We start from the raw sequence: 144,179 nt of genomic DNA on the forward strand, positions 1-144,179 counted from the left end.
TCTGGCCTGCTGGCACAAAGCAGCAGTAAACTCTGTGGAACTCAGCAGTAGCAGATTCCTTTTGTGCAAGAGAGTCTTCTGGTGGTGAACAGCTGCTGTTGTAGCTCCCATCTCACTCCCTCTCAGATCCCAGTGAAAAGGGGAATGTCCAGGAGACAGGGACATGTCCAAGTCAGCCCTTGCCCTAGTGATCACCCCAGCAACCAGAAATGCTCATTAGAAAAGCCTCAGGGGTTGCAGCTGAATTTATGTGGGGGACCAGGCTAGCAGCCAGACAGCTCCAGGATCAGGGGAGGGCATAAAGATGTCAATCAGTGATGAGCTCCCAAAATCCTAAGAACCGGTTCCCTACCGGGTCCTCAGCGGCACTTCGGTGGCGGGGGGGTGTCTTCACTCGCTCCGGGTTTTCGGCGGTAGGTACTTCACCGGGAGCGAGTGAAGACACCCCCCACCGCCGAAGACGCGGTAGGGAACTGCACGGTCAGGTGAATACAAGCTCCACGTGCCTGTCTTCCCCCCTCCCCCCATCCGACCCCAACCGACGTCCTGCCCCCAATGCCCCCCTCCAAACCCACAACCCATCAACTCCCCCCCACTCCTTGTCCCCTCACCACCCCCTCCCGAAACCTTCTACCCTAATTGCCCCCCAGGATCCCACCCCCCCACCCAACTCGCCCTGTCCCCTGACTGCCCCGACTCCATCCACCACCACCCCGACAGACACCCAGAACTTCCATGCCTACCCAAGCCCCTGCCCCTTCCAAGCGCTCCCAGCCCCGGACCGGCCCCCTTACCATGCTGCTGTGCTGCGCGGCTGATGGAGCTCGCAACCCCACCCCCTTACCATGCCGCTCAAAGTGGCAGGAGCAGCAGAACTGCCCAGAGCACTGGTGCTAGCAGCGTGGCACGCTGGGGCTCTGCGAGGAGCGGGAAGAGGGGGAGGGGCCAGGGGAGCCTCCCCAGCTGGGAGTTCAGGCGGGCCGGGCAGGACGGGCCGGCCCGCGGACTGGAGTTTGCTCTGGTCCGCCCCTTTAGGAACCAGTTCTACGCCGGCTTCTAAATTTAACAACCGGTTCTTGTGAACCGGTGAGAACCAGCTCCAGCTCACCACTGGATGTCATAAAGCCACTGTTGCCAGCAACCCCTGCATCTTCAGCTGTGGCAGGTGTGGTTCAGTTCTGCCTGGGACTTGGTCCTGAATTTAGCCACTTAGAATGTATGAACGGTATTAGATTGTTAGGAAGGCTGTTGCACCAGACCTACTTGTAAATACGATTGCCTCTAGGTTTTCAAGATCTTATATTTGACCCACAGTATGACTTCATTGACATGAGGCTTTTGTGATCTTTGTTAAGTTAGTAAGCAGGAAAACATATATTTTGGTGTAGATTTAGTACAGTTATGTATGTTGAGTTTATTCTTGTAAATTAACACAACTTCCTAACTTCCAAACTGTAATTTATTTACACTGGAAAGGAACCTCCACTAGTGCTAAAGCGGATGAAACGTTTGTATTCAGTTCACCATGGGTTTCACTGACATGGCAGATTTACAGGGGTAATATTTCCATGTAGATGGATTTGCTTGTGAGCTAATTCTCCTGTGTTTTATTCACAAACATGATTTTTCCCCTACAATATCCATGCTTTTCTGGCCCCCAAACAACAAGTCATTGTTGCCAAAGCAACAAAAATTCTCCTCTCTGTTAATATTTATGTTCTCTTGTGAGCCTGTTACATTTTTGTAGGGCAGGGCTGGAGTATGTTCTTAGTTTATATTTGTGATATTTTGCATAGTTGAATGGTTGGAGGAAGGTTTGGAACAATGATATACGCAAAATAGGAATCCCCAAGCTGATATTTGAAATCTACATGGAAAAACACCGTTTGTCAAATACAGCCCAGACACTGATTATGTAATTTGGACGGCTTTAGTGCTGAGCCTCTGGCTTCCTTCCAGGCTCCTTAAAGAATCCAAATTTAAAAAAAAACAACATGCGCAGCCTTAAAAAAATTAACTGTAAAGCCCTGAACTCTCCAGTGGGAAAATCTATTTTTCCTGTTTTCCATTTTTAGCCATTCTCAGTTGGCTTGTTTGTTTGTTTATATGCTTTGAGATTAAGAGCTCTACGGTGTGGAACCTTCTAGCTGCCAATTCTAATGCAGAAGGTCTTTTTTAGAGGCACTGCACCTCAGGATGGCTGTACATTGTGGGTGTGTACTGTATGTTCACTATGTGTCCATTCCGTCACTTGGCTACAGTACTATTTGTGCTGTAGTTTAAGAGAAGCATGGTTTATAAACTGTTGTTTCCTCTGAGTCACCTATAGCTATACATCTTCAGCACAAAACATTCTGTTTGCTTTTCTGGCAGCGCAGGAAAATAATCCAAGGTTAACAAAAGGTGTACGAAAGTCAGCATAAGGGAAGTAGCAGAACTGAAATAGAATTTTTTACGTTCACAACATCCACAGAGGAGCACGTCTCTGATTTTCAGACATATCATGCAGCAGGTTTGTTTTTTTTATCTATTTATGTGAAAAGGTCAATAAACATTCAATAAATATTGCAGGAAATGTGGCCACAGTGCTAGAGAAAGGAACACAACTAAGCATGTGCGGGCATTTAGGAAAGCTTATGTAACATTTCCTTTGGAAAATAAATAAGCCTAATTTCCAAAACATCACCAAGAATATCATCACTTGCAAACGTTTCTTGGGAATAGCCTGCCAAAATTACTAAAAATATTCTAGATTTTGAGCAGACATTTTATACAGCTTCCTAATACAATATTTTTGTTCCCTCTTTTTTAGTATTTATATTACAATCACGCCTCGAGACCCCACTCAAGGATCAGAATTCCATTGTACTGGGTACTGTAGCTCCTAAGTAGTTCTTGCCCCAAAGAGCTTACAGTCTTGGGCCCAAAGCCTAAAAAGACTTACAGATGTGCTTACTTTTAACCCATGTGCTTAAAGGTAAACTCGTCTAATCTGCCTCTGCTTCCAAACTTTTGTGGGGCCCTGGGCCAGAGCAAGTGGGGGGGCCCCTCTCCACCCCTTCTCCCTGCAGTCCTCCCTCCCCTTACTCCTCCCCACGCTCCTGCCGGGGAAATGGGGTTGGGGCATGGAGGCTTGCTGCGCTCCGCCTTCCCGGCGCTCCTACTGGGGAGCGGGGTTGGGGCACAAGAGCGCCAGGCAGGCAGACAGGGCAAGCCCCTGTGCTCCGACCCCACTCCCTGGCAGGAGCACCAGGCGGAGCGGGGCAGAGCCTGGGGGTGCCCATGTTTCTGGGCCGGGGCCCTTGGCATGGACCCCATTGGCCCAGTGGCTAATCTTCCACTGTCTGGAAGTTTTTGCAAGACTGGGGTCTTGGTTATGACAAGATGCAACAGGCAGATGAAACAAACAGATGTGAGCAAACAGGGAGCAGGGGGGTGGGTGAGGAAACAGTGAAATAAGCAACTTTTGCATTGCAAGCAGCAGTCACAGCTTGCCACCTGTTTTGGTATATAGTTGGTTCATACTCAGCTTATTTTTGGTGACGCAGGATTTTATTTTTATCAAACTTTAAAAATTTAAATTGTGTACTGGCTTGAGTTTTTCAATATGGCCATCTGTTTGCAAATTAGTGCTGATACCAAGAATGCATCACTTCAGCTCCTCTATAAGAATTCAATGAACAGGAAACATCTTAACTCGTGAGATTTTAATGTACACAAAACTCTGCAGTAAACATATGTACAATTCTCTCTCCAGGGGCTGGCAGAGGCAGTGATGGGTCTTGCAGGGATTGGGAAGGTATGCACCACATCATCCAAAAGCAACCCCTCCAGTCACCTAATGAGTATTGTTAGATGGCATCAAAGTTAGCCCTGTCCAGTTGTCCATGACCTAAAAGACTTGTTGATGACTTAGGACAGGAAGGAAGGAAGGGTTAATAGCAGAAAATGTGCAAATACAGCATCTCTGTGAGAATGAGGAAGAAGTATTTATACCATATCCTGCCCATTAATAAATTAATTACTCTTACACCAGTTTTATACTTGTGTGATTCCACTGACTTGCAGAAATGAGGACTGAGGTGGGAGAAGTCCGGAGCGCACACAAGCAACACACAAAATATGCTACTCCAGGAATTAGTGTAGTTATTTAGATTTTTCAAAGCCGTTTAGGGACCTTAGCTACTCATCCTCCATTTGAAATTAATGGAAAACTGACTTTCTGAATAGTAGTAATGGACACATTGAGTTCTGTAGTAGAATTCTTGTGATGTTGCAAGAGTTTTCAGCTACAAATGTGTACAAAAGGTAGAGTCTACTCTTTATGTGCATTTGTGTGCCAGCATTCAGCTAGGGTTCAAGATTAATCTCTGCAAAAGTACCTGTACTCTTACCCTTCCACTTCAATTCCTCAGCTCCCTGCCTCATGACCTTTTCAATGTCAGCACTGGGTGTCCTAGAAAAACTATAGATAGATAGCAGGGGTCCCATTGGATAATGGGAGACGTTATTCCACAGCAAATGATCCCAGACAATGTATCAATTGTCACATGTCAAAACTAGGCCAAAATGATTTATTACTAGTATTTAAGATGAGTATGGTAGTGCCTAGAGGCTTTAACCCGGTTGAGGCCCCTTTGTGAATGGGGTGCTACAAACATAGTAAATGATAGCCCCAGCTCAAATAATTTTACATATAACTCTTCTCCTCGATTCAAAGTTAATTTACAGCTAGTGTCCAGTGAGAGGGTAAGTTATAAAAGGAAGCAATATGGGGTTTGAGCATTTTGAATCATGTAGCATACAGTGAAATAGATGCAGTAGCTGACATGCCAGAAGTAGTTAAAAACATGGTGGAAGCAATTGATTCCAAAGTAGTGTTACACATTTACACTAATTTTTACACATTCAAACAAAATGCCACTAAATAGCCACTTCTGCTTACCAAAGAACTTAGGCCCCTCTTCACTGTAGTATGTGAAGGAGTGCAAAAACAAGATCGTTGTGTATAAATAGGGCTAGAATGTGGGAATACAAAACATGGAAAGGTGGCTATGGGGTGTGCCCACTTCACCCCACTGTCTAGCCATCAAGAGCCCTTCAATGTCAACAGCATATTGCATAAGCTCCACATGGGACAGGTTCATGTCCTCCCCCTGGAAGGAAGTGCTGGGGAACAAACATGCTCTGTACAATGTTCCCTTCTCTAATTGTAATTTATGCTGCTTCCCTTTTTAGGAAATGTGATCGCCCAGGTTGGACGGGGACACAGGAGCGTTGCTGGGAGCTACAGATGGGACTGAGCCAGCTGTGCTGCCAGTATTGCAGGCAGGAGGAACCAACTGGTGTGTGGTTAGACAGGGGCAGCGTGTATCTGACTCCTGAGCCAGGGATTCTGGCCCTGATTTTCCTAACTGCACCCCAAGTCTGCAGATCCTTCGGGTTATTTCCTCTCGGTGGGTGGCTAGATGGAAAGGGGAGACTGTGGCCTGACCAATGTATTTAAAAGCAGAAGCATTTGCTTTATAAACCAGCCTGTGTTCCATCTGCGCAAGTGGAGCAGTCTAGTGTCTAGAGCACATCAGCAGGCTATTTATAAACAGAAAGCAACATCTTGGTATTCAACCCTACGAGAAAAAAAAATGCTTCGAAAATACTGACAGCTGAATGGGGCTTTGCAGAGGGTGCTCGACTGAGTGGGGCACGAGTCTTGATTGCAGATGTCGTGTGCCCGCGGGGAGGCTGCACATTAACACTCACTAACTGCCTCGCTCCGATTCGTGACTCTAGAGCTACAGCGTCAAATTCGGCCTCCCCTGCGCACGGAGTCGCGCCCGTTCACACAGGCAGGGGCTGCATCCCCGGTGCAGGCGCTACAATGCTTGGCTCGGCCCCCAGGGAACGCGCAGGGCCCAGCGCGTCCGGGCAGCGCGAGCCCTGCGGCGGGGACACCTGCCGCTGCAGCTCCACTGCCCCCGCGCGGCCTGCCACTGAGCAGCCGCGCGCTGAGCATGCGCAGTAACCACAGCCAAGCCGCGGCCCTCCGCGTGGGAGGTGGGTGGGGGACAGGGAAAGCGCTCCCGAGCGGTGTGTGGGCGGAGCCATCTGGCTGAGTGGGCGGGGCTATCGGAGCGGGTGTCCGACGCACTGTGGTCCAGCTCGCTCGTAGCCTCACTGTCCATGGTGCAGCCGCCGCGCGGGGTCCTCAGTGCCCGCCGCCGCCGGAGGGATGAGCCTGTGACCTCGGCGGGAGTTCGGGCCGCTCGGGGAAAGGAGCTTGATGGAAGCGATGTCCCCGCAACAGGATCACGTCGGGCAGGGGCGCTCGTCCTCTGTGAGCGGGGAGTCCAGAGCCTCCGCAGCCTCCGAGAGCAAGAAGGTGAGAGAGAGAGAGAGACCCTCATCCCCCCCCCCCCCCCGCCAATGCACCCGGATCGCGGAGAGCCCCGAGCCGCTCATCCCCCCCTCAATGCACCCGGGTCGCGGAGAGCCCCGAGCCCCTCATCCCCCCCCCCATGCACCCGGGTCGCGGAGAGCCCCGAGCCCCTCATCTTCCCCAATGCACCCGGGGCGCGGAGAGCCCCGAGCCCCTCATCTTCCCCAATGCACCCGGGTCGCGGAGAGCCCCGAGCCCCTCATCCCCCCTCAATGCAGCCGGGTCGCGGAGAGCCCCGAGCCCCTCATCTTCCCCCCCCCAATGCACCCGGATCGCGGAGAGCCCCGAGCCCCTCATCTTCCCCCCCCCCCAATGCACGCGGGGAGCCCCGAGCCCCTCATCCCCCCTCAATGCACCCGGATCGCGGAGAGCCCCGAGCCCCTCATCCCCCCCCCCAATGCACCCGGGTCGCGGAGAGCCCCGAGCCCCTCATCCCCCCTCAATGCACCCGGATCGCGGAGAGCCCCGAGCCCCTCATCCCCCCCCCAATGCACCCGGGTCGCGGAGAGCCCCGAGCCCCTCATCTTCCCCAATGCACCCGGCTAGTGGAGAGCCCCGAGCCCCGCATCCCCCCACATGCACCTCGGTAGTGGAGAGCCCCGATCCCCCCCATATGCCCCCGGGCAGCGGAGAGCCCCGAGGACACCCCCATAATCCCGAAACTCCCGGGCGGGCAGGAAGCGCAAGAGCCCTCATGACCCCCCCTCCACCCCCAATTCCCGGGCATCAGTGCGGAGGAGGAAGCCCCGCTTCCCCATCCCTTATCCTGTGCCCCTGTTCGAAGACGATACTCCCCGCGCCCCATAGCGTTAACGCCCCTCCCTCTCCCATGGCAGCCCCGGGCCCGGCCCCGGCCCTGTCTTTGCAGGATGTCCCCGGACTCCCCCGCGGGTTGGCGCTGGCCGCGCGGTGCAGCTTGGTGTAAAGCTGTGGTTTGCCGGATCCGCTCTGGCCCCGGCTGAACGAGCCATTTATTTACAGTAATCGCAAAGAAGACCCACGAAATCCAACCTGCCCTACGCTGCGTCCCCCGAATGTGTTACTTCGGGCACGAGGCTGACACTGCTTGTTTGAATCCAGGGGCATTTGTCACCCTCGGCACGGGTCGTTTCCCTGTGCTGTGTCTGCCTGCGACAGTGATGATTGCCGTTAGCTGTTTTCTCTAGTAATTTGCCATAATGATCCATGCTGTGTCTAAGGGAAAAGCCACGGGGTTTGTTTCAAAGGAGCTGTTGACATGAACGTGAGTGATAGTGGCACAAACCAGAGATGTCCGTATATGTTAGGTGGTGATTGAGAGCTCCTTGTTCTGTAATTACTTTGCTCCTTGTCTGCGCTTTGCACACCCTGCCGGGGCCAGCGGGGGAGGACTCTGGACGTTGCCCCACGCGCTTTTAAATGGAAAGAAACAAGAAAGGGGTTTCCGAGGAAGAAAATAAGCGCCAATCGTGTTCCATCAGTTACAGGAAAATCGGACACAGCTCATATCCAAAGCCATCTTCAAAATCTCATTTTACAGCTAGAACTAGGGTTTGTTTGTTTCCTGGCCTGATTATGTGGATGCTAAGTTTCCATTGTAATATACAGCCAGTTAAGTTGTCTCTGCCATATTCTCACCACAATGTAAAATAGGATCGCCTTTCTCATTTTAGCTCTGCATATTGTGCATTATTTTTCCATTTGAAGCTCACTGAGAGAACCCAGGTTTCAGAGTGGTAGCTGTGTTAGTCTGTATCAGCAAAAACAACGAGAAGTCCTTGTGGCACCTTAGAGACTAACAAATTTATTTGGGCATAAGCTTTCGTGGGCTTAAACCCACTTCATCAGATGCATGGAGTTTGAATAGGAATCCCTTCTTGCTTACAGAGTTTGCATTAAAATGTCATTAAATTCATGCAAACAAATACCTTTTCCTTAGAGAATTACACACAATACTGCCAGATTGGTTCTTGGGATTATAATGCCTGGCTGGGTTGGGAATGCCCTTCATAAATCTTTCCAGCCCTAATTATATGAGGTTAGGAGGGGAGTGAAACCTTTTTGCTGAAGGACACGCTTGTATTCAGTCTTGTGCTTAGGCATGGAACTTTATTGGCCACAAGAGCAGTGCGGAGCTGCAGGGCAGCTACAAATCTTAGTCTCTCCATAATGCTGCTCCACCTGAAGAAACAATCCTCATGGTCAGAAAGCTTGTATGTTACATCTCAATTGTAGGGGCAATAAAAAGTGTTGTATTTTCTATCTGTCTGACAATGAATGCAACCAGACTGAAAGTGCATGCTGCAGTACTGTAACCAGCCACTGTTCTGACCCAGTTCAGTGGCAGCAAGTGAAAATGTATAGATAAAGCAGGTATCCGGGGGTAGCTGTGTTAGTCTGTATCCACAAAAACAACAAGGAGTCCGGTGGCACCTTAAAGACTAACAGATTTATTTGGGCATAAGCTTTCGTGGGTAAATAACCCACTTCTTCAGATGCACGGAGTGAAAATTACAGATGCAGGCATTATTATACTGACACATGAAGAGAAGGGAGTTACCACACAAGTGGAGAACAGAATGTCAGCACTGGTTCACCACTTGTGAGGTAACTCCCTTCTCTTCATGTGTCAGTATAATAATAACTGCATCTGTAATTTTCACTTCGTGCATCTGACAAAGTGGTTTTTTTACCCACGAAAGCTGATGCCCAAATAAATCTGTTAGTCTTTAAGGTGCCACCGGACTCCTTGTTGTTTTTATAGATAAAACAATCACCTAGACTATTTTTGGCTAAGACCAAATGTAGTATCAGTGAAATATCTGACACGTACCATTATGGGATATCTGCTACACCCCCTTAAACTGGAACTATATCCTGCCATGGCTGTTTGGGCTATTGATCTAATAGACACTTTCCATCTCTAAATACTATGATCTAAAATGTGGCCCCTGAAGGTAGTTTTTTTTCTATTGTTCCTTCCCCATTTTCTGAATGTAATCTCTGTGCATATTATACCTTGCAACCTGTGAAAGCCAAAATGCCCTGTGAAATGAAGGGGAAACAAGAACAATAGAATGATAGGAAGCTTCAAATGCTGTGAGATTCGAAGTATTTTATTACAGCCTCCTATGTGCAATTCAACATTTTGGATGTAAATAATATAAAGTAATAAAAAGTGCATTTTTATTAATGGTGACACTTTCCAAACACTCAAGGACAGACCTTGCTCCAAGGAGGTTACAGGCTAAGGGACTTTACCGCCCAAATTCTGCTCAGCCTCTAGCCAGTGCTGAGAGGGGGCAAGGATGCTGATTAGCATGCCCACTTCCCACAGATCCTGACAGCCATGTCAGGATTCCATCTAGTGGAGGCACACAAAGTGGGATATGTGTGTTTGAAAAGAAGCAGCTTGTGCCTCTGGCTTGTAAATGCTGCAGATGGCATGTTGCATGCTAGGTGGGGGTAAGGTTGGTCACACTCTTGACTCTGCATATATTGGCTTTTGAGTTGATGATGTGGTGGCTTTTATAGGTCCACGTCCTTAGTGCTCTTTAAGTACTGCACTGGAAACCTGGCCTGCTGCATGAGTGAGGAAGAGGCTGCCTATGATCTTTCTATACTAGTTCAACAGAGGTCAAGGCCTGGCCCTAGTTTTGCATGGAATGGAATCTCAAATGAGGTATCGTTACTGCTTAGATACTACAGTGATACTTACTCTGTAAGTACCTATATATCTATGGTAATTATCTTACAGTGTGCATATAACAGAAGAATGGATGGAATCCTTCTTGTTACAGTGGGAGATAAACTCCCTTGTGTGCTGGTTACATATGAAATTATATGGGAGAGCAAGTTGGTAATAGATCAGTATAGAGACTGGTGACAATCTCAAAGATCAAAACAGGGCTAATGCAAATTGAGAGAGATTAATGCAAATATGATATTTAAGATTAAAGATGTTAAAATGGCTTTAACCTCCTGACATGAACCCTCTCGAAATAAGAGAGACTATCAGTAGTCACTAAATTACTCGTTCTTCTTATCATGACTGTATTTTACTCAGAGTCTGAATTAAGCTTACTTAGCAGAAATAGTTACGCTCTTCTGTGTTTCTCAGAACTCTATTTTATCTTAAGTTATTAGTTTGCATGTAGTTGTCAAAGCAAATAGAAGGAATGTGTGATTTCTGTTGAACCATAGGGCTGGAAGGTGGAAGCTGCCTACATTTTGCTCCCAGCTTTGCCATCTACTTGTGTGTGACTTTGAGCAAATAGCAAAAGTTCTGCATGCCTCATCTTCTCTAGATGCAAAATGGATATAAGGAGTTACCTACATCAGAGATTTTGTGAGGCATCGTCAATCTATGTTAGAGACATTTGAAATACTTTGCACTTCTACATTTGATATAGAAGTGCAAACTATTATTGTTGTGCTTGTGAAAAATCCTAAGACGGTTTCTAAGCTGGTGTAAATTGGTATTGTGCCATTGACGTCAGAGGAGCTATGCCAATTTACACCAGCTGAGGACCTGACTTTTGAGGACTAGTCTACACATGGTTTTTGTGCTGATTTGAGGATATTTGTTTCAAAACCAATATAGTTATATTGATGCAACTGTTGTGATCACGGGTATGGCTGTTGCTTACTATGCTAAGGAAGGAAGAATTCAGGTGATGCAGAAACTTGTACTTGGTGGATATAGTTAAAAAACTAGGGAGCAATATTAGAATAAGCAGGGGGAAGTATAACCTCCCCCTTTCTCTGCCTCTTCATCCCCCTGTAAAAATAGGCAAATACATGTTGTTGTTTTCTCTATATACCTGCCAATACCTGATTACATTGCTTGTATGTTGTATCCCTTTCCCATGCCCTTATATTCATTTATTTATTTTGGAGCGTAAGCTCTTTGGGTGCGGTTTATATCTTCCCATAAATTTGTATCTTGCCTAGTACAAGGGGGTCAGATTTTGGGGCCTTTGGGTGATACTATAATAATATTACTGCTAATGATAACTGGAATCCTGGCTGCCTAGGGACACTTCTCACAACACACTGTTATCCCTGTAATGGAAAATTACTGCATATGTTTAAGGTGATATGAGCAATTTTAAGACAAATGAGGACTGAAAATAGCATGTAGTTAAGATTAACTAAATCATTAATGCACTTGCTGCTTAGGAATGAGCCAGTTATATGGCATGTATTGATTTATGATACATAGTACTGTACCTCAGTGCCCAGCAATGTTGCTTTTGTCAAGGGTCCAGGATTAATGATTCATTTTTGAGGGTGGCCATCCATGGGAAAAGTAGAACGTTATATGTCTGGCGAATAAAATGATGTCCCAGTTCCTGAGTTTCCTGGCCTTGTTTTTTCACTCCAACATAGTAGCAGTCCTCAATAAAAACTGTAGTCCCCAGTACCTAGGAATTGCATATGTCACACCTTGTTTTGACTGAGTTGCTTGCAGTATCTAGGTACAAGGGGAATTAGTTAAGGAAGCAGAGGCAGCCTTTTTCCTTTTTTATATTAGTTTAAGGCTATTAGAATCCTTTGTCTGCTTCTCATGCATGTGTCTAGCAGATTCCTGTGTACAATCTGTACTCACAGGTAAGCTCTCATTTATGCTCTGTTAGTATTTATGACTCCTTTGTCTCCTCTTCTTCACCTGGAGACAGGATAGTTGCATATTTACATTCTGTAGCCTGACACATGTAACGAAAGGCAGAGGTACCTTGGAATCTAGCTGTGACCTGCTCCATCTATGTCAGTACATCAGGGAAATGAATGCACTCAGTACAGTGAGCAAACATCAGACACCTGAGGAAGGTGACATGAGACACATGCTTAGTGGATGCCTATCATAACTTCTGAGACCCTTCCGGCCTTTCAGAAAATCCTGCCAGAGATTAAATTGAAGTTTGGGTGTGTGAGAGAGCTCCCCGTATTCTTTCAAATGATGGGAAGAAACTAGGCTTTAAGATGAATGTAAGAGGACGGGATTCACAGCTTTCACACCCGCCTGCATTTTGTTAGTTCCCCAAATGGGATTTCTGCCACATCAATACTTCCCCAGTAGCCACTTGACATAGACAAGAACTATATGAGGTTTGTCAGTTTTAAACTGCCACTGGGAAAGCTCTGCACTACAGGAGCACAGACACAACTGTACCAAGTGTTAATCCTCCTCTTGCTGTGTGTGTATATATGCACGCACTTGCCCGGTAGCAGAATAACTGGAATAAAGTAGAAGGGGAGGATAGCAAGGAAGTGCTGAAGCACTGCTGGCAATAGGACTTGGATATTTAGCATTAATTTTCACTACAACCCCTTTCTCCATTTTTTTTTTGTTAGTATTCCTCCTTCCCACCAACATTTGAAACAACATAATAGGTGAGATCTCCCTGCCAGATTTAAATTAAAGCCATAAGAGTTTTTGATCTAGGGTAGTAGTATGACTGCTGATGCACATCTTTTCTTGCTCATAATTTGTCTTACTGATCTTCTGTAGTCCTACCCCAACTTTGCTTTTAGTCTCTGTCTCTTACTGTGCACTCTGCCACCCCGATCATCCTCTTCTGTTGAAAGTAGGTCGAATTTATAGAAGCCGGTTTTATAGAAATCGGTTTTATACAGTCGATTGTGTGTGTCCCCACATAAAATGCTCTAAGTGCATTAAGTCGGCGGACCGCGTCCACAGTACCGAGGCTAGCGTTGACTTCCGGAGCGTTGCACTGTGGGTAGCTATCCCACAGTTCCCGCAGTCTCCGCCGCCTAGGGTGACCAGATCACCAAAGACAAATATCGGGACGCGGGGGGGGGGGGGGGGGGGGAAAGACGTGGGGGGGGGGCGTGGCGGGGGGCAGGGCAAAAAAAAAAAAAAAAAAAAAAACCCTTCCTCCGCAAGCGCTGGAGGGAGGCCCGGGAGACTCAGGGGAAGCGCGGGGCCGGGGTGAGTAACTTTCCGGCCTGGTCCCTTGCAGGCAGGACTCAGTTGGGTGGTAGGGCGAGGAGGGGGCGGCCCGCGGGGCCAGGCGGCGGCTGTTCTCCCCCCCGGGCAGCGGGACTCGGGAACAGCCGCTGCTGCAGCTCCCACTGCCGCGGGGGAGGAAGCGGCCATGGCGCTCCGCGGCTGCGGCTCTGGCGCCCCCGAACCCCCCGAGCCGGGGCCTGCTGCGGGGACCCAGAAGCGCGCACGCTGCGCCCAGCCCCTGGCCAGTCGCGTCTGGGCTGCTGCCCAGCTGGTGCAATCCCGCGGCGGCCCCGGAGTGGGGGCAGCAGGCCCCAGCCCCCCCGTCCTGCAGGGGAACGAACGGGGCTGGGCTGCCGATGCCTCCGCCCCAGGGTCGCTGCGGGATTGCACCAGCTGGGCAGCAGCCCAGACGCGACTGGCCAGGGGCTGGGCCCAGCGTACGTGCTGCTGGGTCCCTGCAGCAGGCCCCGGCTCGGGGGGTTCGGAGGCGCCGCAGCCGCGGAGCGCCATGGCCGCTTCCTCCCCCGTGGCAGTGGGAGCTGCAGCAGCAGCTGCTCCCGAGTCCCGCTTCCTGGGGGTGAGAACAGCCACCGCCTGGCCCCGCGGGCCGCCCCCCTCCTCGCCCTACCACCCAACTGAGTCCTGCCTGCTCGGGGCCAGGCCGGACTCTTACTCACCCCGGCCCCGCGCTTCCCCTGAGTCTCCCGGGCCTCCCTCCAGCGCTTGTGGAGGGAGGGGGAATGGTGAGCCCGGGGAAGAGGCGGGGATTCGGGGAGGGAGCCAATCGGGGGAGGAGGGGGCGGAGTTGGGGCGGGGGGGGGGTGCGAGTACTTCCGGGCTCTAGGCTCCGGGGCATTTTCTTGTTTGTCCAGTGTCCCGACCGCATGTCGGTCGGGACGCGGGACAAACAAGGAAATATCGGGACGGTCCCGATAAAATCGGGACGTCTGGTCACCCTACCGCCGCCCATTGGAATTCTGGGTTGAGATTCCAATGCCTGATGATGCAAAAACAGTGTCGCAGGGGGTTCTGGGTACATGTCGTCAGGCCCCTCCGTCAGAGCAACGGCAGACAATCGATTCGCGCCTGTTTACCTGGGTTATCTGTGCAGACAACATACCACGGCAAGCATGGAGCCTGCTCAGCTCAGCTCAGCTCACCGTCACCATACGTCATCCGGCAGACATGGTACTGCATTGCTACACAGCAGCAGCTAATTGCCTTTTGGCAGTAGATGGTGTATTATGACTGGTATCCATCGTCGTCGTATTCCTCAGTGAGTTCGGTCAGAGGCACCTGGGCAGACATGTTTTGTCTCCTGGAGACTCAGTCCTGCCGGCAGTCCTATTGAACCGTCTTGACGATGATGGCTAGCAGCCGTAATACAGCACTTTCTGCCAAGCACCCAGAAGATGCCGATGGCTATCAGTCATGCTGCACCGTCTGCTGCCAGCTTAAGATGTAAAAAATAGATGGACCAGATTTGTTCTGTATTCATTTGCTTCCTCCTCCCTCCATGAAATCAACGGCCTGCTAAACCCAGGGTTTTGAGTTCAATCTTTGGGGGGAGGGGGAGGGGCATTCTGTGTGACAGTTGTTTGTGTTTCTCCCTGATGCACAGGCACCTTTGTTGATTTTAATTCCCTATACCTGTAAGCCATGTCGTCACTCGCTCCTCCCTCTCTCCCTCCCTCCGTCAGACAATAGTTTCGCGCCTTTTTTCAGCCCAGATGCCATAACACTGGGATCATGGAGCCCGCTCAGATCACTGCGGCAATTATGAGCACTATGAACACCACGCGCATTGTCCTGGAGTATATGCAGAGCCAGGACATGCCAAAGCAAAACCAGGACCAGCCGAGGAGGCGATTGCAGCGCGGCGACGAGAGTGATGAGGAAATTGACATGGACATAGACCTCTCACAAAGTACAGGTCCCAGCAATGTGCAAATCATGGTGTTACTGGGGCAGGTTCATGGCGTGGAATGCTGATTCTGGGCCCGGGAAACAAGCACAGACTGGTAGGACCGCATCATGTTGCAGGTGTGAGACAATTCCCAGTGGCTACCAAATTTTCGCATGCGTAAGGGCACTTTCATGGAACTTTGTGACTTGCTTTCCCCTGCCCTGAAGCGCCAGAATACCAGGATGAGAGCAGCCCTCACAGTTGAGAAGCAAGTGGTGATAGCCCTGTGGAAGCTTGCAACGCCAGACAGCTACCGGTCAGTTGGGAATCAATTTGGAGTGGGCAAATCTACTGTGTGGGCTGCTGTGATCCAAGTAGCCAACGCAATCAAAGACCTGCTGATATCAAGGGTAGTGACTCTGGGAAACATGCAGGTCACAGTGGATGGCTTTGCTGCAATGGGATTCCCAAACTGTGGTGGGGCGATAGACAGAACCCATATCCCTATCTTGTCACCGGAGCACCAAGCCACCGAGTACATAAACCGCAAGGGGTACTTTTCAATGCTGCTGCAAGCCCTAGTGGATCACAAGGGACGTTTCACTAACGTCAACGTGGGATGGCCGGGAAAGGTACATGATGCTCGTGTCTTCAGGAACTCCGGTCTGTTTCAAAAGCTGGAGGAAGGGACTTTCTTTCCGGACCAGAAAATAACTATTGGGGATGTTGAAATGCCTATCGTTATCCTTGGGGACCAGCCTACCCCTTAATGCCATGGCTCATGAAGCCGTACACAGGCAGCCTGGACAGTAGTCAGGACCTGTTCAACTATAGGCTGAGCAAGTGCCGAATGGTGGTGGAATGTGCATTTGGACGTTTAAAAGCGCGCTGGCGCAGTTTACTGACTCGGATAGACCTCAGCGAAGCCAATATTCCAATTGTTATTGCTGCTTGCTGTGTGCTCCACAATATCTGTGAGAGTAAGGGGGAGACATTTATGGTGGGGTGGGAGGTTGAGGCAAATTGCCTGGCCGCTGATTATGCGCAGCCAGACACCAGGGCGATTAGAAGAGTACAGCAGGGTGCGGTGCGCATAAGAGAAGCTTTGAAAGCGAGTTTTGTGACTGGCCAGGCTATGGTGTGAAACTTCTGTTTGTTTCTCCTTGATGAACCCTCCGTCTCCCCTCCCCCCCCAGTTCACTCTAATTCCCTGTAAACTAACCACCCTCTCCTCCCCCCTTCGAGCACCGCTTGCAGAGGCAATAAAGTCATTGTTACTTCACATTCATGCATTCTTTATTAATTCATCACACAACTAGGGGGATAACTGCCAAGGTAGCCCGGGAGGGGTGGGGGAGGAGGGAAGGAAAAGGCCACACTGCAGTTTAAAACTTTAACACTTATTGAAGGCCAGCCTTCTGATGCTTGGGCAATCATCTGGGGTGGAGTGACTGGGTGGCTGGAGGCCCCCCCACCGCGTTCTTGGGCGTCTGGGTGAGGAGGCTATGGAACTTGGGGAGGAGGGCTGTTGGTTACACAGGGGCTGTAGCAGCGGTCTCTGCTCCTGTGGCCTTTCCTGCAGCTCAACCATACGCTGGAGCATATCAGTTTGATGCTCCAGCAGCCAGAGCATCGACTCTTGCCTTCTGTCAACAAGCTGATGCCACCTATCCTCTTCAGCCCGCCACTTTCTCTCTTCAGCCCGTGATTCAGCCCGCCACCTCTCCTCTCGTTCATATTGTGCTTTTTTGCACTATGACATTGTCTGCCTCCACGCATTCTGCTGTGCTCTGTCAGCATGGGAGGACATCTGGAGCTCCGAGAACATATCATCCCGAGTCTGCGGTTTTCTCCTTCTAATCTTCACTGGCCTCTGTGAAGGAGAAACATTTGCAGCTGGTGGAGGAGAAGGGAGAGGTGGTTAAAAAAGTCACATTTTAGAGAACAATGGGTACACTCTTTCACGTTAAATTTTGCTGTTCACATTACACAGCATGTGCTTTCGTTACAAGGTCGCATTTTTCCTCTCATATTGAGGGCCTGCCGGTTTGGTGTGAGAGATCACTCACGCAGTGCCAGGCAACAGATTTCGGCTTGCAAGCAGCCATGGTAAGCCACAGTCTTTTGGCTTTTTTAACCTTCTTAACGTGGGAATGGTTTCAAACAGTAGCGCTCTCATTTCCCATACCAAGCACCCGTTGGGTTGGCCATTTAAAATGGGTTTGCAATGTAAAAGGAGGGGCTGCGGTTTCCGGGTTAACATGCATCACAAACCCAACTACCCCCCCCCCCACCCAATTCTCTGGGATGGTCACTTCACCCCTCCCCCCACCCCTCCCCCCACTGTGTGGCTAACAGTGGGGAACATTTCTGTTCAGACGAGCAGGAACGGGCACCTCTGAATGTCCCCTTAATAAAATCACCCCATTTCAACCAGGTGATCGTGAATGATATCACTCTCCTGAGGATAACAAAGAGCGATAAGAAATGGATGTTGTCTGCATGCCAACAAACACCGGGACCATATGCTGCCATGCTTTGTTATGCAATGATTCCAGACTACGTGCTACTGGCCTGGCGTGGTAAAGTGTCGTACCATGGCGGACGGGATAAGGCAGCCCCCCCCAGAAATCTTTTACAAAGGCTTTGGGAGTACATGAAGGAGAGCTTTCTGGAGATGTCCCTGGAGGATTTCCGCTCCAGCCCCATACACATTAACAGACTTTTCCAGTAGCTGTACTGGCCGCGATTGCCAGGGCAAATTAATCATTAAACATGCTTGCTTTTAAACCATGTGTAATATTTACAAAGGTACACTCACCAGAGGTCCCTTGTGTGCCCTCAGGGTCTGGGAGCACATGTTGGGTGAGTTCGGGGGTTACTGGTTCCAGGTCCAGGGATAAACATATCCTGGCTGTTGGGGAAACCAGTTTCTCCGCTTCCTTGCTGTGAGCTGTCTTCATTGTCTTCATCATCATCTTCCTCGTACCCCAAACCCGCTTCCCTGTTGCCTGATTCTCCATTGATGGAGTCAAAGCACACGGTTGGGGTAGTCGTGGCTGCACCCCCTAGAATGGCATGCAGCTCTGCGTAGAAGCGGCATGTTTGCGGCTCTGCCCCGGACCTTCCATTTGCCTCTCTGGCTTTGTGGTAGGCTTCCCTTAGCTCCTTAATTTTCACGCGGCAGTGCTGTGCATCCCTGTTATGGCCTCTGTCCTTCATGGTCTTTGAGACTTTTTCTAATATTTTGCCATTTCATTTACTGCTACAGAGTTCAGCTAGCACTGATTCGTCTCCCCATATGGCGAGCAGATCCCGTACCTCCCGTTCTGTCCATGCTGGAGCTCTTTTGCGATCCTGGGACTCCATCATGGTTACCTGTGCTGATGAGCTCTGCGTGGTCACCTGTGCTCTCCACGCTGGGCAAACAGGAAATGAAATTCAAAAGTTCGCGGGGCTTTTCCTGTCTACCTGGTCAGTGCATCTGAGTTGAGAGCGCTATCCAGAGCGGTCACAATGAAGCACTGTGGGATAGCTCCTGGAGGCCAATAACGTCGAATTCCATCCGCACTACCCCAAATCTGACCCGCAAAGGCCGATTTTAGCGCTAATCCCCTCATCGGAGGTGGAGTAAAGAAACCGGTTTAAAGGGCCCTTTAAGTCGAAAAAAAGAGCTTCGTCATGTGGACGTGTCCAGGCTTAATTCGATTTAAAGCTGCTAAATTTGACCTAAACTCGTAGTGTAGACCAGGCCTTAGTTAGCCCTCTTAAATTGACTTTATTTTTGGGAAAGTCCTTGTAAGTAAATAAGTAAAAGTATGTTGCCAGTGTAAACAGTAACTCAGTAGTTTGCTAAATATTCACTTGATCTACCTTTATGGTAGATGAGCCCTGAGAAGGACATTTTACATTCTGTAAATTTATGGAGCACACAAACACACACTCACTACAGGCTAAACCTAATAACAGCTGAACTGTCAACTCACGAAGCAATCAGAATAATTCTGATTAAAAGGGGTCAAGAACGGGATAGAAAGTTATAAACAGCCCTGTTGTCCTACTGAAGAAATAGTGAACTTCTCGAGGTTTAATTTATTTATATTCAATGTGTATTGTATGATTTTGAAAAATATTAGCTTAAGGCATGCAGAAAACAGAAGTAAACAACATAAAGGGCTTATTACCTACTAAGTTATGAATAGCCTAGTGCAGCGTTTTTCAAACTATGGGTCAAAACACCGTTTTAATGGGGTCACCAGGACTGGCTTACACTTGCTGGGGCCTGGGGCCAAAGCCCGAGCCCCATTGCCCAGGGCCAAAGCTGAAGCCCAAGCCCAACTGCTTCAGCCGTGGGCAGCGGGGCTCAGGTTACAGGCCCACTGCCTGGGGCTGAAGCCCTTCGGTTTTGGCTTTGCCCCATTTCTTCCACCCCCGCCTGGGGCAGTTGGGCTTGGGCTTTGGCCCCCCCATCTGGGGTGGAAGGGCTCGGGCGAGCTCTGTTCCATCTCCTGGGGTCGTGTAGTAATTTTTGTTGTCAGAAAGGGGTCGTGGTGCAAGGAAGTTTGAGAAACCCTGGCCTAGTGATACCTGTGCAATCTAGCTGTGAAATATACTCAGAGTGCTGATGCATAAGTAGATCTTGAAAGATAAACTGTTGGGCAGTGAGGAATATTTTGGGGCTTTTTTTTAGTCTTAGTAAAAACAATTATTTGTAAACCTTGATATAGGCTTCCTTAAAAGTCTGTAAACATGAATTAAGTATGACATAACTAAACCATAAGGCATGTATGCCCAGATATTTTTGTTGTTACTTCAAACATCAAGAGGGCAGAGTTTGTATGAATGAAATCATAAACTGTTCTTATTGACGTAAAGATTTTATAGAGTGAGTTTTGTTTAAGGCAGGTTTCTTTTCATTAAAAGTTGAAGGGTAGGGTGACCAGACAGCAAGTGTGAAAAATCGGGATGGGGGTGACAGGTAATAGGAGCCTATATAAGAAAAGCTCCAAATATCAGGATTGACCCTATAAAATCGGGACATCTGGTCACCCTATTGAACGGTCCAGATTTCCCATGCAAAAGAGCAAAATCCTCTGCTTGCAGAACAGGTATAGCAGCAATAGTGTGGGTGAAGGTTGCAGTAGCTAGCCACTGTGCTTCAATCCTCACCCACTTTTAGAGATGGAGATGTTAATTCAGTTTCCAGACACATACAATCCTTTTGATTCTAGTGAGTGAGTCAACAATGGTATCTGCCTTTTACAGAGGTGGTGTTCGTGTTGTGGTCACCTATCAGCTAGGGATAGACTGAGTTCTTCGTCCATTTCACATAGATCACTGAATCATCCTCAAATAGTATTGATTTTTCTTCTGGGTTCAAACCATTGGCTTAGAGGCCAAAGGTTCCATATTTCATTATCAAGCTTGCAAGCCCTTCGGTTCCCATCCTCTCCTCAAAAAGCAAGTGTCTTATTGTCCAAAAAACGTCTGACATTCTTGCTTTGTATCTTGCTGGAATACATCAGCAATATTCATTCTGTGAACACACATACATTCTGTGAACTTGATTCTGCTCTAACTTTGTCATTGATTTAAATGGGAGCTGGACCGGATCTTTGATTTCTTTAGTACACAACAAGGTTCACGTATTAATCTAAATATGGTATTGAGTGAGTTTAGATTATTTGAGCATGACAAAAAACATTATGCTAGGATGATTACAAAAGAAGTAAATCAAAACTTAGTTGCACGTTGGGGACTAGGGGTCTGTCTGTGTAGACCAGGGGTGGGCAAACTATGCCCGCAGGCCACATCCAGCCCGCGGGATTGTCCTGCCCGGCCCCCAAGCTCCTGGCCCTGGAGGCTAGCCCTCGGCCCTTTCCCCGCTGCTCCCCCGCAGCCTCAGCTCACTTGTTCCACCGCCGGCGCAATGCTCTGGGCGGTGGGACTGTGAGCTCCTGGGGCAGCGCAGCTGCAGAGCCTGGCCTGACCCGGTGCTCTGTGCTGTGTGGTGGCGGCGGCAGCGTGGCCCAGCTCCAGCCGGGCGGCACGGCTGTAGCGCTGCAGCTACTGGTGCTCCAGGCAGCACGGTAAGGGGACAGGGAGCAGGGCGGGTTGGATAGAGGGCAGGGGAGTTTGGGGTGGTGGCCAGGGGGCGGGGGTGTGGATGGTGGTTGTGGGGGGAAACGGGGTTGAATGGGGGCAGGGATTCTGGGGGGGCAGTCAGGAAGGAGGGGGGGTTGGATGGAGTGGCAGGGGGCAATCAGGGGCAGGGGTTCCGGGGGAAGTCAGGGGACAGGGAGAAGGGGTGGTTGGATGGGGTTGGGGTAGGGGTCCCAGAGGGGCCATTAGGGAATGGGGGGTTGGATGAGACAGGAGTCCTGGGGGGGGGCAGATAGGAGGTGGGGGCCGGGCCACGACCCCCTCCCTTAACCAGCCCTACATACAATTTATGAAACCCGATGCGGCCCTCAGGCCAAAAAGTTTGCCCACCCCTGATGGTAGAACAAGCTGAGGATCAGGGCCTTAAATAGTTTAATAGTATCAGCATTACGTGAGACTGGAGGATGATGTGTAAAAATATTACATAAATCAGAATGGTTGAGCTATCAAGTAGCTGAAAAAGGATGTCTGTTCATTGCACTAACCTGGAAAAGAATGACACCTGTTTTGCTTCTCTAGATGCGCATAAAAATTATAAGATACCAGATGTAAGTGGTACAGTGTTTAATTATTTTTCCTCACAAAAGAAATCACATGTACAATGAATTTTTGTGTATGTTCTCTACTTAACAAATGCTCTGCTGATCTCTTTCCAGGCCTAATATAATGAAATGCTATGCAGAAATCATAATAAAGTGCTATATTTTCAGTTAGGTTTGTTTTGCTTAAAAAAAAAAAAACTCCACTCAAGAACTTTTGTACATTAGCTTTTTCACAGAATGGAGATTAATGCCATAATTGAGCAACACAATATAAAGCGACCGTCCACTTAAACTACTAACCAAAATTAGTTTAATGCCAGCATTTAGGAATAGACTTCCCTGGAGCAGATGACTAGGTTGATACTCAGAGTAAAGGCTGGCAGTTTTACTGCTCATCTTTCAATCAATAAGATTACAAGATCTAATTTGTTAAACGATTTGGGCCGGAACCTATAAATTAGCATAACTCAGTTGAAATCTATGGAGCTATGCTAGTTTATACCAGATGAGGATCTGGCATTGTTTGTACAGTTTCTTTGCAGCGATAACACTTTAAAATGGTATTATAACCCCAACAGAAAACTTCAAGTGAAATTGAGATTACAGGTTCATTTCTGTGGTTTGAGTTTAAAAAAACAGAAACCCAAGAAACATAGCGATAAGGTAAAATTTAGAAGAAACCCACACCTATGAAAGTATGTAAATGTACAGTGACATACAGTACCTTAACTCTGCCCCTTGCAGATGCCAGCCTACCATCTTTGCATGCAGAGTACTAAAAATGTGCATCATATAGGGCTCCGTGTCAGTCACGGAGGTCGTAGAAGTCATGGATTCCGTGACTTTTCGCAACCTCCATGACTTCTGCAGCAGCCAGTGTGGCTGACCTCAGGGCTGCCCAAGCAGCTGGCTCTGGGGCAACTGCTCATGTGGTCCCCGGGGACAGCCGCTCTGGCTGCTGCTTGGGAGGCCCCGGGCAGCTGGCCCCATTTCCTGAGCAGCCACTGCTTGGCGGCCCACAGCAGCCAGAGCAGCCATTGTCAACGGCCCCCGGCAGCGGTCCCGGGGCGGCCAGAGCAGCTGCAGTTGGCTTGGCAGCCCCCAGCAGCTGGTGCCGCTGTCCACCCCACCCCAGCAGCAGCCCCCAGATGCACCCCCACCCAGCAGCGACCTTCCTTCCCCCCCCCCCAAAGATTTAGTCAGGGGTATTTATAGTACAACTCATGGACAGGTCACAGGCCATGAATTTTTGATTATTGCCTGTGACTTCTCCATGAGTTTTACTAAAAATACCCGTGACTGAATCATAGCCTTATTCATGGGATATTGATTTTATGATGTTTCATATCTGCATGCCTCTGCCAGTGAGGATTTGTTACCATACTACTTTCCTTTATTTAAAAAAATGTTACAATTTCATGATATGGACATATGGGATTTGTATATGGAGAAATGCTGGCTCCATGTCTGTTGCCACTCCTCCCACTAATCCCTTGCCCTCTGCTTGCTCTTCATTGCCATACAGATTCTCTTAGGTCTCCTAAGTGCTGCCAGCACGAGACCTCAGGGTGTGTATGTGGATAAAAAAAAACACGGGTAGGGAAGCTAGAGATAACAGAAGTCTTGGGTGCAGCTCACTAGACCAGGAAGCTGTCTCATTCCCCCACAGAATAGATTAATTAAATTAACTTAATTTTAATTGCGTCCCACTCTCTGTTCTTTAAACTAGGAATCTGTCTAAATCAGTGGTTCCCAAAGTGGGGTTCGTGAACCCCTGGAGGTTTGCAGAACGTTTCAGGGGGTTCGCAAGAAAAATTTCATTAATGGCGGCCAGAGGACTCTGCTGGGACCCGTTGCAGGGCAGACATCCCGACCCCAGGGAGAGCGGAGCCGGGCAATTTGAGCGGGCAGCCCAAGCCCTCTCCTGTCAGCCAGGGAGTCGGCAGCCCGAGCCTCGTGGAGAGCGGGCAGTTTGAGCCGGCAGCCCGAGCCCCTCTCCTGTCAGCGGGGGAGCCAGCAGCCCGAGCCCCAGGGAGAGCGGGGCCGGGCAGTTTGATCCAGCAGCCCGAGCCCCTCCCCTGTCAGCCAGGGAGCCGGCAGCCCGAGCCTCATGGAGAGTGGGCAGTTTGAGCCGGCAGCCCGAGCCCTCCCCGTCAGCGGTGGAGCCAGCAGCCCGAGCCTCGGGGAGAGCGGGGCTGGGCAGTTTGAGCCGGCAGCCCCAGCCCTCCCCTGTCAGCGGGGGAGCCAGCAGCCCCGAACCCCAGCACTCCATGCGGGGTGCAGGTGGTAGCTCGGATCCCTGTCCTTGTCAGGCAGGGGAAGTTTGCATCCAGGGCAAAAGGCAGGGGGCCACGCTGAACGTGGGGGGTGGTCCAAGCTAATTTGTCCCTCCCAGGGCACCTTCCTCGGCGGAAGAAAAGCTGTTTGCGAGCCAAACCAGCCAGAAGCACGTTGTAGCCAGTGTAGGAGTGTTAAGGTGTCTCAGTAATTGTCCTTCTCTCTGGAGTGCTGATTTGCTTGAGTGAGTGAATCTTCTCAGTTTCTAGTTTGTTGGTTGTTGGCAGTCTCTCTCTGTTATTTTTATTAGAATTTTGTACACAAGTTCAATGGATAAGTGGCTGAAAAAGGAAAGTGTAAAGACGCTGGAATCAGCTAGTGTTTCCTCAAGTCCACACTGTGGAAAATCTAAGTCTAATGATCATGATGGTCCTGGAAAGTCACTTACAAAGAAAAGAAAATATGACGATTATATAAAATATGGCTTTACATGCATTGGTGATCAAGAACATCCAAAACCACTGTGTGTGATTTGTGGTGATGTTCTAGCAAACAGCAGCCTCAAACCTTCTCTACTTCGGCACCATTTAGAAACTAGGCATCCTGCACAACTTGACAAGCCTGTTGAGTTTTTCAAGCGAAAATTAGCTGAGAAGAAAAGTGACATTACCAGTTTTATATCCAAAGCAAGTACTGATAATGAAAATGCACTTAAAGCGTCATACTGCGTGAGCTACCAAGTAGCAAAAGCATCAGAAGCCCATACCATAGCAGAGAGCTTGATTGGTCCATGTATAAAAGATGTAGTTCATTGCATGCTCGGAGAAAAGGCTGCAAAAAGGATTGACATGGTACCTTTATCCAATAATACGTTGTCACGAAGAATTAATGACATGTCAAATAATGTAGAGACCACAATTGTACATAGAGTGAAAAATATTCCATATTATGCTATACAGTTGGATGAATCAACTGATGTAGCTAATCTAGCTATTTTGCTACTGTTTGTACGTTATGTGAATGAAGGTATGGTTGAAGAAGACTTGTTGTTTTGCCGACCATTGGAAGAACGTACAACTGGAGAAGATATCTTCAATCTGACTAATGCATATTTTCAAGAAAAGGAAATAGATTGATCTCGTTGCCTAGGCATTTGCACTGATGGGGCCACATCAATGACGGGGAAGTATACTGGATTTGTAGCTCAAACAAAAAAGGTTGCATCAAAAGTCTCTTGGACTCATTGCAGCATCCATAGACAAGCCCTTGCAACAAAATGCATGCCAGAGGCACTGAAGGAAGTGCTGGACAATGTAGTGAAAATGGTGAATTTCATAAAATCATGGCCAACAAATTCCAGAATATTTCACATACTTTGTGAAGAAATGGGTAGTATACACGTCTGTGTGTTGACCCATACTGAAGTTAGATGGTTCTCAAGGGGTAAAATCCTTGTGTGCTTGTTTGAGGTTAGAATGGAAATCCTAGTTTTTTTTCAACAGCCACCCTTTCCAACTTGCCAGCTGTATGGAAAATAATTTCTGGCTCCAGAGCCTAGCTTATTTAGCAGATATTTTCTCAAGAATTAATGACCTAAATTTATCTCTTCAAGGCCTCAATATAACAGTTTTCAATGTGCAAGAGCGAGTTGAATCCCTGATAAAGAAGTTGCAGTTCTGGGGAAGTTGTTTGGAAAACAATCAAACTGAGTGATTCAGTAATCTTCATGACTTCCTGGTAGAACATAAACTTCAGTTGGATCAGTGCACTAAAACCAATATAATTGCACACCTAAAAGGACTTTGCACAACTTTCAGGGAATACTTTCCAGCTATGTCAGGTGATAATGACTGAATTCACAACCCTTTTGATGATACCACTTTCTCAGCACAGATATTAAACACCAAGGAAAAAGAGAAATTGATTGAGATCTCCTGTGATTACGAACTGAAAAGGAGTTTCAGAAATCTATCATTGATCAACTTTTGGCTGAGTTTAAGAAACGAGTACCCCTTTCTGGCAGAAAAAGCTGCTGCCATTTTGTTACTATTTTCAACAACATACTTATGCGAGAAAGCATTTTCCTCGTATGCACATCTGAAAACCAAATACAGAAACAGACTTGATGCCGAACCAGACCTGAGACTTTATCTTTCTCCAGTGGTTCCAGACTTCCAAGAGCTATGCAGAGCAAAGCAAGCGAATCCATCACACTGAGGAAATTTAAACTTAAATCCCTGGAAATATTCATTTTTAGGAGGGGGTTCACGAGATGTCACAATTTAGTGAAAGGGGTTTGCGGGCTGTTAAAGTTTGGGAACCACTGGTCTAAATAAATAAAAATTAGAAGAACTTTATAGTTGTGTTGAGCACTACTTTTAAAGTGTTTTCATTTACAAACAGATGGCCTGACTAACTTCAGTCTTGGTTGGGAAATTCTCCTTTTTCCTATGGCAAGGCTCTTTAGCGATCTATTTATGTTTTGAGGCCTCTCTCTGCAAGGCTAGAGACTTGAAAGCTTATGTCTACAGCAGTGATTTGGGTCCTATTCTGAACTTCCTGGAGTCTGATACTCATTTATTATTATTCTATATTACTGTAGCTCTTGGCGGCTCCCAGTCAAGATCAGGGTCCCGTTGTGGTAGGCTGCCTGGTATTGCCAACCCCAAGCATTAAAAAATCATGAGTCAGCCTCCCGAAAACCATGAGATTTTAAAAAAATACTAATCTTTTTGTTCACTTTGTCTTCTGTTTCTTTAGGCCTGTGCGGGGTCACATTTTCTAACTTTTCTTCTCTCCCACGAGGTCCAAAATCTTTTAAAAATCATTGCTGAGACTCTCATTCAATCCCATGACTCCAGGAGCTTGGGCTTTAAGAAAACCACCAAATATCATGAGACTCGCGATAAAACTGGAAGTTGGCAAGACTGAAAATGCCTATAAAGACACAGTCCTTAGTCTTCGGAAGTTATTGGGTGAAATCTCTGACCTGTGTTCTGCAGGTCAGAGTAGATGATCATGATGGTCTCTTCTGGCCTTAAAGTCTATGAGATTTGATTGTAATCAGGCAATGTTTGATCCTTTGCACAAGTTCTCAGCTAGAAGAATTCAGCAAAGAAGGTATTTTCTCTCTGTTTTCTGCTATAAAGTGGAAAAAAAGCACTGGAAATCTTTTTTAGGATGGCAGTCTATTAAACCTTTACCTGCATAACTTCAAATCAGATAGGCCTGGGACCAAGTTAGAATTCTTCTAACTTATCAAAATGGATAGTATTTTCTGTAGATTTTAGAGTTGGACCAGAAATCAAGCTTATCATGGAAATTCAACCATTGCTGTATAACAGAGCCTTAATACGAGCAGTGTCTGTTACCAGACAAATATATTATAACCAAACAAGCACACATTGCATGAATAGAAAAGCAAGTATAAAAAATCATCACAGCAACAAATGCACTGCTATGATTACTGATCAATGTCTCCCCGCTTGGCTAAAGAAAGGATACAATGGAGCATTGCATAGTTTTCCCTCTCCGTGAAGAATGTAATAGCTCTCTATGAGCTAAGATCAAGTGTAGTACCTGAACCTGCCCTAACAAGTTTTGTGCTATATTAAGAATACAAATTGTCAGAAGAATCAATAGTCCTCTAAAATGTTTAATAGTGTTCGGTGGTTATCGTTAGCATAAAGGAAGAAAATCCTGGATCACGACTGGCTGAAAACAGTCATGGGATGAATCTTAAGAGTTTTATTTTTGTTTGTTCTCCGTGGTCACCAATCCTGAGATCTGGAACAATGTTAAAGGAAAATTCTAGTGTTGCATATTTTTATATCAAAGCTTGTAAGAACAAACACATGTCTTAGAAGCTATAGATTAGGGACATCTCTCTCAACCTTCAGTGCATGATACACGCAATCCAAGTGTGTGACAAATGACCAAACTGTGGAACACCTGGGTTTTGCTGCACAATGTGCCATGTTAGACAAGTTATAGTGATTTTGTTTAAACTATAGAATCTGTATTTAAGAATGCTTCTTCACTAGGTGAATTAAATACACCAGTTTTTAAAAAAGAAAACTGGAAAAAACAAATTCTACCATGACTACCAGAGTTGGGGTGGATCCTGGTTGCAAATCAGCACAGTTGGAACCCTCCAGCCCTTTGGATCACCAGCACAGACCTCTATTAGTTGAGCTAAAAAAGTAACTTATATTTTCTGAGGGCCAGCCATTAGAGGGGGATGTCACACATGCTTTGCCAACTAATTACTAGACATCAGAATGTCGGAGAGGTCAGGAAATCTAGGTTTTTTTCCTGCCTGTTTGAGGGGAATGGTAGTGGTTAGAACAGTGGTCTGTTTGAAAGTCAATGTAATGTGTACTCGTAAATCCTTTGGGTGCTTTTGAAAATCTCCTCTTTGCGGAAGAATAATCTTATTTGTTTTGCACTTTATTGTAATACTCAACTTCACTCAATAGAAAAATACGCTGCTCTCTAGAACTACCGCTATTTTTCTCTTTTCTCCCTCTTTCTTCCCCATCCTTTGTCTTTCTCTATATCTTCCTTGTCTGTGTCTCCCCTCCCTTATTCCTTCTCTGCAGTAATCCCCAGTTTCTTCCCTGCCTTCTGTGAGTTCACTGCCATTCGCTTTCCCATTCTATCCAATAATCAGCAATTAAATAGTTAATGCTGACATTTAGTGTTATCAGTCTTTAGAGATCACACTCCAATTAGATTAATGGAGACAGGAGCCGAATGTCTGTATACATTCAGTTAGTGTTTAAAATCTCACCTCTGGTTCTTTTTGTTTCTTTTTTCCAAACAGAAGATGAAGAGTCTGGCTCAAAGACGTCAGTCTGCACCATCTCTGGTCCTCAGCAAAGCACTTAATAAGTCCAGAACTATCACCAGGTGAGTTGATGTATTTTGCTGGTTGTACTTTTTCCAGTTCCTGAGCCCAAATCTTGAGATGTTTTTGACAAGCAATTATTCAAACCAGGCTAAATTATGCCTTCAGGCAGAGCCATATTGAGGAGTGGCAGGAGGTGTCCTTCACTGCTAGCTACATTGGGATAATATCTACTGGAAGGCATAATGCAGCCAGAGGTGCAGTGTGGCGTGCATTAAGAGGTGGCTCCTGCTACATCTTTTTAAAGGCATTTTCAGTGCTGCTCTCTAGCACAGCTGTCCTAATGCTGGCTGATATGCCAAGGAGGCAAGCATAGCTGTTCTCCAGCCACACCCAGGCCTGCCTTATTTGAGCTCCTCAGCCCATCAGGCAGCATTTGTCAACCCCATTTCTTTTACACTGGAAACCAAATCATGGCTGCCTGCTCTGGTGATGGAATGGGCAGGGAGGGAGGGTGACTGGTTCCCTCTTTCATTCCTCCCCCCCATGCTCCTAAGCAGCACTAAGTATAATTCAGTACCAGTTGCTGTATGAGCTAAGTTTCTATGATACATTACTGTACATAACTCTCCTCTTGTGCTATCGTGGCATCTTATTAACAATTCAATAGACTTTAAACCTGCAAAGTACCAATGTTTATGAAATAGTGAACAGTCAAGTAGAATGTTATTACGTCAGACTACATGGAGAACCTTACTGAGAAGCATAATTATGGAAAATTAAAGCACAACTATGCAAAGACTCACTTTCTCCCACACTGTGGTGTGGAATTTAGGGAATTAATGTGTGGGCCTTGGAAAATTTGCTGTTTGATCTACTTAATACCTGAATCCATATTTATCATCCAGTGGAATTCCACAGCACTTGAAAAATCTGAAAAGAATTTGGAGAAAATATCAGAGTTGCAAAAAAACAAAGGAAAGTAAATTGAAAGTACTAGAAGCTGCTACAGGTCTTTTTATTGTCTTTGAATCAAAAGGAGAAACAGAGAAAAAACTCTGTAAATGATGTTTATGCTATTTTGTGTAGTCTAGCAGTTCAACATGGGATTGGAAGCCAGGAACTCATGGGTTCTAGCCCCGGCTCTGACACTTCCTCTGTGACCATGAGTAAGTCACTTAACTGCTCTCCTTTAGTTTCCAGGTTACTTACCTTCCTCGTTAAGGAGTTAGTTATGACTCAGACTGTATGGTAACTCATTTTTATTATCTGTTATTTACTATTTCCTCACCATCTTTGCAACTGCCTTAAAATTTGTGATTTCACAAAACACTTTTTCATGCACAATTGAATTTCTCAAAGCAGAGAGGGGTGTGCATCTTCCTGTATACTGTGCGTGGTGACAGCTTGTGGGTGTGATTGGACACACAGGGACAGGCTCCCACAATACTTTGTCTTCAGAGTTTTCTTCAGCTTGTTGGCATCTAGCTCAATGTCTGTCCATCCCTGCAATCAGGGCCGGCTCCAGGCACCAGCTGAGCTTGGGGCAGCAGATTGTTTGAGGCGGCATTCTGCCCAATCCTAGGGCGGCACGGACGCTTTTTTTTTTTTTTTTTTTGCAGGGGGCCAGAGCCCCCTGCAGGTCAGTCCTCTTCCTTCCCTCCCCGCAGACCGGAGCAGAGCCCTCCCGCCCGCTCCCTCCCCTTCCCCCTTCCCCCCCAGCTGGTCCCCCTGCACCCGTGCTCCACAGGTTTTTTTTTTTTTTTGCTTTGCTGTTCTGGCTGCCCCGTGGTTTTTTTTTTTTTTTTCTTGGGGCGGCCAAAAAGCCAGAGCCGGCCCTGCCTGTAATGATCCTGTGACTAGAGCCAGCTGTATCCGCAGTAGCTCAGTATCATCTCCTTGGAAGGGATAAGCAAGGGCTCAGCTTAGTTAATGTCTGCCTGGTGCTTTCAATTTGTACAGAACTGTATAAAAGAGCTAAGTGTTATGTCCCACTGTCTTCAGATAATGGACTTTTCCAATAGTATGGGTCTCATTTATAATGATCCCCCCAAAAGTCAATCATTAGCCATTTCTACCAACAGAGAGTCCTAAAATTTTAGGACCTGCTCTGTTGAGTTCAGTGACAGAACTTTCCTTCACTATAATAGAAGCAGGCTTGTATCCTTAGAAAGGAATACAAGGTAACCCTTTGGATCGTCCGGTATTTTCATTTTTCACTGGGATTGTAATTTCTATCTTAGCCTATTCAGCTTTCCCCCTCTGTTGCACAAAATGCATTCCTCTTCATCAATAAACTGGATGAGTTTGAACTTCCTGCTCTGCTTGTTGTGTAAATGTTTAACTCTTGTGACGTGTTCTCTCTTTTTAAGAGAGCTAAAGAACAACAAAACGACTGTTTTCTAATCTCCAAATATTTTCTCTCTAAGCTATTTTAGCACTTAGTTCCCTTTTGTTGTAAGCAAAATCCATTATTCTCCTTCTGGCAGTGATCCCCAATGTCCATACTCCAATACACTGACTTCTTAATGGTTGATTAATCACTTGTAGATAATAAGATCCCATGCAAAGTTGGCATACATCTGTGAGGTATTTTATCTGAATCGTCTCACCTCAGCAGCTGGTTCACCTCAATATTTGTTGAAATTAATGAGCAAGTGCAAAGGTTTTATAAGGGCAGGAAATACTTAGAAACATGAGTCTGTTCATATTTCAATAGCAGTTTATATATCTCAGGTGTCCTCAGACTACATATGGCACAGCTTAATAAAATGCAAGTGCAGGGCAAACTTGCCTTCAGGCAATGTAAAAGTTATTCACAGTATTTTTTTTTCTTTCTTAAAGAAACCATTCTGATGTCTGGAGGTGGTGGCTGTTTTAGCTTTCAGTGAATTACATATCATGGCAATTGGCAGAAATTTAGAGTACAGAAGAGTCTGAATGTTTTATAAGATGGTTGTTATAGTGCTGTGATCTAGGGCTGTGTGGCTGTTACTCTAGATTTACACTGGTATTATTCCATTGATACCAATGGAATTACTCTGGATTTACACCAGAATAACAGTAGAATATGGCTCATTGCCTCCAAAGGATGAAAATATTCCCTGCTATTTTTGGTTTTCTTCTTCTTCTCCATACAACCCAGCCTGTCTGTCTTCACAAAGTAACACTGGATGATCATGCTAGCACTGTTTCACGTATTTAGATGGTGCATTTGAAGTACTTTGAGCACGTTTTACACTAGAATTCTATTGAAAAGACTGCCCCAGTGGATCGTGACCTTGATGTGGAGCGGCATGACTGTTCCCAGGTTCCTGAGAGCAGTGCCGCTGGGAGTCTCGCACTCCGGGCAGGGTCATCCAAAGTGGAAAAGTGAGCTTCTAGATGAACATCGAAAAATAATCAAACAGAGTGAGGAGCAGCAATCATGGCCAGAGAACACAGGAGACATGACATCAACAATGCTGTACTGAGTGAGACTGGACATACAGAAGGACAGTTCAAGGAACAGCGTGGTAGTTTAACTTTGTTCTGGAAAAAAACAGGTGACGATGAACGACGAATCCAGGGCGTTGGTTTTGCCATCAAAAACAAAATTGTCAACCAACTCGCAGAATTATCAGTTAGCATCAATGAATGACTCATGACCCTCTGCCTTAAACTTGCCAAGAACCAGCATGCAACATTCATCAGTGCATACACTCCAACCCTTGATGCTGATGAGGAAACCAAAGAAGGATTCTATGCCAACCTTGACCACATTTTCTCCACCATCCCCAAAGAGGACACATTCATACTCCTTGAAGATTTTAATGCAAGAGTTGGACATGACTCGGAGCTCTGGAATGGCATGATCGGAAAGGAAGGAGTGGGTAAGACCAATTCTAACAGAATTCTTCTCCTGGCAAAATGCACAGAACACAACCTAATTATCATGAACACCATGTTCCGCCAAAAGAACAAATACAAGACATCATGACAACACCCGGGGTCTAAGTATTGGCATCTGATCAACTATGTCATTGTCCGTGATTGTGATTGTGAAGACGTTTACATCACCAAAGTAATGACAGGTGCTGACAATTGTTGGATGGACCATCACCCCATCTGCTCCATTACTTCCATCAAAACAACAAATGTGGAAGAAATCAACCAGACAGAAGATCAATGTTGAGAGTCTCAAGGACCCAACTAAATGTGACCCTTTCTTGCAGTGCGCCCCTGAGAAACTGATGAATACCAAAACTGAGATGGAGAGCCCCGAAGATCACTGGAAAGCACTCAGATCAGCTGTCTATGCTGTATGTGAGAGAACACTGGACTTCTCAACCAGGAAGCACCAACATTGGTTTGATGAGAACGATCAGGAAATCCAAGATCTGATCAACTGTAAGCACAAGGCCTTTTGTGCTTAGCAAAATGACATCAGTTCCAAGCAGAAGCCAAACGTCCGCCATCAATTCAAAGCTGAGGTTCAAAGGAAAACCCATGAAATGAAGAACAAGTGGTGGGAGAACAAAGCAAAGGAGGTCCCAACAACTCGCTAACACCCATGATATGCACTGATTCTTCAACACCACTAAAGCCCTCTGTGGACCCAGCACCCAAGAGCTAACCCCCCTTAGATCCAGGGATGGAGTCACCCTCCTCAGGGAAAATTGCTCAATGAATGATGGAAGGAATACTTCGAAGACCTCCTGAATCATGACTCCAACATTGACAAAAGCATCTTTGATGGGATGTTGAGGGATTAAGTCAAGGGTGACCTTAGAACTTCAACACTCATTGAGGTAAAGGAAGCCATCAAGCAGATGAAGAACAATAAGGCATCTGGACCTGAAGAAATTCCTGCCAAAATCTTCAAAGAAGGAGGAGAAGAACTGGATCACCAGTTTCATGCCCTAATGTTCAAGATTTGGAATTCAGAAGAAATCCCAGCCAATCTTAGGTATGCCATGATCATGACCATCTGCAAGAAAGAAGACAGACCGGATTGTGGAAACTATTGAGGAATTGTCCTATTGTCCACTTCCAGAAAGATTCTTGACAGAATTCTCCTCAACTGGCTGCTTCCTCTTACCGAGGAAATCCTCCCAGAATTGCAATGTGGATTCAGACTATCTCAAGGTACCACCAACATGATCTTCACCACCCACAAAGTTTAGGAGAAGTGCTGCAGACAACATCAACCTCTGTACATGAGCTTCACTGACCTCACAAAAACATTTGACTCTTATCAGTTGCGAGAGTCTGTGGAGAGTTCTCCTTAAATTTGAATGCCCACCAAAAATTGTTGCTGTCCTCTGACTCCTCCACAACAACATGTCTGTGATGGTGGTCAGCAACGGCTCCAAAATGGATCCCTTCCTAGTCAAGACAGGAGTCAAGCAAGGCTGCGTCTTGCTTCAACCCTTTTTTTCCATCTTCCTTGTTATCATCTTCCTTCTCATTGCTGACAAGCTCCCCTCCAGACTTGACATTCAAAACAAAAGGGACAGCAAGCTCTTCGACCTCAGTCGCCTCTGATCCAAGGGAAAAATATCACAAAATCAGTCATTGAACTCCAATTTGCAGACGACTGTGCCCTGTGTGCCCACTTGGAAGAAGATCTTCCAAAAATAGTCAACGTTTTTTCTGAGGCCTACAACCAACTCAGTCTCGCACGCAATACCAGGAAAACCGAAGTACTCCACCAACAGCCTCCAAATCACTGGAATCCTGCTCCTATAATTCAGATCAATAGAGAGACTCTGGAGAACGTTGATCACTTCCTTTACCTCAGCAGCTATCTGTCATAGAAAGCTGACATCAATGAGGAAATTCAACACTGCCGCCTATGTGACAGTGCAGTTTTTGGACGCCTGAGAAAATGTGTCTTCAAAGATTGTGACATCAAGAATCAAACCAAGCTTTTCATGTACCAGCCCATTGTTATCCCTGCATTCTTGTACGGTGCTGAAACCTGGATCACGTACAGTAGACACCTCTATATTCTTGAACGATGCCATCAACAGTGCCTCTGCAAGATCTTTTGAATCAAGCAGGATGACCAATGCACCAACATCAGTGTTCTGTTCCAAGTCAAAACCTCCAGCATTGAAGCTATGATCATATACCACCAACTCTGTTGGGCTGATTATGTTCTTTGAATGCCAGACAATTGACTTCCAAAGCAGGCCAGCAGACAAGGGGCAGGCAAAAGGTGCTTCAAAGATGCCCTCAAAGCCAATATGAAGAAGTGCAATGTTGACATAAACCAAATTCAGGTCAATTATACTTGGCCCTGAGAATGGTGTGCATTTGAAATCATCTTGTTTACTACTGGGTATCATTGTGGTTCAATCAAGATTGCATGACTTTCTGAATGACATGTTCTAGAGATCCACCAGAATTTGTGGGTTTGAAAAGGGAATTACTGGGTGAAATCTAATGGTCTGTGTTATCTGTGAGGTCATACTAGATGGTCATTGTGATCCCTTTTGACTCTGAAATCTATGAATCTCAAAACTCTTTTGTATGGAGGACTTGAGACTTGTCTGAAGCCAACTCATTCTTTCAGACAGGAAAATTGTTTGGAGGGATAGGAGACATTAGATGTTAGTATAGCTATCAGGTTTCTGAGCATTCAGTGAGCTCTTGTGAAGTGACACCTGCTCCCACTTGGAGCACATAGTAGGTCTAAAACTTAAGTCTGTATTATCATTATTATATATAATTTGTATTCATGTAACATCTAGATCATGGAGCAGGAACCCATTGTGCTAGGTGCTATACAAACACAGAACCAAAAACCATCCCCAGCCTAGAAGAGCTCACAATCTGAGTATAAGACAAGAGACAGCAGATGGATACAGACAGACTGACAGGAGAGTACAAGGACACAATGAGACAATATTGGTCAGCATGACAGGCAGCGGTCTCAGTGCTCCAGCAGCCTAACCATTATCAAGATTTTTTTAAGCATCACAGCAGAGGAGAGTTGAAGGAGGGATCTGAAGGAGAATAATGAGGTAGCTTTGCATATATTTTAGGGAACTCCTCTCAAGAGGGAGGGACAGGATAGGAGAAAGAATGAAGGTGCTGGTTTGAAAGTGTAACAACGGAGGCTGGCATCATGGGCCAGCATTAACATCCTCATCTATTTCCTTTTTCTAATTATCTGTTTCAGCAGAGCATTGAGGGTCAATTGTGAAACTCCCATTGATTACAACAGGTGCGGAGTTAGGCTAACACACTGAGTGCTTTTTGAAAAATACCCCCCTAATTGTTATACTTCTAAATGAAGCTGACTCCTTCTCCCATGAGAAGAAGGCAGAACTCTGGCAAGCTGTAACACACTTATCTAATTTCAGGAGATTTTAGAAACAGTTTCATTTTTGGATCTACTTGACAATTTGCAAATAGACTCCTGCATGTTCAAGTGAAATTGTCAGAAACGAAACACACTGAGTAGCACAGGGTAATTTTGATAGGCTAGGAGCAAAGATTGTGTTACATTTTTAAACAGTATTTTTAGAAGGCTTATAAAAAGAACACTTCAGTAGACCTCAGAAGGAAATAGATTAGAAAATAGTCCTCATTTGGATTTTTAGGTTTATATTTGAAGATGCATAGGAAAAAAATGTAGATTTAAGGAATTTCCTAGGGGTTTTTTCCTTCCATTAAGTAGAATCAAAGTTTCATGTTTTGTGGAAACACTGCTCCTTTTTCTAAATCACAATAAATGATTCTGACACGTTATCTTTGAAGGGTCCTGGCCAAATGCTAAGTATTCCTAGATAACTAAGATCGTATGTATTATCTAGTAATACATGCCACTTGGCTCTAGGCAAATACATTGTGTTCCCAAAGTCTTGGACAGTCTGTTCCTAAGGTATTAATCAGAAGGATAGTGGATGAGCCAATCTGTGTGACTAGATGAAGACAAAAATAGAGATTTAATAAATGTAAATTGCCAGAAAGCCTTTACTATTCCCTCTTCCCTGGGAAGATCAGTATTCAGTGTTTTATCGAAATCAGGGTGTGAGGAGGAGGGGAATAAAGGCCGATGTTGTTAATTAATGTGTTAAACTTTTATTTCAGTTTGCAACTATGTGCTGTATTTTCATTCGTTCTTTCTTAGATAAAATACAACCTGTGCATGTTTGGTGATGGTTAACACCTCACATTAATATTAGTGTTAGATTCTGCTCCCATTTGACTTCAGTGATGCAGGCCCATAGTGCATATCATACCAAAATATTTTTCAATCATGTTCATGTACAGGAATTGCTTCACTTGGCACTGAGACATAGCCAACTCTGGAATGTGGCAGCTCTTTACTACAGCAGCATTGCTACCCAACTGCTTAGGACAGGCTGTGAAGAAGAATATTGTAATGGGCAGGGATTGTCTTTTTGTTCTTTGTTTGTACGGCGCTTAGCAGAGTGGGATCCTGGTCCAGAACTGGGGCTCTTAGGTGCTACTGGCAGGACCGGCTTTAGGCCAATTCCACCAATTCCCCCGAATTGGGCCCTGCGCCTAAGAGGGCCCCGCGCCCAGTGGCAGGGCCGCCGGGGTGAGGGCAAGTGGCCGAGAATCCCTTCCCTGGCTAGAGGCTCCTTTTTAATTTTTACTCACCCGGCAGCGCTCCGGGTCTTCGGCGGCACTTCAGCGGCGGGTCCTTCACTCGCTCTGGGTTTTCGGCAGCACTTCGGCAGCAGGTCCTTCAGTGCCACCAAAGACCCGGAGCGAGTGAAGGACAAACTGCCGAAGACTACGAGTGCCGCCCGGTGAGAACAAGCCCCACATGTTTTTTTACGTGTTGTTTTTTTTTTTTTCAGTCATCCCTGCCGGGGCCCCGTCAAAACTGTTCGAATCGGGCCCTGCACTTCCTAAAGCCGGCTCTGGCTACTGGGATACCAATAATAAATAATATTCAGTCAAACTGCAATCCCAGTTGCAGTGGGAGTTTAGGTATGCACAAAATGTGTGTGCGTTACTGATATAATCAAATCTTAATAATTGTATTTATAAAGCAGCCCCAGGGTGACCTGCACAACTGAAGAAACATCTCTTTCACTGCACGTCTGGACATGGAAAGGGCATGGTCAAAAGTGACCCCAAGATTCTTCACCTCCTGAATTTTTCCCATCAGTAAGAGAGACATAGCAGAGAAGCAAACCCTCTCATATGGATCATCCCCCTCCAACAGCAGAGCTTCTGTCTCCTCAGGGTTAAGGGTGAGATAACTGGCAGTATTGTCCAAGTGTTCCTCCAAGGCAGAAATGGAATTTTGCGGGATTCAAGGGACAGGAAAAACACAGTTGCAGACGTATGATTCTGCATTCCTGGGTTTAGAGTGATTTGTCCAAGAGACATCATATGTATTGAACAACATGGGAAAGAAGAGACATTTTGCAGAACAATGAGAAGGGGAGGGAAAAGTGTAAACAAAAATTCCCAAACCAAAGGATTAACTGCTGCCAACTCTTGTGTTTTTTATCGCAAGTATCATAATATTGTTTCTTTCTTAGAGCCCTAGATTCTGGAGTCATGTGATAATGAGAATCTCAGCTTTCATTTAAAAAACAAAACAGAGCACCACGCAAGTTTCTAGCCTTTATGGTTATGGAAAAAACTTGAAAAACGGAACCCTAAAGACTCAAACCACAAGGCACATAAAAAAAACGTTTAAAACTTGATTTTAAAATCCTCCCCCGCCTCATGATTCCTGAACACTTGGAGTTTGCAGTTCTGGGTTAAAAACCTGATCCAAATCTTACTAAAGTCAATGGGAGCCTTTTCATTGCTTCAGTGGGAAATGATTCAAGCCTCCAAAAAGAAAAGGACCTGTTATGGGACATACCACTGAATCAGCGCCCTAGATAAGCCCTGATTCAGAAGTGTACTTAAGCACGTTCCTAACTTTTAGCATGTGAATAGTCCCATTGACTTTAGTGGGGCAACTTGCAAATTTACAGTAGTGCCTTGCTGAATAGGGACTTTGCTTAAGTTTGTGATAAGCAATGTACTGCTTAAGCTTTAATGCAAATATGCAGAAAGCGATTGGCAAAATATATGTAGCCACTTCTATAAAGTGTCATTCTTCCCTCAAATGAGCTCAAGATGATCACATTCCCGCTTTACATATAAAGTTTTGTGATTAAGACACTTCCAGAGTACCCCAAAATAATAATAGTATTTGAGCTGATTGAAAATTATTCCCCTTGGAAATGAGGTTTATAAAATTTTTCTGTGGGGAAAATACCTATTTTGGAAGAATTTCCTATTAGGAAGATCAAAATGAAACATTTCAGGCCAGGTCAACATTCATCTCTGTGTGTGCCTGAGCTGCCGTGAAGCCCCATGGGAGTTGTAGTTCCCGGTCCCTTGTGCCCCCATTGTACCGTCTCCCATGGCCTTGCCCTGTAGGTGGCTCCCATGACGTAACAGAGCAGCTCAGCTCTTTTGAGCTCTCAGTGGGTTGACAAACTGAAACCTTTTGAATTCAGGAATTCAAGAAACTTGTGTGTGTATCAGCTTGCTTCTCAACTTAATACAAAGCCACATATTTAAAATAACCTAAAGTAACGATGATAGAGAACAAATTGTGACATTTAGGGCACTTTCAATTCATGTTTCATCTAGATTAATTATGATGCTGGAGTGTGTGGTTTTCTTAAACTGTGCACTTGGAGCCAGATGTTATTTTTCTGCAGTACTAGTTAGAGGAAAATATTATTAAAACTGTTAATAAGGAACAAAGGGAACTCTTGGGCCTCCAATGGCCTTTGAATTCAATAGATTGGAGTTTCCTGTTCTCCTCTGCATGTGTTTGTGTTGCAAAATGCATCAGTTATTCGTTTATTACATACAAACTGGCTTACAGTTATGTGTTTGCATCTGGAGATTGAAATGTGCTGCTTCTTCTAGACTTAGCAATATGCTGGGGGGTTTTTATTAAAAGGAAAGGAAGAGAGGCAAAAAAGAGGGGAGCTCAGAAGCAAGTTTTCAGAGTGCTTCAAGTTCAGATATAGAAGTTAACTTTACAATGCTGGCCCTTTAGAACCTAAGAACGGCTGTACTGGGTCAGACCAAAGGTTCGTTTAGCATAGGTGCCAAATCCAGGGGTGCTCTGGGGCTGGAGCACCCACTAGCAGCCCTGCAGATAAGCGCCTCCTCCTCCCCCCAATGCCTCCCACCCACCGTGGATCAGCTGTTTAGCAGCAAACAGGAGGCGCTGGCGGGGAGAGGGGAGGAGAGAGGGCAGGCCGGGCTCGGGGAGAGGATGGAATGGGGCGGAGCAGGGGTGGGAAGAGGTGGGATGGGGCAGGATGTGGGCAGGAAGAGGCGGAGGCTAGGGGGATGGGGTGGAAGCGGGACCTGGGGCAGGGTGGGGGAGTGGAGTACCCTCCTCCCCCTCCTGGTAACTTATAAACACGGCTCCTCTGCTATCTAGCCCAATATCCTATCTTCTGACAGTTGTCAATTCCAGGCACTTCAGAGGGAATGATCAGAACAGGTAATCATCAAGTGATCTATCCCCTGTCGCCCATTCCCAGCTTCTGGCAAACAGAGGCTAGGGACCCCATCCTGGCTAATAGCCATTGATGGACCTATCCTCCATGAATTTATCTAGTTCTTTTTTGAATCCTGCTATAGTCTTGGTCTTCACAACATCCTCTGTCAAAGAGTTCCACAGGTTGACCGTGCATTGTGTGAAGAAATACTTCCTTTTGTTTGTTTTAAACCTGCTGCCTATTAATTTCATTTGGTGACCCCTAATTCTTCTGTTATGAGAAGGAGTAAATAACACTTCCTTATTTACTTTCTCCACACCAGTCATGAATTTACAGACCTCTATCATATCCCCCCTTAGTCATCTCTTTTCTAAGCTGAAAAGTCCTTCAATCCAGTTCCCCTTTAGAATTTTGACTGTTTTAAGTCAAAGATGGTGAGTGGTTACATCCCATGAAAGGAAGGTTCTAAACTCTCATTGTACTGTACCCACATGATTTTAGATTGTTCTTTGGAGAAAAGATTGGTCATTTGACAAAGTGAGCATCTGTATAGCTCTGATTCTTGTTAATAACATCTCAGTCAAATGACTGTGTTTATGCATAGCAGTTGGGCAGTGACATACCTGAAGAAATCGGGGACTGACAGAGGTCTTTGTGACATTTTGTCTTAGGTAAATAAGGGGAAAGCAACTAATGATATGCAGTCATCAGTGTCCACAGCTATGAAAATTGCCAGGATTAAATATTTGTTGAATTCTGGACTGGTGTGGTGTTGCATCACCTCTCTGGGTCACATTCTGATGGAACATAAAGTGTTGCTGCCTCTAACGAGTTCTAACTATGCAACAAGTACAATAATCTACTTTTATTTTTTTTTAAATGTTCTCATCTCTGAGTGCTTCTCAGGTTCCTAGGTCTGCATGGTAGGGTTACGTGTGGACTTCAAGAATATTTTCTGTTTTTTGTCTCCGTAATGGAAGGGGACAGTAAGGTGTGAGTCATCCCTGCACTGACTCATTCCTGTGCTAGGCTTCAGCCAATCTATAAGCCAGGAGCTGGTTTGATGACACTCAGGATGGGTATGTCAAGGCTGATTCCCCACTCCGGCACTTTGAGTGCAGAAGGTGAGGGCCCACAAGGATTCTAAAAATTTATACTGGCCACTCCAGGCTTGTATTAAACTCCCAAGGTTACAGCTTTTCAGTGACCTTGGATGGGGAGATGCTGCCACCACCCAAGTGCAAAACCCCTTTGAGGACGCAGGAAGGCGCACTTGTGAATTCCTTTCTGTGGGGTACCTTCAATCCCTTTCATGCCCCCTCTGGGGATGAGCTGAAAAAGATAAACAAAGAAAATCAGCTGTTGCCACCAGCTAATTAAACAACATGTGCACAAACCTCTTAGGACACAAAAATCCAATCCTGTTCTTAAAAACAAAAAGAAAGAAAATACATCTGGAAACTCAGGCTATTGCTAGATTAAAAAAAAAAACTCTTACAAGGATTAAGCATCAAGAATAACGTTCTTGAGGTCCAGCTTAAAGGTTACAAGCAAGACAAGCATTTGGGGTTAGCACAGAGGAGTCCACAAGCCATAAAGAAATAAGAAGAGATAAACCTAATCGCGTCTTCCTAGTCATTTCCTGATCTACTTACATATCTGGGATTTGAAATGGGTAGTTTCTAGGTATGATACCAATGATTTTTCATACCTGGCCCCAAGTTTCTTATAGCATAGTTGCTCTATGTCTGCTTCTCCCAGAGAACAACAACAGACAGACAAAAGAGGAGTCTTGTTTCAATTTTAAATAGTTCTAGCCTTCCCATTGGTTCTTTTGGCCAAGTGCCCACTCACTTCCTTTTACCTATGCATTGCAGTGAGATTTTTAATGCTTTACAGGTAGAGAACAGCTACAAAGAGGGATTTTATAGCTAACTGGCTGGCTGGGTCCATAAAATGGAGTTACTCTCCCCTTCTTGATTTATCACAGGATATATAAGCCTCACAGGAGAAACAGCAACTAAGTCTGCTCAAAGTCACTTCATGGCTTGGAACTCTCTGCTGCCTGATAGTGGTAACAGACTCCACAAGCCTTAGCCTGCTCCAGCCTTGCTTCTGCTCCAGCCATATTCCTAGTCCTACTCCAGCCTTGCTCTTACGCCAAACCTGTTCTGGATTCCTGATTTTGGCTCTGACCATTGGGCCTGACCATCCCCACCACAGTTTCTGACTGCGACACTGCTTAGAATATACATGCCCGGGTGCCTTTCCCTCATTCTGTGCCTTCTCCTGATGCTCTATTAACTAAGCTGTGGTAGAAATCTTTGTCAAAATGTTGGATTTTGCATTGTACCCTGAAAGTAGTCAGACTCTGGATTTGTTCAGCCTCCCCTGGGAACTTGTTTTATCACTGATTCCTTTTGACTGAGAACAGTTTCTCTGGCTTGCACACGCTTTCTCCTGAGTTCTGTGAACAGTGTTTTCCAAGAGGAAAACAGTTGGCTTGGTGGGTGATGCATAAAATCAAATACCCATTTTCACCAAAGAGTCAATAACGAGACACTGGCATAGATCTGGCAAACCAAAAGTGGCAACAAATATAAAAATAGTTGCCATGCAAAAAGTTCTTATCATGCTGCCCCTCAGAGCACAGGCGGCCTCATTCTCCCCTGCCTTACACATTATCTGCACCACTCTGCACATGTGTGATTGCACAATGGTGCAAGGCTGTGGAGAATTAGTCCCTGTACCTCTTCTCTCCCCCTACCTAGATTAGCATGAGATAGGAATCTTCAAAGAAATAGATCTAGAAGCTCTGTAAAAAAGACTAATTTCATATATAGGAATTAGAAGGAAGTCAACAGATGGACACAGTTAAAACTAATTTGTCTACTGTGGCTCAAAGGGAATCTGGGTCAGACACATGCAATAGCTAGCAAATCCAGAGGTATCAAGTAAATCTCCTCACTGCAAAGGGATCATTCATATCTCATGGGACTAGCTTCAGACTATGGTTTAAAGCCCTCGAAACAAGCCAAAGACAGATTCATTCCCATTAACGCTAAGATTAAGTTCAACAAGGTGGCAATCAAATCTTCAATGGGACATTACAGTTTCAGAGTCCCAGCCAGACTGGCATCACGTTGAAATGCACAGTAGTTTCTCAAGCTAGCTAAAGAGATGAGGCTGGATCCTCAATTTAAATTTTCAGTGGAGCTATACTGAATTTACACCATAGAGTCCCACTGCTGTTGGGTACTTACAAGCCAGTGATGGTTGACAGGTAGCAACAGACTTCAGTGAAAGCAGAAAAAAACTCTTCTCTCCTGATGATGGGGATGGGGTCATGTCTTACTAGAAGGGTGGGAGGAGATGCTGATCGGTAGCTGACTTTCTGCACTGTGGGTCAGTTCCCCCCCCGGATATCCTCCTGCCACTGGCATGCACTAACCTTCTTCTGTCACCCTCTCACTCAGCCAGGACATGATCTCTTCTGGCCTCTCTGGGTGATGTGAGACCCCTGTTGACTGAGTCCTCATAGGAGAGGAAACTGAACTGGAGCTCAGTGTAATTCTCAAGCACCATTATCCTCAGGTGTCCTTCCCCTTTCTCACCTGTGTTGCCCATCTATGGCTCCCAACTAGGGTGACCAGATGTCCTGATTTTATAAGGACAGTTCTGATATTTGGGGCTTTTTCTTATATAGACACCTATTACCCTCACCCCGTCCCGATTTTCCACACTTTCTATATGGTCACCTATATGGACATGCAACCTCTGGGCCCCACCAGTTCATACAACTATCACCATCTCTGTCTTGCTGTGTGAAAAGGGCTTTCGGGTGGCTCCACAGAGACTTCTGTCACTCCAGACTAGAACATGTAGGCATCTTCCTATAGCAAGTATCTATGGGAAAGGATGGTCAGGCAAAAGTACAAGGTCATATAATTTATTTGATCAGCAGGCTGTACTGAGACTTGGTCAGGTAGAGGCTGCTTCAGAGGTCAAGTCAAACTTGCAGTCAGTCTACACAGGAACTTATGGCTGGGAGAGGGGGAGGGGGAACCATTAAAACCAGCATGGATGACTAAAAGAGCAGGTGGCCAGTGTTCAAACCAGTTTGTGGAAAGGCTTCCCAAAAGTCCTATAAACTTTCCCACTTCAGTGGGGTTCATAGTTGTTGTCCGCCAGTGGAAACAATTCACTAACGCTAAGTGGAGGAGGGAGGTAGAAGAGAGTTGTCCCTATATGGGCTCCTCCATTATAGCTGGCCTTTTATGGGAAGGAGAGTGAGGATTAAGAACATAAGAATAGCCATACTGGGTTAGACCAATGGTCCATCTAGCCCAGTATTCTGTCTTCCATCCCCTGTTGTCCACTCCCAGCTTCTGGCAGTTGGAGGCTAGGGACACTCAGAGCATGAGGTTGCATCCCTGACCATCCTGGCTAATAGCCATTGATGGACCTATCCTCCATTAACTTATCTAATTCTTTTTTGAGCCCCCATTAAATTTTTGGCTTTCACAACATCCCCTGGCAATAAGTTCCACAGGTTGACTGTGCGTTGTGTGAAGAAATGCTTCCTTTTGTTTGTTTTAAACCTGCTGCTTATTTATTTCATTGGGTGACCTCTGGTTCTTGTGTTATGAGAAAGAGTAAATAACACATCCTTATTCACTTTCTCTACACCATTCATGATTTTATAGGCCTCTAACATATCCCCCCTTAGTAGTCTCTTTTCTAAGCTGAAAAGTCCCAGTCTTTTTAAACTCTCCTCATAGAGAAGCTGTTCCATATTCTTAATCGTTGTTGTTGCTCTTTTCTGTACTTTTTCCAATTCTAATATCTTTTTTGTGATGGGGTGATCAGAACAGCATGCAGTATTCAAGGTGTTTTTTGAAGATGTCTGGGAGATGCAAGAGGGGAAGGGACATCAAGAGGTCATGGAACAGGTTCCCACTGATTCTAACAAGCTTCAGGACATCAGCAGGTAGCCATGTGGCACTGCTGTCACTTCAACCACTCTGAGTTGAGTCTTGCTGTAGGAGCTACCTGCACCAGCTGTAGGTGGCTCTTTCAGTCCAATTAGCTTCCCAAAGCATTCTGGAGTAAGGTTGGGCCAGCAGCTGTTTCATAGACTGTTGTTGCTTTGCCTGTTTAAAAGGCAGTGGGATAAGTAGCGAGGAGGCAGTGGGTGGGCTGACTGTCTCCAGAACAGACACCCTGCTGAGGGTGTCCTCTTGAAAGGAATGGGGGGATGGTGCTTCCTATGGAGCCTGGTGACCCGTGTTTGGGAGCTCTGAATATCCAAAGAGGAACCATAATGAGAACAGGGTAGTGGGAATTAATCTGTCCTTTCTAAACACAATGGGCCAAGTCCATCTGCACTGTAATGCCACTGACTTCAGTGGAGTTTCAGCAGTGATTTATCAGTCTGATAGGTGCTGAATCAATGAGCTCTGTCACATCAGCGGGCTGACAAACAATCCGGAAGAGTTTAGGTCTGGTTACTTAAAATGAAGTAAGAGATCAGCTGGGGAAAGAGTCAGGTTTGAATGGCCATTTGGACAGACTGGTAGAGCTTAGCAGCCTATGGCAGGAAAAAGTGTGTGATGGCTTTAGCTCCTCCTCACTAACTGACACGATGGTACGTGTCCTAAAGGTGGCTGATTCAGGTTTTATAAGATCATATAAAGTATCCAATTCAAGCAGGAAAGGGTTAAATAGTAACAAAAGTGAACATAATACAGAATCCCAAGAGAAGAAAATTAAAGGAAACAGGTAAAAAGAGTGAACAGAACCAGAGCTAATATTAGAATATTTAATGCAGGGATTTATCGCTTAGCAATCCTGTTTAAGGCTTTTTATATTTTGTTACTTTGATAGTTTATAAATCAGTAAGTTTAGTAATTCAAGACTCCTGAAAAGGGCAATCTGCCAAAAGGCCTGAAAATTAACAGCTGTTGAAATCGACTTTAATTTTACCTGTCCAGGCTCAAATGTCTTTTATTGCTTTGGACCAAATGATTGTGTTTTGTTTTGTTTTAATACAGTGGCCTATCTGGAGACAGTTTCTGTGAGAGGCAGCTTGGGGAGGAGAGCTACTTAGGACAGCAGCTGGAGAATGGAATGTTCAGTGGCTGAAAGGGAATGAGCTCATTGGTATGGGACTCTGCTCAGCCCCTAGCAGCCTGCCTAGCATTAACATACACCAGTTTATTATCTGGTAACCCGGCTAGGCGATTAGTCTGTGGTAAGCAGTTTGGCAGTAATCTAGAACTATTATGGATATTAAAAGTAATGTATGTAGTTGTCCCAAGTCCTGCCTTACCATGCGCTTGTTTCCTGGTAGGCGTGGGCAGTGGGATATGCTAATCATTGCCACAAACAATCCCACTGCACCTTGTAAACAATCTGTGGCTGATTTGTAGCATGAAAAGGGTGTTTTGGTGAGCATGTAAATTCTGCTCCTCAGGGCTGCTGTAAATTGTGTTCTGCATTGACTCTTGAGTGCCCTTCCATGCAGCTGGGATCACCAAAGTGTGGTTGTCCCTTTACCCTGTCATGGGATGGATGGATGGGGGTGGTGTAGAATTGGTGTAGCTGGTTCTACACCACCTAGGATTTGCCTAAGCTAGGGGAATCTCCTATGGGAGATTATGGGCTATGGGCTAAGTCATGATGGAGGCCAGGATCCAGGCCTATATATGGGGTTTTTTTTTTTTTTTTGGTTCTTTCTATTTTTACTTTGTGCAAAAATCACTTTTTTGTGACTAAGGGAGTAGAAGGAACAAAGAAATCTTTGCCTGTATAAATAGTGCCTGGAATGGCATCTCCCTGGCGTAACTGTTATGGGAATGCCGCTCCAAGTGGTGCTGCTATGTCACTGAATAAAAATTTAAATTGCAGTTGTGAACAGAGGATCGATTCTTCTGAAGGCTAAAAAGACTTTATTGCCTTCTACATGCAAAGATGTCCTTGCCTAAACTTTCCCTCCATCTTTATAAGTCCTCTGACTTTGTAGTTGATCAGTATTGAAGCTCTGTAGCAGAGTTTGCAGAATATCCACACAGCAAGTATTTGAAGTCTCGAGTGTTCATTAGTGCTTTAAAAAAGCTAAATTATTTTCTGCTGTAAATTGTCCGAGCTCCATTGGAATGTACCGTGCTAACTTGCACCAACAGAATTTGGCCCTTTGTGTTAAACTTGCAGAGTAAACACCTTGCAGCTGTTTGTTAAAGCTTTAAAAAAAAAAAACTGGAAGTGAACCAAGCCACATGTGTATTTTCCTGACTCTAGGCACCACACTATAGTGCGTTCTTGCTGCACAGAGAATGTTGTCATTTCAGCTGTGTAAAAATGACTTCAGTGAAGTTTGTTTTCATTTAAGCTGCCAGACATCAATGGCAAAAGGTGTGGAGATATATTTTTAAATAACATATTTCACACTAATAGCTATGTGAGTATTCTATTGCATTTCTGGTTCCTTCACTGCCTTTCAGGAAGAGTACAAAAGAAACATACTTTAAGCAGTTTGACTTTATAACTCTTGCTAGTAATTCCGTGTAATAATATTTTGGCATAATGCAAAGATGAGACTTTAAGTACTTGTACAATTAGTTTTTTCAATATGTAGTTGAATTAAAACCAACAAACCAGTACTGGTCCAGTGAATGAATGAAATATCAGTGATATTTAAAATAGAACTGCATTCAATACATTACATCCTGTTCAGGAAGTAATAGAAATAGTAATACCCCGAGAATAAGGGTGGGTTGGTTGGTTGGTTTGCAGTTTTTAATACAAGGCAAATCTCTCAAGCTTAATTGTATGGAAGCTACTGTAAACTGGGTCTGAATGAGCTCTCCCCTGACATCTAGTGTTGAGCTGGGGAAGAGGACTTCAGGAGCTGACCTTGGCATGGGCATACTTACCTTGCCTAGGTGCTCAGCGTGATGGGACTGCTTTGCCCAAATGATCACTTTTGGCTGGTGTTGGATCACAGGTTACTTTGTTATCAGGAGGAGGGGTACTAAAGGGTTGTTATCCTTGTGTGAATCAAGGGCAGCAGAACTGTGTTTGGCATACTCTGGTTGAGGGACTCAGCCTCATCAAAACTGCACTCGCTAAGCAGGGGACAAGAGTGCCAAAGCCCAGTGAGTGGTGAGAGGGTGGGGACAGGTACTTGTACCTGGTTGTGTGGGTGCTGTATAAGGGTCTAGACACCATTTGACCCTTCCTCTCTCCAGTGTGTAATAACACAGCTGATTAAGATTCAACTGACAGTCTTGTTGCATACCAACAGAGCCGAAATCACTGATAATCAGGTCTAAGCATTCGGCCTGCTTTGAGACAGTGTCTCTTCCCAGTCTCCATTAGCAGTGAGGCTCCCCCACTAACAGCTGAAATCACCAAGAGCCGTGTTAAGTGGTGGGACCTCAAGACATCCCAGAGGGTGCAGAGTGGAGCAGCGAGTGGCCAGCAAGGTGGCTGACACCAGAGCAAGCACCTGGATGGCAGAGCAAGCACAGGGCTCCCCCCACCAGGGTGGGAGGTGAGCTCATGCAGATATACCTCTAAACTCCGGGTCTTCACTGACCAAGGACAACAGCTATGAGTGGGGTGCAGTGGAGGGAGAAGGGAGAGGCACATTAAAGGAACTTTTGGTTGCTGGACTTCAGAACCTGACCAAAAGGACACTGCCCAACGTACTCTGGGGTGGGTCTTTTGCTCATTGTTTTATGTTTATGAATCCTGCTTGCAGCATTTTCCCAAATTAATGCTGGGTTACTTTCCTCTTTTTATTAAGAAATTCTTTTCTGCACTCAAACTCTGTGCTTGCAAGAGGGGAAGTATTGCCTCTTAGAGGCATGCGTGGGGTGGTATGTAATTGTCCCAGGTTACTGGGGAATGGGGCTCGAGCCTGTTTGGTGTTGTATTGTTGAAAAGGAACCCCTAGATACTGAACACAACCTTTGTTGCTGCAAACTCCAACTGGCAGAAGGGTTACACTACTGTATATGACTATGTAATGGTTAAGGAAATCTGCAGTGTGTGCTGCACAAAATAAATTAATTAGCTTTTTGGAATTCAGCACTGGTTTCACAATGAGCAACTTGAGCTATGTAAGATTTACTGCTGACTAACTCTCAAAAATGGATTGGCTGCCCTTACAATGAAAGAATTTTTGTGCTTGTGTATCCAAGTCTCCTGTATTACTAGTCAGTTTAATATTACAGCAGCATTGTAGTTTTCCACAATCACCTCTTCCACTTATCTCTTTCAGGAAAAAAATACCCTTCTGGGCTGATCTTTGTTTATTCTTGGCCTCATGGTGTGATATATGTATTATTATAATATAAAATGCGGTTCAAACTTTATATATAAACCCCTAACTCAATGGAGAGTTGCAATGGGAAAAGGCACCACCTCGTTCTTTGTGTGTTTGTCAAAGATAAATGTGCATGTAGAGAACCATATCTAACTGGACCAACCAACAAAACCAATCTTGACTTGAAGTCAGTGGGAGCAGTGAATGCTCAGCATCTTTTAGGCCCCAATCCTACACATTGTTCCATGTGGGTAGATCCCTGTGTGGAGTCCCACTGAAGGCAATGGGACCTCTAAGTCCACAGCACCTGAAGCGAGTGGAGTTCCGTGTGGGCATAGGGCTCTGCAGAACAAGTACAAGAAACAGGCCTATCTTTAGGGTCCCACCTTTCAAAATCTTATCCTGTATGCAGAAGACCTATGGGGAACAAGGCAGCAGGAGCATAGTGAAGACCTGTCTAGTTGGATATCATTAGTATTCCGAAGCCATAAAACATTGGCCAGTTTTTCGCCTTTTCCTCCTAACTGATATCTTCGATGGTTTGAGAAAATGAGAAGCTGCTTAAACTGGGCTTTGATAGTTATACGGCTGTTCTTTAAAGACCGGATTACCTGCTGGGAAGTCTCAGGAATAGTCCTGCTCTGTGTAAAACAGTCCTCTGCTGCTCTCTCTAATTCTTTTTGACACAGCAAGCGAGCCTCTTCAGGCTGTGAGCTCTAATGACTTATCCACATGCTAGGGGCCAAATTTACCACTGCTGTTCGCAGGCCTGATTCCATTATCTCACACCCACTTATGCCCATGGTGAATTTGATCCCATCACAGAAGAAACTCTCATTACATTTTTACACCTATTGCATGATGATCTGCTACCATGATATTGTCAAGACGGTCATAATACGTGTGCAAGACATTAGCCAAACGGTCAGTTTACTGTTACGATGAAACAGGATAAGTGTTGAGGTCTTGAAATGTTAACATTTGTTTTGAGTGCAATATAAACAGTGTATGGATGGGTACTTTCTGCTGTGTTGTGGGTTTGGAGGTTTTTTCCCCCTCATATGAGGACTGCAATCCATACTAGAGCTCTGCCTTTTAGTTTGTTCAAATACTGTTGTTAATAATTAGTTCTTAGACAGTGACCCTGAATGCAAAACCTCTAGCCAGGAAATATGGGTAGAATTTCTGTGCATTAAAAAGTATTTCTAACAGGGAGCCAACATGGTTCCTAAGCTCCAGTTAGCAGTGCCTGCCTGCCTCATATTTCTTTTAACAAGTCTAGGATTAAACTTATGTTGAAGGCTTCTTCTCAAAGGCAGTCTTGTGCAATTGAGGATATGAAAATGAGACCATAACAGCGCAAAGGTTGTCACCTGCAGTGACAGAGCCAGGTTTTGCAACTTTTTGCAACTGGGTGGTCAATGTGTCATTGGTGGTGGGGTGGACTGGAGTGCCTTGCACTCATCCAACAGCATCAGCTCTTGTCCCGAGGGGCGGGGCTGGGCTCCCCACTCTGGGCATTGCGACCTAGTGCATGGGACCCTGGATGACATGTCATAGAGCCCAGAGTGGGGAGCTGGCCCTGCCCCATAGGACAGGAGCTGCTGCTGCCGAATATGAGTGAGGGGCAGACTCACTCTCCTGTTCTGTATGAAAATGTATGTTGTACTCCTCCTCCTTTGCTCCCAGCGGGAGTGAGGGACCGTCCGCCGAATTGCCGCCGAATACCTGGACGTGCCGCCCCTCTCCCGAGCGGCCGCCCCAAGCAGCTGCTTGCCAGGCTGGTGCCTGGAGCCGGCCCTGCGGCTGATGCAAGCTCCCTTCTAGCCAGCTGCCAGCACAACAAGGGGCAGCTCATAGCATGAGACTTCCAATTATTTTGACAATTGTCTTTAAGAAAACTACTTTTTTAATATTCGAAACAATGCAGAAATTGTAGCGTCAGCAGCTGGACACCAGTTCTGCTGAACCAGTTGGTGGCTAAAAGATTCCCTTTTTACATACAGTGTAAAAGGTTAGACTAACCCTCGCCACAGTGATATGACCAGGTGGACAGGAGTCAGTTACATGGGAGGGGAAAACCCTCCCAAAATGGCTAACGCTGGCTCCATCCCGACAGTAACAGTAACACATTTAGCAGAGCTGTAAAAGGGAATAACTTCAGTAGTTATTCTCCTAGCAGCACTGTAAAGGAGCGTAGAGGGATTTTATGTTTGTTGTTCCTGAAACTTATTCACAAAATTTAAAAATCATCTGAAGATACATCAGGATTTAGGATAGAAGACTGGGAGTCAGAAAACATGGCATCTATTCTTGACTTTACTCTTTGTCTTTGGGCAAGACACCTAACCATGCTGTGCCTCAGATTCATCTATTGGTTAAATAGGAATAATTCTTACCTACCTTTGTAAAGGGCTTCAGTGATACAAGATCAAAATGTTGTTTTATTTCATTAGATATCAATTATGCAAATTTGTGGTGCCTAAACTCTAGGGAAAACTGACAAAAATAACTACCAAGTTCTTATTCTAGAGAGGAGGCTAGAAGAGAAGATAGGCTCTCTGAGATTAACCTAAAACTCAGATCCAAAGTCCATTGAAGTCATTGTAAAGCCTCCATTGATGTCAGCAGGGTTAGGATCGGGGTCTTAGTTATTACTTAACAGATGCTATGTTAAGTGTCTGTGTAGAGCAAAATATTGGTATTGTACTCGTTTCCCTTGTGAATAAACATTAAAAACTACATCTCTGTTGCACTCCGAATGAAAATAAACATCTCAGTACTTACATCGTAAAGATATGGTTAGCTCGGAAACCCTCATGACAGCTATGGGAGTGAGAAACATTGGTTGGCTGTGTTTTTGTGCTTCCTAGTAAAGAAGCCATCCTAATGAAGTGGGCATTGAGATGTTTGTTTTCATACTGAGTGCAACGTCATTGTTTCTTTCAACAGTTAGCTGATTCTTCGTGCTGACTCTGAGTAGCCCCTACACCTCAGATTGTAAAGCTCTTTAAAATGACACTGAACAGGTGCATATTCTGATTAATTTAAAAATAGTGAGTGAAATCCAGGCTGTATTGAAGCCAATAGAAAAATATCCATTAACTTCAGTGGGGCCAGGATTTCACCCTATCATTTGAATTCATCCTTGAATAATTCAGAAAACAGCTTTGTGGACTTTCTTCAAACTTTGCAGCAAAGTTCACCTCTTGACTAAGAACATGCTTTGGATTTTCTGCCGCAAGGATAATATGTTTTGAAAGTAATAAGCAACTGACAATAGAGAGTTAGAATGGAAATGCCATCTGAACCTTAACTATAGCATTACAGAAGCAATGCTACACAAAGAGAAACAAGTGTAGATGTTCTCTTTGAAGGATATCTTTCTAGAAAAAATGGAATTGGATATTACAGCAAACAGAATTTGTCTGCCAAACAGATTACTAGAAAGCTGACTATTATTCTGTTATTTAAAAAAAAACCCTGTAGTAATAAAAGTAACCAATCATAAAATAATTTGTAAAAGAACAGGGAAAAAGTCTTTTAAAAATAATTCGCAGCCATTGAGCTATCAAGACAGCAATAAATGCCTACATTGAAAAGTGATTAGTGATTTTTGGGTGTGATTATTAAAAGTGGCTTAATTTTCAGAGATGAGCATTCCAAGGTGTACCAAGCTGATCAACCAAAAACTGAGGGTCCAAAATAACCACTCATTTAAGAAAATTTAGGCCTACAAGTATAGTTAAACTGTGTGTTTTAATGATTTTCTGACATGAAAGACTACCAGTACAGTGGAACTTTGGTTTCATTCATCTCCTGTAACAGGAACAGTTCAACTATATGGATCAAAAATTACTTTCTAAAAGATATTTGTATCAATGCTGGAGAGTTTTCTGCTCCCTTGCTATGGTTGGTCAATGGGGCTTTTGGTTATAAGGGTCCAATTGAAAGTAATACCTTCGATTTTTCTTTCTTTTCAAAGAATGTCACCTTTGTTTGGTGCCACTGGTAAGCAGTGTTGCAGCATGTGGGAATGCTGATTGGGTAAAAAAGAGCCATGGTAGTCAAGGTGCAGGTCCCATTTGGATAAATAGCTTAGGTTTTTGCATATCTTCAAACTAGAAACAAATATAATCTGCCTGACCTGCAACAGCATTGAAATACCTAGTAGAACTTTCTCTGTTTACCTGCGTGATGGAGATTTATGAATGTCAACATGGGCTGCACTGGAAAAGTTCATGATGCCAGGGTTTTTTGCTGATCAGGAGTCTGTATTCATGGACAGGCTGGAACACTATTCCCCCAAATGACACTGTAATAAACGGAATTACTGTCTCCTCCATTATTCTGGGGAACCCAGCATACCCAGCATATGGCTTGAAATGGTTTCCATTATGTACAGGGTTTACAGTTTGGTACAAATTGTACCAAATTGTTCCAGCACCCCTGGATAAGAGGGTTGATTGCATGCAATGTACTTATGTACCTGACTGCTTATCAAATGGGGGAGGGGAAAGAGGGTTGACTCACAGTGTGGATTGATGTAAGGAAATGATCGATGTAGCTAACGATGTATTGAGAAATATTGTTTGCATACTAATTCCTAGTTGTCCCTGATTAGGTTTACCTTTATTATTTGAAATACACATTGTATGATGTGATGTAGTGATAGCAATACACATTCTTGATCAAATAAAAGGCTTTATTTATAAACATTAACTCATTGACAGGCAGGCCAGCTGCCATCACCATACCAGAACAGCATTAACCAAAAAAAGTGCAAACAGTGAAACCATGTACAAGCAGAAACAACCTATTGTTTCATGTTCCCTGACCACCACCCGCTTCTCATTTCCTCTTCTTCCACATTTGCAGCACACTTTGCATGGGGGCGGGGGAAAGAGGTGGTAGAGGCATCCACAGGGGCGGGTGTCAATATGGAGGGCTATATGGGGGACAGTTGCTCTGCCCAGCTGCTCAAAAGGGCCCAGTTGCATGGGCCACCCAGCCATGGAGTTGCCTGAGCTGTTTCTGGACTGCCGCACAAGGTACCACAGAGGGGACTCAGGCCAGGGTGTGGGTGCAGCAGGAGCTCATAGTCTTGTGGCCATTTGTGATAGCAGCCACTCAAGCAGTTCTTTTTGCTGAGCTCTGTCATCCTCCCTTTGCACTGTTCCTGTTTCAGGAACTGCAAAGCAAGGATATAAAATGTTACTTTTCCAAATTGAACTTCAGTATATTTTGAGAGGGATGTTTCAGGCCACAGAAGCTCCCGGACACAGCTGGGTTAATCACAATGAAAGAAGTCAGAGACAATGGTAAGTTTAAAAAAAAAATCAAAGCTGCTTTAAAAAAAATTGTAGAACAGTTTGGATTTGAGGGGGCAGTTGGTGGCCATGCTACAGAAGGATTTTCTCTCATTTCAGGCCTTCCACAGTTTGGCGAACATTAACAGTTCTTGTGGGCTCGTGGCAAAGGGAGATGTTGTTGGTCCCATGCTGCTGATGGGAAACCAGCAGTGTATGCAACCAAAGTCTTCCATGTATAGTGACTGAGCAGGTCATCTATAAGTGGTGTGGGCTGGTCAGTTACTGAGGTGGCCCTGGAAAATAAGTCCTTCCCCAGTATGTCACTACCTATCTGGAGTTCCTGCTTCAGGAAAAGTTTGCAGCTATCAGTACCTGGGATTGGGTCAGAATTCAAGAAGAAATTAACAGGATGCTCTGTTAGCTTCTGTATGACTTAGCATGTTATGACTGTATGCAAACACACAGAGCTCCACAGTCATCCTCCTTACCCCTTTCCTCTCCCCCGGTACTTTTCTGGACAAAATTTCAAATCCCATTTGTACGTGGGATGAATGATTTTTTGTCATCTATGAACTACATGGAACTGAAATGGACTAGATTTTTGGAAACGGAACACAGTTCCACCTTCCCCTCCCCCCATAGTACACTGTTTTCAGGCAGTTCTTTACACTGTTGAGCAGCATACTTACTGGTATGGGACTGTAAGTTTGTTATATTTAAGAAACAGGAATGGCCATAGCAAAAATCAGCACCTTTCCAGTAAAAATTCACTTTCAAGGTGTTTTTACTGTTTGCATTTCCTGGTCACTGTTTTGAACTCCCATGGGGTAGAGCGGAGGGGCTGGGGGGATACCAAGGCACTGGCATGTGATCCACCATTAGCATACACATTGCAAGACAGGGCTTCTAACAACTTTTGCAATGGTTCATAGAATGGAAATCCTTCCCATTCCTTTATTAGTATACATTAAAATGGAGCCAGAAACTTATCAAACTACGTGGCGGCTTCTGTTCCTTTTGTGTCTACTACCAGTTCTGCAGCAGGCTGTTCCTCAGGTTGGCTCAGTGCTTGGCACAGTGCCCCGCACGCAGTAAAACACCTCATTAAATGGACATGATGTGAGCAAGTTGCCCAAGGTGCAGTTCTGGTCCCTGGTTTTCTGGTACTCCGTCTTGAGCCACTTAATCTGCTCCCTGCATTGGTCACTGGATCAGTTAATTTATAACACTGTCAGCTTCTTGACTATTTGCTGATATGTGTGGTCATTGCTGCTACTCTTATTAAAGTCCACTGTTGTGCTGGCCTCACACCAGAGATTCAATAAAATCTGGCTGTGCTCCTGAAAAAGTCTACTTCTGGTCAGTCTCCACTGCAAAGAGAGAAGGTTCTCGGACGATGTGTTTGCAGCTCAGTGGTCAGAAAACAGTGGAAGGGTTAAGTGCTGACTCGCTGAGCTGCTGTACTACAACAAAGGGGCTGCTTCAGTTTCCCTGGAGTCAACTGGCAATTCTTGGTATAGAGAGGACAAAGGAAGTTGACTCATAGGATTGTGGGATACTTTTGGCAGACTCCCAGGACCTGAGTCAGAGGGGGCTGCGTCTACAGTGCAAAATAATAGGGCTTGAACCTGGACCCTGGCTTGACTCTGGCTCAAACCCTTCACCCCCACAGGGTCCTAGGACCCTGGTCTGAGCCAGAGATTTGTGTGTGAACAGAATGGGGGGTTGGGCTCAAGCCGGAGTCTGAGCCCAGGTTTGCATTTCAATGTCTACTCTGCAATTAAACACACACAGCTAGGCCTGTCAGCGGACTCAGGCTTGTGGGACTCAGGCTTGTGGGGCTGTTTAATTGCAGTGTAGATATTGGGGCTCAGGCTGGAGCCCAAGCTCTGGGATTCTCTGCCCTCATGGCATTCTAGAGCCCGAGCTGAAGCCCGAGCCTGAACATCTGTAGCCCGAGCCCTGCGAGACTGAGTCAGCTGACATGAGCCACTTGCAGGTGCTTCACTGCAGTGTAGACATATCTTCACAGGCTTCTGTTTGGTTTGGTTATAATAACATATCAGCATGTTTTTATTCTAACAATTGTCATTACTCACTTCAGAGATAAGTGGGCATTGCGTCTGCATCGCGTGCATCCTGATGGAGGAACTCCGCCAGCCCAAAGCATGAATCACTTCTGCTTCATTTTCTGGGCTGAACACTAGACGAGTGGGTTTATATAATGGAGTCTCTGATAACGTGGCCACAAGTGTTTAATATGCTGAATAACCAAAGTCCGAGGATTTCAAAGGACAGGAGTCAATGAAGTGATTCTCGAGTGTTTCCATAGTTACCCTCCCCTGAAGTACTGAAACTCCCGTTATGAAGCTCTTAACCCAATGTTCAGAACTGACCTGACTGAAAATCCTGGAATATCACAGCTCTTGGTGTGTGGTTGTTTAGGTGACAACTGGAGGATGCTCCCTGTGTCTGAGGTAATAACTTCTCCTGGTTCTAAATACATTCCGATACTGAGCCCCCAGTACTGTGTTAGGACAGAGTTTCTCAACTTAAGGGTCACAAACAGGGGTCACAGCCACGCAGGGTTGCTGGAACAATTTGTATAGTGGGGGTGCTGAAAGCCATTCAACCAAACTGTAAACCCTGTATATGATGGAAACCACTTCAAACCAGGGGGTGCGACAGCACCCCTAGTTCCAACACCTATGCAGCCACCTTGCTCTCCCCCTATTACCGGATGGGGGTGTGTGTGTGTTTGGTCCTGGCTAGATGGGAGAGAAGTGCTGGATATAGAAAGGGTTGAGAACCGCTGTGCTAAGTGTTTGACATGTAAGGAGATTGATCCCTTCCCGGGTGCCCTTGACATCCTTAAGTATTACTGGAGAGGGTGCGGAAGGGCTGTGCTGCAGCTCTGGCCCTGAGAAGGCAGTCTGGCTTAGCTACCATAACTTCAGGGGGCTCCTGAGCAGCCCACGCTGGCACAGCCTTTGGAGAGGGTTCAGCATTCTCTTCTGCACCCCTCGCCAGCCCAGCTAGCTGACTAGTTCAGGGCGAATAGGGCCAGGCCCTTTTTGGGCAGTTAATGCCTATAGGGGCACTAGGAAGGAGCAGGGTTGGCAGCACTCCCAAGCCACATTGTGGGAGAAGGTGGGGCTGAAGAGTGGCTCATTGCACCATCCCTCACCTTGCCCACTCACATAGTGACCTGCCCACTCTTGCATCATACTAATATGAGCTCTTTCTTCTCTCACCCCCACCTCTCTTAACACCCCTTCTGCATAGGAAGGATTAGGCCCTACTCCCACAAGTAACTTTTTATTTTTTGCACTATTCATTTTTAAAGCTCCTGCTCCTCCCTCTGTCCCAAATAAAATGAAGGAATGATTTTTTAAAATGCAGGTCTTCAGCCACGACTAGGATAAATATGGACTTTCTCTGGCAGCTCCTCACCGCCTCCTTGCAGATCAGTGAAAGTGAGTCACGCTCATGTAGGCTGATCAAAGCGCTTGTCCTTTCAGCACCAGCTGTTGGATTTCCTAAATCAGCATTACTGCTGAAGCCCTCCAAGTAATCCAAGTGCAGGCAAGGGGTTACAAACACAGGGAAGCAGCCAGATTGTGCAAGAGATTTGGGAAGGCCTGTGACCTTATTTGAAAACACTTTCTCTGCTCGCAATCTTCTTTTTGCATGTCTCTCCTGTACATTTGTGGCTATCCTCTTACAAGGTCCATCCTCCTGCCATTAACGTCAGTAGAAGTTCGCCACCAGTTTTCATAGGAGTAGGAACAGGCTCAGTCGGAAAATGCTTTACTTCTGCCTCGCTCTGCCCTGTTTATTCTTAGCGAAATAAAAGGCCACACACCCTGGGATGTGTTTTTCAAAAGTGCTGAGCACCCTCAACTCCAGTCGAAGTAACTGGGAGCTGCAGGTGCTCGGCATCACTGAGAATCAGGCCCTGTCTGCGTCACATGTATTTCACATTCTCTGCAATGGCAACAGGATTGGGTAGCAGATAGAGAATTATGTCTTGCAAGAGGCTGAGCACCTTCTGAATGGTACTGAATACCCTTAACTGCTGCTGACTTCACTGGGAACTAAAGATGTTCCGCGCCTCCCAGAGAAACTCATCATCTTGTAGAAATGGAAACTTCGCTTTATTAATATACAGGGAGTTACGCTTGTAAAGAGCCAATGCAAAATGACCTTTTCTGAATCAGTTTGAAAATTCTGCCACGAATTTACAAGGATCTGACGACAAACTATTGATATTAGTGATAAATGCAATGGGAAAATAATTTAGACTTGGTTAATAAAACAGTATTAAAAGCAAGCTGCCAAATTCTGTGCAGTTTAGGTCCTACATTATACATACTTTGAAAGTTGTGTGGTCTGTCACTAGTGCATCCCAACCTGATTGTACCATGTTTATTTTTTCAATATTGGTCTCTGTGATTCTCAGTATGAGTTTGCAATTTTAGAAAGTTATTCAAAGTCCCACACACAAAGATTGCTCAGATGTTCCCTGCTCCAAGGCACATTGATTTATGGGGAACCTACAATATGTGCAGTATTTTGTTAACAGTCTGATACAGAGTTGCGGGGGTTGTGTTTTAACTTATTTGCTAAGTGCTAACAATGTGCTTGGTGCTGTACAAGATGCACAGGTGACAGTGCCACTAAGCTGTGCAAAGCAAAAGTCAGCGTCCCTGCAATATTTTAGTTAGACTGTGAATTAATGAAATATTTTTCTGTCTTTTCAGCAATTGGTGTGGGAAATCTCTGCCATTCTTCGTTATCTTTGATTTGCTGATTTGCTTCCCTTTATTCCTGCTGCAGGGAAAGCTGCTTCTCCCCAATCAGTCCGGAAGCATGTCCCCTTGTGCAGTCCTTTATCTGCCCCAACAGAGCCTTTGTACTTGATGGTCATGTTCAGTTGAAGACGGGCCTTCAGACCCAGGAACGGCACCTTTTCCTCTTCACAGACATCCTTGTTGTTGCCAAGTCCAAGTAAGTATCATTCCTAAGGGAATAGTCTTGCAGAGCAGCACCCCTCCTCAGTACAGCATCCAGTGAATTTCCCTAATGCTATCTTCAGTAGTGAATCTTCCCTGGATTTCATGAGAGCTTCTTAGTCTGCCAATGGGAGTTGAGCTCCTAACTCCCTTAAGTGCTTTTGTACACTCACAAATCAGTCACTCAATCCAGACTAGACTATGGTAAAGGAATCATAAACTTGTATGTTAATTCAATATGGGAGGGTATTTTAGAAGTGCTGCCTTAAGCTGAGAGTGGGAATGTTGTCTAGTGGATAGAGCGGGAGTTAAGCATCTTGAGTTCCATTCCCAGCTCTGTAGCCAGCTGTCCAAACTTTGACAAGTCATTTAAGCATCTTGGATCTGAGTTCATTCATTTGAGAAATGTGTATAATATCACTACCTACATCACATGGTGTTAAAGATTTAATACGTGTCTGGGAAGTCATTTGATATCCACAGATGATTAACATTTCTATAGAACATTTAATATTAAATGAGCATTTCTGTCCTCTTTGAATTATCTTCCAAATACTGTTTCTGGTGCAGCAAAATAGAAGGTGGTAGTATTGAGGAGTCTGGGGAGCTGTTCATGTGTAATCAGGCTTGTTGTTGAGCTCAGATTATTCATTCTACCATTCACAATTAAATCAAATTTACAAGATGGATCTAGCATGCTAGCCTCTTTCAGCAATTGTGGTTTAAGGCAAATCTTGAGAGTGCTTTCACTTGTTTATGCGTTAAGGAAAAATATGAAAAACGCTGATGTAAGGCACCATGTACTCTGTAAGGCACCATGTACTCCCTTTTAGGAGGGTGGATGGTTTAAATGTGAATCTTGTGCTTGTTGCAATACAGCTTTCCCCTCAAATGGCTATTTCAGAGGCTGCTGAGAAGAGCCAATATAAATCCATGTTTTCCATAGACATCTGAGCCATGTCTGTCTGAATCACATATAGTAAACATAAAACCCCTAGTTGAATTCCTTCACTTTGTGGTATGACAATAAGGTATATTTTATTTCCAACATATATCACTATCCATGGGGTGGTGAACATCCATAGGGCTGGATCCTTCCACTTATTATTATTTATTATTTGCACTGCGGTAGCAGCCAGGGGCCCTAATCGTGGATCAGGGTCCCACTGTACTGGGTGCTGAATAAGCAATGTACTAACTCATGTTGAGCAGTAACTTACTACATGTGTATTTATTATTAGTAGTAGATTTGTATTACCATAGTGCCTACATGGCCTCTAGGGAATGGTAGCTGAATACACAGCACTTAATTTAACATGGAGGAGAGTCTAAAATTTCTGAAGGAGTCGGAAAAATGAAATGTTTTTCCATGTGTGAATTTGATACAAGTTAAACTAGCTCAAAGTACTGTAATTTAGGGTTTAAAGAGGAATAAACAGAGCGGGATTCTGGTAATAAGAAAATGAGCCTCCATTCCTATTGGTTGTTAACGATAGTAATAAGAACAATATATTGAATATTACTTGTTATGTCTTGAAGTACCGATTGGGATATGATCTCTCAAGCTGTTCTATCAGCAATTAATACACCTCTACCTTGATATAACGCTGTCCTCCGGAGCCAAAAAATCTTACCACATTATAGGTGAAACCACGTTATGTCGAACTTGCTTTGATCCATCAGAGTGCGCAGCCCCGCCCCCCCAGAGCGCTGCTTTACCGCGTTATAGCCGAATTTGTGTTATATCGGGTCGCGTTATATCAGAGTAGAGGTGTATTTGAATCCTATATCGCTAAAAAGTCAACAGTTGCCAAAAGTTATCATGCAGTATCATCTGAGATACTGTAGTTATTTCCTATTCTAAGTAGTACATAGGGGAAACCTGTGGTGTATCATGGACCAATATATGGTGATAAATGTTGACTTCTTAATGTCTGATGTGAACTTAAGACTGTAGTGCACCAGAGTAAAATCTGAACTGAAATGAGGATCCTGTTGAATTTGACTCAGCTACAAAATTATTTCCCGTAAATGGCTAATCTGTAATATTCTTCTGTGTTAAGTACTTCCCTAGTTTTGGTGGCTGCATGTGTCTAAGAGATGTCTTTGTCTTTCTTTGGACAAGTGTTACTCCATATTTAGAGGTACTCCTAATTTGCAACATATGTGCAGGCTCAACCCAAACCAGTCACTCTGAAAAGGAATCTCATTTATAATTAGGTTTTCATGATCAGTAAATGGGTCCCAAGTTTTTTCTTTAAAAAGTTCCCAGCAGGCTCTCAGCTGTCTGATTCCACTCCTGTGAGATGGTAAGCACCTCTGGAGAGGTAATGAATACCAGTTGCCCCCAGTAAAGTCTGTGGGAGTAGAAGGCGCTCAGTACCTTGCAGGAGATGTTTAGAGCCTCAGCAGGTTGGGAAAGGAGATGTGCTGTATGGGTCAGTGAATAGGATGGGGGTTCTGTTCCCATCTCAGCAAATGATTCTGCATTTGACTTTGGGTTTTTACGAAGTATCTCTGCAAATTAGACAGTTAACCTTTTGGTTCATCAGTTGAGCAAACTGTAAAAAAAAAAAAAAAAAAAAATAGTGATAATATGCAGATGCTGGGGTGCTGAGGGCCATACCAAGTAACTAAAGAATTAAATATTTGCTGAACTTTTTTGAGTTCTTTGAGATCCTCAGATGACCAGTGCAATAAAAGTGCTAAATATTATCTCAGAGTTGGAAGGGACCTCAGGAGGTCATCTAGTCCAGCCACCTGCTCAAAGCAGGACCACTCCCCAGACAGATTTTTTCCCCAGCTCCCTAAATGGCCCCCACAAGGATTGAACTCACAACCCTGGGTTTAGCAGGCCAATGCTCAAACCACTGAGCGATCCCTCCCCCCATTCATCACCAGTTGTTATTCTGTGACAGCTTTTAGTCTGTGCAGCTCGTGGACTCAGTTTCCTCTTCTGTTTTTTACCCCTCCCCATGAGATATTTACTTTGATGTTTCATGTGTAAGCATTGGACCTGATCCTCCCTGTGGTTGGAGAGTGTTTCAGGTGGCTCCTACCTAGTGGTCACAGTTCACTACAGGGGTGTTACGCCTAGTAGTGATGGTTCAAGGTGCTGGTAGTCCCGCCTAGTGGCTGCTGCCAGGGCAGGAGCAGTGGAGCCTGGGCTCTCCCTCTTCCACCGGGTTCCGACTCAAGGGCCTCTGAGGCTGACTCAGCTGCTCACCTGCGTTCGTGTCATGTTCAGCTTTGGGCTTCTGGTCCATGTCCCCTCCACTGGGTGCTGTGGATCCCTTCACTCACTGGCTCAATACTGGCTCTGCTCCAGTCCTCTCTGGCAGTTCCCAGGGTGTGTCCTGCCCCAGACTGAGCTGCCTGGCTGGCTTTTAAACCCCTCCTCCAATCTGAGCATGCCCGGCCATGGCGTGGGGGCAGGGTCTCTTTAGCCCAAAAGTGTTCCTTAACCCTGCGATCGGCGGGTGTTGCAAGGAACTCCTGCCTAGTAAGAGGTTCATACACCCCATCACACTCCCCTTCATATTTATGTTGAGTAGAACTTTCCTTGCATTTTACGTAATACGTCCTGCTCAAAGTGACTAAGAATGGCAGAATTGAGAACTTTAGGGTTATTTGTTGTTTGTGTCCACTTTTATGCAAAGCATTGATTTAAGCAACTTGTTCCCCACCTTTTACTCATTCCCCCTTCTCCCGCCCCTTTGTTCCTCAAGCCTCCAATTCTAAAGAAGCTGAGCACAGGATTTTGTACATAAAGGAGGGAGAGGTTTCAGAAACAGAAGATACTGCTTCGCTTCACTATGTGATGTGTGCTGTTCTTTGCATCTAGGCATGTAGGTTCTCCATGGAGCTAGTCTGGAAGTAGAAGGGTCCCTGTGTCACAAAGACAAATCACTCTCTTATTCTATTTCCTGTCACTCATTCAGAACTAGCTCTCTCACTCGTATGACTCCAGCTTGGTTTTCTCATATCCCAGAGCACTCGCATAACAGACCTTGCATTCAAGGTGTGTGTGAGCGGGAGGGAGTAGAGGAGAGAAAGCATTGGTGAGGGACCTGGGAAAGAGACTGGGATTCGGGAACATCCAGATAAGTGTGTTTCCTGTGACTGTAACAAAGGATTAGGAGCCAGGAATACCCTAGTTTCTAACAGAGCCACTGATTCATTTTTATCACCTTGGATGAGGTAATTTGAGCTCTTTGTGTCTCATTTAACCCAGATATAAGATTGGGTACAATACAAAATTTGATTCTGCAAATAAACTGTCCTGGCTCTTATGTGAGGAAAAATCCAAGCTTTATGGTGAGTGTTTGGGTTTAAAAAAATATCAAGTTATATTTACTGCCTCTCAAGAAAATGTAGATAATTTGGGGGCATTTTTCTTCAATCTGGACGGGAAGTAAAGAGACTAGTTGATGCCCAGTATGTAATGGATGCCCTGCTTAGCAGGGAAAAGCAATTGAATGGCTTGTTGGAGTTGTGGATAAACTCAGTTTTTTAGAATGTGTACATATCAAGATGGAAAGCATTTGTTGTGTTTATATAACACACAATGCCACCAAAACCCCATGCACACACTGAAGACAGAAGGCATCCTGTTTAGCAACCATTGGTCAACATCCCGTAGTTCAACCAAGGGTTGGAATTTCACTGACTGTGATCCTACCAGCAGTCACTCTTCCTGCTGAAGGCTTTTGAAGCCACACAGAAGAATCAGATCCCTTTTTAGGCTGACCCAGTTTTATGCAAGAGCTGCAGTCTCAGACAGTAATCCACTTATCAAGTCAGGCAAACTCCACAGCAACAATTTCCAGGCAGACAATACTTTACAGAGCTACAAAGTCAGCTTGTTAGAAGCAAAATAACTCTGAGAGGGCCACACAAGGGTCCCTTTCAGCTACTTTCACTATTGCCAAAGTGGAATATCAAAGCCTTAAACTTAGTCCATGGTTGTGCTATATCTTTGGGCACACACAAGTAAATCCTCCTGTCCTGCTGCGGCCACATGAGGATTTAAGCCATGTTTACTCGCTGTTGGTCAGCTGTAGCTCTACAGCTGATAGTTTACAGGTGTTTCTCCTCTGCCAGCCTTGTGAAAGGAGAACCTATGAGAATCCAGATAAACTGAGACTGGGGGAAAAGAGAATACACTAGTTAGCTGATTGAAAGATCCTTGATCTCCAAACCAACGTTTCTATGTGCATTGTGTTGGTAGCGAGTTCCTTATCTTACACATTTGTTACCATGTGCCAACAGCTACAGATAGATGCTTTAATGCAGTTTGTGTCTTTCTGTTTTTAACAAAGATTTCTAATGATTACTCACAGGTGTGTTGGATGGGATGTAGAGATAGAAGATTCCCCCTCAACACACACATTTGGTTACTGTTCTGAAGTCTGGCTGCTTTTGGGAAAATTAGTAGGAGGGTAAATACATGGAATGATGGTAGCAATTTCCCAGTGGATCCATTAACATTTTTGTCAGAAGCACCTATTAAGGAGATTAACTAACCTAGTGAGAAGTTAATCTTCCATCTGTTAATAGCAGCAAGATTCTGAATTGCCATTTACTGAAAGCAAAAGGAACTAGACTTGCCATGCTGGTATGAGAGAGCTAGGCATGTATTAGTGTGCCTGCGCCTTCATGTAGGGCCCAGTTGTGTACCATCTAAAGTTAGCAGTTTTGCTGTTGACTTCACTAGGAGCAGGATGGTGTCCTATATCTGCAATGTAAAAACAAGCATATTTTAGAATGGTGTCAATTTGTTTTCTTGAAAACAAAATCCATCTCTCCTTAGGCCAGTCAGTCTCTTCCCTCCCTATTGGTTAATATTGAATTTTGATGATAGCTGATTTTGAACTGACCAGAAAACTCTGATATTTGGCCAAGAGTCTCAAAACTGGGTGCCTAAAATTAGGCTCTAATGACAGTATTTAAGCACTTAAATAAGTGGCATAATGTTGAAAAGTGCTCACCTCTCATTGACTACAGGAAGGACCTGGCAGATGGGGATGAAAATGGGGGGAGGGCTGCCTGTGAATGGGGGGACAAAGGGATAGGAGAGGGGGAGAGGGGAATTACTGAGACTCAGTGGGTGGGGACCCAGCTCCAGTATGGGAAGGAGGGTCTGGTGGATTCCTATCTGCTCTATAGTCCAGTCCTGGGGGCTGCAATGATGGGCCCAGCCCTTCCGGGCCCCACTCTTATGTCCGAGTTTACACAGGGGTGGAGCCCCCACAGTATTTCCATTGCAAAGGCACCAGAGCTCCCTGGTTCCACTGGCCCCTGGATGACGTAATACTTCTCTGGCTCTGTTGACTTTAATGGGAGTGACTTGGTGCTCAGCATGTCTGAAAACCAGGCCACTTACTCAGGTACCTAAACGTGAATAATAGTTGACAAGTCTGGCTAACCCAGGCAGATGGTGGGGAATTTACACCAGGGACTCCACTCCACCAATTGTGGTCAGTAAAGCATCTCTGTGTTTGTGTGGGCCCCTGCCAATATTCACTCTTGGTTTTTTGGGGATCCAGCACTGTGTGTTGTAAATGTTAAGAGAATAAAGTACCAGGCAAAGTTTGCACCTTACCAGAAAATGGAAAAGGAAAGACTTGACCAAAAAATGAATTCCTGATGTAACGCCGCAGGTGTCAATGGAGTTACACCAGAGATAACTTTATATTATTAGATCTTAGAATCATAGAATCCTAGAATATCAGAGTTGGAAGGGACCTCAAGAGGTCATCTAGTCCAACCCCCTGCTCAAAGCAGGACCAATTCCCAGCTAAATCATCCCAGCCATGGCTTTGTCAAGATGGGCCTTAAAAAGCTCCAAGGAAGGAGACTCCACCACCTCCCTAGGTAACACATTCCAGTGTTTCACCACCCTCCTAGTGAAATAGTTTTTCCTGATATCCAACCTGGACCTCCCCCACTGCAACTTGAGACCATTGCTCCTTGTTCTGTCATCTGCCACCACTGAGAACAGCCGAGCTTCATCCTCTTTGGAACCCCCCTTCAGGTAGTTGAAGGCTGCTATCAAATCCCCCCTCATTCTTCTCTTCTGGAGACTAAACAATCCCAGTTCCCTCAGCCTCTCCTCATAAGTCATGTGCTCCAGACCCCTAATCATTTTTGTTGCCCTCCGCTGGACTCTTTCCAATTTTTCCACATCCTTCTTGTAGTGTGGGGCCCAAAACTGGACACAGTATTCCAGATGAGGCCTCACCAATGTCGAATAAAGGGGAACGATCACGTTCCTCGATCTGCTGGCAATGCCCCTACTTATACAGCCCAAAGTGCCGTTAGCCTTCTTGGCAACAAGAGCACACTGTTGACTCATATCCAGCTTCTCATCCACTGTGACCCCTAGGTCCTTTTCTGCAGAACTGCTACCTAGCCATTCGGTCCCTAGTTTGTAGCAGTGCATGGGATTCTTCCGTCCTAAGTGCAGGACTCTGCACTTGTCCTTGTTGAATCTCATCAGGTTTTTTTCGGCCCAATCCTCTAATTTGTCTAGGTCCCTCTGTATCCGATCCCTACCCTCCAGTGTATCTACCACGCCTCCTAGTTTAGTGTCATCTGTAAACTTGCTGAGAGTGCAGTCCACACCATCCTCCAGATCATTAATAAAGATATTAAACAAAACCGGCCCCAGGACCGACCCTTGGGGCACTCCGCTTGAAATCGGCTGCCAATTAGACATGGAGCCATTGATCACTACCCGTTGAGCCCGACGATCTAGCCAGCTTTCTATCCACCTTACAGTCCATTCATCCAGCCCATACTTCTTTAACTTGGCGGCAAGAATACTGTGGGAGATCGTATCAAAAGCTTTGCTAAAGTCAAGGAATAACACATCCACTGCTTTCCCCTCATCCACAGAGCCAGTTATCTCATCATAATCTTATGCTTAGTTCATTAGACTTCACTCCTATACTTGTATTTGTAAATTTTTTAAACAGTTCATTCCATGGTCAGTCTATGCACAATTACGCAATATTTTTGACAGTAGCTCTTACTTGCTCTGTAAAAAAAATCCAATCATTTTATGAGCAAATTGTATCAAGTATTACAGATTTAAGAGAGGTGAGATGCACAGTGGGTTACGAATCTTTATGGCAGAATAAAAATAAAGATATGATTTTAATTTGTAACTTCACAATATTCTACAGACATTCTACTTCTTTATGCCAGTGGCTATAAAGATATGCATGCAGGATCCTTTTTACATTCAGCTGTGGATATTCACATTAATGCTGGGTCATCTGTGGTGCAGTATCCAGCCGCAGTGGTGTTCAGAATTTAAACTGAAAACGTCAGAAATCAGAGCAGTGTGAATTTAGCACAATCCTTTTAAACCCATGAGGTTCAAGTCCTGTCCCATTTCAGACTTAAATAGTTCAATGTGACCTAAATTAAATACCTTGTAAATGAGACTAATCCTGAAGAAGGTATTTCAGATCCTCCATAGTTCTAAAACTGTTTATTTCGTGTATTTATTTCTAGAGCACTAATCACCATAGTATCTAGGCACCATCCCCATTCACCTTCACGATGGTGAACTGAGATGATGCACTCTTGTTTGCAGTGCTTGGCTCAACACATCCTGGTGGCAGGCAGGGCACTTTCTGGGAAGGGCCCTCATCTCTTGAAATCTCTTTCCCTGCTTGTCCAGAAGAGGTGGAGTTTGATTTTGTAAACCCATCTGTTAACTCGGCCTTTTGCCTGTGGGGTGGTGATGATTACAGTGCTTGCTTGTAGTGACTGTGGGTTGCATCTATAGAGTTGAGTTGGCTGATATCAACTAATTTGTTATGCTTTGAATAATTTTGATATAGTGTAGGGCTAGGACAGCCAAGGGACATCTTTATGTGGAATGGAAAGTAAATTGTATTTATCTGTAAGCACAAAAACCCAGTAAAAGATTGTATATCTCTAACTGAACAAGTATAATCTGTCCACTAGCGCTGATGGAAGTTACATGTCAGCACCATGGTATTTAATAAGTTGGGTTCCTCTGTTTTCATGTGTCTAATAGCTGGCATTTCTGCCAACAGGTCACCATCTCATTTCAAACTAAAGAGCCAAGTGCGTCTCTGTGAGATGTGGACGGCATCCTGCATGGAAGAGGTCTATGAGGGCAGCACTAACCCGGAAAGATCCTTTGTTATAGGCTGGCCCACCACCAACTGTGTTGCTAATTTTAGGTAGGAATTGAAAAGTGTATTTGCTGCTTTATTAAATTAGGTAGGTTAGTAATGTAATAAAAATATTACAAATGACGTATTGTCTACACACAGGCCTGGAAGCCAGGATCTCTGTGGCTCCGACATAGATTCCCTCTGTTGCCTTGAGACAAGTCAGCTAATCTCTTTGCCTCAGTTTCCAGATCTCAAAAAGAGTGGCAGTGGTACTCACCTAGCTCTTATGGGTGCGGAGAAAATTGAAGATTTGGCAAAGTGCTGTATGATTTGTGCTGTGTACATGCTTGGTGTTAACTGTCTGTCTTGGTTTTTAAAAAATATTTCTGTAAATACCTTGATTACTTAGTAAGGCTAACTACCGAACAGGCACAGCCAGGCTGTCAACCCTTTCCAGGGGTCAAAGAGTCTATCATATGAGCCTGCAAAGGGGCAGAGTTTGCATTGAGTACAGGCAAGAATCATTCAGTAAAATGTTGACTCAGTTCAGTTTTTTTTAAACTGTGCCAGAGAAAATAAGTTCAAAATTCCTCCTAAAACAGAAACGCTGAATATTAACGGGCATGAGCATTTAAATCTGTTTCTGCATGGTCTTCGCTGTGAGGGCACACTATGGCCATTAAGGCAATTCTGGCCATTAGGCTGATTTTAGTCTCTGCAGGAAGGCTCCCCTGTAACTTGGGGAAAAGGAGGAGACCTTTCTCCAATAAATCTGTGGTGTCCAGCTAAGCTAATTGGGCTGAGTACCATAAACTGGATTCTGCCCCTTAATGGAGAGCAAGAGATGTGACCTGTAGTTCTGTTTTTATATTACATTGTCTGTAACCAAAGAGACTGTTCTGCATAAATTGTTCTCTGTAATACCGACTTTTTTTTTAACAGAATAGGTCTGAAACAATGCTGAAATTTCTATTTTAATTAAACTCTTGCCAATAAAAATGAGCTTTGATTTAGAGACAGTAGCCTATCCTTTAAAGCTAGAAGGAAATAGTCTGGTGTGACAGTGACAGCCTTGTCAAAAAGGAATCCTAGATTGTATGTAAGTGGAGTGATTTCATGTCCAGAGGTAAATAGGAGATCTGAAGAGTTTTATACAAGTCGCTAAGTAGAGATAAGTTACAAGAGAATCTGCCAAGCAATGAAACCAAAACCAACGTTCAAAAGTTTATCAAGTGTATGTTTCTGAAGGAGAAAAATTGACCGGGGATTATAGTTCCCTACATATCAACACCAAAAATTTGGAGAACTGATTTGCAGAAGCAGGAGTGGGAAAAATGTTTTCTTCTTCTAGGGCAGGATTTGGATCAAGAAAGTTTGAAGTAAAATTAGGTTAGACTCCTTATTACTGTAATTATCCTAATAAAAGAACAATCATACATATAACTGGATAGCTTAGTACCCTTCAAAGTGTATGGGTGAGATAAAAGTTAAAAAATCTTGTGTAAAATGGGTCCTCAGTCCTCACTGGGGCCTTTTAAGTACTAGCCTACTGTAAACGATTAATAAGACAAAGCATCAGAACGGGAGGAGCTTCACCAATCTTTATACCAGCAATACCCTTAAACTCAGGAATTAAACACCTAAGTGTAAAGTTAGTTTTTTGTTTGGGTTTTAACAGCCTGTAGCTTAGGAGCCTAATCTTGTTTCCATTGACTTCATTGGCAGAACTTTAACTTCTGTGGTGAAAAATTGAACACTAGGACTTTACCCCAATACAGATCATATTTTTTCAATTTGCAGGGAAGCAGGTTTTCACTGAAAGTTGCAAATCATGTCAGTAGTTGTCAAGGGCTCCCCTGAGACAGTTGCCCCATGGAGTAGGCTCATTTCAGGTTTACAGAAAATAAATTAACACTGAACTCAAAATAGCTACCTGGCCATTAAAGACTATTATTTGATGTGGACTTTCACAGAGATCCAGAGCAAATGCTGTCAAGGTTAGACCCCTGACTGGTTACTTGAGTTAAAGAGAGTGAGCCTTTCCTGTCTTGGCTTCACCCAGAACTGGTCCCTACTAGAAGTAACCAGTCCTTTTAATCTGTCTGTTTGGCCCTGATTGGCCTCTGCCTTCTTCTGGCTCTTCTAGGCACCAGAGGACCAACTCTGTCTGGTTCTCTCTAGGCAACCTCTGGAGCTCTAAACTCACTGCTGTCCCCTTACAGCAGGACAACTCCTTAGGACAGGGGCTGGCTCTAGGGTTCAGCAGGAGCCTGGTCACTCTGTCACAACAGTTCTTTAACACTTGCTTGTTGTTCGTGGCTATGCCAATGAATCTATATGCTCGTCCATCTTGGTTCTTATCGGTTTTACTTTGGCACTTGCATGCTGGCTAACTTCTATATTTGTCACTCTTTTATAATCCTTGCAGTTCCCCAGAGCAGAAGGAAAAGTGGCTCTCTTCCTTGCAAAGGTACTTTATTTTCCTACTTTTATAATACTCATAAAAGAAATGGAAAAGACTCATTCACTCATCTAAACTATCAGTTGCTAATGCAGGATTGTTCCCTATAGTGGACTTTCTAGAAAGAATGGGCAAAATCCGTGCTAGTTTTGGTTTTCCAAAACCTAATCAGCCAAGAGGCATTTTGGGGGAGGCTTGAGTACATGGATCTGGTTTTGTCCCATTTCAAATAGAGATGGGCAGAAACTTCATTGGCTGGGATTTTGTATTCCAAAGTCAAAGTTCTGGGAGTTCAGATCTGCGTCTGTTTGTCTGGCTCCGCAGACTTCATGGGTTGGGAGTGGATCAATCATTCTTACTTGGAATTATTTAGACTTCCCACTTTTTTTGTCCAGTTGCTTTAAATGTTCTAAGCAATGGGGCTTCAACCAACTCCCTTAGACTATTTTACAGCCTAATGCATCTTGATGATGGGAGGTTTCTGCTGGTGTAAATTTACCCATTCTTAATTTCATCCCATTCTCCTTAGTGATGTCACCCTGTATCGTCCTCAAATACAGCTCCTTTTCTTCCTTGCTATTTACACCGTATTCATCCTTGTAGGCAGTTGTCCGTGGTCCCAGGTAGTCACTGGATTATCCTATAGTGATGACGATTTAATGTACCAGTCACCAGGTTTATCCTCACTTGTTAGGGTAGTTTCCTCCTTTTGAGCTGGATCTCTCCCTCCCACAGCAAAACCCATGAGCGAAAGAAAGCTGCACAAAGGAGTCCCCTGTGAGGATTGTCCTGACCGGTTGGAAATAGACCACAGGTCCCACCAGTGCCATTGGAGTGGAGGCCATGTACCACTATGTGGCTGGCTCTGTGCCACCAGCCACTCTGGCCCTGGTCCCTGGCAGTGAGGCTCCAGTGGGGGCTGTGTTACCAGGACTTCTTCTACCCACAGATGATCCCCAGGACCCCCCTAGGCGGGGATCCCTGCCATGGAGGGGGCTTTGCGGAAAAGGTAGTGCAGCCCTGGGATGCGTATTTTCCTATTGGGGAATCTCCATAAGGTGGGGGGAAAGGTATTCCCAGATCTATGGGGCACCCTCCAAATGATCTGGGGCAAGGAGAGGGCAGTGGTGTGGAGATGACTGAGACCCCACTTCTGTCCAGAAGAGAGGGAGACCCATGTGTGCAGGGATTTCCTTTGTATGCAAATCTGGGGGAAATGATTGGGCCCTTTACTAGCAGAAGGATGCTTTTCATTTTGGTGGGCTGCCCAAAAAGCAAACCATTGTGAAAGCAGCATTTAGGGTTCAGAGGGGCTTTAAACCTTGCTTGTCTATTGCTTATACTGGTTTCCACCACCTATAAGCTTTATTCATGCAAAAGTGTAATATTTTATTGGAAACCCTGGTCAGTATCCATATGGAATATTATTCTAACAACATAGATGCATCATTTCCCCCTAAGATCTTTGTGCATATGATAAACTTGCAATCACCTCTCTTCTTTATACAGCTATTATTTGGGTTATTAAATAAAAATACTACCAATTTTGTTAATAACAATGAAAATGGTGTGGTCTTTGCTTGTTTTGTTAGTCGAATCAAAGAAGAGAAAGAAAAAGACTATCCCAAGAACATTCCACTGAAGATCATTGCGAAGGATGTCGGAAATTGTGCATATGTAAGTGTTTCTGTGCTGAAAAAGGGGACTAATGCTTAATGGCAAAAGACCTGAATGATGCTGAGCACACATAATTCCCAGTGACTTCAGTGGGAGTTTTAGGACCCCAGCCCCTCTCAGGATCCAGCCCACGATAATGTATTGGGCCATGGTGAATAATGAGCTGAATGTGAGCTCCCAGTGTGATGATGTGGCCAAAAGGAGTAATGTGACCTTTGGATGAATAAACAGGAGAATCTCAAGTAGGGAGGTTATTTTACCGTTGTATTTGCCACTGATGCCTCCGTGTCTGGAATTCTGTCCCCAGTTCTAGTGCCCACAATTCAAGGAGGATGTTGATAAGTTGGAGAGGGTTCAGAGAACAGAACAGCCACAAGAACGATTAAAGGATTGGAAAGTAAGAATGGCCATACTGGGTCAGACCAATGGTCCATCCGGCCCAGTATCCTGGCTAGATCCCAGTATCAATGGCCAATGCCAGGTCCTTCATAGGGAATGAACAGAACAGGTAATCATTGAGAGATCCATCCACTGTTATCTGCTCCCAGCTTCTGGCAAACAGAAGCTGGGGACACTCAGAGCATGGGGTTGCATCCCTGACCATCCTGGCTAATAGCCATTGATGGACCTATCCTCCATGAACTTATCTAATACTTTTTTGAGCCCTGTTATAGTTTTGGCCTTCACAACATCCCTTGACAACAAGTTCCACAGGTTGACTGTGCGTTGTGTTTTGTTTTAAAGCTGCTGCCTATTAATTTCATTGGATGACCCCTAGTTCTTATGTTATGTGAAGGAGTAAACAACACTTCCTTATTCATTTTCTCCACACCAGTTAAGATTTTATAGACTTCTGTCTTATCCCCTCTTAGTCCCCTCTTTCCAAGCTGAAAAATCCGTCTTTTTAATCTCTCCTTATATGGAAGCTGTTCCATACCCCTATCATTTTTGTTGCCCTTCTCCTGTACCGTTTCCAATTCTAATATATCTTTTTTTTAATGGGGTGACCAGATCAGCACATAGTATTCAAGATGTAGACGTATCATGGATTTATATAGAGACATCATGATATTTTCTGTCTTATTATCTAATGGTTCCTAACATTCTGTTACCTTTTTTGACTACTGCTGCACATTGAGTGGATGTTTTCAGAGAACTATCCACAGTGACTCTAAGATCTCCCTCTTGAGTGGTAACAGCTAATTTAGACCCCATCGTTTTGCATGTATAGTTGGGATTATGTTTTCCAGTGTGCATTACTTTGCATGTATTATGATTTTAAGGAAAACGTGCCTTATAACAGGGTTTCTCAAACTTCATTGCACTGTGACTCCCTTCTGACAACAAAAATTAGTACACGACCCTGGGAAGGGGAATGGAGCCTGAGTCCCACCGCCCAGGATAGGTGGGCCAAAGCCCAAGCCCCACTGCCCTGGGGGCGCCAAAGCTTGAGGGCTTCAGCCCTGGGTGGTGGAGCTCGGATCTTGACTTCAGCCCCAACCCCCAGCAAGTCTAATGCCAGCCCTGGCGACCTTATTGGGGTCATGACCCACTTTGGGATCCCAACCTGCAGTTTGAGAACCATTGCCTTATAGTGATGGACTCAAGGAGCTCAGTCTATTTAGCTTAAAAAAGAGAAGGTTATGGGATGACATAGGGAACAAATATTTAATGGGCTCTTCAGTCTAGCAGAGAAAGGTATAATGTGATCCAATGGCTGGAAGTTGAAGCCGGAGAAATTCAGACTGGAAATAAGGTGTACATTTTTAACAGTGAGGACAATTAACCATTGGAACAGTTTACCAAGAGTCATGGTGAATTTTCTCCATCAGTGACAAATCTTTAATCAAGATTGGATATTTTTCTGAAAGATGTGCTTTAGAAATTATTTTGGGGAAGTCCTACGGCCTGTGCTGTACAGGAGGTCAGACTAGATGATCCTTTCTGGCCCTGGAATCTATGAATCTGTGAAACGTTTCCTCTCTATTCAATACATGCAATCATGTCTTAAAAATACTGTTCTGGGATTGAAACACTTTCATGGGTCAGGTGCACATCTCAATAAGTAGAAAGCAAAGCTGGAGCACATTTCAGAGCAATCCTTCTGAAGTTGTTTACAGTTAGGCCCCTTGAGTGATGCTCGTACGACATGCCCTGGTTTTACTCTCAGGCCTGATCTAGATACAAAGTTGTACTGGTTCATCTGAAAGGGTGATTTTTATACTGATTTAGTTAAACTGGTGTGACTTGGTTTGTGGACACTGTTAAATCAATTTAAATCTGGCTTCCATCAGCTTAACCAGGGATCAGTGTTCACATCACACTCCTCGCCAGTACCCGGCCCAAGCCGGGGAAGCTAACGAAACCAGCGGAACCAAATTCGGTGGTTAATCCTGGTCACGACCTATATCGATATATTTTCAGGAAAAAAACTAAACTGATATAACAAATTTTAAGCCAATATAAGAATGTCCACGTAGGGCGTTGCACCATTTTAACTCCGTTTTTACCCAGTTTAAGTTAAACAAGTGCACTTTCTGTACGTAGACAAGCCCTCCAAAAACCACTAGATCGATCATCCATCCATCCTGTCTGTTTCTATCCTCTCCCCTCTAAATGCTGCTTTAAAAATCTGTGTTTTATGTTCAAGAGCCTAAAAGACAGTTGCTGAGGCAATTTATGTTTTGTAGAAAGTCCCTTAAGGAGACTTTTCTACCAGAAGAGGCAATCTGCAGTTGTTAGAATGCTATATCTGAATAAGTCCAAACACAGAGTATTCCTCCTTTCATGGGAAATCATTGAGAGCACAACAGCTAGAATTACTGGATCCCTAAACACAATGTTAATAAACAGTGGTGCAAACAGTGAATCAAGCTGGGCTCAGATATTTCTGAAGAGGGGTCTGTAAATCTTTTATGTACATTCAGAGTGGGGCAATAGCTCAGAATCTTTCTAGCTTAAAATTAGTTCATGAGCCAGAGTTGGCTGTCCGAGCCTGATAGTCCTAGAAATGAAATCTAGCAGTCTAGATATTATCAGTAATGAAGCAAAGGCATATCAGATGGAAACTTCATAATCTAAATACCTCTTATGTATTACGGTCTCTTGTGTATTAAAGCAGCTGGGGATCCCAGGGAACTGTTTCATTTTGTGGGAGGAGGGATATGCAGCAAAAAAACATTTTATTATATTCTAGCCCAAAGCAAAACTTATGCAAATGTGTTGACCTACTCCTAAGTGCCAGATGCCATTGCTTTGGGGAAATGTTAAATTTTTTATGGTATGAGCATTCAGTTATGTCCTGAAGCAAACATACAGTATTCTCACTACTTTACTTTAATTGCCATGGCAGCTTGTTACTATCAGGGGCTATACAGAAGGACGTTCCAGATCTTTGTTTAAGGCAAAACATCATGGGTTTGTTTTACCTGGAAACGTTGTGTCCAGTTTAAAATTGATATGCTGTATGTGTCAGCAGGGTCTAGCAAACTGATTCTGGGCAAGGAGTCAAGAGTTCAAATCCTGGGTTTGACACCTACTCTCGCTGTGACGCTGGACCTCTGTGTCTCTTTCCCCCCATCTGTAAAATGGGGTCAGTAACACTTATCTACCTCCCAGCGGTGTTGAGAATGAATTAGGTCATGCTTGTACAGTGTGTTTGAAATGTAGTGCTCTGGGTAAGGCTACATCTACTCTAGAAGTGCTAAAGAGGCACAGTTGCACAGCTTCTGGTAAAGACTCTCTAAAGCCACAGGAGAGAGCTCTCCTGTCGGCTTAATTACTCCACCTCCCATGAGAAGTGGTAGCTATGTTGGTGGGAGAAGCGCTCCTGCCGACGTAGCGCTGTCTACACCGGTCTAAGTGTCGTAAGTTATACTGAAGTAAGTTCTAGTGCAGATAAGGTCTAAGTGTTTTTTGGTTGGAGTTGGGGAAGAGACAAGGGCATAAAGATTGATTGGAATGGGCTGGAGGGAGGACATGAAGGTAAGATTAGAAACCATGTGTCATGGCGATGTGAAAAATAAGACACGTAATTGAGGATGTTCCCCTCAAGACGGCAGGAATAATATTGATGCTTGGCAGTCAGTGGTACTGGTGTTGCAAGATCATTTGAGGAAGAACAGCTTCCAGAAAGCAGGACTTCCAGGAATGACTAAAATCAAAACACAGCAGTGCATACAGAAAAGGGACTTCAAGATGGCCAGAGTGCTCAGCTCATCCCCTGTGTCAAACCAATGTCCTGTTTCTATTCATTATACACACCTGAATAGGAATAGTATGTTTCATATTGTTTATCATTAAGTTTGGAGGATGTTATGGAGGTAAAAATATGACTGGATTAGAGATTCCCGAGATGAAGCATTTCTGCTATCAAACAGAATTTGGCTTTGATGCATATACATGGGAAGTGAGTGACGGGCAGTGATGTGAATGTCACTGTTACTATCCTTTCTGGCTAGATCTGCAGTAGAAAAGTGAATTATTAAATGTTAATACACTGACCATTTGTTCCATTGAACACACTCACTTTATCCATTCTGAAGTGTTCCATTCTTTCCAAAGACTCTTCTTATATCTATATGTCCCTGCATTAAATCACCTTTTATTTGTCTTGTGTAGAGGGAAAGTGCAGTTCTTAGTGGCTGATTCAGCTGCGTGTTTTAATGCAGGGTTCTCAACCGCGAAATCATAACCACCCTGCCCTTCCCATATCGGTGTTTTGGAAAGTGGGGCCAGGTCCAGGTATGGACAGGTCTGAGAGCTTGTTCTTATGCACAAAAAGCATATATTGTTTATTAGCTAACATCTTATCAGAGTATCTTGCACAGAGTTTTTTTTCAGCACTGTAATTTACCACTATTCTCGTGTGAAGTCATTGGGAGGATGTTCTTGGCAAACACTGTAGTCTAGAATGCCAATTTTCCCTTCCCCTTTTTTCTCTCCACAGTCGAAAACGTTCCCTGTAACCAATGCTGATACAGCGAATGATGTGATTCTTACAGCCCTGCAGCAGTTGGGGATTAACGTAAGTCCTTGCAATCAGATTTGATGACTCTATTTATTTTTAAATCATATAAAATCTTTACTGCTTTTACCCAAATTGAAGACATTGACACCAATTACATTGGTTACCGTAAGAGGCCAGTGATTCTTAACTGCTATGGAGGCGCATATTAGTATAGTGCTTTTCATCCACGGATCACCAAATGCATTATAGATATTGAGAGAGCCTCCCAACACCCCTGTGAGACACACCCCACATTCGTGCTGGTTATTAAATGTATTTTGCAGGTGGGTGAGCTGAGGTGATCACAAGTTAAGAGCTCCATACAACTCCTGTTGAAGACCGAAACTCACCTTGGGAGCTGGCTCTGGCCTTATTGGCCTGATTTGTTTTCAAAGTTGGATGTGCACAATTACATTTGCAAATATGTGTGTACAGCTGTGTGCCTAAATCTTACATCCAAGTACTGCTCTTTGATACCTAAACTGGGTAGTTGTCTGCATGTCCTCTTTGGTGTGGAATTGCATGTGTAAAACTAACAGACCCCAGTTATTGGCAGGCGGGATCGAACCTGGGACCTCTGGAGCTAAATGCTTGAGCCTCTACTGCATGAGCTAAAAGCCACATGGCCCTTAGCTAAGGCTGTAGAGCAGACTCATTAATCTCTCTCTAAGTGGCAGTAGTGGAAGTCTGTGTATGAGCATTGGTTGACTGGGTGGTTAATTTCTTTCTTTCAAGTGGAACAAAAATAGAAACAACGTTAAGTAAAATAGTATAGCTCTTCATATATAAGCCTTTTTAAAATGGCTTGGTCGTGTGTGTGTGTGTGTGTGTGTGTGTGTATCCTGAAAGTTGGGTCTGGCCAAGCAGTTCTCAACACAGGTTCAATTATGGAAAGTTAAATATGGCTGAATGCCACCTTCATGCTCCCTTGGGTCTGCAAAGGGTCCTGACACAGTTTAGAGCAACTTTAGGGCTGCTGTAATTTACACCAGCTGTCAGGGTTTCTAAGGGACTATTCTGTTGGCCAGGACTTGAGCACAATACTCAACCATACTTCCCAGCATGTCTCAAACTCCCGTTACACCAAATCAGACCCTCTACACCACGTGAGGATTTCCCCTTTTGCCTAATTAGGGTAGCTCTGGGATCCTTTTGAACCACTGCAGTGAAAAGAGGTTGTAACATAAGTTAAAATCTGGCGAACTTTCACTCCCACCCACAGTCCAACCTAAGGGAGCTGATGCAGTATGACAGTTACAAGTCCATTTTCTTAATGCACTTTATTTTTACCCTTTATTATGCTTGCACATGTCTGCAGAGAAATCATTGGGCTATGAAGATATTGATACTGCAAAGGAGTGTTTTGGTTGGTACGAGAGAAGGAGTCGATAACTGTTCCACTGTTAACCTCACATTAGTATTCCATTGTACGTACCGTACCTGAGCTTTAGCCCTGGTTTAATGTATCAATTTGAGCAGGAAAAAAATGAAAATCTATCTGGATGATTTAGACTCTTGGTTGCTGTACTACTCTTCTAAGTAAAACAGCACACGTTTTCTCTGCACCGTGGTGGCCTAGCAGCTGTTTTATTCTGAGCATATCACACACCAGCAATCTGAAACCAGCTTAAAAAGAAAACACACAAGCCCCATCCAATAATTGTTTCTGTTAGATAGGTGGCTTTTCCTTACATGACATGACACACAGGAACAAACATCTGAAAAGTAAAGGGGAGGATATTTCAATGGCAATTAAAGGAAATACATTTCCCATCTTGTGTGAGTAATGACACTATTACCGTGCCTGACCTTGCTGCATTTTGTGCAGTGTACTTTTTTCTGGGAAAACCCAGCTAATTCCTGCAAAGTGTCGTCGTTCGGTTGGTTTAAACCAGGAATTCTCAACCGTTTTTCTTTCTGAGCCCCCCTCCCCCCCCCAACATGCTATTTAAAAACTCCATGGCCAGCCTGTGCCACAACAACTGGTTTTCTGCATATAAATGCCAGGGCCAGCATTAGCGGGTACCAGGCAGGGCAATTGCCTGGGCCCCATTCCACAGGGGTCCCCACAAAGCTACATTGCTCAGGCTTCAGCTTCATCCCTGGGTGGCGGGGCTCAGGTCCTCAGACTTCAGCCCTATGTGGCGGGGCTTTGTCTTTCTGCCCTGGGCCCCAGCAAGTCTAATGCTGGCCCTGCTTGGCGGCCCCCCTGAAACCTGCTCATGGCCCCCTAGGAGGCCCCATACCCCTGGTTGAGAACCACTGGTCTAAACTATCAAGCTGGTCAGGAAAGGGGGTTTGGTGGTTGGAAGGTTCCTTTAAATTTCACACACCAGCATCCGACGAAGTGGGCATTCACCCACGAAAGCTTATGCTCCAATACATCTGTTAGTCTTAAAGGTGCCACAGGACTCTCTGTTGCTTTTTACAGATCTAGACTAACACGGCTACCCCTCTGATACTTTAAATTTTGAGTTCCTAATGTTTCAGTAACACCAGGACTGTCACAACTGTGCAAGCAAATGGCCTTGTATTGCCTACAGGGGCAGCATTTGTGATTGGGAAGGGCAGTCAGTCCCTCAAAACTGAGTTCACCAGCCCCTTCCCCCGCACTACATCTCCTTCCTATATATTTTACAAAGAAAAAGTAAATCTTTTTTGTGCTGTTCAGCTGTATGTATTTGCTCCTGGCTTCTGGCCCTGAGGCACCAGGGATGTCTCCAGAGTCTATTTATTTTTCTTCTTCCACATGCTAACTAGCTTGGCAGCAGTGCTGATGTGGCCCAGAAAGCTGTACTTCTGTCAGTCGCAGTGAAAGTGGCTACGGCTTTCTGGGGTGGATCCAGATTGTTATAGGTGGGTGCAAGAGGTGGTGGGTAAATCTATTTTGAAGAAGTTTGGAGTCTGTCTTAGATCAAAATAAAGTACCACTGGGTATCTGCCAGATTTCTATAGCCAGGACACTCTCTGCTTAAGAATGCTGTAGCGCAGGGGTTCCCCAACTTTTTGCATGCATGACCCCATTTTGAGACTTACTGTTTCCTGTGACCCTTGACAGCAATGAAGTAACATAGTGACCAAGGAATCCAAGGACTTTACACATTAAGTATGTTATTTAATGCTCTCTAATGTGACACATGGGCTTGTGTGTTGCGACACAGCTTCTCAAAGTCCGGCGGCATGGTAGAAGTTGCACATTTAATCTCCGATGTGACATCAATGGTAGATCAATACCGAGACTTATAATAATAATAATAATAATAATGGAGATATCCCATCTCCTAGAACTGGAAGGGACCTTGAAAGGTCATCGAGTCCAGCCCCCTGCCTTCACTAGCAGGACCAAGTACTGATTTTGCCCCAGATCCCCAAGTGGCCCCCTCAAGGATTGAACTCACAACCCTGGGTTCAGCAGGCCAATTCTCAAACCACTGAGCTATCCCTCCCCCCCTAAAGTGCCCTGAATCCAACTTCACACAATTATGTGCTTGCAAATGGCACCATCAGTTTCAAAGTGCATGTTGAGAGTGCAGGATATTCATTCTTGATAGTGAACCAGAACTCTGGGAGAGAAAATTGGGCATATGTTCTTCGCAAGAATCGATCGCAGGAAATTTCGATGAGCTGTTTGATTTCAGCTGCTGGCAATTCCGTGGCATCAGGCTTGCACTGAAAGGGGCTTTGCACCCAATCATATTTTGTCACCTCCAACTCAGAGTAAACTGTCTCCCCTCAGGTCCAGCTGCTGTGTAGAGAGAATTGCCAGTCTGTGAACTGTGAGTCTGAAAGAGGCCTCTAGAAATGGAGGACTCCAAACAGTCATTCATGCTGCTTGGAGCTAATCCTTAACACCTCATATTGAACAGTATAATAATGCAAATAATTCAGAAGTTTGGATGTTCTTATTTGGGAATTACAGGAGTAGTCACCCTCTGGAGAGTTCCCTTGCTCATAGTCTCAAGGCACAGACTCCTATATTACTGTAAGAAACCTAATACATTCCTCTCCTAATGGCTGGTCATTTTGATTTTAAAGGGCTCTGAAAAAGACTATCAGCTGTGGGTGAATTCAGGAAAAGAAGATGCTCCTTACCCACTTATTGGTGAGTTTTTGGGATGGATTTGTTTTACATTATTAACTGTCATATTAGAAATAAATAAAAAATGTGGTTTCCTATTTTTAATACTTCCCTGTCCTGTGGGTTTGCCTATCTTAAGGAAGACCCCAGACACGGTTGAGTTTTTTGATACTTTTCTGCAGAGAGCGCTCTTGTGTTGTACCCTCTTAGCAATTGGAAAGTACCATTTCTTTCTTCCCGAGATTTGTTATTTTACATTTTATAAACCTTGATCTAGCCCAGGGGTCGGCAACGTTTGGCACGCGGCTAGCCAGGGTAAGCACCCTAGCAGGCCGGGCCAGTTTATTTACCTGCTGATGCGGCAGGTTCAGCCGATCGCGGCCTCTACTGGCCGCGGTTCACCGTCCCGGGCCAATGGGCGCGGCGAGAAGCGGCGTGGGCGAGGGATGTGCTGGCCGCGGCTTCCCGCCGCCCCCATTGGCCCGGGACGGTGAACCGCGGCGAGTGGGTGCCACGATCAGTCGAACCTGCCACATCAGCAGGTAAATAAACTGGCCCGGTCCGCCAGGGTGCTTACCCTGGCGAGCCGCGTACCAAACGTTGCTGACCCCTGATCTAGCCCCTCTATTCACACACCTTCTCTTTCTCATAGAACCAACCTGCTTTGTCATGTTTTCTCCTATATTGCCATAGCATACTTACAGGGTTCTCAGTCTCAGCAGATTCCTGGGGAATGGGTTTGCTAATGTACTTATGTCCCCTCTGCTGGCAGGCTTTCCCCCCTTGCAGGAGTAGAACAAAATATTGGGTTTTTTGGTTGTGTGTGTTTTGTTTTTTTTAAACAACCCTTCACTGGTTTAGTAAGTAAGGTGATTAGATTGAGATTAGTTCTGGCCCATCTCTCATTTAATTCAAGAACTGATTCCCTTTCCATTTTTGAGAACCTTCCCTCCTTGGAACGTCGCATTGTTTACGCTTCATAACATTCTGCAAACGAACAGAAACAGGGAACAAGAACAATGTGCAGGTTTTCCCCATTCTCCTCTCTCAAACCTAACTGCAGCTAAATCATAGCATTCCTTCTCAGAGCAGCCTTAACTACAAACGCTTTATTGGCATCAGACAACATTCATATTTATAAAATGTCTTAATGTGTGCACCTTATAGACAATGTAAACTGTTTTGTCTTTGAAACATACCAGACTGTCATTCAGCATATTGTATGTAGTTTAGTTCAGACATAACTGCTGATGTGGCTTTATCTATAGGATCATAGAATGTAGAGATGGAAAAGACCTTTCAGTTCATTGAAGCTCTCCTTCTGCAAGTACAGAATATAATCCTTTCAATAGAAGATCTATTGGATGTTAAACTGATTTAAATTTTATTAGAGAATATTTAAAGAAATAAACGATACAGAAAATTTGAAGCGTTAGTCATTGGTCATTGGGGGTAACATGCAGAGTAAGGGGGTATGTTGGTGTTTTGGGGCTGGGCAGCACACATAGTATATACACACTGCAATGTCCCCAATGAGGGGTGGGTAACCGGTGGGCGGGATCAGGAGACAGTCGATAAACGGTGAGGGTCCACCACCCATACGGGAGGCAGGGACAGTCATGGGTATAAGCAAGCGGGCTGGGTAATGGGGAAGGGGTGACCCTCACGTGGCGGGATTCAGCTAGGTTTGGTGGGTTTAGGGCTCAGGGGATAGGGTCCAGCAGGGGGTGTGTGTGGGTGCACGAGGTCTCCCCGGCTCACTCTCGGTATTGGCGGTGGCCGGTGATGTGCTCGGTGTAAATGTCCCGGGACCAACGGATAGTGTCCGAGACCATGAGGCGTCTCATGAGCCGCGCGTAATGACGGCCCACCCCACAGGACCTCAGCACGCGTTCGTTACACGGGTCCCAGGCACCCAGGGCCCCAACGAGCAGAGCGTCGACGTGCACCTCGTAGCCCTTGGTCCGCAAGGTGTCAGCCAGGGGGGCGTATTTTTCGAGCTTGCGGGCTCGGGCTTCGCGGAAGGCCGGGGTCCTGTTCTCGAACGGAATCGCTACGTCGACCAGGATGATCTTTTTCCCCACCTCGTCCGTGACGACGATGTCCGGGCGCAGCGGGCTGTCGGTGCCAGGGACGGTGCGGTTGACAGCGATCTCTCCCAGACGCGGGTTGATGGCCTTCACTAGACGGTCCTGGACGGCGTTGTGGCGTAGCTGCCAGGCTCTGGCGTGGGGCTTGCAGCAGCACAGGACGTGGGGCAGGGTTTCGTTGACGTACCCGCACTTCCTGCAGCGTTTGTCCCGGTTCCCGTGGCGGATGGCACCGTTGAGAGGGACGCAATTCAGCCGGGCGCGGTGAATGAACCGCCAGTCGGCGAACCGGGTGAAGCTGCCTGTGGGGAGGAAGTGGTTGCTGGAGTCCCACTTGCTGGTTACTTCGAAGACTTTACCCTGGTCCGGCTTTTTCTTCAGGGCGTCCACGTAGAGCGCGTGGACGGCGGCCTTCAGGGATCTCTCCAGCACGCCTCTGGCTCCCGGGGTGACGATGATGTTGTCCTCCGTTCCGATCCGCGGTATCAGGACTCCCAGCTCCTGCCGTTCCTCGTTCCATTCCCAGCGGCAGCCCAGGCGCTTTCCCAGCCGGCGCGTGGCATTGCGGGCGCGGGTCCACAGCGAGGCGAAGTCTCCCCTGTCCCGGGCGAAGTCGCCGTCCAGGGAGCCGCTCAAGAAGGTGGCCACATCTCGGTCGGAGGGAGGTCTGCCGATTCGTTTCTCGGTGGCGGCGTGCAGGGCGGTCGTTGCAACGTTCTTTACCGTGGCGTCCGGGCAAGTCAGGAGGCGGAAGGCGTGTGTGAGGACCGCGATGTCGCAGAGGTCTCCCATACGGGGGACGCCGGCACCACCGTGCCTGTGCTTGATGTATACGAGTTCGTTGCTGGCTCTCCGGGGCAGGGACATCCAGTTTTTGACCAGTTTCCGGATGGCGCTGTCCGCCTTGTTGAGGGGCACCTTTGCCACGGCGGATCCCCTCAGGACGAAGGCGATGCGGGGGATCAGGAAGGTGTTGAGGGCGTTGATCTTCTGCCACGGCGCCAGCAGGGATGTGTCGATTTTGGCGGCGTCTTGCAGGATCTCCCCGATGGTGTCCTCGGGGGTCTGCCGGACGCGGAAGCCTGTCGGCGTGCCGAGGTGCTGGTACGCCTGCCCCTCCGCCAGGGGAACGACGGACTCGCCCTGGATGAGGAACTCCGTCATCAGTACCGAGTCCCTCTTGCTCCCGTCGACATGGAGGGACGCACACTTCTTGGCATTGAAGCGGAGTCCCGCCCAGTCCGCGGTTCTCCCGATGGTGTCAAGCATGCCCTGGAGCCTCTCGGGGTCGTCCGCGATCAGGACCAGGTCATCCGCGTAGGCCAAGATGCTCACCCTCTCGCCGTGTAGGTCGAAGCCGTCGGCGCCGTCAGAGATCGCCCGCAGGAGCGGCTCCATGGCGAGGTTAAAGACGATGGGGCTGAGGGGGCAACCCTGCTTCACGCCGCTGTGGATCGGTATCTCTGCGGTCTCCCCTTCTACCGATCGGATGGTGGTGCTGCAGCCCTCATATAGCTCCCGGATCAGGTGGAGGAAGGTCTCTGGCATCCCAAACTCCTGTAGAGTGTCGAAGATGTGATGGTGGGGGATGGACCCGAAGGCGTTGGCCAGGTCGAGCCACGCTATCGAGCACTGCCTCCGCGTTCTCCTGGTCGTCTGGATGACGGTCTGGAGAAGGAAGTTGTGCTCGTAGCACCCCTCCGACGGCATGAAGCCCTTCTGGGCAGCGCTGATGGCTCCCCCGGTCGTCGCCCACTCCGTGATCCTGGCTGCCAGGCAGCTGGCGTACAGTTTGTACATGGTGGAGCAGAGGGAGATGGGTCTCCAGTTGCTGGGGTCGTCCCGCTCGCCCTTCTTGGGAATCAGGACGGTCATGGCCTTCTTCCAGGAGGTGGGGGATCGGCCGAAGCGCTTGCACAAGTTAAAGATGTTGGAGAGCAGGAGGCAGCCGGGGTCCCGCTTCTTGAGGAGGCTGTAGGGGATGCTGTCTTTTCCGGGTGCAGTATTCTTGGTTCTGGAGAGCCTGGCCGTCACCTCTTTAGGGGTGAAGTCGGCCTCCAGGCCGTCCGCGTCGGGAATGCGGGGCAGGGGGCGGAGGCACTCCGGGCGCTGCGCGTCGTTCCTGGGCACGCCGCCGAACACTCCGAGGAAGTAGTTGTAGAGGCGCTCGGGCGGGATCGTGCAGTACGACGGGGGCCCGTCAAGGATCTCTCTCACGGCCTTGAGGCGGTTCGTACGGTACATCTTCTGGATCCTTGCCGCGGCTGCCGGGTCGAAACGGCGGCCGGTGTTCCTCCTTCCAGCTCCCCTGGTGTTGTTGTCATGGTGTGGGGCGGGCCGTCTCGGGGCAGGCCGGGTGGTCTCCTGGTTCGGTGTCCTCTTGAAGGCAATCTCCGCGGACAGCTCGCGGGTGAGCCTGTCAACGAGCAGGTCAAATTCCGCGAAGGAGGCTGCCGCTTGGAGCTCCTCGATCCAGGCGGCCTGCCAAGGCGTGGCTGGCCTAGGCTCCGGCCGCCGGTCCTCGGGCTCCTCGGTCGGCGTGGGCAGCGAGTTTGTCGTGTGGTCGATGGGTTGTCCCACTTGTGGGTCGGGGGACTCCGCAGTTGGGTCCCGGGGCGTAGTCGCTGGTGGGGTAGGATCGCCACTGGTTGTTGGCGGAATCTGGACAGGGTCAAGGGGGGCGGGGGTGATGCCAGGTCTTCCGTGTGCGGCTGCTGTCTGGGGGGTTGTCGCGGAAGCGTGCGACCTTCTGGCAGCAGGGATCGGCCTGGGGCCTCTGGCAGCAGTAGTTTGCAGAGCGGGCTGGGGGGTGGACCCCGTTCCCTCGGTAGGCGGGGTTCGAGGTGCAGGTTGAGGGGTCGCATTGGCTCTTCCTGCGGTTGGCGCCCATAGGGTGGCCTGGCGACCGGCGTCGGTTCCGCGGGGGGCAGGGGTTCGGGCGGCCACGCGTGGCGGGGCGCTGACCCTTCTTGGGATGGGGTTGCGCTGGTTGGGCGTCGGGAGTGCACTAAGACGCCTCAGCTCAGAGAGCTTACGGGCCACCTGGGTGGATGTGAAAGGTGTCCAGCTGGCAGGGGCTCGGTTAACGTTGCCTGCTGTGGGAGGTGCCGTCTCGGTGGTGGGGCCCTGGTCCAACGGCTCGGGGGTTGGAGTGGGTTTTAAGGTGGCGGTTGGCGGGGGTGCCCCGTTTCCACGCGGCGCGGGAGCAGCGGGCCGGGGCACAGGAGGGCGAGAGGCCGGGACCAGAGTTGTCGCTGAACGGGCTCTCTTGCAGCTGGCCTGGTGTGCCTTGCATCTCTTCTGAGTTTCAAAGGGCAGGCTGCAGAGGGCGCAGCTGAAGGTGGTGGATTTGCCATGGCACCTTTTCAAGTGCCTGGTGACTCCTCCGAGGAGGCGGAAACGCCGGGGCGGCAAGCAGATGGGGCAGGTGAGCGCATCAGCGGCAAGGGGGTATGTGAGGTAGATGGTGTCATCGTCACCCCCCTGCGGAGCGGGGGTCTCAGTGGTAGTAGAGGTTTCTCCAGCAAGGGTGTCCCGCTGGGGGTCGGGCGGGGACTGCTGGGGGCCAGGGGGTGTGACTGGTGCCCGCCGGGGGACAGGGGAGCCGTCTCGTGGCGGCTGGAGCAGCTGGGGAGCAGGGGGCGTGTCTGGGTACCGCAGGAGAACCGGGGAGGCATCTCGTGGTGGCTGGGGCGTGTGGCAGAGTTCCCTTGACAGCCGGGGGACGTGGGGTGGGGTGTTCAGCAGTTGCGACTGCTGTGGGGCGGTGTGGGGGTCTCCCGTTGGCTGGAGCAGCAGGAGCGTGGAGGATGTCCCCGGCGGTTGGGGTGGCAGGGGAGTGGTTGGGGGGTCCCCCGGTGGCTGGAGCAGCTGGTGGACAGCGGGGGAGTCACTCTGCAGCTGGAGTGCCAGGTGATGGGGGGGCAGGTCTCCCAGGTTCCGCGGCAGTCGGCGGGCAGCGGGTCGGGGTCCTGTCCGCCGGGGCGCATCAGTGGGCTCCTCGGTCACTGCGAGCGGTGGCGGCTGGGGCGCAGGGTGGGAGGCCCCCTGCGGCTCGGGCGGTGGTGGCTGGGGCAGGTGGTGGGGATCCCCTGGCTGCATAGGCGGCAGCTGCGCGGGGCAGGAGACCCCCGGGGGCTCAGACAGCGGCGGCCGGGGCGGGTGGTGGGGATCCCCTGGCTGCATAGGCGGCAGCAGCGCGGAGCAGGAGATCCCCGGTGGCCAAGGCAGCGGTGACTGGGCCACGTGGCGGGGCTCCCCGAGCTGCCCGAGTAGTTGCAGCTGGGGAGCGGAGCAGGAGTCCCCTGGCGGTGGGACCAGCGGCGGCTGCGGGGTTCCGCGGGGCTCCCCGGGCTGCCCAGGCAGCGGCAGCCGGGGAGCGGGGCAGGAGTCTCCGGGCGGCAGCCGGGGCACGTGGCGGGAGTCCCCGAGCGGCGGCGGCGGGGGTGCGCCGCGGGTCTCCCCGGGCCGCTCGGGCAGCGGCAGCCGGGTAGCAGGACAGGAGTCCCCAGGCAGCCCCGGCCGCGGCACGCCGCGGGGCTCCACGGACCGCGGCAGCCGGGGCGCGGGGCGGGAGTCCCCGAGCGGCGGCGGTGGGAGTGTGCCGCAGGGCTCCCCGGGCCGCCCAGGCAGCGGCAGCCGGAGAGCGGGGCAGGAGTCCCCCAGCGGCGGCGGCAGAGGCGCGCCGCGGGGCTCCCCGGGCTGCTCCGGTAGTGGCAGCCGGGGAACGGGGCAGGAGTCCCCGGGCGGCGGAGGCGCGCCGCGGGGCTCCCCGGGCCGTGTAGGCAGCGGTAACCGGGGAGCTGGGCCGGAGTCCCCAGGCGGCGGCGGCGGCGGAGGCGCGCCGCGGGACTCCCCGGGCTGCTCAAGCAGCGGCAGCCGGGGAGCGGGGCAGGAGTCCCCGGGTGGCGGCGGCGGAGGCGCGCCGCGGGGCTCCCCGAGCTGCTCCGGCAGCGGCAGCCGGGGAGCGGGGCAGGAGTCCCCGAGCGGCGGCGGCGGAGGCGCGCCGCGGGGCTCCCCGGACTGCTCCGGCAGCGGCAGCCGGGGATCGGGGCAGGGGTCCCCGTGCGTCGGCGGCGGAGGCGCGCCGCGGGGCTCCCCGGGCTGCTCAAGCAGCGGCAGCCGGGGAGCGGGGCAGGGGTCCCCGTGCGTCGGCGGCGGAGGCGCGCCGCGGGGCTCCCCGGGCTGCTCAAGCAGCGGCAGCCGGGGAGCGGGGCAGGAGTCCCCTAGGGGCCCGGGGCGCGGCGGCTGCGGCACGCCGCGGGGCTCCCCGGGCCGTGGAGGCAGCGGCAACCGGGGCACGGAGCAGGGAACCCCTGACGGCGGCTCGGGCAGCAGCGGTCGGGGCACGCGGTGGGGCTCCCCGGGCTGCCCAGGCAGAGGTGGCCAGGGCGTGGGGCAGGAGTAGCCCACCGGTGGCTGGGGTAGGGGCAGCTGGAGCACGTGGCCCGGCTCCCCAAGGTGGACACGCGGCAGGGGCTGGGGCTCGGGGCAGGGATCCCCAGGCTGCGCCAGGGGGGGTGGCCAGGGCGTGGGGCACGGGTCCCCCGGTGGCATGGGCAGCCGCTTTGGGGAGGGGGGGCAGCCCCCCGGCAGCATGGGCGGTGGGGGAGCCGCGGGAGAATCCCCTGAGGGGAGTAGGTGCTGGGGCTCAGTGGGAAGGATACCTGGCCCCAGGGGCAGCAGATGGCCAGCGGGGCTCCTCTCCGGCAGCTGGGACACGTGGGGACGGACGTTAAACTGATTTAAATTTTATTAGAGAATATTTAAAAATAAACACGGTACAAACGATTCAAGGAGTCAGTTGTCAGTTATTGGGGGGATCATACAGAGTATGGGGGGATGTTGGGTATATTGGGGTTGACAGCACACATAGTAAATACGAACTGTAGAGTCCCCAATTGGGGGGGAGGGCGGTGGGCGAAATAAAGACAGTTAATAATCGGTGAGGGTCAATCATTCACACATGGGGCACAAATAGTCATGGGCACAAGTAGGTGGGTTGGATGGTGGAGATGGGGCGACCCTCACGGGGTGGGATCCAGGGGAAAGAAGCCCTGCAGGGTGGGGGGGGTTGATAGGTCCCATCCCCCTTGCGGGCGGGTGAGGTCTCCCCGGCTCACTCCTTGGTATTGACGGTGGCCGGTGAGGTTGGGTGAGTTCAGGGCTCAAGAGATGAGGCCCATTGGGGGGTGGGGGGTAGATAGGCCACTTCCCTCTTGCCGGTGGGCAGGGTCCCCTTGGCACACACTCGTTATCGGCGGTGGTCGATGGGGTTGGGCGGGTTCAGGGCTGGGGCGAGGGGGAAGTATGGGACCCCTCCCCCTTCCAAGTGGGCAAGGTCTCCCTGGAAGCGGTCGGTGGGGCTGGGTGGGAAGGGGCCCAGGGGGTAGGGTCTCCGACCCCTTGTCGGTGGGCGAGGACTCCCTGGCTCGCCCTTGGCATTGGCGGCGGCCAGTGAGGTTGGGTGGGCGGATTCGGGGTTCAGGCCCAGTGGGGGGCGGAGGGAGTGGTAGGTCCCTTGTGGGTGGGCGAGGTCTCCCTGGCTCGCTCCCGGAGTGGTGGTGGCTGGTAAGTTTGGGTGGGTCCGGGACTCGGGGGATAGGGCCCAGCGGGAGGAGGAGGGGAGTTAGTGAGTCTCTTCTCCCTTGCAGGTGGATGAGGTCTAAACGGCTCGCTCTTGGTATTGGCGGTGGCCGGTGATGTGTTCCGTGTAAATGTCCCGGGACCAACGGATAGTGTCTGAGACCATCAGGCGTCTCATGAGCCGTGCATAGTGACGGCCCACTCCACAGATCCTCAGCACTCTCTCATTGCATGGGTCCCAGGCGCCCAGGGCCCCGACAAGCAGGGCGTCGGTGTGTACCTCATATCCCTTTGACCGCAGGGTGTCAGCCAGGGGGGCATATTTTTCAAGCTTGCGGGCTCGGGCTTCACGGAAAGCTGGGGTCCTGTTCTCGAAGGGGATCGTGATGTCGACCATGATGACCTTTTTCCGGACCTCGTCCATGATGACGATGTCTGGGCGCAGCAGGCTGTCGGTACCAGGGACGGTGCGATTAACGGCGACTTCCCCCAGGCGTGGGTCGATGGCCTTCACCAGGCGATCCTGGACGGCGTTGTGCCGCAGCTGCCAGGCTCTGGCATGGGGCTTGCAGCTGCATAGGACGTGGGGTAGGGTTTCGGTCACGTACCCGCACTTCCTGCAGCGCTTGTCCCGGTTCCCGTGGCGGACGGCTCCGTTGAGGGGGACGCAATTCAGCCGGGCTCGGTGTATGAAGCGCCAATCGGCGAACCGGGTGAAGCTGCCCGTGGGGAGGAAGTGGTTGCTCGAGTCCCACTTGCTGGTCACCTCGAAGGCCTTACCCTGGTCAGGTTTTTTCTTCAGGGTGTCTATGTAGAGCGCGTGGACGGCGGCCTTTAGGGATCTCTCGAGCATGCCTCTGGCTCCGGGGGTGATGACAGTGCTGTCCTCCGACTCGGTCCGCGGTATCAGTATTCCCAGTTCCCGGCGTTCCTCGTTCCACACCCAGCGACAGCCCAGGCGTTTACCCAGTCGGCGAGTGGCATTGCGGGCACGGGACCACAGCAAGGCGATATCACCTCCGTCGCGGGCGAACTCACTGTCTAAGGAGCCGCTCAGGAAGGTGGCCACGTCTCGGTCAGAGGGAGGTCTTCCGATACGCTTCTCCACAACGGTGCGCAGGGCAGTCGTCGCGATGGATCTCACCTTGGCGTCGGGGCACGTCAGGAGCCGGAAGGCGTGTGTGACGACAGCGATGTCACATAGGTCTCCCATGCGGGGGACGTTGGCGCCACCGTGCCTGTGTGCGATGTAGATGAGCTCATTGCTGGCTCTCTGGGGCAGGGATAGCCAGCTCTTGACCAGCTGCCGGATGGAGTTGTCTGTCCTGTTGAGAGGCACCTTAGCCACAGCGGATCCCCTCAAGACGAAGGCGATGCGGGGGATCAGGAAGGTATTGAGGGCGTTGATTTTCTGCCATGGGGCCAGCAGGGAAGCGTCGATTTTAGTGGCATCCAGTAGAATCTCCCGGATGGTGTCCTCGGGGGTCTGCTGGACGCGGAAACCCGTCGGCGTCCCGAGGTGCTGGTATGCCTGCCCCTCCGCCAGGGGGATGACGGGCTCCCCCTGGATAAGAAATTCCGTCTCCAGGACCGAGTCCCGTACGCTCCCATCGATGTGGAGGGATGCGCACTTCTCGGAGTTGAAGCGGAGTCCTGCCCAGTCTGCGACTCTCCCGATGGTATTGAGCATGCTCTGGAGCCTCTCGTGGTTGTCTGCAATCAGGACTAGGTCATCTGCATAGGCCAGGACGTTCACCCTCTCGCCGTGTAGGTCGAAACCATCGGCGCCGTTGGAGATCGCCCGCAGGAGTGGCTCCATGGCGAGGTTGAAGATGATCGGGCTGAGGGGGCAGCCCTGCTTCACACCGCTGTGGATCGGAATCTCGGCGGTTTCCCCTTCCACCGAGCGGATGGTGGTGCTGCAGCCCTCATACAGCTCCCGGATGAGGCGAAGGAAGGTTTCCGGCATCCCGAACTCCTGGAGTGTGTCGAAGATGTGGTGGTGGGGGATGGACCCGAAGGCGTTGGCCAGGTCGAGCCACGCTATGGCACACTGCTTCCGCGCCCGTCTGGTTGTCTGAATGACGGTTTGGAGCAGGAAGTTGTGCTCGTAGCACCCCTCTGACGGCATGAAGCCCTTCTGGGCAGGGCTGATGGCCCCTCCGGCCGTCGCCCACTCCGTGATTCTGGCTGCAAGGCAGCTGGCGTAAAGTTTAGACATCGTGGAGCAAAGGGAGATGGGTCTCCAGTTGCTGGGGTCGTCACGCTCTCCTTTCTTGTGAATAAGGACGGTCATGGCCTTCTTCCAGGAGGTGGGGGTTTGGCTGAATTGCTTGCAGAGGTTGAATATACTGGAGAGCACAAGGCAGCCAGGGTCACGTCTTTTCAGGAGGCCGTAGGGGATACTGTCTTTTCCAGGCGCTGTGTTCTTAGTTCTGGAGAGCCTGGCCATCACCTCTTTGGGGGTGAAGTCGGCCTCCAGACCCTCGGAGTCTGAGATGCGGGGCAGGGGGTGGAGGCACTCCGGGCGCGGCACATCGTTCCTGGGCACGCCGCCGAACACCCCGCGGAAGTAGCTGTGGAGGCGTTCGGGCGGAATCGTGCAGTAGGACAGGGGCCCGTCGAGGACCTCTCTCACGGCCTTGAGGCGGTTAGTCCGATACAGCTTCTGGATCCTCGATGCCGCTGCCGGGTCGTATCGGCGGCTGGTGTTCCTCCATCTAGCTTCTGATACTACACTCGATATTAACCCAAAGGTTTACTTGGAGAAGTTAAGGGCCCAGTTTTTATCTCAAATTCTGCCTGCTGATGTGTATCTAACTGCAAGTGTTTCAGCTTTGTTCTGCCTATCATTCTTAATCAAGATTGCATCCACAAACAGATTTCAGGTTACTCCTGGTCTACATACAGTTACACCAGTTTAACATCACACCTTCAGTTCAACTTCTGTGTGTGTAGACAAGCCCTGAGGTAGTTCTTCTAGTGGAGTGTTTGTATGATTACACTGAAATGAATAGACACTGAATAGTTCCCGAAGACTCCAATTGACCGTGGACGACTAGTTTCAGTTAACTGTGTGATTAACATTTCCTTCCTATTTCAACATCCTACAGAAACTGGAATTGTGTCCCCTTTGCCTGCACTGATGGGTGTCCCAGTTACCAAGGCCGGGGAGGGGAGGTCACTTTCATGTTGTATCTAATACTTTTTGTGTGTTTTTAGCAAATAATGGCTACCAAAGCAGATAATGGCTACCAGGACTTTCATTTCTTGCCAGCTGCATGTGGAAAACCAGTACCTAGATTTTCTGCAGAGAAAATAAAGCAGTAAAAAGAATAAATACTGGATTCCAAAATCATCAGTTGTAATTTTCTGATGGGCATTTGCACAATTTGACTAACAAAATTGGCCCGAATTTTCTTGTACCCAATGTAACTTTGACTACAGTGGAGTCAAAAATGACTTATGCCAGCAGAAATGAGAGGAGAATCAGAGTAGCTTTATCCCGAGGTTACCAGGAGAGAGAGAGAGTTGCAAGCCAGTGTACAAAAATCTGCTTTTTCTCTAAAGTAGATTGAATTTTGCTGGTCCCCAGTCAGTCCGAAATAGATGATTTTGATTTCTCTTTGAACAGGACACGAATATCCCTTTGGAATTAAAATGAGCCACATTCGAGATGCTGTGCCCCAGACACAGGAATCGAAAGACTGTGCCTACCCTCTTGACCTTCATGGGTCCTTCTTAATGGAACAGCTGCCCCGAGAGCTGCAGTGCCAGTTTATACTGAAGCCAAGTCGTCTGGCCTTGTGCGAGCAACTGAATGGTAAGTTGCTCCCCTTACAGAGGCATCATTCATTGAGAGAGTCTTCAGGTTCTCTTTCTGTTATAGAAAGCGGTCATGTGATGGGGGCATAAGATGTGGGGAATAGGGTCCAGATGTATGTTTCAGCTATATGAGAAATTTTACACTAGAATTCTCTTATTTGAGTTCACTGTATTTTTTTACACTTTTTTTTTTTTTTTGAACCAGGTTAAGTTTTTATGAAACTGCCTATCAAATGTTTTTTCCAAAACCAACAAAGCAATGGCCAAGTCTCCTCCAGGCAGCCTGTTCGCTTATTTTAACAGTTTATTTGCTGATCAGAAAAATCATGTCTCCACAGGCCTTGCTTTTCTATAATGAGGCTGAACAGTTTTGTGGTTAAGGCACTGGAGTGGGACTCAGGACATTTGGATTAAATTCCTGGCTATGCCCCACAGTTTGTGTCACCTCAGACAAGCCCCTTAGTCCTTGATGCAGCAAGGTGCTAACTTTAAGCACCTATTTCAATGGGACGACTCACATTCTTTTTTTTAATTCGCTTATGATTAATTAAAATATAATATATATATATATATATATGCAGAAAAAACAAGCATAAAGTACTATACACAAACTTCTCATAATAAGGAAATGTTTCAAATTAATCATTTGCTGCCTAACCTTAGCTATACTTGAAACGTTTAATTATATTTATAATATGAATGATTAAAATATAAAGCAGCTATTTGTATTACACGATTTACAAACAAAATTTGTTTATAAAAAGTCCAACAAAACAAAGAAAAATTCTGAAGTTAGGATAAAGAAGAGAAGCCAAGTTCAGAGGAGAGGGATAGAGATGGGGAGCGAAGGAAGTAGGCTGAGTGGAGGGGAAAGCGAGGGGCACCCATTCATTTCTTGCATGTGATTGTTTACACTGGGGCCAACCTGACTTGTCTCAAAAAGGGTGCAACACCTCATTAAAATCTCCTGCTATGACGATTGATTCTAGTGGGATATTAATTAGTTTGGGGAGAAAAAAATAATAATAAAAAAACTTGTATCACCTATATTGGGTCCATATATATTAATCAGAGTGTATATAGAGCAGTGGTTTTCAAACTTCTTTTCTGACAATCCAGTTGAAGAAAATTGTTAATGCCTGCGACCCAATGGAGCTGGGGATGAAGGGGAAGGGGTTGGGGTGTGGAGGTGAGGGCTGCGGGGTTGGGGCCAGGAATGAGTGGTTCACAGTGTGGGAAGGGGCTCTCGGCTGGGGGTTGGGATGCAGGAGGGGGTCAGGGCTCTAGGCTGGGGGTGCAGGCTCTGGGGTGGGGCTGGGGATGAGGGGTTTGGGGTGCAGGAAGGGACTCCAGGTTTGGGGGGGCTCAGGGCTGGGGCAGGGAATTGAGGCTCGGACTTACCTCTGCTGGCTCCCAATGAGTGGTGCAGTGCAGGTGCTAAGGCAGGCTTCCTGGCACCTCGGACCGCACTACACCCCGTTAGCAGCCAGCAACAGGTCTGACTCCTAGGCGGAGACGCGCAAGCAGCTCCATGTGGCTCTCGCCTGCAAGTACTGACCCCGCCCCCAGCTCTCATAGGCTGGTTCCCGGCCAATGGGAGTGTGGAGATGGTGCTCAGGGTGGGGGCAGCGCGCAGAGCCCCATGGTCCCCCCGCCTAGGAACCGGATCTGCTGCTGGCCGCTTCCGGGGCACAGCGCGGTGTCAGAACAGGTAGGAACTAGCCTGCCTTAGCCGGGCAACACCACCGATGGGACTTTCAATAGTCCAGTCGGCGGTGCTGACCAGAGCCGCCGTGACCCAGTGCCTTCCATTATGCGACCCAGTACTGGGTCGCGACCCATAGTTTGAAAACCACTGATAGAGAGAGTCCGAGATCTTAGCCTTCTCCAGCAAAAATCTATCACCTTCATCTTTATTTACATCTCGAATTTGTAAATTGAGTCTTTTGTGAAACAATATTGCTACACCTTTGGCTGTAGAGGAGAAATCGTTAAACATCCCTTCCCACATCTAACCCCTCCACAATTTCTCTGCCTCCAAGTCATTAAGGTAGGTTTCCTGTAGGAAGATAATATCTGCTTTCAGCGTTTTTAGGTGGGTGACAATTCTTTTTCTTTTTATCAAATGATCAACCCCTTTTATAGTCCAGGAAACACTATTTATAATATTAGCCATAAGGAATGTTTAGGTCAAATATCTCTTTATCAGGCACCTGAATAGTGTCATTGCTTGGGTCATTGTTACTTCCAGATCTTAGGAATGGTATATCTGGGTTTCCCTTGACTGCCGTGGGGGCATGAGGGGGAGGGGAAAGGGGAGAAGGTAAGGCAGACCTGGAAAGGTAAAAGATAGGTATAATGTGGGAAACAAATAGGAAAAACTGAATAAAAAGAAATGAAGTGGTCAAAAGTGATCACGGATCACTTAAAAATACATAACCCTTATCCAAACCGAAATAGTATCTCAGTCCAGGAGGTTTACAAGGGGGTGACCTCATCACTCTGCCCCCCACCTCTTCAAAACACCCATGTGGGGTATAAGCTGGTTTCCCTCTAACTTTATAAAGAAGAAATAGTCTCATATCAAGGGAGGGAATGGTTTCTGCACTGTTCACAACAACAAAAGGGGAAGAAGGCTAGTGTCTAAGGAACAAGTCTATAGGAGATACATAGGAAAGGTATACAAATAGTTTAACCTTATTCTAACATAACGGGATCATTTGCAGATAAGTGTTCATTGGCAGAACAGTTCTACCTAAACTTTAACCCCTAGAGTTTTGTCCACACTTGAGTATTGTGTGAACTCCATTGCCCAATAGCTACATCAGCAATGTAAATCAGCTTAACATTTATTTCAACTCATTTAACGAAAATAAAAACTAAAATAAACCACCTGAACTAATATTATTGGAAAAGACAACTGACCTTCTCATACTCTCAGTCTCAGTAATTTGGTGAATCATAACCAGCAATAATAATTATTCTTGGATAGGATTTTAGGAGATCAGATTTATTCACCATGGAGAATTGAACAGATTCATCATTAAACTGAAATCTTTATTCCATTGTTTAGATCTGGTATCTCTTTTATAAGTGTACATTTAGGGCAAATGGATTGAATATTTCCAGATTTACTATAAACCCTGAATCTCTGAATTAGATGGGGATGAAACCAAGTAAAATCATCAGGCAGGAAGATTTTTTTTAAAGGGGTGGGGGTGAGATAAGGGGTTGGAAAAGGTACCAAGAGGGAGAGTGCCTCAATAGAAAATAGCATCACCCTGCTCTGTTGAGCCTTGCCGATCCACAGTGTAAGGAGTCCCCAGGTCCGAGGCAGTGATTTGCTTGGAGTCAGGATCTTGCGGTAGGTGGTGCTCCCTGTGCACTGAAATCATGAGTATCTTGCCTTCCTCTTTAACTTTGAAAGTAGCAGGGAAGGAAACGTAGTAGTCCAAACCCAATCCTTTCGCTAGGGCTCTTGATCTATTGAATTTAGCCCTTTTTTCCAGCATATCCTTGGTGTAATCCAGGGGAATCATCAGCCTGTGTCCTTTCCATGTTAGATCTTTCAGTTCATGGGCTTTTTTAAGAATGAGTTCCTTAATATTGTATTTTTAAAATCTTACAATTATGGCCCGGGGCTTTGCATTTGGAGGGGGTTTGGCACAAGATAGCGGTGAGCGCTCTCAATCTCTAAGTTTGATTGGGGGCAGAGACAAAAGTGCTGGCAGGATGGTGGATAAAAATTCCACAGGCCTCCCTTTTTCCAGTCCCTCTGGGAGACCCACGAGTCTCAGATTCTTCCCTCCAGATCCTTAACCTTCTCTTGTGGTGCTTTAATAGTTCTTTCCTGTTGCTCTGCAGTTATATTCATACTACTCACTGTGTCTTCTTGTGAGGAGATTCTGTTCTCAGCGTCCTCTACTCTTGAGGCCAAGCCTCGCAAATTAGCTTGGAGCATACTAGTAATATTTTTGATCTCCGTTGTATCGTTATATCTTTTTCTCAAGATAATCTGCTCACTTGAGATTTGTGGTAGCCAGTCCATATTTTCATCTGGCTTCAGAGAGGCAGCCTCTCCCTGGTCAGCCATCCTGGTTCAAAGAGGGCTGCCCAATAGCTTCTGCTTTTGGGTATTTTGTAGAAAGTGTGGAGATGGAACAGGGTCCATAATGGTATTAAATCGAAAGAAAAGAGCTGTAGAATAATATCTGATGAAAATTAGATGGGGGGGGAAGTTATGGTGGTGGATTTTTGGAGGTGAGGAAGGAAGCTGTAAAGCGAGGCATCCACTGCCCTTCAAGTGGCTCCCAGAAGCAGACTACTCACATTCTTAAGGTTAGGCATGTACTTAAGTACATCTCTGCTTCCATGAACGGGGATAATAATACTCTTCCACCCTTTGTCTGTCTTGTCTGTATCGGGCCCAACCCTGCATACTCTTGAACACATGCTTCATTTTGTGCAGTGACCTCAGTGAGACAGTTAAGCACACAAGTAAGATTTTGCAGGGTTGGGGCCTTAGACTGTAGACTCATTGGGGCAGAGACTCCCTTAATATGTGTTTTTTACTGCACTTAGCATACTGGGACCCTGATCTCAGTTGTCAACTCTTTGTGCTACTGTAGTATTAATAATAGTAGAAAATCATATATATGTAGAACTTCTTCATGTGCCTCACCAATTATTTTTATTTCCTGGATATAATTGCTCAGAGTGTATGCCTAGAACACCATTTTTAATGTATCTAGAAATTAAATATATGGGGGTTTGGTATGTGTATGTATTACACATTACACAGGAAATTTAATTGCATTTTATATATAGTAAAATAATTTCCTTTCTACTCCCCCTCCCCCCAATGTTATGCAGCATCTATTACTTCATGGCATATTTTAGGAATGAGGCAATTAGTAAACAGGTGTGATTAGGTTTCTAGGCCCAGCCTGGCAGCTGACATTGACTGGCAAGAGAAAATAGAAATGCCAATCAACTCTCTCAAGTTCTAATGCAGACCCGTTATCAATAGCACTGTGTAAACTACTGGAGAGAAAGCAAGACTGCCTCTGGATCTGAGGCTAGGGGCAGCCCATGGATGATGCACAAGCGTTGGGCAAAGTGTCAGTACGAGAGGCTATTTATTTATTTTTCTACTCTCCTCCTCAGCTGATTGAGCAATACATCATTTTAAATTGCTTTATCGGTTCGCAAACCTGATTAACTTGTATGCTGCAGGATCCACTCTCCTTTCCTCTTCTTGGCTCCCACTCACAGATTAGTTTAGGAAATGGATAAGGACAGCAGCACAGAGGCCAGTAGCTGATCTCAGGCTGATCTTGAAATCAGCAAGCCAAAGGCTATGTGGCTGTTGTTGTTATGTAATTGCCAGGCACAATTCTGTCTAGGTATCAGAAGAGTTCACAACAAAGGGCAAGATTTGTATGTATGGTAACAGGTCTTACGGCTCATAATGCTGCCCCTCACTATTGTGGGATTAAGCTCAATTTATTCTCTTTTCCCTGAAATAGGATAAAATAGTTAACTTGGAAACGGAGTTTATACAGTGTCCACTAAAACTTACAACTGAATGTGTAGCCAGTTAGGGATACAGTTGGCTCTAAACATGGTGGTTGTCCACGCACAACATGGTTAACATACAATTAGCAAGCACAGAGGCATAAGTGTTTCAATCATGTCATACTAAGCCACTGGCAAAGGTAAAATACTTGCACATTGCATAGATCAGTGGTTTTCAAACTTTTTTTCTGGTGACCCAGTTGAAGAAAATTGTTGGTGCCCTTGACCCAATGGAGCTGGGGATGAGGGGTTTGGGCTGTGGGAGGGGCTCAGGGCTGGGGCAAAGGGTTGGGATGCAGGAGTGAGGGTTGTGGGGTGGGCCTAGGAATGAGGGGTTCAGGGTGTGAGAGGGGGCTCTGGGCTGGGCCAGGGGGTTGGGGTGTGGGAGGGGGTCAGGGCTCTGGGCTGGGGCTGGGGATGAGGGATTCAGGGTGTGAGTGGGGGCTCTGGGTTTGGGGGGGCTCAGGGCTGGGCAGGGGGTTGGAGTGTGGGCGGGAGTCAGGGCTGGGGCAGAGGGTTGGGGTGCGGGGGTGAGAGCTGCAGGGTGGGGCCAGGAATGAAGGGTTCAGGGCTTCGGGGAGCTAAGGGCTGGGTTGGGGGGTTAGGGCATGGGCTTACCTCAGGCGGCTCCCAGTCAGCAGCGCAGCAGGTGTGCAGAGGCAGGCTTCCTGCCTATCCTGGCACCGCAGACCGCACTGTGCCCTGGAAGCGGCCAGCAGCAGCTCCGGCTCCTAGGTGGAGGTGTGCAAGCAGCTCTGGGTGGCTCTCGCCCGCAGGCACCACCCCCCAGCTCCCATTGTCTGTGAACTGGCCAATGGGAGTGCAGAGCTGGTGTTGAGGGCGGGGACAGCGCACGGAGCCCTGTGCCCTCCACCCCCTCACCTATGAACCAGACGTGTTGCTGGCCACTTCCAGGGCGCAGCGCGGTGTCAGAACAAGTAGGGACTAGCCTGCCTTAGCCGGGCAGCACCGCCGACGGGACTTTTAACGGCCCTGTCAGCAATGCTGACCAGAGCCGCCGCGACCCAGTGCCTTACATTCCGCGACCCGGTACTGGGCCGCGACCTGCAGTTTGAAAACCACTGGCATAGATTATACCCCCTAATAGCACCATTCTGTACAAGTTGGCCGCTCCTCCTCCTCCTCCATCACTATGCATTAGGACATACTTGAGTGCATTGAGCCATGTGATACTGGTGCCACACTCCCTTATTGAGGCAGTGTGAATTAATTCCCTGGATTTTCCCATAATGCACAGGCACACACACAGGCAGCCTGGTAGATGGTGACATGTGAACAGAGTTAACAAATGATTGTAATGGGGAAAAAAAATTGCTGTGTGGACAGAATTCAACTCTGTTTATTGTAACTGAGTCAGATGGCTGTGCCATGACCTGGTTACAAAAACATAGTCTGTGTACAGCGAGGAAAGGACCTACACATGCGTGTTCCTTCTTTAGGGGCTTTATAGCATATAACGTTGATAACGAAGTTAATTGCATCATCATGATTAAAAATGCTTGTAAGCTCATGTCTATCAAATGAATATCATAAACATATATTTACTTAACATTTAACTTCAAATATTTGAACAGTGAGAACTGTTTGTCTGGCATCCAAATTGTTCTTTAATCATCTGGTAAAAAGGAGACCAGAGTACAGTAGATTGGTCCCATCACAAAAATAGTCTCATAAACTTGGAAGGATTCAGTAGTTACAGATTTGGTCCAAAAAGACTCCAGATGGTTCAATAAATTCCAGAGGTTTTATTTAGTATTCAGATTGTTTCCTAGGCCTGGTCTACACTAACCCCCCCAATTCAAACTAAGGTACGCAACTTCAGCTACGTGAATAACGTAGCTGAAGTCGACGTATCTTAGTTCGAACTTACCGTGGTCCAGACACGGCAGGCAGGCTCCCCCGTCGACTCCGCGTACTCCTCACACCGAGCAGGATTACCGGAGTCGACGGGGAGCACTTCTGGGTTCGATTTATCGTGTCCAGACAAGACGCGATAAATCGAACCCAGAAGTTCGATTGCCTGCTGCCGAACCAGCGCGTAAGTATAGACAAGCCCTTAATAGTTCATGAAATGGGGGAAATCCAGTCACACTGTGTAGCACCATGTTGATTAGAACACTGCATGTGAATAGGACTCCCTGCACCTAATGTAAAACGTGGACAGCTCTGATCCTGAAACACATCAGTATCGCTAACTCTCACTGGGCCAGATTCATTAACTCCGAACTTTTTTGCAACCAACGTGCTATAATGTGTTCCCCATTTTGGCCCAGAAGAACCCAGTGGCACCAGATTGTTCTCAAAATAGCATCCTCCACATACAGTGTGACCTCCCATGCAGCTGCATGGAGGACTCCATTTTAAAGAGCAAAACAGTGGAGGACCGCGCAGTGTGACCTCTTGCACTGTATGTGCATGGCCATACTGGCAGGGGCTGAGAACCTGAACTTAAAATATCCAGACTGCACCGCTGCCCAGAGGAGACCCTAGGAATACAAAGTTTGTGTTCCAAAGTATGGAAGTACTGCCTTCAGCACAATGAATAAGCTGCCTGTCTCTCAGCCATGTCAGAGCTTCTCTCTGTATCTTAACTTAGCACATGTTTAAGCAAAGAAAGACCTTACATGTCTCTCCGTCCCCCAGCTCTTCTCCTTGATATCTCCCATTTCCCTTGAGCTGTAAATGAACTAATATTGGGGTAGCTTTACTGTCCTTAGAATCTCTTTGTGGCCACACGATGTTTCTTTGTGCTGCTCAGCCATTGTCAATTTTTGACACAATGCTGGTGTTTCATTGTTTTAGGCTACTTGTTGGTTTCTGTCCCAGTGTTTTCAAGAATGTTGAATTGGTCCTCTTCAAATAGGAAGAAATCTTCTCTGGCTTGACAGTGAGATTTAAATGCTAACAAGCCAGTGGCCAAGTGGAACAGCTGTCTCTCCGGGACTTTGTTCTGGTGGTGGCTCTACAGAAAGTGTTTTTGAGGGGGATATACCAGCATCAGAAGCGGACCTCATAACACCAGGTTTAGGACTCTCGCTTTGTTTGACCAATGAGTTATTGCCTTGCGGAGCTGGAGATAAAGAAAAGTTTCCATTGAGATTGGCTCAACCACTCTGCTGTCACAAAAGAAAGGCTGAAATGTTCTTAGTTGCAACATTGTTCATTTACTTAGACACATTTCTGAAATTTCATAATAGTTTTTCACCAGCGTGGGGGTGACGTGGCTAAATTCCAGATTGGGTAATAATTCTGCTTACCTAAATTCCTCCTATAGTTTTACCTCTGTTCCGCTCCCTGATCTAGATAATAATAATAATAATTGTTGGAGTGCACGGTTAAACAGATGCTGTTTCTCTCCCAAATGGTGGCTGCATTTCCTTGAAATGGTCCTTTTTATGTTTGCATAATTTTTTTAAGTGCTTTGGCCTCTTGGAATTGAAGGAAATAACATGAAGCTAGTAATTGTTCCTAATTTTTAAGATAAATTCCCTTAAGTTTTAATATATTATTCCTTATTCTGCAAAATAGAAGCTCTCTTTAATTTTTCCTTTCAATGGGCTCAATGTATTTATTGCCAGAACAGAGCATAAGTATGTACTTGCTATTGTAAAAACAGAACTCGCAGTGTAGTAAACCTTAGCAAACCATAACAAAAATTGAGTTTTTAGACATTAGAGGTTAGTTGCTTTCTTCCAAAGCATGACATGTGAAAGCACAATCTTAAACTTTGTCAGGCTTATCTTTCATGAAGCTTCGGTTCGTTTTAAATTTATATCCTCATTTTCTTTATGGAAAGTAGTTTTCATCAGTTTGTAATGTTAAAACATTCAAGTTTTGAGTTACTCTAACTTTCCTGTCTAATTGTAATGAAATGAATTCCCCCACTCCCAATGGGAACGTAATCTCCTACAATGGAATGATGTATAACAGAAGCCACTAGTGACGCTAAAAGCATGTGTGATAAAGTATGTGATATAAAAGTCTATATTGTACTGAAATCCATGCTTATAGAAGTAACACTCCTGGATTCTAGCAATGTAGAACCCTTCCGCGGGACGAAAGACCCAACATATGGAAAGGTTCATAGAGGTTTAAGGATCCTGTATACCTGAATCAGATGACTTTGGAGAAAAAAGAAAATGTGTGTGTGTGTGTGTGTGTGTGTGTGTGTGTGTGTGTATGTGTATATATTAGTTTTTCTATCTCATATTTCCACCATAAAGTTGCCAACACAACCCTCCAAAATACCCTTTGCTGTTAAGCCAGAATTTATATAGAATGACAGATAAACATGAGGGAATCCATTTTCTATTTAGTTTCCTTGGTTTCCTTCTCTTTGTGCTGTAAAGAAGAACTTCCGTCAGTAGTGCAGTTCGGAGCTTTCACTGTTACCGTACCTCATGAAAACCATCAAAAAGAATGAAGAATAACCAAGCCCATTGGTGTGTTATCATCATGATGACGTGCCAGCTGGAAGACATTGATTAAAGAGCAGGCACTGGTTCTTGAGCATCGGTCGGCAAATGCTTGGAGCAAGAACACAGATACACTCGCTCTGGGGAAAAAGAGTCAGAAAGGCAACTGTTTTTTTCTGTTGGCTGTTAATGCTCCTTCCCCCATCAGCTTATTCATTGATGTTAGTTGTGCAGAGGCTGCTCCAGCCCATTGCCAGTGGGAACTGGAATGTCAAGGTACAGCAGCCAGCAAGAGAAGAATTTCTTCTTCAAAAAAGAGGCTCTGTGGTTTTTGTGCATGTGGGTGGGAACAATCTAGATGCATGTAAACTCAGTGGGCTGGTTTTCTTAATCCTGCATTTAGAGGTAAGAGTTCCGGCTGCAGTCTAGCAATGCAGTGCAGATCTGTGTGATCCTTTTTGAATGCTTGGATAATAAAGCATGTTCTCCGTGTCTGCACACCAATGGAATAGGCTGAGCCAGACCGAGGAGTTAGTTGTGTTCATGAAACTTTTCCATCTGAAACCATAGCAACCACTACAAAAGTAATATTAGAAACAGAACTGAAAAACATTTCTTCTAATAAACACCTCACTTTTTCCCCAGAACTAAGCCAAAAGCCATTTAAAAGGAAAAAATCGATCATAAACTGGGCCTTTTGGCGTGGTCCGGGCACTCAGCTGGACAATATACCACTGTCTCCAACATCTCCTGTTCCAGGGAAACTCTTTGGTCTGTCGCTGCCAGCCATCTGTGAGAATGACAATCTGCCCAAACCTGTCTTGGTAAGTCACGGATTATGGGCTGGCTATTAAATATTTGGGATTTCTTTGCATAGGAAATGAGAAGGTTGGGGGTTAGGTAGCCACGACACTGAAATGATCCTCCATAGAGAAACCAGGAGGAAATGTTCTCTCCAGTTTTGAGCCGGAACTTTGGCTGTCAACACAAATTGCAGCAAATGTTTGTAAAATGTGGTCAGACCTGGTTAATACAAATCAGTCTGCAAATTGTATGTAATCAGGCTGAAGGTTTTTTAAAACTAATCTATCTTTTCTGCATGGGCCTGGTTCTGTAACTCTCTCTCATGCAAGTAGTCCCTACTCCTCAATAGGAGTATGTACTACTCAACAGAAGTGTTGTGGAATCAGGCTCCTAAGTCTAAGGGCCGGATCTTCAGCTGGTGTAAATCAGGGGAGATCCTGTGAAGTCAATGGAGCTACATCAATTTACACCAGCGGAGGATCTGGCTCTTATGCTTGCCCTTGGTATGTTCTCCCCACATCACTCAGGGATGTTCATACCAGGACTCTTCAGGATATTCCAGAGCATTGTTTGTTTTCTAGCTGCAGTCTTTACGAATTTTGATAATTTTAGGGTATCCAATTTAACCCTCCAGAGATGAGCTCTAGTTTACCTTAGGAATCTATTCTAGAACTATTAGGCCCTTCAAGCCCAATGCAGCCACTGATGTGTTCTGAGAATCATTCTCAAGCTTGAATCCTTTTGGAACTTTTGTTTAGGAAAAGTAAAGTTACTAGGTGCACAGACATCACTTGGTACAATTAGTAGTTTGAGTCTGAAAAACTTATGTTGTTTAAGTCCCAAAAAGTGACTTTCTTAAAATTCATGCAGCATCCTTGGAGAATGAAACACGGCATCTGGGATGCTATATGGAGAAGGCAAAGCTGAAGGTGTTAAAGCCCCACGCAGGTTGCGAGTCTCTGCTTTAAAGCATTATAACCTGCATTCTAAATTGAAAGGGTTGTTTTACTTTTTATCTTACAAAAAGCAGGTCAAACCATTAACTCGTCGCCCTAAAACATTGACCAGTTTTGTTTGTTGGCCAAACCTTCGTTCTCAGGTTGAGATCTTGCATTGCAGGATTTAGCTCATTTTTAACAAATGAGCTCCCAATCTTTGCAAAGAAAGGGGAAATACTGCTCTGAGTACTGCTGGCTTGAATGGTGCCCCTATAAAGGTATTTGCACGTAGATGGACAGTTGGCTCCCAACTTCTGAAAGAAGAGGAATGTTAAAGAAGTAGACTTTAAAAATAGTTTCCATTTGGCATATTTGCATTGCTGCGCTTCAGGAAGACCTACCCAGCAGCCCAGACTGCAAAATTAGCCAAAAGCTACTTTTCAGCGATTACAGTTCTAATAACTCAATTTAATGATAATACATTCTCCACCAGCCACCATTCCCCTGCCGTCGGCTCAGAGATCCTTCCTTAAAACAAACAGTCCTCAATTGCTTTGTGACCTACTTATTTTCCTTGTTTTAAATAGTTTGGTCTTCAGACAAATGTGTGTGTGTGTGTGTGTATATATAGAATATATATCACTATTTTAAAAAAAATTCCTAAACAAAACACTCCATGGAGTAAAGTACTGGTCACACAGAGTAAGGGTGGCAGAGTAAGGGCTGACTCTTAATTAGGATTTAGAAGTGGAGATTAATATGAAACGAGAAGTACCCACTAGCTATGATAAAATTATGTTAGGCTGTTCAGGCTACAAATTGATCATCAGCTGGGCCAGAAACCTTAGCACATAGTTTGCAGCAATGCTGAACAAACAGGTGACTGGAGGTTTGACACCTCCCTGTGAAGCATCTGGCTGTAGCCACTGTCAGACAGGATACTATGCTAGATGGACTATTGCTCTCTTCCTGTGCAGCAGTATAAACTGGCTGATATTTGCACAGTGCTTTGAAGAGGTAATGTGCTAGATCAGTGTTGAGTAATATTATTATATTGGGTGAGGATATTCGCACAGCTTGTTTAAAGAAATGTTTTCTCAACTCAGTGCCACAGACCATAGCTTTAATGAGGGTTGGGTGGCAAAGCCCATGGAATAGAGAATATACCCTGATGTGTTTTTGACTTGTGAATCTTCGTAGGACGTTTGCACATGTGGAAAAGGGATAAAGCCACATCTTAATAGTTAACAGATAAAGAATCTATATGTAAGGAAGGCTATCTGGCTTTTTAATTTTGCACAGGACATGCTTTCCTTCCTTTACAAAGAGGGGCCTTTTACCAGGGGTATTTTCAGACGCTCAGCAAATGCGAAATCCTGCCGAGAGCTCAAGGAGAAGCTTAATTTGGGAGCTGAAGTGCACCTAGCTTGTGAATCCATATTTGTGACCGCCTCAGTGTTTAAGGTATGCAAAGAGCTTTACTTCTCTCTCCTTGAGGGCCGGGGGTGGGAGGAGGGATATGACAACTAGTCAATTTGTTTTCTGCAACAGGAGTTTATTTTTATTTTTTAAAACTTGCCTCCGATCTCATTTAGAACCTGATCCTCCAAGTCCTCTAGCTCTCCTTAAAGTCTGTGGGAGTTCTTTGCAGGCTTGGGCCCTTATTCTGTAAAGATGCTATAAAGTACAAGATTCTTGTGCTTCCCAAAATATTCTGGTTTATTTCTCTGTGGATTATCTTTGCATAAGGACTAGTATGTTAATAACAGTATTGTTTCATGCAGAGAACATCCAGAATTCATAACCAGCCTATTTGGGAGAGTTTTGTCTGATGTGTATTTGTATATAAATCTCAAATATGGACTAGCATATTTACCTTGTTGTTTTATTACCCTTCACATGTTTACGTACAATGGGTGCTCGTAATCTCCATTGATATATGTTCAAGTAGTGTCTCTAGTAGGATTTTTTTAACAGAGGCCTTGGCTACACTTGCAAGTTACAGCGCAGTAAAGCCTCCCCCAGCGCTGTAACTCACTCCCTGTCCACACTGGCAGGGCACTTACAGCGCTGTATCTCCCTGGGTACACTGCTGCAGGTACTACACATCTCCGAGAGGAATAACAGCTGCAGCGGAGTGGCTATGACTCACGGGTGTGAGTGTAAATGCTTGCAGCGCTGTACTAATCACCTTGTCAAGTGGCCGATCCTCTCCATTGTTGTGACGGCTGCAGGAATGCGGAAGTGCCGGTTTCAAAGCTCGTACCACAGAGAAAAGCAAACAGTTTGCAGCTTGCTTTGAGTGAGTAAATGAATGAGCAGGGGGCCGGGAGTTCGGAACTTGCAAAATAGAGAGCTGACATGCTCCAAAAAGCACTCTCTCTCCCCCCACACTCCCCGTCACAATCCACCCCACCCCACCCCACGTTTTGAAAAGCACGTTGCAGCCACATGAATGCTGGGATAGCTGCCCATAATGCACCGCTCCCAACACAGCTGCAAATGTGGCAAGTGTGGCCGCACCACTGCGCTGGCAGCTGTCAGTGTGGACAGACTGCAGTGCTTTTCCCTACTCAGCTGTATGAAGACAGGTTTACCTCACAGCGCTGTACAGCTGTAAGTGTAGCCAAGGCCAGAGAATTTTTCACTTGACCACAGCTCAAAGAGCCGAGAAGCTCTTGCTGCCATTCCTGATGCCTATGAGTTGTTGCCTCTCATCATGTTGAAATGGTCTGCCCTCTAGTGGTTGGAGGTCTTAAAATGTGCTGCTGTTACTACTGACAGTAAATGGAAATTCTCCATTAGCTCAAGAGATCTTGAACAATTCAAGGAGTGAAGTTAGATCCCTGCATTGGGGTTTGCACGGAATCAGATTCCTCCTTGTGCTGTGCTGCTGCTGTTAATGTTCACTGGAAAAAAGAGACGCTCTCTGGATAACATGAAGACATAAGGAAAAGCACACCAGTTCCTTTTAAAGAAATCAAATGGTGGTTGTGGGAAACCGCATCTACTGGTTTTGGAGTATACGGAAGAGAAGAATATTTCCACCTGAATGTGGAATAATATCTGTGCTTGTAAAGATGGTGAAATATCTTCCCCAAACTTCTGCACAAAAGTGTTTTGGTTTCACTCTTACAAATTGTTTGACACTCCAGATTTTGTTTTTCTGCACAATTTGACATGAGTTTCTTCGTCTTCAGCTAGAACGTGTGAAATTTGTATTTTCAATATCAAAGCCATTGAATGAATTTGACTCATGCTTGCACCTTTGCACAGGAAACACCACTTAAACCCTCAAAATAGTGCCAAAATGGTGCTGATCCTCTGCCCTGGCATACGCTTCACCTCACTGTGCCCATTTTTCACATCACAATAGGGTTTGTTTTGTTTGTGGAAAAGTGGCCTGTTTGAGGTTTAAAATAAATATATGAAACAGGGCAAAATTTTGGGGGTGAAATGAGCCCCCTTATTTTGTTTGTAGCAAAAAGGGGGGGAAGCATTGTAGTACTTTTTTCCATTTCATTGCATCTAGTGCTCAATCCTGCAAAGTGCTGAGCAGTGTGGCCCTCACCCAGCAAAGCATTTCAACATGCGCTTAACTTTAAGCATATGAGTTACCCTATTGGCTCCAATGGGACTATTCCTGTGTCTCCTCAAGTTAAGCAACTGCTGAAGTGCTTTGCTGGATCGGGACCCTGTTTATTACTGCAAATTTTAGGTGGAAATCATAATTTTCATTGCAGTCGTCCCAAAAATAGATGGGGAAAGAGGGTGTACATGTCTGATGTCAAAGAAAAGCCTGTTTTGTGTAATATGCATCATAGAGATGGTTCAAAAGTTCGTGTGGTAAAGCATGACCCCATTTAAGGCTGGCAAAGTCAGTGGGATCTGCTGAGTAAGTGCTAATTGTACATTTAAGCTGCTAGGAGAGTGAATTTTCCTGCCACTTGAAAACTAGACAGAAAACTGAATTCATGTACCGTGCTCTGGGGGGTCTCCTCCCTTGATTCACCTTGCTTTAATGTTCTTTGGAAGTGCCCACCTCAGACCTTGTATGTGAAGAGTTTCCCCAAGGTGTGAATCAAACATCAGTGAAGAATATTTCCTGCCACTTGAATGAGGGAGCCATGCAATATGCAGCTACTCTGGTTCATTATAGGAACACTGGAGACCAGAACTGAGCTTTGTGTCTGTAATTCAGGGAAGTACAAGCCTTATTTTGAAGAGAATGAGCAGGCAGAACTAACTTACTTTAATTTTTGTCATCAAAATCAATCTGTTCGTTGGCAGTCCTGTGACAGTCACAAACTGAACACAAAATAATTAGTACATAAACACATGGTAATATGGGCCTAGTTCGGCACCACTGAAGCCAATGGAATTTTTACCAGTGATTTCAATGGCTCAGGATCAGGCCCTATAGGAAAATTATTGTAAAACTTATTGCTTGTCTACACTAGAAATTTGTACCGCTTTAACTGTACTGGTACAGTTAAGGTGCCACTGCCAACTTGTGACTGCAGTTATATCAGTATAAAGGTGTTTTATACGAGTGTAGCTACTCCCATACAGGAAGGAGAATAACTGTACCAGTATAAGGCAACAGAGGGTCCTGTGGCACCTTTAAGACTAACAGAAGTATTGGGAGCATAAGCTTTCGTGGGTAAGAACCTCACTTCTTGCATCTGAAGAAGTGAGGTTCTTACCCATGAAAGCTTATGCTCCCAATACTTCTGTTAGTCTTAAAGGTGCCACAGGACCCTCTGTTGCTTTTTACAGATTCAGACTAACACGGCTACCCCTCTGATACTTGTACCAGTATAAGTTGCCTTTATACTGGTATAACTACATCCACACTAGGACTTTTAACTATTTTGGTTAAAAATTACCACTCCCCAACCAGCGTCGTTTTACCATTAAATCTTATAAGCATAGACCAGGTCTTACTGTGACGTGTAGGAAAGCAGCTATGCTTCTGTAAAAAGAAGAACAGGAGTACTTGTGGCACCTTAGAGACTAACAAATTTATTAAGGTGCCACAAGTACTCCTGTTCTTCTTTTTGCGGATACAGACTAACACGGCTGTTACTCTGAAACTATGCTTCTGTAGTCTTCTCTTCATTCTTGGAGTGCAGCAAGGGTGTGCTCCTTACTTAGCCAGATCTGTGACAAGCACTGTAAACATTTTGCAGGGATAAATGGGGATTGAAGATAATTAGATGATTAGTAAACTGCAGGCGTCTCACAGTATCCAAATAACTGGCCCCTGAGCTAATTCTCTGGTAAAGTGAAAACAGATAAAGCATTAGAAATGCATCCCGTTTGACAGAAAAGGTTCAGGAGAGGGTATGAAAATATTAATCCTAAACATAATGCAAAATTTTTCTTAATGTTAAGAGATTTACTGCTTGACTTAGCGGCTCTGTGGAATAAAATGCACACCAGCCAGTGCTGTCCCACCAATACATTTTCTCAGATCTGTGTAGCTTATCTTTTTTCCCCACCCACACTGCTAGCTCACATGTTTTTATTGTTCCTCTCTTGGAATAAGGATTTTCTTCGGAACATCCCAGGCAGCATTTTTTCATCCCAGCTCTGTGATAAGTGGGTCTCTGTAATGGATCAAGGGAACCATGAAGAGAAGATAAAAGACATCCAAAGGTAGAGTTATTTATATTGCAAAAAAGTGGAATCCTGCAAATTAGACTTTTGACAGGCCCCAATTAAGGAAAGCGTTTAAATGCATGCTTAAATTACCCCCAATTCAGGAAAGCACATAAGCACGTGCTCAAGTCCCATTGACATAAAGGGACTTAAGTACACGCTACAAGTTAAGCACATGCTGAAGAGCTTTCCTATATAGGGTGCTTTCCTAAATCATGTTCTCGGTACCTATGTGCCTGCTATGGGAGTACGTGCCAGTAAGCAGATTCCAATCATTTCCTTTCACCAAGACCACAGGAGAGTGTTTATAAATATGCTCCCGAAGACCAGGACTTCTGCCTGCTACCAAAATAGACTGAGTTTGTTTTGGGTGGTGCAGGAGCTTTGGCAAAAGGGGTGCAGCAACTATTCAGTTCCACTCTTTTTTATTTTATTTTATTTTTTTGCATTCGTTTCAAACTTCAGTGACTGTTGTGAAGCCGGGATTGTGTCATAGTGAAATATCGGAGTCTGGCAATGGTGGAAGCCCTGTTGATGAGGATATTAAAATTAGACTGGGCAAAGCACTAGTCCATGCAGGCAGGAGGGTGGACTAAGTGACCTATTAAATGGAGCTCTGCCAATTTACGTTAACAACTGGGTATCCAGAGCAAATGACTGAATTTTGCAACTGAGTGAACCAGTGAGTTGACAATTGAACAAAAGAACAAATAAAAATCACAAATGGTACATGTGTGTTTATGTGACAATGCAGTGTTCATTATTTCTTAGACTAATTTACAGTATATCAGCAATTGTTCTGAATTACACCATATTAGAGGAACGCACTGAAGTTTGAGTAATAAGAGCTCACTGTGGTACCTGCTGGGTCTTTTCTTAGAAGCTATTGAAATAGTAACTATTTCCTGCTCTAACCAGTAATCCACATTGCCTCCCTCCGATTTCTGTAGTTTCATCAGATGCTAACTCTAGTGAGTGGGGGGGAAGTGCTTTCTTAAATTGCTCTTTATGGGGTTTTTTTTCTTTCAGGCTAATAGAACAACTCCCCAGAGCCAATGTGGTTCTTTTACGTTACCTCTTTGGAGTACTACACAGTATAGAAAAGCAATCTGAAGATAACCAGATGACGGCATTTAATCTAGCTGTGTGCATCGCACCCAGCATGCTGTGGCCTCCTGCTCCCTCTAGCCCTGAAACAGAAAGCGAATTCACCAAAAAGGTGAGTGAAACCTCAGTTTTGCTAAGGAATCTCTATGTTCAGAAAGGTGATAATAATTAGCACCTACACAGATCAGTGCTTCGCCTCTTCAAAGCCCTCTGCAAACATTAAATAATTCATCCCCACTCTGCCCCTGAAACAGAGGGAGTGAGATCATAAATATCCAGTGCATTTGTAACAATCACTTCCTCCTAGGGATGCTGTTTGTTTAAGCTGGTCTTAGAACAGTTTTCTCTGTATAATCAGAGGAATGTAGGGTGAAAAAGGACCTCAAAAAATGATCCTGTCCAGCCCCCTGTACTGAAGCAGGACCAAATAAACCCGTAAGGTGGTCGGGGTGGAAAAGAAGGAGTTGGCTTAGGGCCTCGGGAAGCATTGTCCCCAAGGAGAAGATTGTAAATGGCAGTAGGGAAGGAGCCGAGTGGGATCTAAGCACAATCAATCTATCCAATTGCTTCCTTTGCAAGATGGCACTGCTGAAGAGGGTGGGATCTGGCACCATTTGGAAGCTGTTCATAAAGGCAACAATATGGATGAGCCTAATGAGAGCAGAAACTTGTAAATACTAGTTTGAAAATCCATCCATTGTAGGTTCATTTCCAGCTGTGGGGGAAGAAGGGTGTAGATGCAGAGACCCTGTAATGGCAAAATTGGAGGCAGTTGCCTAAAGGTAAAAGAAATTTCATCTGCTGGAAGCCCATTTATCCTTAGGGAACTAACCTAGTTCTTGAAGTGTGTGTTGCCGGGGGACTGGCTATTATCGTAGGGCGTGGGTGTGGTGATCTGGTAGGGGTTACTGTGCCATAAAGGCAGGAGAGTCCTGGCTACTGGGAGGTGAGGGCAGGTCAAGATGCGTGGATGGAGCAAGTGCCACCCAATTCCCCTCCACATATGCCCTGTCCTCCCAATGTGATCGCCTACAATGTGCCAGTTTCCTACCCTTCCTCTGGTCTGTGCTGCAGCCTGGGAGAAGTTGCTGACCTTGGAAGGCCATGGTATGGGTGTGAAGAACTAGTGCAGAAATGACTGCATGCCAGAGCCAGCGGGTGAGAGGAGGTAGCCAGGGAGCATGAGGCCTGCAGGGATGGTGTGGGAAGTGATCTAGTGCTTAGTGAAGGGGGCTAGAGTTGGCAGAGGCTCAGTCTGTGCAGAGAGAGAGCAGGACCTATGGTGAGGGAGGCTACAATGGTGGTGAGAGGGGAAAACACCAGGGTGGGGGGGGGGTGCTAGAGTGCTCATCTCTTATAGTGCAGAGCCCTTTATTACTCTTAGCATTAATATGAGCTCAGGGAGAGCAAGATTGGTTTCATAATGAGAGGTACCTACATGGGGCCATTCAGATGTTCCAGGGAGTCCAGAGTGACCTCTTATAGATTTGGCTGTTCCTTTATCAATCTCCTAACAGTTGTGTTGAGACCAATGGCTGGAAGTTGAAGCGAGACAAATTCAGACTGGAAATAAGGTGGATGTTTTAAGCGGGGAGGGTAATCAACCATTGGAACAACTTACCAAGAGCTGGTGGATTCTACATCACTGGCACTTTTTACATCACGATTGAATGTTTTTCTAAAAGGTCCTTAGTTCAGACAGGGAGTATTTGGGGGAAGTCCTATGGCCTGTGTTACACAGGAGGTCAGACTAGATTATCATAGTGGTCCCTCTGGCCTTAGAATCTCTGAAACATGTCCATAGGAGCCACCCATCTAGACCTGCTTTGGAACAAATCACTATCTGCAAAATTTAGCACATGCTGGGTAAATCCAAGGCAGGAGCACCATATACAGCATTGGCAGAGAGCCTGTAAAATGATATTTGGGAACAACCTTTTCATTCAAAGGAAAAGCACATAGGATTAGTTGGTTTTTGTTACCAATCTATACTCCTCTCAACTCAATAGTTCAAGATCTGTATAGAGATCTCATTGCCATTGATTTGTTGCAGGTTTCTGTTCTGGTACAGTTTCTAATTGAAAATTGCTGCAGGATTTTTGGAGAGGAAATTTCCACCCTCTTTGGGGACATACTGATACGATGTGACAACAGAGAGGATGGCTCAGGTAACATATGTTTCATTCATATTAGCTAAACCCAGCCAGTCAGAAGATTCAGTACATTCTTAGGAAGGTTGTTATTTTCCATTCATATAATCTGTCCATCCAAAATATTACCCAGATGTACACAGATGTGTACACAAACATGCACTCTCCCTTAGTCAGTGATGGTGATAGTTGTGTGATTTTTTTTTTATCATGCACCTTATACTATCTCAGTCACTCTTTTCGCTCCATTTGGCATGATCTACATAACTCACTTTGCCACTCATGAGTAATATGGTTGTCCCAAACTTCTCATGTATTCTCTCTAGTGTAATATGGCTAAATTCTCCCTCAATTACACCACTTTAAATCCATGGGCTTGAGTCTACTTGCTATGCCGTAACTGAAACTAGAACCTCTCATTATATATTGGCTATAAATCTTTTACTTTCTGGAGCACAATAAAATTACACCCTGGCTTCTTCACATATCAGAGCAATTGAATTGAATGTTCATAACATTACTGATTTAATAGCCTGTAATTAATGTATTATCCATAGGTTGATTACTAGGGAGTATCCATAAATCCATCCCTATTCAGCACAGCACTTAAGCTTGTGTTTAGTTCCCTATGCTGCATTGGGGGGCCTAATAAAATGAATTTCTATTCTATCTTAAAATGATCATTTTGGAAGAATTCTAAACTTTTCCCATTTGGCCAAGTGTCAGTTTTAGGGACTTTCCAAGGACAAACAATTACCAAAGGGAAAGAATACTTTTGAAACAAAATGTAACTGTGTCGTCAGTGTCGTTTGAGGATGGACATGCTAATGCTGCTTTCATCCTCTTGCAGATCTCTCTTCCTTTCATCTGAATGATTCTTCCTATGACAGTTTGGAAAACGAGCTGAATGATGATGTTGACTCTTCATTTAGTGACTTGCTCAAAAAACGAGGTCAAGATAACAGGAGCCGGGACTCAGTTTTGACTCTGAGTGATTGTGACTTGGACCAGCCTGAGGTGGAAGAAATTAAAATTCAGCTGCCACCCAAATCAAAACCAGTGCGAATTTCTACTGGATCACACCACGAATCTGCATTACAGGATCAATCTGAGAATGAGTCTCTTTGCTCCAGTACCTCTGGCTGCTCATCAGTAACAGTCCCTGATGCTCGCAAAAGCTTGAGAAGACAGAGACGCTGCTCAGAGCCCACGATTGGCCTTCTTGCCTCTAAATTCAGCCACATCAGTGGGGTTCATGAGAACGCAGTACGTAAAGCCAGCTGTGACGCAGTGCTGTCGCACGTAGATGAAGACTGTCTCAAGCAGCTTCGTTCATTACAGGTGGAAGGGCAAAAGCTTATTAATCAGAGTTTGGTTATGGGGATAGATGTGGGTCAGAGTGGCACCGTGGACCAAAATGGTGAAAAGAAAGACTTGTCCAATTGCCTCCTGCCCCCACCCCTGCTGAGATTAAATATTTGCTCAAGAACTAGCTGTTCTAGTTTATCTTCTCCCGGAACGTCCCCATCTGGGTCCTCAATGAGTTCCTTGGACAGTGCTTTCTCTCAGTTTTCGGACTATTCAGTATTTACTCCAACCGAGACCTCCTCGCCTTTGGATTGTGCTTTTCAGCCTCAAAAGAAACATGGAGAGCTTTCTCCTGAATTTAACCCTTTCTCTGGAGTACACCTAGTTGCTGGCCTCAGTTCTTTTCCTAACCAAGCTAGCAGCAGCAGCTCGGTTGGTGTTAGAAAAGAGAGTCAAAAAAGCCCTGTAACTCTTCATCCCAGCACATGGCTAAAGAACGGAGCCTCCACAATGAAAAATTGGACTCTCCGAAAAAAGGAAAGAGTGTCCAAGCAAGAGGAGAAAAAGAAGAGTGTTGTTAAAATAACTTTGGAACCACAAACGGATTCTTCGGATGCGTCAGAAGATAACTTATGTCAAGAACAACGGCAAGTTTTAAAAACACTTATGTCAACAGGAGGAATTAATGCTGCGGAAACAGTCCAGGAGGGCAACTTTTCTTCTTCCCGGGGGGGTGGACAGCTATGCAGCTCTCCACTTTGTGCAGGGGAAGCCAAAGACAAGAGACTAAAGGCGTTGGGGCTGTTGGCTGAGCAAAGCAAGGAGGAGGAAGAGGAGGAGGCAAACTCTCTATTTGTTCAGTCACATAAAAGACAGCTGTCCAACACTTTCACTCAGTGCACAAATCCAAAGGCTGAGCATGCCCATGAGCCAGAGGATGTTGTCAGTGCTGGACATGAACTTTTCATCAAGGACAGCTTAAGTAAGACTGTGATTTCCACAGACTTAGGTGGCCAGCAAGTGACAAACTCCAAGAACAACAAATCTTTGCCAAGCACTGAATCAAAAAATATTGATGATGAGTCCAAAAGGGGCTTCTCTCGGTCTCCAAAAACCACAAAGGCAGTTGATGACTGTTTGTTTAAACCTGATGTTAATAAATGTCTTCAGAAATCAGAGGAAGGGACCAAGGCCATGGTCCAAAATAAAAAGGAATGGCCAAACAAGCATTGCAGTGATTCCAAGTTTGAAGAGCTTGACCAAAGGTTTTTTGCCGAGGAGTCTTATGTTTAAAATCACCACCTTTGGGACTAATGTTGGATCTGCTTAGGGTTCAATACCCCAAGAAATGAACTTTCACGGCGGGGCTACAGAACTCATCCTGTCATTATGGGAATTATCAAAGTAACTTCCCCACATACTGATATTGTGATTAACTACCTTCCTAGAATCTGGGAAGGTCCCAGAAAATTGTTAAGAGAGGCACTCAGATCCAAGACACTAGTGAGTGCAGTAGTGTGTTTGACATAGAGGCCTCCTCTTGACCACTCGTGTTAAGCTTTGTAGATGTAAGTCCATGTCCTTTGTGGTTTTGATGCAGTATACATGGTCAGCATAGATTCCATAACTGTGGTATTCTACTACTGTTTTGAAACTATGATGGTTATTACTTTCATTGCTCTCCAAGGAAGAAGTGTCGTGCTTTGTATGTTAAGAAAGTAACTGTTCAGTAGTTCCAGTCCTCTCCGTCTTGCAGCAAAAGAAGAAAAACAATGTAAGCTTGAAAAAGAAGTGACATTAAATGCTGAAGCTTGTAACTAACAACTCCCAACTCTGTGTGTTTCGTTTATTGTACTCCATTGGGTGTTCTTTTTATGTTTAAGTTGTGAATAGTTTATTAATATTGCTGTAAAATGGCATGTATTATTGCAAGCAGAACACATGTAATTTTATTATGCGCTATCTAAATCATCTTATAATATATTTAAAGTAATGCATTATCTAAAATGCTTTGAGTTTGTATAATATATCTTGATAAATTTTGCTATTATATATGGTCTGAAATAAATGTGTATTTTTGTACTTGCAGAACTGCTGCTAACTTTACAAATTCCGTTTTTGTTGTTACGGCACTGGTATTGGTGTATGCATTCAATGCTGTACATTAAATAAAATCCATTCTGTCATAAAGTCAACCAAAACAATTTTCCAAGTAACCCTTCAGTTCTCTGGCTTTAAAGTCACATTTATTTACCAGTGGATTGTGATGTTAATGATGCTTCTTAAAAACCTACTTTGTTTTCCCACCTTTTTTTTTCTCTCTAGATTTTGACATTTGCTTCTGTAGTAAATGCTTTTGTTTTGTTTACTAGAAGGAGGTGGTATATTTCAGTTTTGGCAAAAGAGAACAAGCTGCAATGTGAATACAATTCAATAGAACTTTGGAGGTCAGGTCTATGGGGTTCTTTCTTGCCTAGTGATATCAATGGGAATTTTGCATGGGAAAGGATTGCAGGATTTAGGCTTTACTTTCTGTACAGCACCATGCATATAAAGTGTATCTCAAACATTGCAGAGCTCAACAACCTGATAATATAGTTAAAGAATAATTCCTCTTCCCCTTCTGCTATTCCCTAAGAGGCATATTCAAGGGAGAATCAGGTGTTTTCAGCTGAGCTCTAAAATGAAATGAAGAGTCAAGGATAGGGAGAAGCAAAAGGGCCTTTTCAGATAATGTTGTTTGTAGTGTTGTAACCAAGTTGGTCCCAGGATATTTCAGATAATAGACGTTTGGCTGGGTAATGGATCCTGTATGAATATTGGCAAGGTTTTACAGAAGGCTAGAAGGAAGGCCAGTGCTTCTGGAATGGTATTGATTCAGTTAGTAACGTTCCCTTTTTAAAAATGGCTTTCGCCCACTTCAAATAGTATTGATCAGTATAATAATTTTAACACTGTGTTGTATTCAGTCACACTGGGGCAAGATTCCAAAAGCACCAATGGGACTTAGGCACCTAAGACTCTGAGGTGTTTTTGAAAATGTTACCTGCTGTCTAATGCCACAAGCAGCTGCAAAGAGCAGTCTATGGAAGCACTGCACCATTTCACCAGGCAGAACAAGCAATCTGTCTGCATATCTGTCAGCTGGAATGACTAAATATGTTTAAGAATGTCTCTTGTATTGAAAATATCCATTCCAAGGCTTACTGTTTTGGGACCTGAACTTGCAAATAGTTTATACCCACGATTGTAGCTACATCTACAGAGACCCACTGAAGGCACCAAGACTTCAAGCAAGTAAAACTGTTTGTGGGATCAGGCTCGTAACCACCATCTGTTCTCTCTCATCGTCTCATATATATATATATATATACACAGTTATTTGATTAGAAGTGTAGTATACAAAATCTGACCTTAAAACCTTCTCGTTCACAAGGATAAATTCATGTGTATGTGTTCTGGGTCCTCGTATTTATCAGCACTACAACCCATCTCCCTTTTTAAAAGAAAACAAAGCCCTGATGCTATTTTTAAATGACAGAAGGAGCCACTCTGCATTCCTTTTCAAACTGCTCAAAATTGCATTGCCAGGCAATTTTCAATCAAGTAGCAAACATTGATTCATTGCACCAATAATAAATGTTAATAAAAACAGTCTTTGCAACATAAGCATTTTGTATTACCAGTCATATCTTGCCGCAGTAATTTTTTCCTGCTAGTCTAAAGTAAAAGTACATTCAGTGCTGCCTGGATGTGAAACAGATTGAGAGTTTGCTCTTGAGCTACGTCATGGCATAGTGCTTTCAATATTACAAATACAGTGAACAAGCTGGATGTTGGATCAGTACAGTTTAAAATGTAGAATGGACTGTAAAAGGTATATACTCGGACACTGCCACCCCCAGCATAATGACTGAAAAACTTGATTGGCTCCACAAGGTGCTGCACAGCTTTAGGATAAAGGGGGAGTGTATACTGGGATAAGCCCCGCCTCCCTCTGGGTGCTCTGCTGCCCATTGGCCAGCTAGAGAGATGTGAGTTGATTGTCTCATGCTTCCCACAATCATTTCTTTAAATTCTGGCCTGGGTTTCATCAGCCTCTTGTCCCATTTTAAGTTGAACCCCGCCTCTGTCTCCAGGGTTATATAATACAGGGTGCAGTGGGTCTGACTGAACATCTATGTAAGGGGTTGTAAAGGAATTTTTTCTCACGGGCCAAATGGGCTGTGGCCTAGTAGGTTTTTTCACCTTCCTCATACCCTCATGGAGACACCATGAGGAGAAATGTTGTCAGAGTTTAATGTGAGGAATCATGTGAATGTTAGTTCATCACAACTTGTGTCCAGTGCAGATTAAAAAGCCAAACAGCCAGTGATCAGACAGTAAGAAACATGGGATTTTGTTGGTGGACCCCAGGTCTATGGAAAAAGGAAGACCTGAAGTCCTTGCAGACAGGGATCCTTTCCTGGTACCTTCTGTCCCCTTTGCAGGAGGAAGTTGAAAGGATTCAGCAGAACAAGCTGAATCCTTGGGGTAGGCAGTGAAAAGTCCATGGTAGGTGCCCTGAGTTATGGTTCTATGGCAGGTGCCCTGTAATCCTGCAACAGATTCCCTTAAATGTGTAGAATGGGGAGATGGGGCAGATAGTGCCCGTCTCCCATGTTAAATTCTAATAAAGCTATAGTCTGCCATTTAAAATCCAGCCCTGTGTCTGTCCTCACTCACAGACATTGTCCTGATCGGTTGCAAAGGCCCTGACTTAGAAAAGCACTTACACAAATGTTTAAGTCCGTCCCTGTTCTGGAATGCACTTAAGCATGTGCTTTCCTGAGTTGGTGCTAAAAAGAATAATAATGCTTAGGACTTTATATAGCACTATACATCTTCAAAGTTCTGTTCAAACAATAACTAACCCCTGAGAGGTGAGCAACTAATTATCCCCATACAGAGCTTACGGGAGAGCTCTACTCTTAAAAGTGGCTCTAAAAATGGCATTGTGGGGTTGCATGTTTGTGGCTCACTGATTCCAAATCAGATTTGCTCAGTTTACAATTGCAATTTTTTTTTCTAACTCAGCTCTGCAAACTCAACATGGGATCTGAGAATCAAGCTGGGTTCTTCCCTTTTTACACATCATCACAAGGGTCTGCATGGCAAGTTATACCATCTGTTCTCCTGTGCCATTCCAGCTGCCCCAATCCCAGGCTGAGTCTGCAGGGTGGGCTGTAGTTAACAACAACAAAAACCACCATATTTTTACTTGTAAAAAAAGACAATCTTGTCCGCAGATGACTGATGCACAACATGGAACTCCATTATGCCATTTATACAGTCACATAGAAGAGCACATCCAGGGCCCAGATGTAAGTGACCCTTGTGCATAAAGAAGGCACAAAAAGAAGTAGTAGCTGCACAAAAGTCTCCCGTAATTGCAGTCTCTGGGCTCTGGAGTGGAGAGCTTGCTTGCTTCTGTTTACCCCGTGAGAAGTAAACTGAAAAGTGGGTGGAGTCATAATGGGTAGAGCAGATTATGCCTCTGATGGGGTAGCAGGAAGCACAAAGCATCAAGAGAAACTGTACCTGCTTGAGGCACATTCCCTTTGATGCTCTTCCAAGAGGAGTCCCTTCTATCCAGAGCTCTGGCATAAATGTGACACCCTAGCCCTGAGCAAGTGACTGGTTCCAAGTGTCAGGCTCATTCTCCTAGATGTGCTGCCTTTGCAAGGGAAAAAATCAGATAACATAAGACAACAGCTGACTCTGTACTTAGATCAACTGAATGAATCAAGCAATGACTTAGATCAACTGAGTGAACGATACAATGGACTCAAAGTTTACATTACAAAACCAAATCTGATATTTTTGTAACATTTAATGTAGGGAACCAACGCGTGACATGAAGATTTTTGGCCTACCTATATCATATGCATGAGCTGGAGAGGAATTGCTCATGGACTTCAAGCCCATTGGAGTCCGATAACATTTGCTCAGGATTCCTTTTCTATCAACAGCCTTTTACTGAATGAGTTATGTGGTGCTAGGGAGCAAAGTGAATGAAACTGTATCTGAAAGGGTCAGATGCAGCCATAGAGAACTTTATAGAATAGTCATAGTATTTACTCCTATGCTACAACATGGTTGGAGGCTAACAGTGTACAAAAAGCTCCCTACCCCACTACAAATCAAGGGAAAATCCAGGTTATCTGCCAACTTACTTTTACCTCCATTCTTTACAGAACTAGTATGGCTACAAGTAGCATCTCATCTTAGGCTAGATATAAACTTAAAAGTGATGTCAGCGTAGCTACATCAGCCAGGGGTAGGAAAAATCCACAACCCTGACTGACCGAGCTATACTGACTAAATTCACAGCATGTCCACAGCTGTGCTGATGGAAGGGGGCTTCTGTGGACATAGATAATGTCATTTGGGGCAGGTGCTGTTCCTACACCAACAGAAGAACTCCGCCAGTCCATGAAGGCTGCATCCACACTAGGGGCCTATGCTGCCATAGCTGTGCAGGTATAGGATCCGTAGTGTAGACATACCATAGTGAGGAATCCTTGCTTTTTTTGGATAACAATAGAAAAGGAAAAGAACTTCTAAAGCATGTAAGAATGGAAGAGACACAAAGATCTGAGGGCACAAAGGAAAATAGACATAGGGGAAACATAAAAAGAGAGAAGAGAAGAAGGGGGCGGAGTTAGGGCGGGGCCCCTTAGAGTGTCCTCTTTTTGTTATTTTAAAATATGGTAACCTTAGCTCTTGTAACTAGGAATAAGCTATTGTTACCCCCAAAAAAGTACTCTTCTTTGCAGTAAGTGTTACAGACGGCCTGGGGGCCTTAGCAACTTGGCCTCTTAATCAGGAAATCTGTAGCCTTATGTCATATAGGCAATGCTTGTGCAGGGAGTGTATATACACAAAATGCTCATCAGATTGCATACATGGAGATATAAAAGAACTGCTGAATCCTGTTTGAATGGCTGCTGCCACCACACTTTGCCACGGTTATTCTCCATGTTTGGCTAAGCATTACAATTAATAGATATTTATAGAGTCAGAAGCTAATATAACATGCCACAAGCGGAGGGTGAAATGTATTCAGATAATATACTTCATTATAACTCCCAAATTATCTTAGTCCTTTTGCAATGGCTAGTGGCCTCTTTACTTTTTTCATATGTGCTACTCTAATGACTGTAAAACACACACTGGTATATTGGTGGGCTAGAGGGTTAGAGTACTAGCCTTTATGTTTATGGCCTGAGTTCAAAGTAAGGCTTAATGTTACTGTTGAAAAATGTGGTGTTTGGTCACATACAAATCACCATGCATTCATTATTAAGGCCTCAATCCTGCAACAGTATCTGTGCTAGCATCAAGGACCATCTGTGATGGGGTGTTGATCCCACACAGGTGAACAAAGGGTTAACCGGAGTCAGAGCTCAGTTAACCCACCTGGAATGGGCCAGGCCTAATTCACAATGACATCCAGTTGGTGGGGAGCAGGGTGGTGCAATAAACTGAGGCAGTTGGGAGCAGGCAGGAACTCCGCAGTTACGCTCCTGGTAGTAGAGAGTGAAGAGCTCTGTAGGGACCAGACTGGCTCTAGCTGGATAAGGAGAAAGTCCGTGGAAAGGCTTGGTAGGAAGAAGTCCAGGGAAATTGCCGCAAGGATTCAGGGGAAGTGAACCTTGCTAGTGTCCCTGAACTTAGAACCCTGTGATGAGGATGGGCCTCGGTTCCCCTGGTAAGGTGGCATGAAGCCCCTGAGAAGGAGATATACATCCCTGCTTAGGGCTTCCTGTAGTTAGTTCACAGACCGCTTGGCCTAGAATCCAGGGTGGCAGATTGGACAAAAGGAATGGAGATTGGGGGTACGGGGGGGGGGGGTTGCTGGACCAGAAGGGGTGGGGACTAAAGCATGATCTGGTTGGAGTGTTGAGGCACAAGAAAGGGCAGACCACTGTGGGACCAGAGCAACTGTCAGCGGGGGCGCTACACAAGAAAGAACTGCTATGCCATGTTCAGCCAGAAGGGGGTGCTCGGTAGTGAGTCCACTCTTCTACACTGCCCATTTGGCATGCTGGTCAGCCTACAACTGGAGTGGAATGGAAGATTGCAGATGAGGCCTACGACACAATGGCAAAGCGGTAGGGGCTGGCAGATGGAATAACCGAACATGTGGAAAGCCAGTACTGAGGTACATTGGCTGAGATAAGAGTGTTATCTGACTCAAGTGTTAAGTTGCTTGCTACTGTGATCTATAAATTCACTCAAATTGTTTGAATGAACAAAATTTTTAAACGATTTTAATAACCACCAAAGGACACGGCTGACTTGAACTCTAAGTCAGCCTCAAGATGTTTATCTTTTTCCTGTTGCTGTGTGAAAGGCCCACAAAATAAAGAAAACTGACTGATGTGACAGGAGAAACAGTGAAAGTAACTACACAAAAACTGGTGTCTAATGCACAAAGTAACCAAACGGGGAGGGGTACAGATGTTTCACCTCCAATCCCTGCTACAGCAATTTTACACACCATTTGCAACAAGAGATAAGATTTAAACCAAAGTGATTCTTTAATTGATGGCATCCCTTTATCAGGTCTCTAAATTACACAGCCTTTGTTAATAGTTACTGTTCTTGGTCTGCTCACAACTGGGGGAGGTAATGTGCCTGAACTGCCAGGGGATTGGACTGGAACTCCAGTGACTAAGTACTACAGAAAAAGGAGCAATGGTCTCAAGTTGCAGTGGGGGAGGTCTAGGTTGGATATTAGGAAACACTATTTCACTAGGAGGGTGGTGAAGCACTGGAATGCGTTACCTAGGGAGATGGTGGCATCTCCATCCTTAGAGGTTTTTAAGGCCCGGCTTGACAAAGCCCTGGCTGGGGTGATTTAGTTGGGGTTGGTCCTGCTTTGAGCAGGGGGTTGGACTAGATGACCTCCTAAGGTCTCTTCCAACCCTAATCTATGATTCTACTCTCAACTTTGCCATGGACCTGCTGCATGTTGCAGAGGATAAACTCTTTGGGACAAGGACTGTCTTAATATGTTTGTAGAGCTCCAAGCACAAAGGGGCCTCTAGATGCTACTGTTCTACAAATAACAGAACAATTATAAGTTATTAACCCCTTCTGTACTATTAAAAATTTAGTGACCTTTCTGTATTCTAATTAGCTAGTGAAATTGTTTTGTTACATAGCATTCTACCATGTCATTCCTTTATACCTGGTGCAATAAGGGGAATAAAGTTTGGTGGCCCAGTAGATGGTTTTCCCAGACTCTTAACTGTAACAATTCACAATTGTAAGTTGCCCGTTTTTGAAGGGAGCAGTCAAAGTTTGGAGGAGAAATTGGTGATAGGTATTTCTTTGATGCATTTACAGTCCTTTTGTGTTCAGAGACACAAATCAAATAGCAGGAAATACATCTTCCCATCCCTACCTACTTCCCGCTGACCCAAAAAACTTCTCCTCGGGTTTGGTCCACGGTCAGATCCCAGGCTTTCAGATGTTCCTTCAAGCTGTCTGGGTTTCTCTCTGGACCTATGTGTTTTACACCCACCCCACCCCATACAACAAGACATATAAGAAACTAGTTTGAAAGAAATAGGACTGCACTGATATTTTGTCCTTTGGCAGGTTTCTGAGTGGATTACTGATGCCATCTTGTTCAAGATTAATATGGCAAATAAGATTTAAACTATTTACTGTTCTAAAAAACCCCATGCTTATGGTAATTGTGTATAAATGAATCTTCATCTGTCAAACATGATTAAAGCTGGGAGCGTGCTCGTGCCATATAGCTCCTACCGCAGTGTTTCTGAAAGTAGCAGTGTTGCTTGGTCACCTTCTTTCACTTTGCATTGATATATACACTGAATTGTGCAAAGGCAATCACAGAATAGGAAACCCAGGTTGCAGCTTGTTCAGGTGCAAGGCCCAGGTCTGGAGTGAAGGTTTGGCTAGTTGCAGAGAGGATATTTTAAACTCAGAAAAGGTTCATCTCCCTGTCATGGGACCAGGGGTGGAACAACAAGAGCAAACAGTTACCTGGAGGTTCAGGTCTGAATGCAAAAATCATTTTCTGTAGGTAGGTTTTAGAGCTGGCGTTTGGGGCTAACCGAATTGATACCAATTTAGCAGAAGGCTCCAGCTGCGTTTCCTTCCATGTAGCTTTACAAACAGTAAACACCAAATATATAAACCATATTACAGGAGAGCAGCTGTGCTTCCTCAGAGCTCCCTGACTTCTGATTTGGTTCTAGCTTCACTGGCCATAACTGCCTTCTTTTTAAATAGACTCGACTGCACTTAATTAGCTCTCACCTGGGAGCGTGTCCGTGAGCTGCCTCTGACAGTGGCTGTGACTTAACACCTGAACCACCCAGCTTGCCCATGCTCCCAACTGAATCTTTTCCTCTTTAAGTGCAAAGCTTATGAAGAGCTGAAACTAGTTGTTACATTTTTGGTCCTGTTACAGCAGACACAGCTGCCGCTGTTGTAGCTAGAAATGCCATCATTAAATAAAAGGGAGTAAGCTCTTTTAAGAAACCGCTTCCTTCCCCAGAAACCAGCCTATGGACATAGAGATCTAGTTATTATTGGATCCTACTGCCCAGTGCTGCTCTAGCTGGTGTGACTCCGAGCTCAGTTTCAAAGAAGTAGGTGGAAGTCCTGTGATTTTTACTTGTCAAGCCAGAAGTGGGCAACAGCAGCTCTATTGCTCCCAGTTCAGCAGATACTTTGGCAATTGCATCCACTATGAGTCAGTTCGTTTTATTCGGGATGTTGTCTGGTTTCAAAGCTAGCACTAGGAAGGACAGCCTGGCTCTAAAAAGCCTTAGTGCCGACGAGGGTTGGCAGAGAAAGGGGACATCCATGGGGCAGAGATTGCCAGGTACTGAACCAACTGGCTATCCCTCCATTAGTAACCTCTGCTTGGCCCTGGAGGTGACTTTTAAGGCTGCTAACACTCACATTTCTTCCTGCAGAAATGCTTCCAAAGAGGCAATGGGATTGGGGTGAGGCAATCTGCACTGAGAGCCAATAAACAGTTGCTTTAAGGGTGTGTGCATGAGAGAGAGCGGGTCAGATTAGTAGGAGTTTTAGCTACTCACTCTGCTAAAAGATGGCTCTGGTCATATTTTGTTCCCATGTCAAATGTCCTTTTCCAGCGTGAGCTGGAGATGTAACCCCTTGGGGGAAGTATAAAGGTTAGACGGCAATGGGATGGGGGATCTTTTCACCCCCTTGGGAGAATGAGAGACATACAGGCAGCATAGGGTGTGTGAAAAATCGGGACAGGGGTGCGGGGTATAAGATCCCATATAAAAAAAAACCCAAATATTGGGACCATCTCTATAAAATCAGGACATCTGATCTCCCTGGGGCAGTAAGAGAGAGGTGCTTCGAGTGCTGATTGCAGTGTGAGAGGGGCTCAAGCCACTGCCGTGTTGTATTGCTGAAAAGGAACCCCTAGATATCGAACCCAGCCCTGGTTGCTGCTGGCTCCACCTGGCAGAAGGGTTACAGAAATAATCCTGTAGTAGCAGGGTGAGATGGACTAAATGGTCTTTGCAACTGTAATTTCTGAGATCTGGGGTGATACAATAATAATCTCAGTAGATATTGTCAGTGATGTGCATCACGCATAGGAGAATCACAGGTAGGGAACAATTCTTTAACATTTGGCAGATGTCAGGTTTAAACTGAATTATATTGTGTGCATGTCCCTTTTACTATTTTTTTTAACTTCCTTGTCATGTTTGTTCAGTTTACTAATGAAAACAAATGTGTCCACACTCAGCCCTGCAGGGTCAACTTGCAAGAGCTAATAAGGAATCAACTTGTCAGCCTTCTGCCTGACGCAAAAACATGCTCATAACCCAGAGCTCTCATTGCTGATGACTGATGCATGAAACCGAAGAGGATGCAAAATTGTCAAAAGCCCTAGCCCCGAGGGCCACAAACTGCTTCAGCTAATAAACAGAGCAAATATGACATAAACGGCACCATCATGGAAATGTGTATCTGATCTGGGTAGATCAGAAAAGTGGCAGCTCTGAACTATCCACTCCTTTTCGGGAACAAAGAAAATACAGATCTGTACATAGTACCAATCATCACCTGGGAAACTCTCATGAATAATTCCCGAACCAGGTGTTGGAACCTTTCAGATCTTTCCACAACAGCTTATTTTACAAATTCCTAAGATCTCTAGCCATGTGTTGGAGAAAAACATTTTCTTCATTTTCAAAGTTTTCCAAGAACATGTTGCCTTGTTTCAACTCTGCTAGGCCATGACAGGGACACTGAGTCATATGTCATTACCCAGGAGAATGTTCTCAATGCAACGTGATGTTGTACGTCACATCATGCATGCGAAAGAGTTTGTAGAATACAAGGGCTGGCCGAATCTGTTTGTTGTAACATTTGAGTCATGTGAAGCAGAAGGAGGTAAACCTTTGATTGATGGGCCCCACTGACACTGTTGTTTCAGCTGGGAAAGCCCCTTCTCTGTACTGCAGAGCAGCAGAGGGTACAGTGGAAGTATCTGAAGCTCCTTGACCCAGATAGTTCTTGCTGGATTGAAATAGCAAATACTCTCTTGTAGCCATTATGATATGTTTACAGTTTCACCCGCATACCCACAGTGAAGTGTCACAGCTCATCTGTTACACATGGAGCCTTGACTAAACCAAGGTCATTTTGAGAAAAACCACTTAGACCCACATTACATCTGGTTTCCAGCTGTGCAAGTTAATAAACCTGAAGAAAGCATTGGGAGGAGGGGGAACATTGGGACATGATGCATAAAGGGCAAGCCACAAGTTTAGAGGCGTTTCTCCGCTTGGTGGGTGGGTGGTTAGAGTGGGGGCATATGGCAGAATGAGTCAGATTCCACTTAGCTGGGTTATACATTGTTTTTTGTAAAGTTGCTTTCCAAGCCTGTAAATGTGTTTTCCCTGTCTCTGCTTTGCTGTGAGTCTCTGCTCACTCCACTGGATTATATTACCTGTAGAGTTTGGTTGATTGGCTGGCTGTGGAGGATTCCAGCTGTTTTACTACCTGCCCATTGCTTCTCTGAGATTTTCCAATCATCATTTTGCTGAGAGGCTGCAACTGGGCCCTTCTACTTGCTTCCTTTGCTGCATTAAGATGGAAGGTCAGGCCTGTGCCTATTGCTTCCCTTCCTCTACGTGGGCCATGTCCCTTTGTTCATTTTCTTGAGTTGCTGTAGCTAACGTACCTGCAGGTCTATATCTGTGGTGTTTGTAGGCAAGAAGACAACCCCAGATTTCAGCACAGAAGGAGTCAGACACGATGGGTCGTGAAATCCAGCAAAGGGTGGCTGGGGACCATAATCAGGAAAGCCTCCTTTAGAGAAGGCAACCTCTCTAAAGTTTGCAATAATCCAGACAGTTCTCAAGAAACCAATGTGGATACTAATCTTTGGCCTCCCTTTATCGGAAAAGTAACTGGAAAAAGAGATGACCATTTCCAGCAACTCTTAACCTCTCCCACCATCCTGGCCCCTCTACACTGAATATTCAGCATAGGCCATGGCACCAGGGCGACTTTGGTCACACCTGTGGGTAATCTCCTTGTGGCTGTAGACAGAAGCTTCTGATGATCAGCTTGGAAAGAACCCAAGAACCTACTTTCCCCTTGAGGATCTGAGTATGCTCGGTGCTTCCCCCTCACATCATTGCCAAGCACTGAGTGGGGTGGAGTATCTGTGCCCTTGGCCAAGAGAATTACATGAGCAGCTGCATAAAGCCTTATATAGGCATTTATGAAGGCCCACTTCCCTCCCAGGAATGGGAAGCTGCCTTCAGCACGGCAGTGTGAAAGGTCACAGAGCCACCCTAGTGCAGCAACTGCAGGCTAAATGGAGCTCTAAATAAATAGAAAACAACCCTCTTTAATTCACAGAAGCATGCGCGTGATTTCACTTATTCTGCGGAGTAGCTAATACTGCTGCTGTATTGATGCCATGAGGGAAATAGACAATTGATCCATAGAAATCTAGAATACTAAATGTGTTCAGGTGCTGAAGGTATCTGCTAGAGTGTGTTTGCCATGTAAGCCCTAAAAGGGTTGGTGCATCACTTGGATTTATAAATTTGTACTGCACAAGATACACTGATTATTTTCTTAACACTAGGACTGCTCTAGGCTTTATTTTGTCTAGGTTCTTCAGCGGCTTGACTGCACATCTCAACCACTCCTAGAGGACAAGTAGTCTAGTAGCACAACTGGCAGTAGCTAAGCAAAATAATTCAGACTGTAGCCATTCAATGACCGTGTATAAGAGGGGTGTTTTCAATACAAAAATTGTTGCTCTTCACTTGATCCTGCTGTCACATATGATTTCAATCAAAGTCTGTGTTGTAAAGTCACTCTTTCAAATGTGGCTCTAGTTCTGACTTAACATGTAAGTGGAGGGCTGTCGTCACTCTAAAGTGCCTCTTTTTTGTGGGAAATCTCAACATCTTTCTATTCAGAGGGCGAGAGAACTTACCAGGGAGAGGTCTGAGAGTAGGGCTAGGAGACAGGAACTCCGGAGTACTAATCCCACTTCTCTCAACGAATCTCTCTAGGACATTGAGCAAGTTACTTAACCTCTTTGCTGCTGTTTCCTCACTGTAACAGGGATACTTGCCCCATGGACGGGAGAGCCTGGGCTCAGCTAACCCTGATCATAGGATAGGCCTCACCTGAGAGGAATCAAGTGATTCCAGTGTAGAAGGAGCCAGTTTTAAGTAGTAATAAAGCCCAGCTGGGGAAAGAGCTGGAGGGAGGTTCCTGTGAAGGCAGGAAGAAACCATGAAAGGGGGTGAGGAAGCCCAGGAAACTGTCATGATATCTGCACAGACTGCAGAGGGCAAAAGGGCCCCGGAGAGACCAGGGAAAAGCTCTCCAGGCATGGAGGCCTAGGAGAGACCCTCACTAAAAGCAGGGAAGGGACTGGGTGACGTTTTGAGCGTAATACAACTAGTGAGAGGGTTAGCTCCACCTGCTTGGTAATCCTGGGAGCCTTAAATGCTCTGCTGCTGTGGTGCATGGCCTGGACCCCCACCGCCAGCAGACAAGCATGCAGTTCCCCAAGTGTCTGTGCTATGCAGCCCTGGTAGAGTGCTCTGACCCCAGCAGTCTGCCTATGACACAACAGTCACACCCTGGTATCAACCAGCCTGGGTTCCTACTTGCAGGGTGACCCCAACATCCTCCCAGTCTGGAGTTTCCCCAAAACAGTCTGCCAGGAAGTGTCCAGCCCTCTCCTGGACCACTCAAAAGTAAATATGGTTCATTGCTCCTTTAAGAGACAAAAGCACAGCATGTGACTTTAACTGAAGTTAGCAATTACTTCAATTCAAATACAGCACTAGGTTGGCTTGGATTAAAAGTAAAACAAATTAACAAAAGAAGACAGATTTTAAGTGAGTTCAAGCCCAAGAGATAAAAACACAAGTGGTTACAAGTACATAAAGGTAAAAGCCACTTTCTAGTGCCTAACACTTAAGAAGCTACAGCCTTGGTTCAAGGTAGATTTCTTACAAAACTTTCTTCTTTCCAGCCATGACTGACTTTGTCTCAGTCAGGACTTTCCACAAAAATACAAGGTGCTGGTTTTCCTTGTCTTCCTAGGTGAAAGATCTTTGCCTATGCAGGTTTCTCTCATATATTCAGTTCTCAGAGACTTCAACACCTTTGGTTGAAGGACCCAGCCTTCTTGGCTCACAAGAGCCCTGGCCCCATGTCTGTCCAGTGAGTGATGCCTAGATGGCTTCTTCTTCTCTCCTTATATTTTCCCAGACTCAGGTTGACCTTATGCTGTTCTTCCCTTCATGTGGGCTTCCCATTCTCCTGCTGATTTATATGTAAATAGGGCTTCTATTGTTTTTGGTCACATCTTGCTTAATTTCACCAGAGACAGGTAGATAGTTGCCTTCCCTCGAGTCTGGGGGAAAAGCTGTTTCAACCTGTGTTTGGTCACAGACTTCAAAGCATAATATCAATGAGGCTTCAAAATTCCTCATATAGTATTAATGCACACATTTTACAATTATATTAATCACCAGTATGTCATTAGCTTTCATAGACCTTACCTGATACACTTTTATAATACAGCAATAGTGTATACAATTTGAGTCAATTACTTATTATTTGCGGTTCAGACCTCCAGTCTTTTTAGTTAAGAGGCTATCTTCCCCCACTCACTAGGTTGATGGCTTTTTTTTAACCTTCCATTTAGATGTGCCTTCATTGTCTCTGCCTGATGACCTCATTCATTTGGCAGGGTCATAATTCTAGTGCATATCCATGTCTCTTTGTATACACTTGTCAAGACTGAATCCCCACTCTGACACTTTGAGTGCTGAAGTGGGGGCCCGCAAGGATTTTAAAAATTAATACTTGCCACTCCAGGCTTCTATTACACTCCCAAGGTTACAGCTTTTCTCTGACCTTGTCTTGGTAAACGCTGCCACCACCCAAATGCCAAAAAAAAAAAAAAAAACCCAAAAAACCTTGAACTCAGGAAGAAGCACTTGGGAATTCCTCCCTGTGGGGTACCCGCAAGCCCTCCCCCCCCCCAGGGAAGAGCTGAGAAAGAAAACAAAGGAAATTAGCTGTTGCCACCAGCTAATTAAGCAACATACGCACAAACCTCTTAGGACCTCTTAAAAGAAACATATGCACAAACCTTGTAGGACCTCTTAAAAGAAACAATTATGAAAATTAAGTATCAAGATAGCTCTCTTGAGGTTCAGCTTAAAGGTTACTGGCAAAACAAAAGCATCCGGGGTTAGCACAGAGGATTCCATTAACCATAAGAAATAAACAGAAATAATCCTAATTGCATCTTTCTAAACATTCCTGATCTACTTACACAGTTGGGAGTTCCAGATAAGTAGTTCTAGGTATGATCTGATGATTTATGATCATACCTGGCTTAAGCTGCTTACAACATTGCTGCTCTGTGTCTCCACTCTCCAGAGAACAACAACAGATAAAGGGAAGTTTTTTCCCAATTTTAAAAAAGTCCTAGCTCTCCCATCGGCTCTTTGGTTAGGTGCCCACTCCTTTTCTTTTACCTGTGGACTTGTTAACCCTTTACAGGTAAAGCAAGTAGAGAACAGCTACTAAGAGGAATTTTATAGCTAACTGGCTGGCTGGGTGTCCATAAACGGGAGCTACCCTCCCCCGCCCTTCATTTATCACAACACCCAGTACATACAGCATGCAATATTATTACTGATCAGTGTGGTATTAGATTTCCAATGATCCATTACTTGCCACCTTCTGGGTATATATCATGCCATCAGTGTTTGAGGTGTAGTGAGTATGTCAGGCCTGACAAGAGTTGCTGACATAGAATAATTAACCACCCATAGGCCTCTGTGTCACAAATTGTCAGCAGATCATTTTGAATGAGGAATAAATAAGAAAAAATTATAAGCTGCTTGTGGTCAATTCATGAACAAAGTAAAAAGAGTAAAATTTCCAAAAGCACCTAAATCCCATTTCCAGAGGAACTTAGGTTCTTAGGAGCCTAAGTTGAATAGAAAGAAAGGGTACCCAAGTGCCTAACTCACTTTTGAAAATGAAATGTTGGCTCCTAAAGTCCAGCATTCTAAATATATTCAGGCATCTAAAGCTGCAGATATGTGCCTAGTGTGGTTTTCAAAAGCACCTAGGCACTGAACCTCCAAGGAAAGGGAACTAGGCCCTAGGTGGCTAGTGAGATTTTCAAAACCACTTATCTGCATCTTTAGATACCTGGATATCTTTAAAAATCTGGCCATAACTTGCTTCGGCGCCTTTGGAAATTTTACCTTACACATATTCTATACATCATTTGCTATGAATTATTGACTCCAGCGTTAAGTATTGTATAAGAGGATAAATTGCCACAAGCCTAAGAAATATTCCAATATGTAACAGCTGAATTGTATATTATACTTTCCTGGTAGAGATGTCATCAGACATCTTGGAAGGGTAAAATATTTTCTGTGTTCTTTAAATGTCCACTGCCGTAGTGAAAGCACCTTTTCTATATTCTGACTAATCAGTTTGCAGCATAGACCTGGTCCAGCAAAGCACTTAGGCATGTGCTTAGCTCTAATTATATAAGTAGTCCCATTGAAAATCAATGTGCTTAATTGCTTTGCTGAATTGGAGTCTGTGCTCTTGTTTTGTAGGTACAATATTAAATTTACCTTGCATACTGGATTTGCTAATAAATTGCTTCATATCAAATTACTTGATTCAATTTTAACTCTATCTATAGAATTGATATTTTTAATTTAGTTTTTACAGCGAATGGTGAAAATTAAGCAAATGCAGTCAATGCTTGTGTGTTCTGTATAGGTGAAAAAATGTGGAATTTGCACCATAACATACTTGGCAATGTCAAAGTCTGCTTTGCTTTCATTCTTTACCTGAAGATATAAGCTTGCAGTATACTTCTCTGAGGAGTGTAAATGCAGGGGCGGCTCCAGGCCCCAGCGCACCAAGCGTGTGCCTGGTGCCAAGCCGCGGGGGGCGGCCTGCCGGTCACCCTGAGGGTGGCAGTCAGGCTGCCTTTGGCGGCATGCCTGCGGGAGGTCCACTGGTCCCACGGTTTCGGCGGCGGGTATGCCGAAGGTGCGGGACCGGCAGACCTCCCGCAGGCACGCCGCCAAATCTGCGTTACCAGCGGACCTCCTGCAGGCACGCCTCCAAAAGCTGCCTGACTGCCATACTTGGGGCGACAAAATACTTAGAGCCGCCCCTGTGTAAATGTAATATGCTGCAAGGCCGTGTCATAATAATTAACTTATTGGACAGAAACTGCAGGTTTCAGCTTTGAACCTCATAAAACTACTTGGCAATCCTCATTTTGTTTTCACTTTTATAGAGCACACACAGCCATCAGCCCTGCAAATGGATCTATGTGGACAAATCCCTGGGCCTACCGTGTGCAAGGTGCTGTACAGTCTCAGCGCAGAAAGGCATTAATAGAAAAATGAAGGGCAAAACCAGCTCAGTAACTCAGAGATATTTGTATCTTAAATTTTGCCTCAGCTTTCTGCTAAGAGTTTCTGTGCCCTAATCTTGTGAAGAGCTGAATACATACTGGTGCAGACTCAAGAGTGTTATTACTCTGTGTGTGTGTGTGATATATTGTAATAAAATGTGCCGTGATATTAATGTCAGTAGGTGAACAATCTGAGCATAGGGTTAAAACAGCCCACCTCCAGTCAAACCATGCATTAGCCGTGCCCAGCTTCTGCCAGCATTACTCCATGAGGGGGAAGGGATAGCTCAGTGGTTTGAGCATTGGTGTGCTTAAACCCAGCGTTGTGAGTTCAATTCTTGAGGATGCCACTTAGGAATCTGGGGCAAAAATCAGTACTTGGTCCTGCTATTGAAGGCAGGGGGCTGAACTCAATGACCTTTCAGGGTCCCTTCCAGTTCTATGAGATAGGTATATCTCTATATATGAGTAGTCCTGTTGAAATCAATAGGATTGCTCATGTAGTAAGTGACTACTCCCTGCAGTGGTGTCAGAATCTGAACCTTTTAGCACAGATCTGTTATATGTCGGTCTTGTGCTTTTTTGACAGAATGACATATCCAAGAGCAGCACGTTTTTTTGGGGGGGGGGGGACCCTCTAGCACCCCGAGTCTGTAGACCATTCCACCTGTTAATGCTTCGCATTTCTGGAGCAGAAATTATGGAGCCACTATTACTTACATTTACACGATGTTATTACCCACCTGATTTTGCAACCCTTGCTCACATTGCAACTACTCGCATGAGAAAGTATTGCTCACCATGAGTAATGGTGGCAGAATTGAGCACCATGTGATTTTAACTTGTCTCTATTCTTATGTTACATGCATGGTATTACTTCCCATTGGCTACAGATTTTAATATTTTTAATGCTAATTCTCTTAATCTGCTTGACTAGTTTCCTGGATTTATGTAATTTTTCTGCAGCCAGAAATCTGTGTTAATATCACCAGATGAATGGAAATCAAAGCTGCTAAGCTGCTCCACTGCCATTTTATATTATATTTTATATTATGAATTAATTTTCTTCCAAAAGTACTTGGCCCAGTTCCGTCTGTTTCATCATAGCCTGCAGGTTATAAATATCCCACCTTCCCTTTTAATCTGTCACAGTTTCACAGGTTCAATGGTATATTTCACATTTCATCCAAATGATACAGTGGAACTGTACGTTGTAAGTTATACAGCTATCAGTGGACTTCTACATCATCTTTTCTTAAATAGAACATATTTTTCATATTTGTAGTAATTTCACATAGCTCTGATAAATAGCTTAATACAATGTGGTAAAACAAATCTGTGATACATTTTCTCCTCATCCTGATAACGCTCATGTTGAAAAATGTACAGGAAGGACCAGTATTCTTTGGAATGTTTCACATTCGTAGGTCTTTTTCATATAGAATGTCCTGTCCTTCCACTGCATTAGGATAGGCTGCCTTTAGCATCCGCCTCCCCTGAACAGATCCTCAAATGGTGTAAAGCAGTGGTCCCCAAACTGTGGGGTACCACCCCTAGGAGGAACATGCTGGGGGGGATGCCACAGGGCCCATCCCCCAGGGGTTGGCAGGGAGGGCACACTACCCAGCACCTCTCTGGCCTCACCTCTGGCCCCATTCTCCGGCCACAACTGTGGCCCCAGCTCCGCTCCCTGCCCCAGGCCACAGTGGCTTGGCTCCCAGCCCCCACTCTCAGCCCCTGATCACCGCTCTTGGCCCACAGCCCCCACTGCCATCCCCGCTCCCTGTCCAGGGGTGAGGCCAGAGAGGTGCTAGTGTAAAACATTGACTTCAGTGGGGCTATATGGCTTTATACCACCTGAGGTGCTGTCTCCCTTGTCTATTTTGTAGTTAGCATATTTTTTTCTACCTATGACTATTCTGGTTTGTCCCATCTGAGATCTATTCCAAGTTCCTCTCTCTACAGCAGTATTTTAGCAGGTACAGTATATTAACACCTATAACTACATTTTTTATCAACACCCAGCTTGTTTCTTACCAATTTTAAATCACACTCCTTAAGTGACCCTATTAGACCTGCAAAGGTTTTTAAAGTAGGCCTGGCCTAGATCTTCAATCCATTTAATTGTTCTGCATGTGTTGAAATATTTGTCTGTGGAGATTTGGTGGTTCACTTCCTAGAGCTCTAACTCTTTCATCTGGGATCTCATTTCAAACTGTGTCAAGCTGTCTTAAAATAAGAGGTGGGAGATTCCAGCTTAGACCAGAATGTGCAAGACAAATTAATCATGTTTAAGAATGAGGCTGAACAGAGATTGAATTGCCTGAGACTTAACTTCCTTTTATACCTTTTAATATTGGTCTCTTCAGATTGGAGTTAAGCCTATAGGAGGCAAAGTGGAAACCTAGAACTGATCACAATGGCAATAGTATAGCACTAGGCAGAGAAATAATGATACCCAGCAGAAGTACTGCTTTAACTTTCTGCAGTAAACCTAGTGAAAAATGTTTCAGCACTTTGTTGAGTCTGTTTTTTGATTCCTCAGAATGTCTCTCTTCACTGCATTTGAAAGTCCCTAATGTTTTACCTGGATTGGCTTGGGAAATCCACTTCTATTTAAGATCTGCATTTATAGAAGGTGCCCAGAAGTACCATGGCACCCGGCCCTGGCAATGTTTGGCTCCTAGGGATGGGGAGGAGGGGATGGAACAGAAGAGCAGACAGTCGCACACATTTATAAATATGCGCAGACACACCGATCATGCCGGGAGGAGACGGAAGTGACCAGGACCATAAGAAATATGGCTCCACAAGAAGCACTCACTGATATATGTCCAGAGTCCTGCATCCCACTAGATCCCAATTCATTTTTAAATGAGAACATTTTTCTAGAGATATTTTATTTCAAAACTTCCTTTTAAGAGAAGTTCCTTGTGGGAGGCAGAGTGGTCTAGTGGCTAGAACAGTGGACAGGGAGTCAGACCTGGGTTCTGTTCACAACAGTGGCCTGCTCTATGACCTTGGATGAATCACTTTCCTTCTTTTCTCTGTGCCTCTGTTTCCCCTTCTACCCTCTGTCTTGTCTGTTTAAACTGTACATTCTTTGGGAGAGGCACTGGTTCTTGCCATGCATAAGTACAGTGACTAGCACAATGGGGGTCCAAGCACAGCTGGAGCTGCTATAACAGTAATAACTGCTGTGTAAATCATTAACAGCAGCAAATAATGCGGCCCAGGAAAAAAAGAGATGTTTTCAATATTCTTTTACTTGCAATGACAGTAACACGAAGGCTCAGATGCTGTCTTCAGATGCTTAACAAAAATGCTTCATAGAAAGTATTTGCAAATCTCTCTTTATTGAGTGTCCTGCAGTTTGTAGTTTCCATTCATTTTTAATTCATTGACCTTCTACCAAGGTGAATACTATGGGACTCAAATCCATAGCGTGTGGAATTTCCAAATTTTGCTATCCCCTCCTCCTTCAAGTTTAGTAGGGAGGTACATGGAAAGAAAACACAGTTAAGTTTGTCATTAATTTCCATGTATTTGCAAGTCAAGATGAAAACGTCTCACATCGCACGCTGGCATAGTGGAAAAGGATTTGTTGAGTAGGTTTAGATTAGAAGATTCACTACTAAATAATTGAACTCTGCCTGTCCATTTGATGTCCTGATCCGTGATGTCAGTGGGGCTAACGTGCTTCAGTTCTTTGCTGAACTGGGGTCTGTAGAGGCATTCAAGAGCTCACATGATGAACACAAGGTAAAATCAAGTTTGAGACGAGAGATCGGTTTACTCAGGCTTATTTTCCTCTCAGAAAATATGATTATCAACTGGGTCTGCCCAAATTTATGGATTCATTGTGTTTCATTGGCGATGCTTGATTTTCCCTTTTTTTAAAGGCAGGTGTTATTCATTAAGGAGTTGACAAAAGCATGTATCTAAGATTTCTTTTGCAAGAGACTAGCTATATCTATATCTACAGAAAAACCTCTCTTAGAAGGATACTTTTGAACTGAAAAATAAACATTACTTAAAAAGTGACCTTATTCTTAAAATAAATAAACCAAGCACACAAAAATTCCTCTATTTTAAAAGTTTGAATAACTCATGATTTTTCATTAGACATTTATTTGTGAAGGGACTTGGACGGGGCGTATTTGCCCCACATTGGAGAAGAAGGGGTTAACCCTACATTGTGGGTGGAGGAAGCCACACCCCCTCACCACTGCTGGGCATGCTCCAACTGGAGCCTAAGTATAAATGGGAGCAGCCCATCTCAGTTGGGTATGACCACCTAGGAGAGAGGATGGATATTGCAGGCTCCCTCCCAGGAGCTGCTAGAGCCCCAGATTGCAGAGTTGTGCACTGAGACCAGGCAGATACCCAGCTGCATGCAGAAGCCCAAGAAGATACAGAGTCACCAGGAGTTTTGCAAGCCAACAACCCTAGAGGCCCAGGAGACCTGTGGACAGCCACACTGGAAGACCAGGTAGGAAGTAACCTGGGGGAACTAGACATTGGTCTGGTTGTGGAACCAGGACAAAGGCAGCGTGTTTCAGACGGATCCCCACTGACCTAGTGGTGGACCCATTTGCTGCTGACAGGGCCCTGGGTTGGCAGCTGGTGGAGTAGGGAGGGTCCAGGTCCCCCTACCCCAGCCACCGCCCACCCCTGCATGGCGGCCCACTTCCCATTAGGCCACCAAGCCCTGCCAGGGAGGACAGCCACGTTGACTCTGGCCATTAGACCACACGGAGGAGGAATGCCTTATTGACTCAGGCCATTAGGGCCATATTACCCTGAGGCTAATGGTCGTCATTTGGACTCAGCAACAAGGCTATAACGCACTTCTTCCTGCCCCAAAAGATGACTGGGTGTACTTGCCCTGCAACAGGACATAAAACAGAGGTTCTGACCAACTGTTGTCATTAAAAATCCCATGGTCCTTTTCCTAATAGTAGGACTCTTAGCCAAGAGTTCAGTTTCCACATAGATCCATTCTCTCCCCACGCCCCCAAATATTTTAACTGGAAAAGTAATTGAAAGAACAAAAGTTATATACATATAAACTACTTTGTTATGGTGATGTCACAAAATGGCTGCCACATTCCAGACCAGAGGTTTCTGCATTTCAGTGGTAGGTTTGTAAAGCACTTTGTAATCCCTCAGGATGAAGATGCTATTTTTATGTATATAATTATTATCATTGCTGCTTTCTTGCCGTGCCTTGATCAACAATCAACCCATATAATGTCATGAAATTCATAACATAGAACATACGTTTATATACCATGAGATTCATTGGATGATTTAGTTGGGAATTGGTCCTGCTTTGAGCAGGGGGTTGGACTAGATGACCTCCTGAGGTCCCTTCCAACCCTGATATTCTATGACTCTATGATTATGCAATATAACTGTTTCATAATAGGTCTCATGGACTGCTTGAAAATGTTTTACATCTACCCATGTAATGTCCTAAATGCACATAACACTATTGAACACAATATACTACAGTGGTTTCTCATAAAAGACAATACACCATAGCAACTCCACAGTAACCGTTAAGGTCTAGGGTGAAAATGGAATCCAAATGTTACTCAGTTTGTTGGGATATCTGTCTGAGATGACTTTGAATGGATTAGGCAGTAGTACTCCATCAGATCTGTGGTCCTATTAACTTTATGGGAACTGAGGGAGCATGGCACCTTGCAGAATTGGGTCCTTGAATTGTAAAGTCCTTGGGACAGGGACAATGTCTTCCTTTCTGTCTGTGTGCAGGGGAGCTAAGCCTACTATTGACACCAAACATGTGACAAGTTCAAAGAGAGGATGTGAAAATACTGCCCATTTACAAAGAGTGGGATTATCCACAGATCCAGGCAGAGCAAGGAGCCATCCTTCTCCTACAGCACCCTCAGAGGCTCCTCTCTGGGTCAGGCTGTATGAACATTATTTACACACACCCATCCCACCCCTACAGATATCATTACCAAGGAAACTACTCTCACGGGGTCTGAAGGGCAGTTGCAGCCAGGAGAGTACTTGCTAATGTGGCTTCACGGAAGCCGTAGAGTGGGGGCAAATGCAGAGCTAGAACTGGTATGGCAACATAGACTCTGTGTGGATGGCCCTGGCCTCCTGTGGATCCCCCAGGATCTGCAGGATTTCTGGGTGAGTCCAGTGGCCTGTTCCACAGGGGGAGTAATCCCTACACTCCCTCACAGAAATAATCAGGCAGGATCTTCGTAAAGAGACACTCGGCTATTTCCTCCTCGGAGACCCCTCACGTGGTTTTTCCATGGGACAGGATGATTTGTCCTTAAGCAATGAGGGGGTTTTCAGAGAGCATGAATTCCTCATACGTCTCATCCACCCTTGCCCAGAATGTAACCCATAGTGATTTGTAATGCTCTGATGAATACAGGCAATAATTGTATCTATTGCAGCAGGAAATTCAGACTGAAGAAATCAATCAACTCCAACAAAATCAAATTCAATAGAAAGTTCACTGCGAAAGCTCCCTGAAGTTTGTGGAGGAAATGGAAGATGGGGAGGGAATTAGGTGCTACCATTATTTTTGTTCTTGTTACTTTGCTTGCAGTGGCAGACGGAGCGAAGGAAAGCTGGAGTGGATGACATTAGCTGCTATAGTGCAGAGAGGTGGGTGTGTTTCCAAATCTACTGCAACCCATTTACTGTGGCTTTACAGTGCTCATTAGGTAGCATTTAAGCACCATGCAACTGAGAAAAGCATGTGGAAGTAACACTTATTTGGCTGGACTTTCCTCTGTGAAAAGAGATTAGCAGTGGCACTGCACTGACGGGGTTTTATGTACTGCCTGGACTCCTGTCACATCTTGAACAACTCCACCCAGAAAGAGATTTTTAAAGCACACTTGAAGGTTTGTTTCTCCAAGGGTTTTCCTGTGAGCGGGGTAATTTGTATGAAGTGAAAGCACTGGGATGTTGAACACTCTCACAGACTGGTTATATCCACAAAGAAGGTGGTTTAACTCATTTAAGGGTGCATTGCCAGAGCAAATGTAGTGCCCATTTTTCTGCCTCTGTCCAACTGCACCTTGTTCCCAGTGGGGCAACTGCTAGTATAGATGGGACTCCAACATTTTCAGCCTTAGTGCTGTCAATGCTAGCACTTGCAGTATTGGTATCCTGGGTGCAGTTGGACAAATGGTAGCACAGATGCTGCCTAAGAATGCCCAATATGCATGTAAGGTAGACGAATGGTCTGACAAGTGTATGCTCTGCCTGTCTCATGGAATTTCAGAGCAAGTATTTTTTCCCAGCTTGGCCTTGAGTGTGCACAGACATGGGAGAGAGAGGTGAGAAAGCGTACTTAGAACACAGCACTGGTTTCTAGTCCCAGCTCTGCCACCGCCTTCCTCTGAGGCCTTGGCCAACTCATTTTAGTACCTTAATGTGTGTCATGATGGCAAAAACCTGGCTGGGAGCTGTATATACAGAGTCAACAAATGTTTGACTTGTGAACAGTTGGTTCGATCATGCATTTGTTACCCAGACTGACCCAGTGCCAGGCTTTGCCAACCTCAAGTGGCTGACCCATGTAAAGAGTCTGTTAATAGTGTTAAGGGAGTAGAATGAGTCATTTAGCTGGAGCAAGTGTGACTCCATGCTTTTAAATACAGAGGTCCTGTGTTTGATGCCCCAGCTAGGAACATGGTTATATTTGTGCCCCTTTCTATTCATGCAAACAAGTCTTTCTTCAGCTGAATACTTGGGGAATGGCTGTTTGTGGGTGAAACTGACCCCTGTACAAAGGACCAGTCTAAGGGATATGTCTTACTTAAATCCCCCATGAGCCCTGTTTCGAGGACTTAAGGGGTGCATAGGCCTTGGTTGAGTTCACTGCACAGGGTGAATTTTGCCCCACTTGAACACCCGTATGCATGCATGAATAAATGTATTTGTGCATGAGGAGTATGTTGTTGTTCTGTTCATTATTCTGAACT

At 45.8% G+C, this 144,179-nt stretch overlaps 1 protein-coding gene across 2 annotated transcripts; it reads left to right on the top strand.

Moving 5' to 3' along the window:
• The first annotated feature begins 6,062 nt into the window (after positions 1-6,062).
• ARHGAP20 (Rho GTPase activating protein 20) lies at positions 6,063-119,347 on the top strand. 2 transcript variants are annotated; one of them, XM_054015509.1, is made up of 15 exons: positions 6,063-6,379; positions 29,104-29,189; positions 60,111-60,281; positions 69,361-69,510; positions 71,873-71,914; positions 73,498-73,582; positions 78,531-78,608; positions 82,626-82,692; positions 94,978-95,166; positions 105,827-106,005; positions 108,226-108,387; positions 112,475-112,584; positions 113,617-113,806; positions 115,748-115,862; positions 116,695-119,347. In XM_054015509.1, exons 1-15 carry the CDS (start codon positions 6,281-6,283, stop codon positions 118,443-118,445), a joined length of 3,474 nt encoding a protein of 1,157 aa, XP_053871484.1. In that variant the 5' UTR covers positions 6,063-6,280; the 3' UTR covers positions 118,446-119,347. The 2 variants fall into 2 exon arrangements, with proteins under 2 accessions (XP_053871484.1, XP_053871486.1); XM_054015511.1 differs by lacking the exon at positions 60,111-60,281.
• Positions 119,348-144,179: the final 24,832 nt, after the last annotated feature.

The sequence above is a fragment of the Malaclemys terrapin genome, chromosome 1 (assembly GCF_027887155.1).
Source record: "Malaclemys terrapin pileata isolate rMalTer1 chromosome 1, rMalTer1.hap1, whole genome shotgun sequence".
Taxonomy (NCBI): domain Eukaryota; kingdom Metazoa; phylum Chordata; order Testudines; family Emydidae; genus Malaclemys; species Malaclemys terrapin.

What these genes read in the sequence shown, in the direction of transcription:
- ARHGAP20 (XM_054015509.1), top strand. Translation starts at nt 6,281, where the DNA reads ATGGAAGCGATGTCCCCGCAACAGGATCACGTCGGGCAGGGGCGCTCG. An exon ending in TGGCTCTCTTCCTTGCAAAG is followed by an intron (nt 71,915 to 73,497) that starts GTACTTTATTTT and finishes TTGTTTTGTTAG; the next exon opens with TCGAATCAAAGAAGAGAAAG. An exon ending in TGCAGCAGTTGGGGATTAAC is followed by an intron (nt 78,609 to 82,625) that starts GTAAGTCCTTGC and finishes TTGATTTTAAAG; the next exon opens with GGCTCTGAAAAAGACTATCA.